General features: G+C 40.0%; 3 protein-coding genes across 16 annotated transcripts in view; 1 reads left to right on the forward strand and 2 right to left on the reverse strand.

Moving 5' to 3' along the window:
* Positions 1-23,156, reverse strand: part of LOC128698978 (uncharacterized) — a 254,009-nt gene extending 230,853 nt beyond the window's left edge. For all 5 annotated transcript variants that reach the window (XM_070096946.1, XM_070096945.1, XM_070096943.1 and 2 more), the window contains exon 1: positions 22,955-23,156. In XM_070096946.1, coding sequence (XP_069953047.1) covers positions 22,955-23,060 — 106 coding nt within the window. In that variant the 5' untranslated portion in view covers positions 23,061-23,156. The remainder of the gene's footprint in view (positions 1-22,954) is intronic.
* Positions 23,157-33,742: 10,586 nt separating this feature from the next.
* Positions 33,743-46,035, forward strand: Mesh1 (Metazoan SpoT homolog-1). Its single transcript, XM_053791447.2, has 4 exons — positions 33,743-33,870; positions 34,240-34,504; positions 35,997-36,145; positions 41,435-46,035. Exons 2-4 carry the CDS (start codon positions 34,375-34,377, stop codon positions 41,708-41,710), a joined length of 555 nt encoding a protein of 184 aa, XP_053647422.1. The 5' UTR covers positions 33,743-33,870; positions 34,240-34,374; the 3' UTR covers positions 41,711-46,035.
* A 3,694-nt stretch (positions 46,036-49,729) lies between these two features.
* On the reverse strand, positions 49,730-92,190 carry LOC128698969 (GPALPP motifs-containing protein 1). 10 transcript variants are annotated; one of them, XM_053791436.1, is made up of 7 exons: positions 91,811-91,922; positions 89,517-89,683; positions 75,344-75,448; positions 60,667-61,217; positions 57,662-57,826; positions 52,158-52,304; positions 49,730-50,054 (listed from the first exon to the last, which is right to left on the reverse strand). In XM_053791436.1, exons 2-7 carry the CDS (start codon positions 89,557-89,559, stop codon positions 49,896-49,898), a joined length of 1,170 nt encoding a protein of 389 aa, XP_053647411.1. In that variant the 5' UTR covers positions 89,560-89,683; positions 91,811-91,922; the 3' UTR covers positions 49,730-49,895. The 10 variants fall into 10 exon arrangements, with proteins under 10 accessions (XP_053647411.1, XP_053647412.1, XP_053647420.1 ...); XM_053791437.2 differs by having other exon boundaries at positions 91,759-91,858; XM_053791445.2 differs by lacking the exons at positions 89,517-89,683; positions 91,811-91,922 and adding exons at positions 90,396-90,567; positions 91,682-91,806.
* Positions 92,191-118,854: the final 26,664 nt, after the last annotated feature.

Below are 118,854 nucleotides of genomic sequence, written 5' to 3' on the forward strand. Positions count from 1 at the left end.
GGTAGTACTTCCCTGGGTGGTTGCTGTCTACCAACCTATATGTTCAAAGCTATGCAAATGTAATTTCTTGTACACGACAAGTGTATTACAGTTTCCACGTGAAGGCTGCTTGATTGTTATTGTTGTGACCTTACTGACTGCTGTACCTATGACTTTACTGACTGCTGTATCTATGACCTTACTGTTGTAGCCCTACTGATAGCTGTATCTATAATCTTACTGTTGTGACCTTACTGACTGCTGTATCTATGACCTTACTGTTGTAGCCCTACTGATAGCTGTATCTATGACCTTACTGTTGTAACCCTACTGATTGTTGTATCTATGACCTTACTGTTGTAACCCTACTGATTGTTGTATCTATGACCTTACTGTTGTAACCCTACTGATCACTGTATCTATGTCCTTACTGTTGTAACCCTACTGATTGCTGTATCTGTGACCTTACTGTTGCAACCCTACTGATCGCTGTATCTATGACCTTACTGTTGTAACCCTACTGATTGTTGTATCTATGACCTTACTGTTGTAACCCTACTGATTGTTGTATATATGACCTTACTGTTGTAACCCTACTGATCACTGTATCTATGACCTTACTGTTGTAACCCTACTGATTGCTGTATCTATGACCTTACTGTTGTAACCCTACTGATCGCTGTATCTATGACCTTATTCCTGTGATTGTACTAATTGCTGTATATATGACCTTATTCTTGTGACCTTATTGATTACAGTAGGTATGACCTTACTGACTGTCGTGACCTTGGTGAATGTTGTAGCTATGACCCTAGTGATTGTGTTGTACACTTGAGGTGGTGTCACGGTGGAGGTGGAGGCAGGTATATAGTATAGGTTGACTGTGGTATTGTGTTGCAGATTGTTGCTAGTCACTGACACAGTCTCTCTCTCCTTCATGATTCTTCAGGGACACTAGTACTAACACTATACATAATTCTTCAGGGACACTAGTACTGACACTACACACGATTCTTCAGGGACACTAGTACTGACACTATACATGATTATTCAGGGACACTAGTATTAACACTACACATAATTCTTCAGGGACACTAGTACTGACACCACACGATTCTTCAGGGAAACTAGTACTGACACTATACATGATTATTCAGGGACACTAGTACTGACACTATACATGATTATTCAGGGACACTAGTACTGACACTACACATGATTCTTCAGGGACACTAGTACTAACACTATACATGATTATTCAGGGACACTAGTACTGACACTACACATGATTCTTCAGGGACACTAGTACTGACACTACATATGATTCTTCAGGGACACTAGTGCTGACACTACACATGATTCTTCATTGACACTAGTACTAACACTATACATGATTATTCAGGGACACTAGTACTGCCGCTACACATGATTATTCAGGGACACTAGTACTAATACTATACATGATTATTCAGGGACACTAGTACTGACACTACACATGATTCTTCAGGGACACTAGTACTAACACTACACATGATTCTTCAGGGACACTAGTACTAACACTATACATGATTCTTCAGGGACACTAGTACTGCCGCTACACATGATTATTCAGGGACACTAGTACTGACACTATACATGATTCTTCAGGGACACTAGTACTGCCGCTACACATGATTATTCAGGGACACTAGTACTAACACTATACATGATTCTTCAGACACTAGTACCGACACTACATATGATTCTTCAGGGACACTAGTACCGACACTACATATGATTCTTCAGGGACACTAGTACTAACACTACACAAGATCCTTCATGGACACTAGTACTGACACTACACATGATTCTTCAGGGACACTAGTACTGACACTACACATGATTCTTCAGGGACACTAGTACTGACACTACACATGATTCTTCAGGGACACTAGTGCTGACACTACACATGATTCTTCAGGGACACTAGTACTGACACTACACATGATTCTTCAGGGACACAAGTACTGACACTACACATGATACTTCAGAGACACTAGTACTGACACTACACATGATTCTTCAGAGACACTAGTACTGACACTACAAATGATTCTTCAGAGACACTAGTACTGACACTACACATGATTCTTCAGAGACACTAGTACTGACACTACAAATGATTCTTCAGAGACACTAGTACTGACACTACACATGATTCTTCAGGGACACTAGTACTAACACTATACATGATTATTCAGGGACACTAGTACTGACACTACACATGATTCTTCAGGGACACTAGTACTAACACTATTCATGATTCTTCAGGGACACTAGTACTGACACTACACATGATTCTTCAGGGACACCAGTACTAACACTATACATGATTATTCAGGGACACTAGTACTGACACTACACATGATTCTTCAGGGACACTAGTACTGACACTACACATGATTCTTCAGAGACACTAGTACTGACACTACACATGATCCTTCAGAGACACTAGTACTGACACTACACATGATTCTTCAGGGACACTAGTACTAACACTACACATGATTCTTCAGGGACACAAGTACTGACACTACACATGATTCTTCAGGAACACTAGTACTGACACTACACATGATTCTTCAGGGACACTAGTACTAACACTACACATGATTCTTCAGGGACACCAGTACTAACACTATACATGATTATTCAGGGACACTAGTACTGACACTACACATGATTCTTCAGGGACACTAGTACTAACACTATACATGATTCTTCAGGGACACTAGTACTGACACTACACATGATTCTTCAGGGACACTAGTACTGACACTACACATGATTCTTCAGGGACACTAGTACTAACACTACACATGATTCTTCATGGACACTAGTACTAACACTACACATCATTCGTCAGGGACACTAGTACTAACACTACACATGATTCTTCAGGGACACTAGTACTGACACTACACATGATTCTTCAGGGACACTAGTACTGACACTACACATGATTCTTCAGGGACACTAGTACTGACACTACACATGATTCTTCAGGGACACTAGTCTTAACACTACACATGATTCTTCAGGGACACTAGTACTGACACTACACATGATTCTTCAGGGACACTAGTACTGACACTACACATGATTCTTCAGGGACACAAGTACTGACACTACACATGATTCTTCAGGGACACAAGTACTGACACTACACATGATTCTTCAGGGACACTAGTACTGACACTACACATGATTCTTCAGGGACACTAGTACTGACACTACACATGATTCTTCAGGGACACTAGTACTGACACTACACATGATTCTTCAGGGACACTAGTACTGACACTACACATGATTCTTCAGGGACACTAGTACTGACACTACACATGATTCTTCAGGGACACTAGTACTAACACTACACATGATTCTTCAGGGACACCAGTACTAACACTATACATGATTCTTCAGGGACACTAGTACTGACACTACAAATCACACCAGCTCCTCTGATACATAAGGAAGACAGTGTCCAGTGGTACTCCGTAACAACTAATACACAGTAAACAAGCAGCTAAAGCTACTTTTTTCCTAAAAGTGAAAATAAAAGTGCACTTAAAAGTTACATACTGCGTGAAAAGGCCTTCATGGTACCCGCTGTTCAATTTTTAATGTACATTTTCAATTATTAGTGCACAAAATCTCGCTATATAGAATAGACTTAACTAAAGGTTTGCTGCATGCAATTCAAGAAGCCCTGTGTAAACACAACTGAAAAACTACGTGCAACCCTGAACAAAATATATGGCTACCATACTGGAGAGGTCAGAATTGTATACCAGTCACATGGAGAGGTCACGAGTCTACCAGTCATATGGAGAGGTCTGGAGAGTATACAAATCACCTGGAGAGGTCTGGAGAGTATACCAGTCACTTGGAGAGGTCGGGAGAGTACACCAGTCATTTGCAGATGTCAGGAGAGTATTCCAATCACTTGGAGAGGTTAGGAAAGTATACCAGTCACTTGGAGAGGTTAGGAGAGTATATAAATCACTTGGAGAGGTTAGGAGAGTATACCCGCCACTTGGAGAAGTCAAGAAAATATACCAATCATTTGGAAAGGTCAGAAGAGAGCACTACAGTCACTTAGGGAGGTCAGCAGAGAGTACCTCGGTCACTTGAGGTCAGGAGAGTGCTACAGTCCCTTAGAGAGGTCAGCAGAGAGTACTACAGTCACTTAGGGAGGTCAGGAGAGTACTACAGCCACTTAGGGAGGTCAGGAGTACTACAGTCACTTAGGGAGGTCAGGAGAGTACTACAGTCACTTAGGGAGGTCAGGAGAGTACTACAGCCACTTAGGGAGGTCAGGAGAGTACTACAGTCACTTAGGGATCAGAAGAGAGTGCCAGGCATAGGGAAGGTCAGGAGAGAGCACTAGTCATAGGGAGGTTAGGAGAGAGCGTGTACTACGGTCCTTAGGTCTTGTGTTTAAGAATAATTACTTTAGTCTTTAATCATACGTCGTTTCTACGTTTCTTAGATAATATCTCGACTTTCTCTAGTTTCTGAGCATATTTTTCTCAGATACGATTGTCAAGATGGTGCTGCATACATCATGATAGGTCTGGCATACGTCATACACTGTCTTGAAAGAATCTGCTGAGATACCTGCATGTAATTCTTAGAACTGAAGGGTTATTATTATAGGGAGCATCAAACCCGTAGGGATTATACAGCGCCTGTGGAGGGGAGGGGGATGGAAGGCATTCAGTCTCAATTTAGGGAACTGGAGCACAGATCCAATTCTCTAGATCAAGAGCCCCTCGCCAGCGTCAAGGAACCTCCCTTGAGAGGAGGACTGAAGGAGTGCATCGTCAGACCCACTCTTGGGAATGTTGTACAACCGACAAACTGACAAGAAGGCACTATGGCGGAATGAGACGTTTCTCTTTTATACCCAGCTTTTTCAAGCCTATAGACTGGTAAGCAAAGCATATATGGTCGAGAGAGCAGGTGACAAGGAGTCGTGAGGTGTGAATATTGCTGTCAGGAGAGAAGAGGGGTGTTTGCTCAGAGGCACGTGAACCAGGGGTCCCAGCAGTTAGAAACCTCCCTGGTTCTGTGTGATAAGTGTCTCTGGTACGAATTAGAGCAAATTCAAGACATTTTATTCTGCTTCTGCTCGCCCTTGCCAACCCATGTAGTATGAAACATAGACATGATGTAAATCTAAAGCGCTATTGGTATTAATGGTGCGGCGAGCATATCTGTGTTCATGTATGTGTATGTACAAATCCTTAGCAGTTTCAGTCCCGTAAAGTTTACAATAACCACTACAAGACATGGTGTAAATGCTTGCATTCTTCTCGGTGTTGGCATTAACCCTTTAGGCAGTGGTGGTGACGGTGGTAGTGATGTAAGTAGCCTAGGAACGTTCACAGGTACCGTGAAAGGAAACAAGATTAAAAAGCAATTAAGAGCGAATGCTCTAGAACCTCCTGAATATTCCACTAATAATAATATATTACCAAAAGTTCTAGACAAATACCCAAACATAACCTAATAAAAATAACATACGTGGTGTTACTCAGTTTCTGAGACTAGCGTGTCCCTGGGAATATTGAATATGCATCATTACCCTATAATGTTCACGCGACGGTATTCACTAATCACGTAACCACCTCATTACCGCTTTAGCTTGCTCATTCAACACCTCTGTGAGGCTCACATTTCCCGAATTCATTATGTGCCTTTTGTAACACCGCTATTAATGCTACTGTAACACTGTTTCTATACATTAATTTTGACACTTAATCCATTAATCTTGCAATAAAAAAATTATTTGAAAAAATTATAATCAGAGGTGTTTCATATACTGTATATGTATTAATTAAATATACTATATTTTTCAAAAGCCCATAATTAGCATAGTGTATCAAGAAAGTTCATTACTACACTAGCTTAGGTAATACTTTCTGAATCCATGGTGTGCCTCTGTAAGCCTTTAACTACCGCCCTCGGGATGAGCATGAAGACTACCACCCACAGCATGGGTAACTACCACCCACAGCATGGGTGTGGTAACTACCACCCACAGCATGGGTGTGGTAACTACCACCCACAGCATGGGTATGGTAACACTACCACCCACAGGATGGGTATGGTAACACTACCACCCACAGCATGGGTAACTACCACCCACAGCATGGGTATGGTAACACTACCACCCACAGGATGGGTATGGTAACACTACCACCCACAGGATGGGTATGGTAACACTACCACCCACAGGATGGGTGTGGTAACTACTACCCACAGCATGGGTATGGTAACACTACCACCCACAGGATGGGTATGGTAACACTACCACCCACAGGATGGGTATGGTAACACTACCACCCACAGGATGGGTGTGGTTACTACCCACAGCATGGGTATAGTAACACTACCACCCACAGGATGGGTATGGTAACACTACCACCCACAGGATGGGTATGGTAACACTACCACGCACAGGATGGGTATGGTAACACTACTACCCACAGGATGGGTATGGTAACACTACCACCCACAGGATGGGTATGGTAACACTACCACCCACAGGATGGGTATGGTAACACTACCACCCACAGGATGGGTGTGGTAACTACTACCCACAGGATGGGTATGGTAACACTACCACCCACAGGATGGGTATGGTAACACAACCACCCACAGGACGGGTATGGTAACACTACCACCCACAGGATGGGTATGGTAACACTACCACCCACAGGATGGGTATGGTAACTACTACCCACAGGATGGGTATGGTAACACTACCACCCACAGGATGGGTATGGTAACACTACCACCCACAGGATGGGTGTGGTTACTACCCACAGCATGGGTATGGTAACACTACCACCCACAGGATGGGTATGGTAACACTACCACCCACAGGATGGGTATGGTAATACTACCACCCACAGCATGGGTATGGTAACACTACCACCCACAGCATGGGTATGGTAACACTACCACCCACAGGACGGGTGTGGTAACTACTACCCACAGGATGGGTATGTTAACACTAAATCCCACAGGATGGGTATGGTAACACTACTACCCACAGGATGGGTATGGTAACACTACCACCCACAGCATGGGTATGGTAACACTACCACCCACAGGATGGGTATGGTAACACTACCACCCACAGCATGGGTATGGTAACACTACCACCCACAGGATGGGTATGGTAACACTACCACCCACAGGATGGGTATGGTAACACTACTACCCACAGGATGGGTATGGTAACACTACCACCCACAGGATGGGTATGGTAACACTACCACGCACAGGATGGGTATGGTAACACTACCACCCACAGGATGGGTGTGGTAACTACTACCCACAGGATGGGTATGGTAACACTACCACTCACAGGATGGGTATGGTAACACAACCACCCACAGGACGGGTATGGTAACACTACCACCCACAGGATGGGTATGGTAACTACTACCCACAGGATGGGTATGGTAACACTACCACCCACAGGATGGGTATGGTAACACTACCACCCACAGGATGGGTGTGGTTACTACCCACAGCATGGGTATGGTAACACTACCACCCACAGGATGGGTATGGTAACTACCACCCACAGGATGGGTATGGTAACACTACCACCCACAGGATGGGTATGGTAACACTACCACCCACAGCAGGGGTATGGTAACACTACCACCCACAGCATGGGTATGGTAACACTACCACCCACAGGACGGGTGTGGTAACTACTACCCACAGGATGGGTATGGTAACACTACCACCCACAGGATGGGTATGGTAACACTACTACCCACAGGATGGGTATGGTAACACTACCACCCACAGCATGGGTATGGTAACACTACCACCCACAGGATGGGTATGGTAACACTACCACCCACAGCATGGGTATGGTAACACTACCACCCACAGGATGGGTATGGTAACACTACTACCCACAGGATGGGTATGGTAACACTACCACCCACAGCGTGGGTATGGTAACACTACCACCCACAGGATGGGTATGGTAACACTACCACCCACAGGATGGGTATGGTAACACTACCACCCACAGGATGGGTATGGTAACACTACTACCCACAGGATGGGTATGGTAACACTACCACCCACAGGATGGGTATGGTAACACTACCACCCACAGCATGGGTATGGTAACACTACCACCCACAGCATGGGTATGGTAACACTACCACCCACAAGATGGGTGTGGTAACTACTACCCACAGGATGGGTATGGTAACACTACCACCCACAGGACGGGTGTGGTAACTACTACCCACAGGATGGGTATGGTAACACTACCACCCACAGGATGGGTATGGTAACACTACTACCCACAGGATGGGTATGGTAACACTACCACCCACAGCATGGGTATGGTAACACTACCACCCACAGCATGGGTATGGTAACACTACCACCCACAGGATGGGTATGGTAACACTACCACCCACAGAATGGGTATGGTAACACTACTACCCACAGGATGGGTATGGTAACACTACCACCCACAGGATGGGTATGGTAACACTACCACCCACAGGATGGGTATGGTAACACTACCACCCACAAAATGGGTGTGGTAACTACTACCCACAGGATGGGTATGGTAACACTACCACCCACAGGATGGGTATGGTAACACAACCACCCACAGGACGGGTATGGTAACACTACCCCCCACAGGATGGGTATGGTAACACTACCACCCACAGGATGGGTATGGTAACTACTACCCACAGGATGGGTATGGTAACACTACCACCCACAGGATGGGTATGGTAACACTACCACCCACAGGATGGGTGTGGTTACTACCCACAGCATAGGTATGGTAACACTACCACCCACAGGATGGGTATGGTAACACTACCACCCACAGGATGGGTATGGTAACACTACCACCCACAGCATGGGTATGGTAACACTACCACCCACAGCATGGGTATGGTAACACTACCACCCACAGGACGGGTGTGGTAACTACTACCCACAGGATGGGTATGGTAACACTACCACCCACAGGACGGGTGTGGTAACTACTACCCACAGGATGGGTATGGTAACACTACCACCCACAGGATGGGTATGGTAACACTACTACCCACAGGATGGGTATGGTAACACTACCACCCACAGCATGGGTATGGTAACACTACCACCCACAGGATGGGTATGGTAACACTTCTACCCACTGCATGGGCATTGTAACACTACCACCCACAGGATGGGTATGGTAACACTACTACCCACAGGATGGGTATGGTAACACTACCACCCACAGGATGGGTATGGTAACACTACTACCCACAGGATGGGTATGGTAACACTACCACCCACAGGATGGGTACGGTAACACCACCACCCACAGGATGGGTATGGTAACACTACCACCCACAGGATGGGTATGGTAACACTACTACCCACAGGATGGGTATGGTAACACTACCACCCACAGGATGGGTACGGTAACACCACCACCCACAGGATGGGTATGGTAACACTACCACCCACAGGATGGGTATGGTAACACTACTACCCACAGGATGGGTATGGTAACACTACCACCCACAGGATGGGTACGGTAACACCACCACCCACAGGATGGGTATGGTAACACCACCACCCACAGGACGGGTATGGTAACACTACCACCCACAGGATGGGTACGGTAACACCACCACCCACAGGATGGGTACGGTAACACCACCACCCACAGGACGGGTATGGTAACACTACCACCCACAGGACGGGTATGGTAACACTACCACCCACAGGACGGGTATGGTAACACTACCACCCACAGGACGGGTATGGTAACACCACCACCCACAGGACGGGTATGGTAACACCACCACCCACAGGACGGCTATGGTAACACCACCACCCACAGGACGGGTATGGTAACACTACCACCCACAGGACGGGTATGGTAACACCACCACTCACAGGGCGGGTATGGTAACACTACCACCCACAGGAAGGTTAGGAGGGACAATCACTGTGGGTGGTATTCCCTTAAAAACCAAACCAGGTTACATTTACAAGACTAAATAGCTCTTGGCTAACCAACAACATCCTCAGAGCCACTGACACGAATCATACCTATGAAAAATAAATCAGAAAGGGGTTAATTCCCCCCCCCCCCAAAAAAAAAAATAAAATAAAAAAATGTACATTAGCATTTACTTTGCTTATTAAGAAATCGTAACAACTATACTGTGCCAACAGTGTCCAAGAAATAATTTGCGATATCAAAAAGATCTGGAGAACACTCTCTCAAATATTAGCCTCACGCAAAATTGCTAAGTCCAAGGAAATTGTACGGACTAGACATGATGAACCCGCAGCCATATTGTTGATACCGTAAATAAACATAATGACGTCTTCTGAACTACAAGGTATAACCCTGCCAGCAATATACTAAACTCAATTGTTCTGGCCAGTGGTTACTTAAGATAAGATAAGATTTTGTTCGGATTTTTAACCCCGGAGGGTTAGCCACCCAGGATAACCCAAGAAAGTCAGTGCGTCATCGAGGACTGTCTAACTTATTTCCATTGGGGTCCTTAATCTTGTCCCCCAGGATGCGACCCACACCAGTCGACTAACACCTAGGTACCTATTTGTTGCTACGTGAACAGGACAATAGGTGTAAGGAAACGTGTCGGAATTTCCACCCGCCGGGAATCGAACCCGGGCCCCCCGTGTGTGAAGCGGGAGCTTTAACCACCAGACCAAAGGGCCACTTCAATGACAGTTACAAGACTCTCTATTTGTCCCAAACAAATTTCAGAGGTAACTTCAGTAATAAATGCACTAAAAAATAAGACAAAGAAAGCAAAACGCGAGTTTACTACCATTCATATACATCAGAAATATGCTCATATGGTATTTCTAATCACTGCAACCATGTTTAATAAATTTCTTAAACAAATTTTTTCCTCATATACTGAAGTTGGCACATTATCCCTATCTACAAATGAGAAGACTCCACTGAAATCAACAATCATAGATCATTCTCTAACTTACCATTATTATCTAAAACCTTTGAAAAGATATATAAACGAGTATATTAATTTATTACTAAACAGGATATTCTTAACCACTGCAAGCTCGGCTTCATATCTGGAAAAAGTACAAAAGATGCTAATATTTGTTGCTAGACTCTGTTTAGCTCTAGAAGTTAATTAATATTCACTAGATCTCTGTTGATCTAAGAAAAGTATTTGACACTGTAAACATGCAAACATATTACTGCTGAAACTAGAGCATTATGGTATCAGAGGGAATGCCCTCTGACATGTTGACTAAAGTCACCATGTGACATTCAGTGACACTATCTTACTAACACAAACTATCAACATACACTAAAGGTACCTCAGGGTAGCGTCTTTGCTTCACTATTATTCCTCATCTATATAAATGACCTACTGAATGCCTCCCAGGAACTTACCCAGTCCTGTTTGCAGATGACACAACATTTGTTAATCTAATCCTGATCCCCCTGTCTTCAACAACACAATTAACTAAGAACGCGTAAATATTCCTACTCGGATGGCAAGCAACAAACTTACTCTCAGTATTGACAAATACCTTCTACATGTTTGGAAACAAAACTAAAAATTCCCATTTCAACATTAAAATAAATAATTCACACGAGGGACAATTCTTAGAGATCCACCTTGACTGCAACCCGAAATTCAATACTCACAGGTGGCCCGTAGCTTCGTGGCAAAAGCTCTCGCCTCACAAGGTGAGGGTCCGGGTTCGATTCCTGGCAAAGGGTGAAAACATTGGGCGTTTCCATACACCGGTTGTCCATGTTCACCCATCAGTAAAAATGGGTACCTGGGTGTTAGTCGACTGGTGTGGGTCGCATCCCGGGACAAAATTGACCTAATTTACCCGAAATGCTCTGCATGACAAGCGGCTTTCTATATAGTAGTATGTCATTGATGTCAACTAGGTCTGTATACCTTGTACATATACTTGAAGAAATAAAGATATATAATTATTGTTATTATTATTATATTAACATACATCTAAGAAAAGTTCGTACAGTCGGCAGTCTGTCAAATATAAACTACCTTGTTCCCCAAACATTACTCACTCTTTACTACTTTAATCTATCTTTACCTCATTTGCGGTGTTTGTTCTTGGGAATTTACTATAGCAAATCATCTAAAACTCATTGTTACCCAACATAGATCAGTTGTTAGAATAATCACCCCATCAAGTTCCAGACAACACCCACCCTAACTATTCTAAAGTCTCAACTTACTAAACATACAACACACACACACTTACTACTATGCATTTTATATATATAAAACCGAACGAACTTCAACCTAGCGCCCCAACTCTGCCTGAAGAGATGCAACACAACACGAAGACACAATACAAGAAATAAGAATCTCTTGGATATACCAAGTGTTCGACTCAACTTATACAGAAATTCCATGTAAATAAAAGACTTTAACATCTGGAAGTCTCTTCGAGAAGATGCAAAAACTTCCCCTTCGGCCACCTGCTTTAAAAAAAATAATAAAAAAAAAACTTTTAAACCTGACTTAAACCCTGCTTGGCCTTAGACAAATTACGTTGAAGCTTGATGTACCACTAACAACTATATTGATCCAAATCCTATCAGCTTTCATACTGATGTTCTTACTATCACCAATCTGGTTCAGCATATGTATCAACCACATGTATCATCTACCTCTGTATTCTGATACAAATGCTGTACCAAACTGTTACACATATTGTCTAGTAATTGTAAGTTAACTTTAAGGCTGCCCGAAATATTCTGCATAACGAGGGGCTTTCTATAAAAAGTTTATACATGTCAATTACTCCAGTGTCAACTGTACCCTGTACTCCACTTTATAGAAATAAAGCTGTTTAGTTTACTGGGAAAAAGTTTCCACTGTATTAACCTTTTATCAAGTCACAGAGAAAAATGTTCCAGTAAAATCTTGTTCTGCAGCCTGCTGAAAATACGTTATTTCATCCATGGAGAGTTATAATTAAGCATCTGGTACTCATTCAGTTGTGACCTGACACTGGTCCAGGAAGGACCGAAACGTAGTCAAAAGGTTCTAAATGACGATTTTTGCTTAACTATTCCAGGTACGGTATTGCGACTTCTTATTCTTTAGCATAGGAAATAGCAAACAAGAGGACTCCACTAGCAATAGTGAGGATATATTACCAAAAACAACCGGTGGGAGCTCCATTGTTGGTGCTAGGGAGGATAGGAATAAGACATGGAAACATGCACCAACAGGGAATACAGCCACAGAGACCCAAGGCAAACGGAAACCAAGCCTGTGCACATACTATGCACTTGGTATCTGCAGGCATGGGAAATCTGGAAAAACAGACGGGACTTGCAACTATGACCACCCTAGAAAATGCCGTGCCCATATGACAACAAGAAAATACAAACTCCCTTCCTGTAAGCTTTTTCACCCTGAAATGTGTACCTCTTCAGTACAGGAAAGACTGTGCTATAACTTAAATTGCCAGGCACACCGTCTAAAGGGGACAAAAAGATACAAAACATCCAGGCCATGGGAAAACCTGGGTAGCCACAGCCACTCAAGAGGGAGAGGTTTTTTAGTGCCAGGAAGGAAAAAAAAACTGGCAGGAAATGGCAGAAATAGTACACCAAATCCAGTCATTCCTGGAGTGGAACCACAGTCGATGGCCTCCACTCCAAACCAACAGATACAGATACTAATGCCGGAAAAAAAATTCCCCCCCCCAGTACCAACAATACCACCAGTCCGATGACATTCTTCTTTGCAAATATACAGGGTCTAAAGCCAGCAACAAACAACAAAATACCTTTCATCCGTGGACTGCTTGCAGAGGCAAAGGCAATGTTCGCGGCTTTCACTGAGACCCACATAAAGGATCACTTGGACAACGAAATATGGATCCCAGGTTACAACCTATACAGATGTGACAGAGTGAACAGGCAAAAGGGGGGGAGGTTGGCCTGTACATTGCAGAGTCACTTGTTTGCACAGAACTGCTTAATGCCTCAAATGATGTAGTGGAAGTTTTAGCAGTAAAGGTCGAGAACCAAAACCTAGTCATTGTGGTAGTCTACAAGCCTCCGGATGCAACATCCCAGCAATTCCAGGAACAGCTGTTAAAAATTGACCACTGTCTGGAAAATCTTCCAGCTCCTGCACCCAACATCTTGCTCCTGGGGAATTTCAACTTAAGGCACCTAAAATGGAGGAATATAGCAAATAATATTGTTGCAGTAATAACACCAGGAGGCAGCTCTGATGAAAACTCACACGAGCTTTTAAATCTCTGCACAAAATTCAATTTAAACCAGCAAATAATAGAGCCTACTAGACTGGAGAATACACTAGACCTCATCTTCACTAACAATGATGATCTGATAAGAAATGTCACCATATCAAAAACAATATACTCAGATCACAACATTATTGAGGTTCAGACATGTATGCGTGGAGCCCCAGACCGACATAATGAGATTAGTCACGAGGGAGCATCCACCAAATTCAACTTCAATAACAAAAACATAAAGTGGGACCAAGTAAACCAAGTCCTATAAGCTGGGAAGATATACTAAGCAACACAGACCCCAACTTATGCCTAGAACAGATTAACTTGGTGGCACTCGATGTATGCACAAGAAAAAGGAGGAGTAGATGTAAAATAAAATAGAGACAGGCGCTCCCTTTACAGGCGACGGAAAAGAATAACAGAGCGGCTAAAAGAGGTCAATATATCTGAAATGCGTAGGGAGACACTGGTCAGAGAAATAGCAAGCATCGAACTTAAGCTAAAGGAATCTTATAGGAGTCAGGAATCGCGGGAAGAACTAAAAGCCATAAATGAAATCGAAAGAAACCCAAAGTATTTCTTCTCCTATGCCAAATCAAAGTCGAGAACAACGTCCAGTACTGGGCCCCTACTTAAACAAGATGGGTCCTACACAGATGACAGCAAGGAAATGAGTGAGCTACTCAAGTCCCAATATGACTCAGTTTTTAGCAAGCCGCTAACCAGACTGAGAGTCGAAGATCAAAATGAATTTTTTATGAGAAAGCCAAAGAATTTGGTTAACACAAGCCTATCCGATGTTATCCTGACGCCAAATGACTTCGAACAGGCGATAAATGACATGCCCATGCACTCTGCCCCAGGGCCAGACTCATGGAACTCCGTGTTCATCAAGAACTGCAAGAAGCCCCTATCACGAGCCTTTTCCATCCTATGGAGAGGGAGCATGGACACGGGGGTCGTCCCACAGTTGCTAAAAACAGCAGACATAGCCCCACTCCACAAAGGGGGCAGTAAAGCAACAGCAAAGAACTACAGACCGATAGCACTAACATCCCATATCATAAAAATCTTTGAAAGGGTCCTAAGAAGCAAGATCACCACCCATCTAGAAACCCATCAGTTACACAACCCAGGGCAACATGGGTTTAGAACAGGTTGCTCCTGTCTGTCTCAACTATTGGATCACTAAGACAAGGTCCTAGATGCACTAGAAGACAAAAAGAATGCAGTTGTAATATATACAGACTTTGCAAAAGCCTTCGACAAGTGTGACCATGGCGTAATAGCGCACAAAATGCGTGCTAAAGGAATAACAGGAAAAGTCGGTCGATGGATCTATAATTTCCTCACTAACAGAACACAGAGAGTAGTCGTCAACAGAGTAAAGTCCGAGGCAGCTACGGTGAAAAGCTCTGTTCCACAAGGCACAGTACTCGCTCCCATCTTGTTCCTCATCCTCATATCCGACATAGACAAGGATGTCAGCCACAGCACCGTGTCTTCCTTTGCAGATGACACCCGAATCTGCATGACAGTGTCTTCCATTGCAGACACTGCAAGGCTCCAGGCGGACATCAACCAAATCTTTCAGTGGGCTGCAGAAAACAATATGAAGTTCAACGATGAGAAATTTCAATTACTCAGATATGGTAAACACGAGGAAATTAAATCTTCATCAGAGTACAAAACAAATTCTGGCCACAAAATAGAGCGAAACACCAACGTCAAAGACCTGGGAGTGATCATGTCGGAGGATCTCACCTTCAAGGACCATAACATTGTATCAATCGCATCTGCTAGAAAAATGACAGGATGGATAATGAGAACCTTCAAAACTAGGGAGGCCAAGCCCATGATGACACTCTTCAGGTCACTTGTTCTATCTAGGCTGGAATATTGCTGCACACTAACAGCACCTTTCAAGGCAGGTGAAATTGCTGACCTAGAAAATGTACAGAGAACCTTCACGGCGCGCATAACGGAGATAAAACACCTCAATTACTGGGAGCGCTTGAGGTTCCTGAACCTGTATTCCCTGGAACGCAGGCGGGAGAGATACATGATTATATACACCTGGAAAATCCTAGAGGGACTAGTACCGAACTTGCACACGAAAATCACTCACTACGAAAGCAAAAGACTTGGCAGACGATGCAACATCCCCCCAATGAAAAGCAGGGGTGTCACTAGCACGTTAAGAGACCATACAATAAGTGTCAGGGGCCCGAGACTGCTCAACTGCCTCCCAGCATACATAAGGGGGATTACCAACAGACCCCTGGCTGTCTTCAAGCTGGCACTGGACAAGCACCTAAAGTCAGTTCCTGACCAGCCGGGCTGTGGCTCGTACGTTGGTTTGCGTGCAGCCAGCAGTAACAGCCTGGTTGATCAGGCTCTGATCCACCAGGAAGCCTGGTCACAGACCGGGCCGCGGGGGCGTTGACCCCCGGAACTCTCCAGGTAATATGTTAACTAGATATGATCTATTTAAAGCTAATCTGAGTACATCTTTAATGATAACAAATGACAGGCGCAATATTACATACACCGAGAGGTGTATAACTCTCAGTGTATACACACTGAGAGTTGACTTCAATTCCAATTTTAGGGATTAAAGTATTTTTGACTAATGGTAAACAGATGACAAACAACCTTAATGACCCTCGTGTAGTCGAATGACTTTAAACCCCAATTAACCAACCAACCAGAACTAAATATAAATGCCAGATGCTGCAACAGGGAAGTGATACTAATTGCAGATCTATACGTACAAGTTTGGTCATAATCTAATCCACAGCCCCTTCAACGGATGGGGGGAACTGCGTTAGTGCTTGTGAAGGACTCTCGAGGTAAGGAATTTGAGTGACCCCCTCACCTTCCTTACGGTTCAACACTTCAGTGTATCAGTCAAGTTGCCATACACTACACTTGTGTGAAGTGTCGTTGTTGTCTGTGCGGTCTGCACTGTCTTGAAAAGACAGGTTTACCTGGAGATGATTTCGGGGATCAACGCCCTCGCGGCTCGGTCTGAGACCAGGCCTCATGGTGGTTCAGGATCTGATCAACCAGGCTGTTACTGCCGGCCGCACGCAATCTCACGTATGAACCACAGCCCGGTTGGTCAGGTACTGACTTTAGGTGCCTGTCCAGTACCTTCTTGAAGACAGTCAGGGGTCTATTGGTAATCCCCCTTATGTATGCTGGGAGGCAGTTGAACAGTCTTGGTCCCCGGACACTTATTGTGTTGTCTCTCAATGTATTCGTGGCGCCCCTACTTTTCATCGGGAGAATGTTGCATCTGCGGAGTCTCTTGCTTTCATAGGGAGCGATTTTCGTGCGCAGGTTTGGTACCAATCCCTCCAGGACCTTCCAAGTATATATTATCATGTATCTCTCTCGTCTGCGTTCCAAGGAATACAGATCAAGGACTTTCAACTGCTCCCAGTAATTTAGGTGCCTTATCGTACTTACGTGTGCTGTGAAAGTTCTTTGTAGGCTCTCCAGATCTGCAATGTCTCCAGCCTTGAAGGTGGCCGTTAGTGTACAGCAGTATTCCAGGTGCAGAACGCACTTTAATACGGACACCGTTTCGCTTCGCTCTATGAAGTCACTGACTTGATAAATCTCTACTTAGAAGTAAAAAAGATGTCACAATTAAAACTCTGTTTAAACCTGTCTTTCTTCATCGTGGGCAGTACGTTGCTGTATCTAAGTCTCACTCTATGCCAAGAATTGCTGTTCTGCGCTATTCATATGAAGGATTTTATTATAAAGAATAAAAAGGCACAATACCGTGGCTGGAACAACATACAAATATCCCACACATAATCGGACCGAAACGTCGTCATAAGTTTCTTTTTCCTATGAGCGGGTTATTTGTGTATTTTTTGCAAATGGTATAGTGATACTGACAAGACGTCAATAAGGACACTTGCGTACAATTCAGGACATTTACTAAAGGATACTTTATAAAATGGTCCATTCCACTGATAATGTTCCAGAATGAACTGAAAAGCCACGTTTCAATTTCGAATTTGTAGATAAAGTGTGAATATATGAAAATATTAAATAATTATGAAAATAAAAGACAGTCTGGTGGCAAATAACGTATACAGTAGCAGTTAAAAGGTGAAAGAACCATTAAGATGAGATACGTGGAATACAGCAAGACAAGCTGACGAAGAGGGTAACGAAAGTTGGATGAAGGTAGGGAAAGAGTGTGATAAAGGTATTGATAGGCAGTAGCTTGAGCATACAGCAGGTATCCGTGAACGTAAATGAACTAGGCACGGAGGTAAGTGCTCTCGGGTATTTTACGATGACCCTTCAAGGGAGGTGCCTTGATGCCAGTGTGGGGGGAGGGAAGAGGGCTCTTGATCCAAGATGGTTTTATTTTCTCTACTGCCTATTTTTCCATTATTATTTTTCTTTTTATTGGTAATCTATTTATACACCTCATATCATAGGATTAATTCTGCTCTCGTATCTTGAATTTATTGTATGTATCCTTCCAGAGGTTCCTTGAAATAAACTTAATGTATCCCCTTTCCCATGCACTGTTTCGCGCTTTTCCCTGATTACAACTCTAACACGATACTGTCGCGTGGACAAAAGGAATATCTGGGAGAAATTTTGGGAAACTCAACTCTTAACCAGAGCGAAACGTTGTCTGTATTAAATGTTTGTTGTGCACCAACTATTACACAAGGTGAGCCTCAAAAACAGCAAGTCTATACCTTAATTCAGTTGCACTAAGCTATACGACCCACACAAGGTTAGAATCTCCAAGTTAGTTACACTAACCTAGGAAAATCTCGGAGCTAGTCACACTACATTAGGTGAGTGTCTACTCAAACTGTTAGGTGAGTGTCTAGTCAAACTATGTTAGGCGAATGTCGATTCACAGTATACTAGGTGAATGTCTAGAATATTCACAATATACCAGGTGTCTAGAATATTCACAATATACTAGGTGAGTGTCTAGTCACAAAATACTAGGTGAGCGTCTAGTCACAATAAGCTATATGAGTATCTAGCCACGATACGCTACATATCTAGACCTGTCACAATACTCTAAGCGAGTGTCTAGACTAGTCACAATAAGTTAGGTAAGTATCTGAACTAGTCACAATACAAGTGAGCGTCTAGGTTAGTTACACAGCACCATATAATCCTAAAAGATAGCTACGCTACACTGAGTGAACTTAGTCTAGTCACAACACTAGATAATGTTCCATGCTATGTACACTGCACTAGGTAATTCCAGGCTAGGTATATTACTCCAGATATACTCCCAGCCTAGTCAAACTGAGCTTAGTAATCCCCTCGGTTCAACTGGTCACATAATCTACGTATGTACCAGGATACATTAATAAGATACCTAAGTGTACCAACAGACTAGTTATACTGTGTTAGTGTTCTCCAGAATTACTATACAGGAGGGGCTTAGGGCTGGCAATCTGAGTTATCATCATTATTATTATTGTTATTCGAAGGGCTGATGGACAAAATGGAAGTTTCAGCCCCCACTTGCACTTCCCCCTTAGCGTCACCACTGCTAGTGATACATTGCTAGGCGAACCTAGACTGAAGTTAAACTAACCTAAGCGAATATTCAGGCTTCTTCAAACTAGGTGAATGTTCAGGCTAATCAAACTAAACTTGGTAAACCTACAGGCTAGTTACTCTGAACTAGGTGAATGTACAGGCTAGTCAATCGAAACTAGGTGAGCTTAGAGGCTAGGTATTCAAAGCCAAGTGAATTTACAGGCTATATGCACAAACTACGTGAACCTACACACTAAACTAAGTGAACCTATAGTCTAAACCAATCTAGGTGAACCTAGAGGCTAATCTAGGTGAACCTTCAGGCTAAACTAATCTAGGTGAACCTAGTCTAAACTAATCTAGGTGAGCCAGTCTAACCTAAGTGAACCTAGAGGCTAATCTAGGTGAACCTACAGGCTAAGCTAATCTAGGTGAACTAGTCTAAACTAATTTAGGTGAACATACAGGCTAATTACTCAAATTAGGTGAGTCAACAGCCTAGTTCCACAAACAAGGTAAACATATAGGCGAACCTACGGGCTACACTATGCTAGGTGAACCTCCAGAAGTCACACTATGCTAGGTGAACCTCCAGGATAGTCACACTATGCTAGGTGAACATCCAGGATAGTCACACTATGCTAGGTGAACCTCCCAGACAGTGACTATGCTAGGTGAACCTCCCAGGTAGTGACTATGCTTAGGTGAACCTCCAGGAGTCACACTATGCTAGGCGAACCTCCAGAATAGTCACTATGCTAGGTGAACCTCCAGGATAGTACCTATGCTAGGCGAACTTCCAGGACAGTCACTCTGCTCGGTGAACCTCCAGGATAGTCACTATGCTAGGTGAACCTCCAGGATAGTTACTATGCTAGGCGAACCTCCAGGATAGTCACTATGCTAGGTAAACCTCCAGGATAGTCACTATGCTAGGCGAACCTTCAGGATAGTCACTATGCTAGGCGAACTTCCAGGATAGTCAATATGCTAGGCAAACCTCCAGGAGTCATTATGCTAGGCGAACCTCCAAAATAGTCATACTATGCTAGGTGAACCTCCAGGATAGTCACTATGCTAGGCAAACCTCCAGGATAGTCATTATGGTAGGTGAACCTCCAGGAGTCACACTATACTAAGTGAACTTCCAGATAGTCACTATGCTAGGCGAACCTCCAAGATATTCACACTATACTAGGTGAACTTCCGGGATAGTCACTATGGTAGGCGAATCTCTAGAACAGTCACACTGCTCGGTAAACCTCCAGGATAGTCGTACGGCTAGGTAATTCTATAGGCTAGTTATGCTATGCTAGATGATTATATAGGTTGGTTATGCTATGCTAGGTGATTCTATGAGCTAGTTATGCTATTCTAGGTGATTCTACAGGCTTGCTATGCTATTGTAGCAAATCACACCACGCTTGAACCTCCAGGATACTCACAATTGGTAAGTGATTCAACAGGCTAGTTATATTGTTAGGTGAACCTCCAGACTAGTTACACTACGCTTGGTGAAAACTCCAGTAAATCAGTTAGGTGTGCTTAAAGACTAGTCACACTATGCTAGGTGTGCTTCAAGATTAGTCACACTATGCTAGGTGTGCTTCAAGATTAGTGACACTATACTAGGTGTGCTTCAAGATTAGTCACACTGTGCCAGGTGTGCTTAAAGATTAGTCACACTATGCTAGGTATGCTTCAAGATTAATCACACTATATTAGGTGTGCTTAAAGACTAGTCACATTATGCTAGGTGTGCTTCAAGATTAGTCACACTATGCTAGGTGTGCTTCACGATTAGTCACACTATGCTAGGTGTGCTTCAAGATTAGTGACACTATACTAGGTGTGCTTCAAGATTAATCACACTATATTAGGTGTGCTTAAAGACTAGTCACACTATGCTAGGCGCTTAAAGACTAGTCACACTATGCTACAGGTGTGCTGAAAGACTAATCACACTATGCTAAGTGTGCTTAAAGACTAGTCACACCATGCTAGGTGTGCTTAAAGACTAGTCACACCATGCTAGGTGTGTTTAGCGACTAATCACACCATACTAGGTGGGCCTTAAGATTGGTCACACTACGCTAGGTGGGTCTTAAGACTAGTCACACATTGCTAGGTGCATTTCCAGGCCAGTCACTAGCCAGGCGATCTTAAATAGCTAGGTGCGCTAGCTGTCATTCGTGCATTCTATAGGCCTAGTACAAATATCTCCCGTAATGGCCCCAAGTGCCCTGAATGTTATTACCCAAGTAAGGCGAGTTCCTTATTGATACCAGGGCAGTGGATGCCCGGGTTGCATAGTACCAAGGCACAGAGCACACAGTAATTTGGGTATGGCCCTTCCCCATAATACCAGTAGAAATTTCAAGTCCCATAAAGCAGCAGCCACAGCTACCATGGACCGCCGTAGTCTACCATGGTCCCCCATATTATTATAATCATGAGGAGCACTAAACCCGTAGGATTATACAGCGCACGTGGGGGGGGGGAGGTATTCAGGCTCAATTCAGGAAACCGGAGCACAGATCCAATTCCCTAGATCAAGAGCCCCTCACCATCGTCAAGGAACCACTCTTGAGGGGATGGTCCCCCATAGATCATCAATTTGTACAGACTCACCTGTTAAGAAATATCCATTGACCACTAACCCACTTAAAGATACAGAGTTCCATTACCCCATTTTAATTTGAGGCACGTCAAAATAGCCTTGTCCATATCAATGTTTTACGCATAATCGTCCCATGAGATAGTAAAGTCAATTAAATGGAAATAATCGTCTTTTTCTGAGCTATCCAGCCATAGTAATTCATGTTTTTTTGAGTCTCGTCTTATCGATCATAAAATAAAACTGTACCATTGTTAAGGAGACAGGACTACATATTATGTATGAGGTAAGGCTACACGATGCTGAAGTTGGCGTAATGGCCATAAAACATGAGGAAGTGAAGAGTGTACGAGCAAAGAGCATCCCTTCACCTGGAGATGTACCTCCATGATGCTGTAGCTCCGGGCTGGCCCATCTTACCTTTCTTTAGGGGAGAGGCGACCGCTGCGGGGATTCCCTCACTACTATCCTGGGTCCTGACGCATCCTGCCGTTAGTCCGAGGAGTAGAAGGAGGAAAGTCGGCATCCTACGCGCCTTAAAGCGGTCATCGGGATGAAGATACGAATCAAACAAGGTATCGACTCAAACTGACGTCCGCCATGAGCCTGTCTCCCCTCCCCCCTCAACTGCTCAGCTGAGGCCCTATTGATCGCCTCCTCCTCATTCAATAAACCTCAGACGCAACAAAATTCGAACTTTTTTGTATATTATATGATATAAATTATACGTGAAGAGATAGAAGGCAAAATTTTGTTTTTAATACTAAAGACTGAGGATTATCACCATGGTAACTTTTCACACATGCGTGAAGTGAATCTTCTTGAACCGTCTCACGCTTTTCAGCCTTGCGTGTTTCTCTGTTAATCATCACAAAGCCATAATATACGCCTCCATTTGCATGAATTCTGCGTAGCGTTAACTAGTATGTATAGCGTAGTTAGTGCTAGTGTTAGCGTAGTGTTGGTGTGTTGTGTGATGGCGTGTCAGTGTTAGCATATGTGATATTAATAATGTGTGGTGGTGGTGATACTGTTAGAATATGGTGTTAGTAGTGTGTTAGTGTATTGTATGATTATGATGTTAGTTTTATCATATGTAGAGTTATTAGTGTGTAGTTCGGTGGTACCAGTGTTAACCTGTTGTGTTGGTGGTACATTAGTACACAGCGTGGCCGTGATGCTGGTTGTTTGACTGGTGGTACTATGTAGTGAAGAATGAACTTTGTATGATCCTCTGATAGTGTTGCCGCAGTGTTAGTGTTGGTGGTGGTAGTAATCTAGTATTACTGGTTTCTGGCTTCTTCAGCCCTATCATACCTTCTCTTCAAACCGTGTATATTATTACATTCATGGTGAGTTCTAAGCCCGTGGGGCTCATATAACGCCTGGGATAAATGGGAGGAAATCAGGTTCGATATAAAGGGAGGCTAGGTCCAATTCCTTGGATAAGAAACGCTTCATTGGCATCATGGTGCCTCCCCTGAGGGAAAACTATATAGAAGTTGCCTCCGCCACTTTATCCCCTCAAGGGATGTTCCTTGACGCTAGTGAGGGGCTCTTGATCTAGGGATAAATTACAAAAAAAAGACACAATACCGTGACTGGAACGATACACAAATAACCCACAGTTACTAAAAACAACAGACATAGCCCCACTCCACAAAGGGGGCAGTAAAGCAACAGCAAAGAACTACAGACCGATAGCACTAACATCCCATATCATAAAAATCTTTGAAAGGGTCTTAAGAAGCAAGATCACCACCCATCTAGAAACCCATCAGTTACACAACCCAGGGCAACATGGGTTTAGAACAGGTCGCTCCTGTCTATCTCAACTATTGGATCACTACGACAAGGTCCTAGATGCACTAGAAGACAAAAAGAATGCAGATGTAATATATACAGACTTTGCAAAAGCTTTCGACAAGTGTGACCATGGCGTAATAGCGCACAAAATGCGTGCTACAAGAATAACAGGAAAAGTCGGTCGATGGATCTATAATTTCCTCACTAACAGAACACAGAGAGTAGTCGTCAACAGAGTAAAGTCCGAGGCAGCTACGGTGAAAAGCTCTGTTCCACAAGGCACAGTACTCACTCCCATCTTGTTCCTCATCCTCATATCCGACATAGACAAGGATGTCAGCCACAGCACCGTGTCTTCCTTTGCAGATGACACCCGAATCTGCATGACAGTGTCTTCCATTGCAGACACTGCAAGGCTCCAGGCGGACATCAACCAAATCTTTCAGTGGGCTGCAGAAAACAATATGAAGTTCAACGATGAGAAATTTCAATTACTCAGATATGGTAAACACAAGGAAATTAAATCTTCATCAGAGTACAAAACAAATTCTGGCCACAAAATAGAGCGAAACACCAACGTCAAAGACCTGGGAGTGATCATGTCGGAGGATCTCACCTTCAAGGACCATAACATTGTATCAATCGCATCTGCTAGAAAAATGACAGGATGGATAATGAGAACCTTCAAAACTAGGGAGGCCAAGCCCATGATGACACTCTTCAGGTCACTTGTTCTATCTAGGCTGGAATATTGCTGCACACTAACAGCACCTTTCAAGGCAGGTGAAATTGCTGACCTAGAAAATGTACAGAGAACCTTCACGGCGCGTATAGCGGAGATAAAACACCTCAATTACTGGGAGCGCTTGAGGTTCCTAAACCTGTATTCCCTGGAACGCAGGCGGGAGAGATACATGATTATATACACCTGGAAAATCCTAGAGGGACTAGTACCGAACTTGCACACGAAAATCACTCACTACGAAAGCAAAAGACTTGGCAGACGATGCAACATCCCCCCAATGAAAAGCAGGGGTGTCACTAGCACGTTAAGAGACCATACAATAAGTGTCAGGGGTCCGAGACTGTTCAACTGCCTCCCAGCATACATAAGGGGGATTACCAACAGACCCCTGGCAGTCTTCAAGCTGGCACTGGACAAGCACCTAAAGTCGGTTCCTGACCAGCCGGGCTGTGGCTCGTACGTTGGTTTGCGTGCAGCCAGCAGTAACAGCCTGATTGATCAGGCTCTGATCCACCAGGAGGCCTGGTCACAGACCGGGCCGCGGGGGCGTTGACCCCCGGACCTCTCTCCAGGTAAACTCCAGGTAATAAAAGAGAGAAGCTTACGACGACGTTTCGGTCCGACTTGGACCGAAACGTTGTAAATGGTCCAAGTCTGACCGAAACGTCGTCGTAAGCTTCTCTCTTTTATGTGCGGGTTATTTGTGTATCTTGATCTAGGGAATTGGGCCTGTGCTCCGCTTCCCTGAATTGAGCCTGAATACCTTCCATCTCCCCACCACATGTTCTATATAATTCTACGGGTTTAGAGGCCCCCATAATTGTAATAATTCGCCACTTCATCAGTTAATTTGTTCGCCATCCTAAAAATAAAGAAGTATTTACTTACATATCAATGCCTCATCTGCGTCTCTAGCTTCTATCTGTTCTCTCATTTAACGTTTCATTCTATCCAGTCCCCTGGACATCTTGTACGTCGTTATCACATTTTCCCTGGGTTTTTTCTCTTCCATGGTTGTTACGTTCATTTCCTTCATGCTCTTCTCAGAGTTCAGCCTCTCAGCTCCTAAACCAGTTTAGATGCAAACCTATGTACCTTTAGCTTCTGAAACTGCATTTTGAGGCATACGCTACATGATGATACTACATATTGTAAATGACCTTGATAAAAGTCGTGTTTAGTTTCTTGAAGGGCTGTTTGTTGAGGCATCTGAAGGCAGTTCCAAGATTAGCAGGCCTCGTATGTACTTTAAATTATACGCTATTTACATGGATTCGGTTATATGTTCAGTGTAATGATCTCTCCCAGAGCCTTCTCCTTGCAGATATTTTGTAGTTTCTTCCTTCCCAGTCAATCTGCTTTAATACAAAGTTTCGCCCAAGGCTTGGCTTTATCAAGTACACAGGAAGGAGCAAATACGTCGCCTTGTAAGATAAAGGAGCACCAGTGACCCATCTAACCAAAACCATTGAACAAAACAGGGGAATCTGAATGCTGGTTGAACCTATTGCCCACATTATCTACGATTCATAAAATAAACTTGTTACCTTACCCCCACCCCCAGCTCCCAACAATACCTGACCTCACCAGACCTGATCTCGCAATTTAATGACCTGTGTGACGTGTTTTTCTCCGAGCCTGCCTTATAAGGCGATGTATTTGCCCATTCCTGTGTACTGGATAAAACTTAGTCTTGTAAGAAACATTGAATAAAAGTGTTCGCTGTTACCAGTGTTACTATTTCTTCTTGTAGGCTTTAGCCATTATCTGTCTATGTCAAGTCTCCCTTTACTCTCTGATCTGCATGACCTTGTACTTGTTTTGATTCATCAGCAGTGCCCATTAATTTGACCAATCCTACTGTCTTTCTGTGCCTTTCTCCATCCTTTCCTGTTCTTATTCTTTTCATTAGTTGCATAACAGCAGCAAACAGCAATACATAGGATTCAGTCTTCTTTTACAGGTGAGTATATTACAGAGGCGGCGCCAGAATTTCTGTTATAAGGGGCTTTGAGGTGGCTGTCTGGCTAGGAAACTTGTTTTTAAGTAGCGTTATTATTATTGTTTTTTTTTATTTAGTGGGCTCTGGAGGCTGAGGGAAATTTTGAGGGCTGAAATCCCTCAAGACAATGAATATATATTTATATATAACCTCTGGTCACGACCCTAATTCGTTCCAAAGCTCTGGTCGCGACCCGATTTGGTCGTGACCCAAACCTATTATTATTAAAGATTAGCCGGTATGCTCCCGGCCCGGGCCTTTTCCAAGTGGTGGCCCGGCCTTGGCTCCCTCTTTAGGGAGTGTCTGAGACCTAAGTCTCCCATGGGAGGAGGCACAAGTACCTCCTCATCTTTGGGACCAACTGTCCCCAGGCCTAGCCACAAGCTAGGCCTCTCTGGTCTGCCATCCCCGCCCCAAGGGGGCAAATGGGAATGACAGTCTTATGAGCTAAAGGCTCGGGCTCAGGCACCTACCCTACCCTAGAAGGGTTAGGCATGGTGTCGATCACCCAAACCTATTTTTTTTTTTTTTTTTTTTTATTCGCCGGTATTCTCCCGGCCCGGGTCTTTTCCAAGTAGTGGTGACCCGGCCTTGGCTCCCTATCTGGGGAGTGTCTCGAGACTTAAGTCTCCCATGGGAGGAGGTACAGTACCTCCTCATCTTTGGGACCAAGTGTCCCCAGGCCTAGCCACATTCCCCGCCCTCACGGGGCTCGTAGGGAGAAGCTAGGCCTCTGGTCTGCCATCTACCCCGCCTCGAAGGGGCTCGTGGGGATGGCAGCCTTATGAGCTGCAGATGGTAGCAAGCTCAAGCCTTTTACCCAAACCTATTATTATTATTATTATTATTAAAGATTAGCCGGTATTCTCCCGGCCCGGGCCTTTTCCAAGTGGTGGCCCGGCCTTGGCTCCCTCTCTAGGGAGTGTCTGAGACCTGTCTCCCATGGGAGGAGGCACAAGCACCTCCTCATCTTTGGGACTAACTGTCCCCAGGCCTAGCCACAAGCTAGGCCTCTCTGGTCTGCCATCCCCGCCCCAAGGGGGCAAATGGGAATGACAGTCTTATGAGCTAAAGGCTCGGGCTCAGGCACCTACCCTACCCTAGAAGGGTTAGGCATGGTGTCGATGACCCAAACCTAATTTCCCCAATGGATTGTATGTAAATACGATTAATCCGTTTCAGACCCCTATGAACTGTATGTAAGTATTGTTTTTAAGATTTTTAAACACAATATATATATATATATATATATATATATATATATATATATATATATATATATATATATATATATATATATATATATATATATATATATATATATTAAGAATAGCAAGGGCTTTAGTATCGATCCTTTGGGGTTAACCCCGCTTGTTACTCACCATCCTAACAGCCTGATAAACAGCAGCTGAGGTGTAAGGATTATTGTTAAATTTACGAGGAAGCGCTAAATCCGTAGGGATCATGCAATGCCTGGGGAATGAGAAGCAGCCAGGTTCGATCCAAAGAAAGTGAGGATAAGTCCAATTCCTTAGATCGAGATCCTCCCACGAGCAACTAAGAACATCCCAAGAGTGACGGGGGATAAGGAAACTTTCCATACATTGCTCGGTTAAGGTTTTAACGTAAAATGACTAAGTGAGAATAAACCTGCTGACAAAGTTTACATTTGATTGGTCTACCACCAGCTACCGATGTAAAATCTTAGGTCTTTATAAATAATGGCTATGACAGACATTTGGCTCATCCTGCAACCTTGAATTTTGAATGTATAAATTTTTGTGTGAAAATAGGCTTAGGATGCAGCAACCTGCAGGATAAAATAATCACAGGTGGATTACTGTTAATATCGCTCTACTTCAGGTCTCAGTTGTTAGAGATCATTATAAATGGCGAATTCTTTATGCTTGCAAGAAATGACCCCTCAAGGAAGGTTCCTTGATGTTGGTGAGGGGCTCTTGATTTAGGGAATTGGATCTGTGCTCCAGTTCCCCGAATTAAGCCTGAATGCCTTCCACATCCCCCCCAGGCGCTGTATAATCCTCCGGGTTTAGCGCTTCTCCCTTGATTATAATAATAATAATTGCAAGAAATGAAACATAATCATTGTTGCATATAAGGTACAATGTAATTTGGGAAGTCGAATTAAAAGGTGGACATTAATGTAATGCCTATAAAGAATAAAAAAGTCACATTACTGTAACTGGAACACTATATAAATAACCCGCACAGGAAAATGAACTTATGACGACTTTGCTGTCCCAGTTGGAACATTAACTAGTCATTCAAGTTAAGAACATAAGAACATAAGAACGAAGGAACACTGCAGAAGGCCTACTGGCCCATGCGAGGCAGGTCCAAGTCTCCTACCGGCTTAAGCCAATGCACCCAACCTAGTCAGGTCAGGTCACATTGACTTAAGGGAGGAACACGGCAACCGACCTGGTAGCACAAGCTATCAGGTCTAACTCACACCCACCCACATCCACTCATGTATTTATCCAACCTATTTTTAAAGCTACACAACGTTCTGGCCTCTATAACGGTACTTGGGAGTTTGTTCCACTCATCCACAACTCTATTACCAAACCAGTACTTACCTATATCCTTCCTGAATCTGAATTTTTCCAACTTAAAACCATTGCTGCGAGTCCTGTCTAGGCTAGATATTTTCAGCACACTATTTACATCCCCTTTATTTATTCCTGTCTTCCATTTATACACCTCAATCATATCCCCCCTAATTCTACGTCTTTCTAGAGAGTGCAGATTCAGGGCCCTTAGTCTATCCTCATAGGGAAGGTTTCTGATACATGGGATCAACTTTGTCATCCTCCTTTGTACATTTTCCAGAGAATTTATATCCATTCTGTAATAAGGTGACCAAAACTGTGCAGCATAATCTAAATGAGGCCTAACCAAGGATGTATAGAGTTGAAGAACAACCTGAGGACTCCTATTATTTATGCTTCTTGATATGAAGCCAAGGATTCTATTAGCTTTATTGCGAACACTTATGCACTGTTGTCTTGGTTTCAGATTACTGCTAACCAGAACTCCTAAATCTTTTTCGCAATCCGTAATATTAAGATCTACATTATTTAGTTTATATGTGGCATGGTTATTGTCCTGTCCAACATTTAGAACTTTGCATTTGTCTATATTAAACTGCATCTGCCACTTCTCCGACCACTGCATCAGTCTATTCAAATCTTCCTGGAGTGCTCGAATGTCCTCGTCAGAATGAATTCGACGGCCTATTTTGGTGTCATCGGCAAACTTGCCGATGTCGCTCTTTATGCCCTCATCTATGTCGTTTATGTAGATTGTGAACAGCAGGGGGCCCAACACTGACCCCTGTGGAACACCGCTCGTGACACTTCCCCACTCTGATTTCTCCCCATTTATGCAAACTCTCTGCTGCCTATTTGTCAACCATGCCTCTATCCAGGAAAAAATTTCTCCTCCTATTCCATGTGCTTTAATTTTCCTCAATAGTCTCTGATGTGGGACCCTGTCAAAAGCCTTACTGAAGTCCATATACACAATATCATATTCATTACCATGATCTACCTCCTCAAATACCTTAGTGAAAAAAGTTAATAAATTCGTAAGGCAGGAACGCCCCTTTGTAAAACCATGCTGAGATTCGTTGATTAATTTATGCTTTTCAAGGTGGCTACGAACTGCCTCGGCAATTATTGATTCCATAAATTTTCCCACTATGGAGGTTAGGCTTATTGGTCTATAGTTCGAAGCTAAGGACCTGTCACCTGTTTTGAAAATAGGTATCACATTTGCCATTTTCCACTTATCTGGCACCATGCCAGTTTGTAGTGATATGTTGAAAAGATTAGCCAAAGGTGTGCTAAGCTCCTCTTTACATTCCTTTAGAACCCTTGCATACAGTTCAACAGGGCCTGGGGATTTGTTAGGTTTTAATTTATCTATTTGCCTAAGGACCATGTCACTTGTGACCCTAATAGTGCACAGTTTATTATCGTCCTGTTCTACATAATTTATCATTACTGGAATATCGCTGGTATCCTCCTGTGTAAAAACTGAGAGGAAGTATGTGTTAAAAATTCTACACATTTCCTTATCACTGTCAGTGAGCTGACCCGAGGAACTTTTGAGTGGGCCTATCTTGTCCCTGATCTTACTTCTGTATACCTGAAAGAATCCTTTTGGGTTAGTCTTCGATTCTCTTGCAACTTTAACCTCATAATCTCTTTTTGCTTTTCTAATTCCCTTTTTTATTTCTCTCTTTAACTGAATATATCGATTTCTCAATTGCCCCTCTCCTCTTTTGATTAGCCTATATATGCCTCTCTTTTGACCAATCAGATATTTTAATCTATTGTTCATCCATTTAGGATCATTTTTGTTTGATCTGATTTCCCTATTTGGAACATAATTTGACTGAGCAGCTAGAACTATGCCCTGGAAAGCATCATATCGGCAACCATCACCACCTACCTGACCCTTAGTCAGGTCATTTCAGTTCAGCCCACCTAAGTAATTTTTCAGTCCTATGAAATCAGCCAAGCGAAAGTCAGGGACGGAGACTTGATTGCCATTATTAGGGGAATTCCATGATATATTAAAACTGAGTGATTTGTGATCACTTTCCCCAAGCTCATCATTAACCTCAAGATTATTAATTAGTGTTTCCCTACTGGCAAGAACCAAGTCAAGGAGGTTATTTCCCCTAGTTGGCTCTGTCACAAACTGTTTTAAAAAACAATCCTGGATCGTATCAAGAAAGTCACCTGACTCTAAATTTCCTGTCAAATTGCTCCAGTCAATCTGTCTATAGTTGAAATCTCCCATTAGCACAACATTTTCGTATGTAGATGCCTTACGAATTTCGTCCCATAGAAGTTTACTGCACTCCCTATCAAGATTTGGGGCCCTGTAAATCACACCCAAAATTAGTTTTTCTCGGCCCTCGAGAAGCTGTAACCAAACAGATTCAGTGGCTGACGCTTCTAATTTAATATCTTGTCTAACACAACAATTTAAATTGTCTCTGACATACATCGCTACTCCACCACCTTTCCTGTTGACCCTGTCAGTGTGGAATAATTTATAGCCTTGTATGTGACATTCAGAGGGCATCTCTCTATCTTTCAGATTGAGCCAGGTCTCTGTTATAGCAATAATATCTATGTTTCCTGCACTTGCAATTAATCTTAGCTCATCTATCTTATTTCTTACACTCCTGCTATTAGTATAGTAAACCTTAAGGGAGCTAGTCCCTTGCTGCCCTCTGCTGTCCCCCTTTGTTTGCTGACCTGATCTATTGTCTTTATTTATAACTTCATGCTGAATGCCTTTTATACATTTACTGTTTCCAACCCAAGTGTTGCAACCTGCTTGTTTCCCACACACACCCATACCTCTATCTTCCATCAGTTTAAAATCATAGGCATTTCATCAATGGCCTTCTCAATCGAGTCTGCAAGTGCTACCACCCCAGCCCCAGAGAGATGTACCCCATCCCTTGCATACATATCATGTTTGCCATAAAAGTTGTTCCAGTTGTCAATGAATGGGATTGCAAGTTCCTTGCAGTATCTGTCTAGCCAGCAATTTACACCAATTGCCCTAGACAACCATTCATTTCCTACTCCCCTTCTAGGCAAGATGCTACATATGATTGGGATCCCTCCCTTAGACTTAATGAAATCTATAGCTGACCTGTACTTATCTAGCAGCTCTTCTCTCCTACCCTTCCCAATATCATTTCCACCAGCACTGAGACAGATAATGGGCTTGCTCCCATTACCTGACATGATATTATCCAGCCTGTTGACAATGTCTCCAACACCAGCTCCAGGGAAGCACACTCTATCTCTCATCTTCTTATTCCTATTACAAAAAGCACGGTCAATGTATCTTACCTGAGAGTCACCAACCACAAGAATGCGCTTACCTCCATTAGCAGGGGCAGTTGTACCCTTACCTTCACTGGCCACTGAAGTACATTCATCCTGAAGAACAGAGAAGCGATTTCCTACCTTCAGATCTTCACTCTTAACTTTCCTTACTCTGATGCGCCTTCCATTACTGTGAACTACTCGCCACTTGTAGCAGGTGCTGGGCTGCACCTCACTGCTGGTACCCGTTGCTGCCTCCCCAACTACAGCCTCCTCACAGCGAGAGAGAGACTGCACCTCGCTGCTAGAAGCCTCATTCCCCACAACTCCGGCCACCTCACACTCTCTCCCAGACCCATTGAGGTGGACCTTCAGCCTCCTAATCTCCTCCTGGAGAAGCAAGACCTCCTCCTTCAACTCTCCAACCTCATTTTTTAAAACACTGCAGAAGCAAGCCATGCTTTGTAACCGTCCACACTAATCCCCAAAGCAGCTCAGGGTCTGTGACCTCACGTGACGACTGACCACTGAGTCCAAATGGTCCAAATCGGACTGAGACATCATAAGTTCATTCTCCCCTGTGCGGGTTATTTGTATATAATGTGTATAATAGCAGCGAGTATTGTATATAATTCTGCTGTGAAAATGCTGGCCGACTCGATCTGAAAAAGCAACCGGGTACACTACTCTCTTGTCCCTACCATGATATGAACATTTTCGAAGGAGAGAGAGAGAGAGAGAGAGAGAGAGAGAGCACTAGTTCGTAGCGCTCTAATACCTTTTACCCAACACAAGACTGGAGATTTTGTTTTTACACGGGATATGACATTCCAGGAGGATTGAAGCTTTCTGACACATTTTTTTCTCTGTGTGCGACAAACTTGAGTGAACTAACACACAGGTGCCTATTTTTCTGCTAGGTGGGCAAGGGCAGCAGGATTTTAAAGGCCCGGGGTACGGAAACGCCTTTTGTTTTGTGCTGTGGATTTTCCTGCTGGTTTTGGGAGTTAACTTGTCACTGGTCCCGGTGGGGTGTGTGAGTTTATTTAGGCACAAATACACATAAGCATAGTTACACAAATTTAGGTGACTACAATTATCATACAAAATAACATGTGTAAATAACCTAGGATAGCCCACAGGAGTCAGACGAAGTAATTTATTGCCATAGGGGTCCAATTTTCCCAGGTTTTAGGTGGATAGCTCACCTTTAAATTAATTACATTCAGTTCGTCGTTCCTGTGAACTCATTTTTATTTTTCCCCGACAGATTTGTGCAGTATTTCCAGGCAGGATACAAGGTTGCGGGGCACAATACCTCGTGAGCAGTGCTTGCCCTTGTCTACAATTACAATTGCCCAACACCTGTATTACATTGTTGCAATATAAGATATATATAACACAGATGTCAACCATCAGCCACAACGGAACACCTCTGGCAGAAATCATTAAGTGTGTGAACTTTGCAGCTGTAAAGCATAAAAATCAAAGGCGAAAAGACCCAGAACAAACTCCCTACATTAATCACCCAATTGGTAAGATACATCCTGTCTTAAAACAATCAATGTCATTGAATTTAATGAAATGTTTTTATAGTGAAAAACTGTTATGACGCTATTTTGTATGGCTATAGTTTCTGACAATTACTTGGTGCATGTTGAACATTATTTTACACTTCCATTACTTGCAACCTGTTTGTATGTACATCATGGAATCTGTATTTCTTTTGCAAATTTTTATTTGGGATATAAACGAAAACGGTTAGATTAGGCTTGGTTAGGTTAGATATCGTTTAATTAAGATTAAGTTAGGTTTGGTTAAGTTAAGTTAGGTATCGTTTAGTTAAGGTTAGGTTAGGTAAGGTAAGGTAACTTTTCGTGAAGTTATATAACAACCAGAAAACACCACTCATTTTTTTTTTTTACATTGGGCCAGGTATGAGGGTCACTTTATTGTGTTGTGCCACCTAAATACATGTATTCATTTTCCTCTGAAGGAGTTGGGATGTTTGTAGTTTTGAGGGTTATCTGAGCACTCTGGCAGAGTGATAGGAGTGACTGATGATGAAAGTGTTTTTGTGTTTTGGTCACCCTACCTCAGTGAGAGAAGGCCGATGTGTTTTTTTAATTATTATTATTATTAATACATTTGAGGGCAGTGTGTGGTGCGAATATTATGCAAGATTTTAAGAGCATAAAAATTAGGGTTACTATGTATTAGGCTAGAGTTTGGGCATTTAGGGAAGATGGAGAAGGATAAGATAACTAAGAGGGTACATAAATCCTGGGTTGAAGAAAGGGGTCATCCCACAATGAATTGGAGGGAGGGTGTGAAGGTTTTAAGTTATAAGGGCTTAAGTATTCAGCAGACATGTAACAGCAGTACACGATCAGCCAGGCTATAGTTCATAAGTTGGACTGTGTGTAGCCATTGATAACAGCCTGGTTGATCAGGCCCTGATCCACTGGGAGGTCTAGTCAAGAATTGGGTCACTTGAGCATTGGCCACCAGAATAACCTCCAGGCAGACTCCAGACAGGAAGCATGTTATGGCAGGGTTAGCAAGGACAAGTGGTTTTAGGGATATGACATCCTGTTGGAGTGTGAGCAAGGTAACATTTATGAAGGGATTTAGAGAAACCTGGTTAGCCAGATTTGGAGCCCTGGTGGGGGAGGTACAGTGCCTCCACTCTGAAGGAGGGGTGGGGATGTTACAGTTCAGGGAGCTACTTGAATTACAATGTCTATGCATTTTTGGCAAGACAGCATTTGAATGACTAGGTAAATGGTTCATTTTTAGATAGAAGCTGGCCATTGAGATAAAAAAAAATTACTATTATTAACTGTAACCCTGTACAATACAGTATTAGCTAGAATGCTGCCCCAAAATTTGTGCACATTACACACTTCTCAAACACTATTATGACCAAATTGCAGTCTTGTCTACACTGATATGATGTAACATTATCTTTCAGCTATGTTTACAGTTAAGCTTATATTTTGGGTGAAATCATTTTTCCTTTTTCAGGTGTAGCTTTTCTTCTGGTGGAAGGTGGAATAGATAACTTAGCAGTCTTGCAAGCTGCTGTGCTCCATGACACTGTTGAAGACACACATACTTCTAATGAAGAACTTGTTAGGGAATTTGGCCCTGAGGTAGCTGGCATTGTTGCAGAGGTATGTGAGGAAGAATTTTAGTGAAATTGTTTTATTGTGTTGGATTGGAATATACTACTAATAATATATCTTTTGTCTACAGCTACATGTACAAGGTATACAGGCCTAGCTGACATCAATGGCATGCTACTAAATAGAATGCCCCTTGTTATGCAGAGCCTTTTGGGCAAATTAAGTCAATAGTCCCAGGATATGACCCACACCAGTCAACAACACCCAGGTATCCACTTTACTGATGGGTGAACATGGATAACTGGCATAAGTAAATACCCAATGTGTCTACCCTTGCTGGGAATTGAACCCGGACCCTCACCATGTGAAGCGAGAGCTTTTGCCACCAGGCCATGGGCCACCGTTACTGTATTTGAATATTCCTATCCTCTTTTCTTTTATCATTCATTCTTAAAATATATTTTAAGCATGAATGAGCTATGATGAAAAGCAACTATATTGCTAACATCTGATTAATGTAACTTCCACTAGTGGGACCATCTCACCAGTGACCTTATCATCAAGCTGCTACACCTCACTTTCCAGCATATAAGCCTCTGGCCACTTGCTAAAAGACTGTCTTACTCCAAGTGTGATGAACTTCTCTACTTTGCATACTTCATTTTCCATAAAAGTCCACAAAAGTCATTATATTAGACCTTAGTGCAATTATTTGATTACCACTTTATTGTTCACCACAACTTATATTAGTCCCTTTTATATTATAATTTTATATTATAATTCTAACTTTAAAGAATTACCTTTAAAGTACTACCTACTATCATATTCCCAAGCTCCATTATTTGATCATCACTTTATTTGTTCACCACAAATTATTTTAGTCCCTTTTATATTGTCTCCTTTATTTTAGCTTTAAAAAACTACCTTAGCTCATTATTTTTACATTTGTTAAATAATTCAGGTGCTGTTTTTTTAGCTTTAGAATAATTACTTTGTTTTATACTTAATTCTAACTATAGATTCACTACAAATCTTATGATTACAAGCATTGATCCTGATACCAACCTCTTATTTAATGACTTAAATGATTCAAACAGTTACTGTAATTACTACACAGCAGAACAATCAAAGGCACTTCTCAGAGCCAACAACAACATAACTATCTTTAACTACAATATCAGATCTTTAAGCAAGCATTACGATGACCTCCTAGCATTACTAAATTCCTTGCATGCCAATATGTCCTTCATTACACTAACTGAAACCTGGCTAAAGCCTGATACTACAGATGTCTATGCCATTCCTGGTTACACAGCCATACACAACTGTAGGCCAGACCAACTAGGGGGTGGCACAGCTATATACTACTCAGACCAACTAGAATGTATCACTAATACTTGCACAAGGGATGAACATGGGGAATATATAATAGCTAAATTCAAATCCAAATACCTACAAAAACCTCTCACAGTGATAAACATCTACAGAGTTCCACAATCAAACATTAGCCAATTTAGTCAAAACCTAGGAAGTATGATAACTGATGCACGCATGAACAAAGATCACTTACTACTCTCAGGTGACTTCAATATAAATCTCCTGCAAGACCAAGACCCACACATTACTGAATTCACAAACACAATGAGTAACTGCATGTTGCTACCAACAGTAACAAAACCTACAAGAGTTACGGAGACTAGTGTTTCCCTACTTGACCACATCTGGACCAACACCATATCCCCTTTAAAATCAGGCATAATTACAGATAATGCCACAGACCACTACCCTACTTTCCTCATAACAACTCTTGGTAAAATACCCCAAGACACTACTAAAGTCACCTTCAGACTTCACAATGAGGCAGCCATTAATAACTTCACAACAGCAGTAACAAACATTGACTGGCACACTGAGCCAGAAATCTATACATATATTGACGAATGTTTTAATAATTTTCTAAAAAAAGACCAATACCTCTATAACAAGCACTGCCCTAAAAAAACTAAACAGATGACAGCTAAGAGACTGAACAGTCCCTGGCTAACACCCAGCATTCTCAAATCCATAAATACAAAACACCGATATGAAAATCAGTACAGAATGGGTCACATAACCAGAGACCAAACAAAACGTTACTCGTCATTCCTAACCAGCCTGATAAGAAGGGCAAAAAAACTGTATTATGAGAACAGATTATCCAACTTACGAGGTGATATAAAAAAGACCTGGAAGACCCTATCAGAAATTCTGGGAACAAAAAAGATATCATGAAATAGCGAAATAAAATTAGCAAAATCAGATGAACCCCAACTCCCACCAACAGAAACAGCAAACAGACTCAATGATTTCTTCTCCACTATAGGGCAAAACCTTGCCAATAAAATCCCAAGCTCAGATACCCCACCAAATGACTACCTCACTGGCAACTACCCGAACACACTGTTCCTAGCTCCGACTAACCCATACGAAGTCTCCCTTATTATCAACGCACTAAAAAACAAGGCAGGAGATTTAAATACCTTACCACCCTTTATATACAAAAAAGTGTCACAAGTACTATCACCAATCATTGCAACACTCTTTAACAAATCCATTGAATCCTCCACCTTCCCTACAGCTCTCAAAATAGCAAGGGTCACCCCAATCCATAAAGGAGGAGACCAAACAGAATTGAATAACTATAGGCCAATATCCAATTTACACCCTCTCTCAAAAATCTTCGAAAAATTAATTCATAAACGAATCTACTCCTACCTCATCTCCCAAAACATTCTCAACCCCTGCCAATTTGGATTCAAGCCTAATAAAAATACTAATGATGCTATTATACACATGCTAGAACATATATACACTGCAATAGAGAAAAAAGAAGTCCCACTGGGGATCTTCATTGACTTACGTAAAGCTTTTGATACAGTTGACCATGACTTGCTCCACGTAAAATTGTCACACTATGGTATTAGAGGGCACTCCCTCAACTACTTCAAGTCATACCTCAGCAACAGAAGCCAATATGTGTATGCAAATGGGGCAAGCTCTTCCGCTCAACCAATTACAGTTGGTGTCCCACAGGGAAGTGTCCTTGGCCCTCTTCTCTTTCTCCTATACATAAATGACCTACCAAATGCTTCGCAATTACTCAAACCCACACTTTTTGCAGATGACACTACATACGTCTTCTCTCACCCGAGCCCAGTCACGCTAGCCAATACTGTAAACACCGAATTACAGAAAATATCTACCTGGATGAGGACTAACAAACTTACACTAAACATTGACAAAACCTACTTCATTCAGTTTGGTAACAGAGCTACAGATGTACCTCTTAACATAACGATAAACAGATCACCTATCACAAAGCTAACAGAGGGAAAATTCTTAGGAATCCACCTTGATAATAGACTCAAATTTCATACACATATACAACAAATTTCTAAGAAAATTTCCAAGACTGTAGGCATACTATCAAAGATACGGTACTATGTTCCACAGTCAGCCCTCCTGGCCCTTTATCACTCTCTTATTTACCCCTATCTTACCTATGGAATTTGTGCATTGGGCTCAACAACAATTAACCATCTCAGACCACTAATTACCCAACAAAAGGCTGCAGTTAGAATGATAACAAATTCTCACTACAGGCAGCACACTCCACCAATATTCAAAACACTCAACCTACTCACCATACAAAACATCCATACTTATTACTGCACCTATTACATACATAGAACACTTAACTCTGATATTAACCCTCCCCTCAAACATCTCCTTGCCAACCTCAACAGAACACATGACCATAACACAAGGCACAGATCACTCTTTGATGTTCCTCGTGTCCATCTCACGCTATGCAAAAACTCAATGCACATAAAAGGCCCTAAAATCTGGAATTCATTACCTGTAAATATAAAAGAAACACTACCTGTTTATAAATTCAAGTCTCTTCTCAAAGATCACTTACTCACTCAAAACCAAATAAATACTGAATAACTGAACCTTATAAATTGTATATCCTATATGTTACTCACAATTATATCACACAAATGTTAAACCTAGGACCCAATCTAACTTCGTTATTTTTTTAAATACACTACCTAACAGAATACTCCATTCGACTGAATGTACAGCAATGCATGCAACCATATGACCTGTCTTTGTAATACTCATTTGTGCTTTATAGTTATCTGTTTACAATAATGTTTTATCACTGATTTCATCATTGCTTAGTTAATCTTAATTTAATTTTAAGCCAGCCCGTAATGCTATGCATATAAGTGGCTTTGGCATGCTGCTCTTACCTGTATTTTTTTGTATCTCTGTATGTATGCTAAAATTACTAAATAAATAAATAAATAAATAAACAAACCATACCCCGGCCGGGATTGAACCCGCGGTCATAGAGTCGCAAAACTCCAGCCCGTCGCAATCATGTCATTACGATTTCGTGAGTCAGTTCATTTTCCATCAGTGCTGATGTCTCTAATTGACTGATGAAACCTGCAGCACAGGTAAAACTTTTCATCAGTAAAAATAACTAGCGTTGTCCATGTGTCTTACTCTTCATATAAAGTCAAAGAAGGACATGAAACACTAGATCAAGCCTATGGCTTTTAAAAGAACAAAAAGACTAGTACCTGCAAGGCAGTTATGAAGAAAAAATAATAAAAAAAAAACAGCCTTGCCTAACTACTGCCTTTTCACAGAACAACAAATGTTAATACTTATAAGACGATTAAAAAAAAATAATCTAACCTAACTAATAAAAGCTTGATTAAAGTAGATATAGCACACAAAATAAAAATAATAACCAGCAGCAAAATGGAGGAACATAAAATGTTTTGCAAAGCAGACAATACTAAGAGCAAAAATATTAAAGATAGATTTAAGGCAAAAGAGATGGAAGAGAAAAGTTATGAACTAACTAAAACTGACTGACTAAACCTTAGCAAAAATGAGCACTGGAGGCAGAAAAGGCAAGCTTTAATTTATGTAGCTCCAAGATATGTTGCTCCATTTAACTCGGGATGACTTATTATTCCATGCCTCTATGTATGCAGCATCAAAATTACTATTCAGATTGGTATAAAACTTTGTGTTCAAGTTCATCTTTTAGAACTTTATAAAGCAGGAGATTTGTATCAAACTTAGTAATCTTGGCAAACTGTTGTATTTTCATATGACCCTTTACGGTTGTAGGATAGTTATGCATGTTTGAAACAGTATATATGTTCACTATGAAGACCAAGCATATATATCAAAAGGATGTAAATACAGTCATAAGTGTGTGTATTTTAAAATACATATGTTTGGTAAGTTATTGTATTACTCTTCACCTAGGTTACTGATAACAAGAGCCTGAGTAAGGAAGAGAGGAAAAGACTTCAGATTGTGAAAGCACCTTTAGCATCTCAAGAGGCTAAACTGGTTAAACTTGCAGACAAATTGTACAACTTGCGTGACTTGGATCGAGCCACACCTTTCGGTTGGACACCAAATAGAGTGAATGAATATTTTCACTGGGCAGCTAAAGTAGTTGCTGGCTGCAGAGGTACCAATGATTTCCTTGAAAAAGAGTTAGATAAACTCTTTGCCAAAAGAAAGGTAGCTATATAATGTTAAAAGTAAGTACAAGTATGCCTTGTATAATCATTGTCAAAAATTTCCTCAGGGATTTCTTTTGCCATTTGGGTGACTATTATACTGTACTAAATAATCCAGAACTCAATGATTTTAAAATTAATACATGTATATACTATATATATATATATATACTATATATTTTTTTCAACATGTCGGTCGTCTCCCACCGAGGTAGGGTGACCCAAAAAGAAAATACTTTCATCATTCAACACTTTCACCTCACTCACACATAATCACTGTCTTTTCAGAGGCACTCGGATATGACAGTTTAAAAGTCAACCTCCAAAGTGCCAATATCCCAAACCCCTCCTTTAAAGTGTAGGCATTGTACTTCCCATTTCCAGGAGTCAAGTCCAGCTAACCGGTTTCCCTGAATCCCTTTACAAAATATTTCCCTGCTCATACTCCAACAGCTTGTCAGGTCCCAAAAGCCATTCATCTTCATTCACACCTATCTAACATGCTCACACACTCTTGTTGGAGGTCCAAGCCCCTCACCCACCAAACCTCCTTTACCCCCTCCCTCCAACCTCTTCTGAGATAACCCCTACCCTGCCTTCCTTCCCCAGTAGATTTATATGCTCTCCAAGTCATTCTACTTTCTTCCATTCTCTGTAAATGAAAAGAACCACCTTAACCCTTTCAGGGTTTTGGACGTACGTACTAGTACGGCTTACGCACCAGAGTTTTTGACGTACTAGTACGCCTAAATTCTAGCGCCCTCAAATCTAGTGAGAGAAAGCTGGTAGGCCTACATATGAAAGAATGGGTCTATGTGGTCAGTGTGCGCAGTATAAAAAAAATCCTGCAGCACACAGTGCATAATGAGAAAAAAAAAACTTTGACCGTGTTTTTGGATTAAAACAGCAACTTTGCACTGTATTTTCGTATGGTATTTATTGTTGTGTTCTAGTTTTCCTGGTCTCATTTTATAGAATGGAAGACATATTACAGAAATTGAGATGATTTTGACTGGTTTTACAATGAAAAGTACCTTGCATTTGAGCTCAAAGTAGCAGAAATGTTTGATTTTTACCAAAGTTCAAAAGTAAACAAATCATGCTAAGCGTCCAATACACATCAACTGGTGAGTCTGATATTCTTTCACAAGTGCGCCGGTATTATTTATACCATTTCTATACTAATGCAGTAGTCTGCATAACAGTAAATCTTCTATTTTTTGTGAGAATAAAAAATTCAAAGTGGAAAGCAAAAGAATGTAAGAGGGGCATGGGGATGTGACTGATGAACAGAGGAAATGTTATTTTAGTGCCAGGAATGTCTTTCTTGTTTATTCTGGACCCTATTTGGAAATTGGCATCTTTTGAAATTTGTGTAAAATTGGCAAAATTGCTAAATTCTGACCACTGTATTGGATAGCTGAAATCGGTAAATGGGTGGTTTCTTGTACTCATTCGATAGAAAAAAATGAAGTTCTAGCGAAATAGTTACGATTTTTGTCGGCTAGTACACTGGAATTGGCCAAAAATAGGGCTCAAAGTGGGCAAAATCGCCGATGCGTAAACACCGCTAACTTCGCGAGACCATAATTCCGTAAGTTTTCCATAAAATTTCATACTTTTGGTGTCATTATGATTGGGAAAAGATTCTCTATCTTTTCATAAGAATTTTTTTTTTTTTTTTTTTTTTTTTAATTTGAGAAGGCCTGGGGACCCTGAAAGGGTTCACAGCCCCTCTTCAGCCCTCTGACTAATACTTTCAGTAACTCCACACTTCCTCCTAATTTCCACACTACGAATTCTCTGCGTAATATTTACACCACACATTGCCCTTAGGCACGACATCTCCACTGCCTCCAGCCGTCTCCTCGCTGCAGCACTTAAAACCCATGCTTCACACCCATATAAGAGTGTTGGTAATACTTTACTATACTATACTCTTGTACATTCCCTTCTTTGCCTCCATGGATAACGTTCTCTGTCTCCATAGATACCTCAACGCACCACTCACCTTTTTTCCTTCATCCTTCATAAATCCATCTGCTGTTAAGTCAACTCCCAAATATCTGAAAACATTCACTTCTTCCATACTCCCTCCCTCCAATGTGATATTCAATTTTTCTTTATCTAAATCGTTTGATACCCTCATCACCTTACTCCTATCTATATTCACTTTCAACTTTCTACCTTTAGACACCCTCCCAAACTTGTCCACTAACCTTTGCAACTTTTCTTTAGAATCCCCCAAAAGCACAGTAACATTAGCAAAAAACAACTGTGCCAACTTCCATTTTGTATTTGATTCCCCATAATTTAATCCCACCCCTCTCCCCAACACTCCAGCATTTACTTCTTTTACAATCCCATCTATAAATATATTAGACAACGTTTGGAGATGGCCGAAAAAAAAAAAATGGTGACATTACATATCCCTATCTAAGACCTATTTTTACTGGGAAGTAATCTCCCTCTCCTACACGCCCAAACCTGAGCCTCACTATCCTCAAAAAACTCTTTACAGCATTTAGTAACCTACTACCTATTCCATACACTTGCAGCATCTGCCACATTGCTCTCCTATCCACTCTATCATATGCCCTTTCTAAATCTATAAATGCAGTGAAAACTTCATTTATATTAATTTTAGCATTTTATTTTTCATGTAGCCAATTTGTTCATTACCATTGTATTCTGTCAAGCTTTTAAATAGCTTGATCCGTATTACAAAAATGTATAATGTGTATAGGTTTGCTATTTTTATCCACTTTATTGTTTTACCGCCTCTTACTGAACTTCCCTTCAACTTGTCCAACCTGTACAGTCTTCATATCTACTAATAGTACATGTCAGTTGTAATGATTTTTTTCTACATGCTCAGTCCATTAATGAGCATTTGATTTAAACCATTTCAACTTTACTTAAAGCATGTGTTCATCTCGTGCTTTTCTGTTCACTACAGTATTCAGATTACTCTCAAATTCAGTATGGTAGGTCACAGACGTAGAATGTCCAACACTTGCAATTTTGGCACTGTGGAACCAGTATAGTGGTTTAAAAAAAAAAAAGGTTGATATGCAATTTCAGCAATAATAAATATTCAGATATTAGTTTACATAATGTTTTCTTTTTCATCAAATGCATTTAAAGGTTGTGCATATTCATTTGTTTGGTAGGGATTGGTCAAGATTTACAAATTTAAAATTCATGATTTTTATGAGTGAATTTACATTTTTCTGTTTACAAAATATATTCATACTTTATTTCATGAATGTATATTATTATTATTATAATAAAAAAAAGTGCTATCATGAATGTATAGAAAGCTCACATTTGTTGAGAAGGATTGATGAAGAAGTATAGATTTAATATGTCTGAGTTTCTTAAAGTTGAATCGCTATAAAAACAAAACTTTTTTTTTTTTTAACCAAATTCATTGGTATTTTGTGTATGTTCATTTTATGCTAATATGAAGAGTTCATGCTTTTCATAGAGCATGGTTAAGAACTATAGAGTAGACATTTACTGTGTGTTGTTCTGCTGAGTTATGGTCACTGCTTCTACATGCTGCTCTCATGTTTGACATGACCAGCGAGTGAAATACGGACAGTGGAAGCTTAGGCAACAAACTCCCTCTCAGTTATTCCTACCACTGCCTTCTTACATAGCAGTGAAGAAGTGAGTATATGTAAAGAACCTCAAGTTAGGTATGATGCAAGCGAGAAGGTGGGAGTGAATAGGAGAGCAAGAAAGTGAGAGAGGCAGTTTAGCTACTGCCCATTCCTACACATCATCCCATTCTTCCCACACCAACACACCCGGCCACAGGATTGACGAAGTGGTGAGCATATATAAGATGTATTGTGTTAAATACAATGCGAGTGAGGGTGACAGTAAATAAGAGAGCGAGAATGAAAGGGAGGCAGTCCAGCTGCTCTCTGCTCCAACACTGTTCTGTACTACGTGTTATTGCTTTGTATGATTTTATTTTTTTTTTTAACACCCGCCTTCTCCCACCAAGGTAGAGTGACCCAATGAAGAAGTAAAAAGTTTTTCCTTTTTTCACATTTAGTAATTTATGCAGGAAAAAGGGTTACCATGTATGTATTAAACCTTTATGTACTACAGTATTTGTAAGTAAAATATTAGGTGAATATTCTTAGTTAAAAAATGAAAGAAATTATTTTTTTTTTTTTTTTTTTTTTTATCACACCGGCCGATTCCCACCAAGGCAGGGTGGCCCGAAAAAGAAAAACTTTCACCATCATTCACTCCATCACTGTCTTGCCAGAAGGGTGCTTTACACTACAGTTTTTAAACTGCAACATTAACACCCCTCCTTCAGAGTGCAGGCACTGTACTTCCCATCTCCAGGACTCAAGTCCGGCCTGCCGGTTTCCCTGAATCCCTTCATAAATGTTACTTTGCTCACACTCCAACAGCACGTCAAGTATTAAAAACCATTTGTCTCCATTCACTCCTATCAAACACGCTCACGCATGCCTGCTGGAAGTCCAAGCCCCTCGCACACAAAACCTCCTTTACCCCCTCCCTCCAACCCTTCCTAGGCCGATGTGATGTGATAAATTATTATGGCTTGGGAAAACATCTTGGATTACAACATGGATTAATGGGAAACTAGGTTCTTAGTTCTGAATAATCAGTTTACAAACATTTTTGAACAATGCATTAATTCATAAGTGTGATACCTACTGTATTAGTTGTCTATATTTAGTTGAGAGTACTTGAAAAATTGAAAGTAATCATATTTGTTTTAAGGAATGAAAGGATAGATGCAATTCCTTGGATCAAGAATGCTTCACTGGTATCAAGGCACTCCCCTCCTTGTTATTAGTTTGCTATTCTTGTGCATGAGCTAGTCAAGTCTAGTGTATCCTTCATCTACAATCCTCTTCATCAGTTATCAGAATATATTGTACATCATGTTCATTGATTATCATCATGGAAGAGCACTAAACCCATAAGGATTATACAGTGCCCATTGGGGGGGGGCAGAAGGCATTCAGGTTTAATTTAGGGAATTGGAGCACAGATCCAATTCCCTAAATCAAAGAGTCCCTCACCAGAATCAAGGACCTTCCCTTGAGGGGCATGGTCATTAATACAAAGCCTATTCTCTAAACTGCAGATTTAAAATTTACTAGCATGTTGACATCAGCAGCATCCCTTCCTTGTTCAACACTTCCTGTTTATCACTTACTGTACCATCATTATTATAATTATAATCATGGGGGAGCGCTAAACCCGTAGAATCATACAGCGCATGTGGGAGGGGGATGGAAGGTATTCAGGCTCAATTCAGGGACCTGGAACACAGATCCAATTCCCTAGATCAAGAGCCCCTCACCAGCATCAAGAAACCTCCCTTGAAGGGTACTGTACAATCAAGGGAAAGAGGTGCATTGATTCCAGTGAAGAGCTATTTATTCAAGAAATTAGAGCTATTCTTCCCTTCCTTGGTTCAAGCTTAATTACTTCAACTTTCCAGGCTCTATATGACCCCTGTGAATGTGGAGGGAATGCTAAACCCATAGGGGTCATACAGTGCCTGGGGATATAGGAGACATTCAGGTTTGATCCACATGCATACTATACTGATGTTATCCAGCAAGTGTTTACAATGGACCCTGGGTAAAGGAGTAAGGAGGAGTGTTTGGAGATGGGTGTGGGCTGGGAGCAACTCTAGGGATACCTCTCTCACATCATGTAAATTGAGGTACAGGGGGCTGAGGAAGGAAGTCAGGTCTAGTTCTTTAGATCAAGAGCCCCTTACCAGCATCAAGGAAAGTCACTTGAGGAGCCCCTTGAATGTAATAACACTTACCAGTGTTGTGCTTTAGAGTGCAGTTCTAATCACTAGCAACTATTTATTTCCCTTTAGTTGTTATAGTATTATCTGTACTCATATGCCATATAAACATACAACAATAATAAGAAGTTTGTGTAGATTATATCATATAACAATATGAAATGGAGGGAAGAACAGTTACTTGTAATATTTATATTTTTCTAATTGCTTTATTGTGGAATGTCAGGTTTATAATCACCGTAAGTCAAATAAATACTTTATACACTCATGACTGCAGTTTTTTTTTGCCTCATACTTACTGATCTTTCACTTTTCTTCTCTGAAAGCATTAAGAAATAAATTAAATTATATATATTGTATATCATACAGGTTGTCTCTTGCTCTCTCTGAATTTGTTGTTATAAGATATACCATTTCTGTTGGCAATTCCACGTATGCATTATGTACATTCCTCTTAGGCGATTGGTGCAGTTCACAAAATGTTTCAAAAATTATGAGGATTATTATTATTAGTTTAGGGAAAATGTTACACTCATAAGGGTCGTAGTGTGTCCAAGGAATAAGAGGCAATCGAGTTTGAGCCAAGAAAGAAGAGGGTTAATGAGGGGCTCTTGATCTAAAGAATTGAGCCTATGCTTCCCTTCCTTGAGTCAAACCTGAATGCTTCCTGTTCCACCATGAATGGGGAGTAAGATAACTCAATATGGGTAAAGGTAAATAAAGACAAACCACCCTTCATACATAAGGAAAATTACTACGGTATCCCTAGCTGTCTTCAAGAGGAAACTTAAGGAATTTATCAAGTCAGTGCTAACCAGTTAGGTTGTGGTGCCTATGTTGGCCAGCCCTAAGAGCTTGGTTAATCAGTCAATTATTATTATTATAATCAAAAGAAGAGCTAAGCCACAAGGGCTATACAGCGCTGCAGGGCAGGAAGGAAGCAAGGGCATCAGGTGGCAAAAGGGAGGTGGATGAGTAATAGGTTACGGATAACAGCGGGGCAGTGGATGGTGAAAGGGTAAAGGGCAGCAAGAGACTGAGCTAGAAAGGGCCGAGGGGAGTGTGAAAGGTATCATCATCAGAGTTTGTGGAGTAAATCAGTCGTTAAGAAGTCAATGAGAGAGTCAGGATTAAAGGAAGGTCCATCAGCAAGAAGGGAAGGTAAAGAGAGAGTAGTAGAACGAAGACGATGTTGGAGGTAAATTCTGCGTGCTCGTTGATAGAGAGGGCAGTCTAGTTAATCAGTCAAGAGGTCTGGTCTGGGGCCCAACAAAGGAATTATTATTATAACCAAGACTGTGCTAAACCCAATCCAAGGGAATAGACTCCTTGAACTGTTTACAGGTAATTGAAATATATTTTTCCTAATCCATAACTATAATTCTTTAAAGATATGTGATCATCTTTCTACTATGTAATGCTCTTTTCTTTATCTTTCTTGTGTAATTTCTACACACATCATTCCCAAATATTTTCAGTTTGTCTGGCTACATCCAAATATTTGTTGTTTACAGTATCAGTTCTTGTTTATGATGTAAGGTAAACAAAATCTTGTACTTTATTCTCTCACCTCAATCAGACCATTTTTTAAATTTACCTTTACTAACTTAACATAAATTCTGTGTTGTTTGTAGAGCTTGTTTACCCATTTAAGTAGTGCATACTGTATCTTAAATTTTCAACTGTTACTAAAGAACACACAGTCTTTTCATCCAGCTCTTAGCTTGCCTCTAGTCCCATCATGTTCTCTCTGATCTTTTTGTGTGAATACAGTACAGTATAGTAGTATACTCGTGGAAAAACTAAACATGTCGAGGCCATACAGTACACGGTGACTGGGAGGCAATCCAGTTTGGTCTAATAAAGTAGGTAATATTATTTAAAACATACACTAAACCCATAGAGGGGTATCTCCAATTTCCTAGATCAAGAGCCCTTCAGCATTCCCCACATCCACAACAACATTTATTGCATCTAAGTTTGATTCTGATAATCATGAGTTTAACTGTATGAACAGAAAAGGCAGTAAATTTTAGGTATTGATTCAGAAATAAATTTGTAGCTCATAGAATGGGTGGGATTCGAACCCATAATGAGCTAGTTCTAAAACTAGTAGGCCAGTGGAGTAGTTTTAGGATTGGCTCTCTCCACAGGTTCAAATCCCACCCATTCCATAAGTTTGTGATTCGTAAATAAAATACAGTATAACTAAAAGAACTTTAATTTTTCTTTTCTTGTTGCATCATAAAATACTGGACTACAGAAATATTGTAACTACCAGATACAAAAATTGCAAATTAAATAGGTATTATTTTAGAGTACAGCCCATTACTGACAAAGAGAGAGAGTGAGAAGTGGGTGAATATTAAGATTACAAAAATTTCCTGTCCCCAGAAGAAAACCTGTCATTAAGTTGTTGGGCTTTCTTTAAAATATTACTTTTTTGTGCATCATCAAATTTATTCACATGTAGGTCTTCCTCCCGACTAAAGGGACGTCTCTCCTTTGATCTGGACTTGGCTTCCTTTTCCTGGTACATAACAAGAAAAACTTCATTATCTAATGTATTTTGCTTACATAGCACAATTTATTTGTAAAATAAAATCATACTCTATATCTTTTCAAACATTTGCTCAACATAAGAGTTACTGTTTATATAAGAATTTAAGACTAAAAATAATTTTTTTTTTAACACGCTGGCCATTTTCCACCAAGGCAGGGTGACCCAAAAAAGAAAGAAAAAAAAAACTTCCCTCATCATTCAACACTTTCACCATCAAGTAAATGAAAACAGTTAAGCCTAACCCTTTGTACCCTTCAAGGAGGGCCCATATATTTCAAGTGCTCTTGATATGAGGAACTGTAGCTGCTTTGGTGCCTCACTGTTAAAATCTGAATACAAGGAACAAAATAAAATTATTATAATCAGGGAAAGCACTAAATTTGTAAAGCATTAGGGAATGGGAGACAATCAGGTTTGATCCAAATAAAGGGAAGATTGGTTCATCTCCTTGGATCAAGAGCCCTTCATAAGCATCAAGGGAAATGGGAAATAGGCTAAAAGTGTATGCATTATTTCTAAACTACACTTGCTTTAATTTTAGCTACTTTTTTTCTCTGGTGTAAACTCCACTTTGACTGTGCAGTGCTAAATGATGAGAGTTCACCTTTTTTTTTTTTTTTTTTTTTTTAATAAAGCCAACAAATTTTTGCAAAGGAATATTTGTAAAAATCTAATGAAGATAAGTTTTTTGAGTGCTAATACATGTAGATCCTGAAAAAGATATTTAAGCATATAATGCAAACACAATACCTATATTAACTTAGGGTCATAAATGTTTATAAGGCCTGAGTGAGCTTAACCCTTTCAGGGTCCAAGGCCCAAATCTGGAGTCACGCACCAGTGTCCAAGAATTTTCAAAAAAAAAATTTGTTATTTTTTCTTATGAAATCGTAGAGAATCTTTTTGTGAAGGTAATAAAACAAAAAGTACGAAATTTGGTGGAAAATTGACGAAATTATGCTCTCGCGAATTTTGATGTGTCAGCGATATTTACGAATCGGCGATTTTGCCGACTTTGACTCCTATTTTAGGCCAATTACATTATTCCAATCAACCAAATTCTTAGCTATTTCACTAGTATTACTTCTATTCTATCGATTGAGCACAAGAAATCGCCAAGTCAACTGTTTCAACTACAAAATAAAGTGATCGGAAATTGTTAATTTGGCCAATTTAACACAAAGTTCAAAATATTCCAATTTCAAAATAGGGTCCAGAATAAACAATGTAGGCATTCCTGGCACTAAACTAACATTTCCTCTGTTCATTAGTTATGTTTTGAGGCTTTACAAATAAATTCCATTTTGATTTTTTATTCACATAATGAATTTTTATTCACACCAAAAAATAGAAGATTTACTGTTATGCAATACTGTAATAATTGTATAAATATCATTACCATATTTGTGAATGTATATTAGACCCACCAGCTGACGTGTATTAGATGTGTGAGGTCGTTTGTTTACTCTTGAATATCGGCAAAAATTTAACATTTCCGCTACTTTGAGCTCAGTTTCAAGCCATTTCCAGTGCTAAAACCAATCAAAATCATCTCTATTTCTGTAATATGTCTTCCATTCTATCAAATGAGACCAAGAAATCGCAAATACAACTATAAAAAACATACGAAAAAACACTGCAAAGTTGCTGTTTTAATCGAAAAATCATGATTTCAGTTTTTTTCTCTCATTATACACAGTGTGCTGCAGGATCTGTTTTATGTGGTGCACACATACCACATAGATGTATTCTCTCATATCTAGGCCCAAATGTACCACTCACAGTTTATCAGAGTGAGCTGAGCTCATGGCGTAGATCTACGGTTTGGACACTCACCGTAAAGCCGTAGATCTATGGGACGGACCCTGAAAGGGTTAATATTGAAGCCAAAGAGCTGGAACACATCTACAGCATAAAACAAGGGACACTTGATACATCAAGTGGGACATTAACTATGACCAAAATATGAAGACAATCAACTAATATGGCAATTACCATTACACACATACCAAAAGTAAAAAAAAAAAATGCTGAAGCAACTTTGCCATAATAAAAATATTCACTAGATACCTTTATTTTCTTCTTGTGTAAGTCAATAAGGGGTTCTGCTCTTTTACTGCTGTTGTACTCTTTCACTTTTTCCAAAAGTTCTTTATCTCGCTGGTTGCTGGCAATATCTTCAGGAGTTATTACTGGCTGTTCTTCTTTTATACCCAGCTGAAAAAGGGACAGTTTTAGAAATGTACCACTTAACAAAAAAAAAAAAAAAAAAGGCTTCACACTCAGAATACCAATAAATATTTTAACAGGGAAATAAAACTAAATGAAATAAAAAGTCCAAAACTGAGCTACAAAATGAATCCCAGAAAAAAATATAAGTTATGAAGAAAAGCTATGCCATCATTGTCTGAGTAGGAGGAAGAAGAAGAAAAAAAAAAAAAAAAAAAAAAAAAAAAGACATGATAGCCACATTTTGTAAAAGATTAGAAAGGATACTGCTGAATAGAAAGGGAAAAATTTTCAAGACCATGAACAGAGAACAAGAGGATGGTTTATTTTTGGTTAGATTGTTAGAGGATCATTAAGACTGCATATCTGCACTCAAAGATACTCGAACCCTTTCAGGGTCCAAACCCCTGATCTGAAAATTGCTCTCAGGGTCCAAGAATTTAAAAAAAAATATACAGTGGACCCCCGCATAACGATCACCTCCGAATGCGACCAATTATGTAAGTGTATTTATGTAAGTGCGTTTGTACGTGTATGTTTGGGGGTCTGAAATGGACTAATCTATTTCACAATATTCCTTATGGGAACAAATTCGGTCAGTACTGGCACCTGAACATACTTCTGGAGTGAAAAAATATCGTTAACCGGGGGTCCACTGTATATATACATGTATATTTTTTCTTGTGAAATGATAATCGTTATCCGAAGGTAATGACACCGAAAGTACAAAATTTGATGGAAAACTTATGGAATTATGCTCTCGCAAAGTTTGCGGTCTCGGACACACTGGCAATTTTACCCACTTTGAGTCCTATTTTAGGCCAATTCTATTTTTCCAGTCAACCAAACTCTTAGCTATTTCACTAGTATGCCTTCTATTGTTTGAGCACAAGAAATAAAACATTTAACTATTTCAACTACCCAAAAAAAATGATTAGAAATTGGTAATTTGGCCAATTTCACACAAAATTAAAAAACTGCCAATTTATAAATGGGGTCCAGAATAAAAAATGTAGATATTCCTGGCACTAAAACAACATTTCCTCTGTTCATCGGTTATGTTTCCAAGCCTCTCCTACATTAAACGTGCTTTCCATTTTGAATTTTTATTCACACAAAAAATAGAAGATTTACTGTTATGCAGACTACTGCATAACAGTAACAATTTAAAAAATAATGTCAGTGTATTCTTGAATGTGTTTTAGACTGACCAGTTGGATGCGTATTGGACGAGTGGCGTAATTTGTGTCCTCTGGAATATTGGCAAAAATCAAACATTTCCACTACATTGAGCTCATTGTTAAGCTACTTCTAGTCTTAAAACCAATGAAAATCATCTCTATTACATAACCCCTTTTCTGAATGTAAAACTATAGTTATTCTCCATAAAATGTATTTTTTGTTAATATTTTTGGGTGTCTGGAATGGATTAATTGGATTTACATTTTTTCTTATGGGAAATATAAACAAAAAATACATTTTATAGAGGATTATAGTTTTACACACAGAAAAGGGATTATGAAATTCGAGGGTCCACTGTATATCTTTCATTCTATCAAGTGATACTAAGAGACCAAAAATATAACTATAAATACCATCCAAAAACACACCGCAAAGTGGCTATTTAAAACCAAATACGTACACGGTCACAGTTTTTTTCCCCATCATGCACTGCACTGCGCAAGATTTTTTTTATATGTTGCACACTCAATGCAAAGACCATATCGAGACCCAAATTTACTGCTCACTACTTATTTGAGTGAGCTAAGCTCATCACGTAGTTCTACAGCACAGACCCTGAGCTCAAACCAGAAGTACTACAGCATGGGCCTCAAAAGGGTTTTAATAAAGAAAATATGGATTAAAGTAACCTGTCAGTATATACACACACACAGAGATATACACCTCTGAGTGTATATACATTAATGGAAAGAGAGATGCAGAAAGGATCACACTGTAGAGAGTTCTTCACAGAGTGGTAGAACAATGGAATAGGTTACAGGAGGTAGTAATTGCTACAACCATGTTAAATACATAATAATTCTGATAGAATAAATACCTGAGATGAGATATTAAGTTAAGCTCTGCTCTTGTATTTTTTTTTTTTTTTCAACAAGTTGGTTGTCTCCCACCGAGGCAGGGTGACCCAAAAAGAAAATACTTTCATCATCATTCAACACTTTCACCTCACTCACACAATCACTGTTTTTGCAGAGGTGCTCAGAATACAATAGCTTAGAAGTATATACGTATAAAAATGCACAATATATCCCTCCAAACTGCCAATATCCCAAACCCCTCCTTTAGAGTGCAGGCATTGTACTTCCCATTTCAAGGACTCAAGTCCGGTTATATAAAATAACCGGTTTCCCTGAATCCCTTCACTAAATATTACCCTGCTCGCACTCCAACAGCTCGTCAGGTCCCAAATACCATTTGTCTCCATTCACTCCTATCTAACACGCTTGCTGGAAGTTCAAACCCCTCGCCCACAACACCTCCTTTACCCCCTCCCTCCAACCTTTTCGAGGACGACCCCTACCCTGCCTTCCTTCCCCTACAGATTTATATGCTCTCCATGTCATTCTACTTTGATCCATTCTCTCTAAATGACCAAACCACCTCAACAAACCCTCTTCAGCCCTCTGACTAATACTTTTATTAACTCCACACCTTCTCCTAATTTCCACACTCCAAATTTTCTGCATAATACTTACACCCTTAGACAGGACATCTCCACTGCCTCCAACCACCTCCTCGCTGCAGCATTTACAACCCAAGCTTCACACCCATATAAGAGTGTTGGTACTACTATACTTTCATATATTCCCTTCTTTGCTTCTATAGATAACATTTTTTGCCTCCACATATACCTCAATGCACCACTCACCTTTTTTCCTTCATCAATTCTATGATTAACCTCATCCTTCATAAATCCATCTGCTGACAAGTCAACTCCCAAATATCTGAAAACATTCACTTCTTCCATACTCCTCCTCCCCAATTTGATATCCAATTTTTCTTTATCTAAATCATTTGATACTCTCATCACCTTACTCTTTTCTATGTTCACTTTCAACTTTCTACCTTTACACACACTCCCAAATTCGTCCACTAACCTTTGCAATTTTTCTTTAGAATCTCCGATAAGCACAGTATCATCAGCAAAAAATAGCTGTGTCACTTCCCATTTTGTATTTAATTCCCCATAATTTAATCCCACCAGTCTCCCGAACACCCTAGCATTTACTTCTTTTACAACCCCATCTATAAATATATTAAACAACCATGGTGACATTACACATCCCTGTCAAAGACCTACTTTTACTGGGAAGTAGTCTCTCTCTCTTCTACACAACCTAACCTGAGCCTCACTATCCTCATAAAAACTCTTTACAGCATTTAATAACTTACCACCTATTCCATATACTTGCAACATCTGCCACATTGCTTCCCTATCCACTCTATCATATGCCTTTTCTAAATCCATAAATGCAATAAAAACTTCCCTACCTTTATCTAAATACTACTCGCACATATGCTTCAATGTAAACACTTGATCTACACATACCCTACCCACTCTGAAACCTCCTTGCTCATCCGCAATTCTACATTCTGTCTTACCTCTAATTCTTTCAATAATAACCCTACCATACACTTTTCCTGGTATACTCAGTAAACTTATTCCTCTATAATTTTTACAATCTCTTTTGTCCCCCTTCCCTTTACATAAAGGAACTATACACGCTCTCTGCCAATCCCTAGGTACCTGTGTAGTTATAAATAAGTGTAGTTATAAATAGTTAATTACATCATGCAGGAAAACTCCTAAATGGGATAGTGTACTCAAGGACATCAATACGAAAATAAAGGTAATTTACAAAACATGAACACTGATTTACCTGTTAAATTGGATATAGGTAATGTATCTAGCTACATCTTTGATACCACATTCTTATTTGCAACTATCCTTGATGGGGCATCTGCACAAAGAATCTTCCTTACATATTTAAAAATCTTCAAAATTTGAAGAGGCTAAAGAATAGAAAGTCACAATACCATGGCTGGAACAATTCACCAAAAAGCATCACTTAAATATTGTGTTTGACAATGGTCCAGGATGGATCAAAACATCATTATAACACTTCCTTGATGGTTGCAACAAAACTTTTAGGCATAACAGAAGATGCAAAAATCTCCTTGATATTCCCTGTGTCTAACTCAACCTGTGTAAAAACTCAAGTGTGCATAAGAGGCCCTAAAATTTGGAACTTTCTGCCTAAAGATCCTAAAGGTCAACTATCTGCCAACTGCTTCAAGGCTATTGTGAAAAACCACCTCATTATCTTAATATGATCTCGACAGCAATATACTATGTCAAACAAAACCTAAACCCTGCTGTTTTCATCCAATTCTGTTCCTGTTCTTTTTCCTCCAGCCTTCCTTCAACTCCCATATAGTATTAGAAGCATATACTATCTCATCATATTTGTGTTGTAATTTAAGTAACTAGTACCACTCACTCTACTAAACAACTATATCTTCTTACTGTGATTTTTATAATGAATTAACTGAGTAAATATAAAGTATATTACAGGCTAACTTTTGCCTGAGATCCTTTGCATTCTTCAGGCCTTCAGTTTATTCTATGCCCTATGCAGTAATACAGCCTCTCCTCACTTAGTGACGTACTCGTTTACTGATGACTCGGACTTACAACGGGCCCTCTGACCAGTATGCATACCTAAAAAATGTATATTAGAGCTGATTTCCTCTATTCTGTTTATTACAATATACAGTATACTGCTGTATAAACATTTAAAAATATACCAGTAATGTTATAAATGGTGCAAAGGTGGCATTAAAACAATATCAAAAGATGGTTGACACAAACCCACTACCATTATAGTATGCTCCTTATTTAGCAACGAATTCATTTACCAATGTGATCTTAGGAACGGAACTCCGTCATTCAGTGAGGAGAGGCTGTACTCAAATTTATGTTAGTATCCAAATTTGTACTTAACCAACATTAATAATCTCCACAAATGTTATAGCAAATTGTCTTACTTAAGCTTCCAACAAACTGTTCTCGCAAAAATTCTACCAGTAGTTATATTAGTAGTTATAAGTTATTTTAAGGCTGTCTGAAATGCTTTGCATAATCAGGGGTTTTCTATAAAGTATGTCAATAATATCACCGTTTCTGTACCAACTGCAAACCATTCTTTATAGAAATGAGTTTATTTTATTTTATTTTATAAAGTTCCTTCCCTAAGCATGGGCTTCTAGTGAATTTGCAGAAACTAAGAAATAATTGCAAAAAATATTTAAAAATGTCTTACTTCTGCTTTTCTTGCTTTATCAGCAGGAGTATCTGTCCACCCTGAGCAATCCCTTTTCGCTTGTGGAGTCTTCCGCAAAAACTGACGGGGACCCAGACCACAGAAATTTGGTTTGTCCTCAGGTAATTCTGTCATCCAAGACTCGCGTACCAGTGGCTTGTTGTCCTGTTGAAGATTACTGGCATTTTTATACAGCATTTCAATTAAGTTTCATTATAAATATATTAATTTTTTTTTTACCTCATCAGCCATCTCCCACTAAGGAAGGGTGACCCACTAAAGGAAACACACAATATGTTTTATGCAGTTACTGTCTTGCCAGTAGTGTGATGACATCACAGTTCAGATGACCCTCTGAATGCAATATCCCCACTCCTCCAGAAAGCAGACACAGCCCTTTCCACTTTTATGACTCAATTCCAGCTAACTGGTTTCCTTGAATCCCTTCATAAAAGTTACCTTGCTAACACACCAGCAGCACATCCAGCATTAAAAACCATTTGTCTTCACTCATTCTAATATAACACTTACAAGCCTGCTGGATACTGAAGGACCTGCCTAGTACTGGCCAACAGGCCTACTGCAGTATTCCTCCTTTCTTATGTTCTATAATAGTCAAAACCTTCTTTATGCATAACAATCAGTGTCATAAATACTTATCTATATACAGATAAATCCCACATAGACAGACAATAAACTTCATAGTAGAATAAATAGATCTGGATATTTTGGTCTCAATCTGAGACCCTCTTTAGCATATGTAGAAGAGGGTTTGAGGCCAAAATATACAGATCCTTTCTACACCGAGTTATATTTCATGTAGGATTTACCTGTATATGTATATGGTACCCAGTATGTATATGTATATATGTATGTACATGTATGTAGGTATGTACATGTATGTATGTAGGTGGGTATGTATGTAGATATGTATGTATGTAGATATGTATGTATGTAGATATGTATGTATGTAGATATGTATGTAGATATGTATATATGTATGTATGTAGGTAGGTATGTAGGTATATATGTATGTATGTATGTATGTATGTAGGTAGGTAGGTAGGTATGTATGTAGGTAGGTACGTATGTATGTAAGTAGGTACATATGTATGTAGGTAGGTACATATGTATGTAGGTAGGTACGTATGTATGTAGGTAGGTACATATGTATGTAGGTAGGTATGTATGTATGTATGTATGTATGTAGGTAGGTACATATGTATGTAGGTAGGTGCGTAGGTATGTATATATTTTTTTAACACATCGGCCATCTCCCACCACATAATCACTATCTTTGCAGAGGCACTCAGATACAACAGTTTAGATGTCACTCCAAATAGCCAATACATATGTATGCGTATATATATACAGTTGGACCCCTGTATTCACAGATCTCATATCTGCAGTTTGTTATCCACTGTTTACTGTGACCCAAAAATAACCCTTAATTTTGTTTAATAATAACACCGAAGTGTAAAGGTAGTGATGCTGGCAGTTCTTCTAAGCCCAAGAGAAGCTGTAAAATGTTTCCTATCAGTAAATAAAAGTGCTAATTCTAGACTTATTTTGCTTAATTTATCAATTAAACTTTATCATAGGTATCTATGTAAACGAAAAATGACTCATATGTATATAGTGTTCACTACTATCCACGGTTTCAGGTATCCATGGTAGGTCTTAGAACATATCCCCAGCAGATACGGAGGTCCTACTGTATATGCATGTGTGAACGTTAGATAGGAGTGAATGGAGACGATTGGTTATTCGGACCTGATGAGCTGTTGGAGTGTGAGCAGTGTAATATTTTGTGAAGGGATTCAGGGAAACTTGTTAGCTGGACTTGAGTCCTGGAGGTGGTAAGTACAGTGTCTGCACTTTGAAAGAGGGGTCTGAGATATTGGCTGTTTGGAATGACATCTAAACTGTCGTATCTGAGCACCTCTTCTTCTTTAAGAGAGCCCTCTGTATTTAAATTATAGTACATACACACTAGAAAACCTACTGGTCAATATTCAGCATGCAGTATATGACATATGAAGAGGCTTTAAAATGAATGCTCAATAATATATTTCATTTATTTTACATATATGGTTATCTCAATGGCCAATGCATTAAAATTTTTTAATATTATTATTATTATAATTAGGGGAAGCGTTAAACCCATGGAGGTCATACAGGGCTTGAGTTTAGTCTAAGGGAAAAACAGGTAAAATTCTTTGGATCAAGAGTTTCACCAACATCAAGGCACCTCTCTTCAGGTAATATTAATAAGCCTTTATCCGTCAATGGGTTGCATTACTTTTTGAACATTACCTATTAAGCATTTTTTTTTATAACACGTCAGCCGTCTCCCACCAATGCAGGGTGGCCCAAAAGAAAGAAAAACCCAAAAAGAAAGAAATAACTTTCATTATCATTCAACACTTTCACCATCACTCATACATAATCACTGTCTTTGCAGAGGCGCCCAAATATGATAGTTTAGATAGTCACTCCAAACTGCCAATATCCCAAACCCCTCCTTTAAAGTGCAGGCACTGTACAGGTCGTCCATCACTAATCCGGCAATCAGTTATACAGTTCCATCAGTAATCTGGCACTAATTTCAGCTAGCATAATTTCAAATTTCATCATTATACTGACTCAGAAATTGTGCAGATAGTTGTAAATCCACAGCAGCAAACCAGTGGAGGACAAAGCAGTGATGAAAATGAGGAAGATGTAGCAGAAAGTCTCTATTGATAGGTTAATTAAGTGTATTCTAACCTAACCACTCTTTAAACCGGCAAACTCACTAATCTGGTACACTACAGGTCCCAATGATGCCGGATTAGTGATGGCCGACCTGTACTTCCCATTTCCAGGACCCAAGTCCGGCTAACCGGTTTCCTTAAATATCTTCATAAAATATTACCCTGCTCACACTCCAACAGCTCATCAGGTCCCAAAAATCATTCGTCTGCATTAAGCAGTTAAAATTATATAAAAGTTTAGAAACTTACTATATTTTTTCCTACTATCTTGTCCTTCATTCTCTGTGCCCTGAGTTCAAATTGTCTGATTCTATACTCATTTTCATCAATTTCCACTGCTGAAGGTAGTGGTCCTATAGTGGGTCCAACATCGTCTTCAATATCACTATTTTCTCCCCTATCACTGTCTATAAGAGGTACTTCTCTGGGAGGAACATAACCTTTAGGAAGTGTCGGCCCCAAGACATGTCTTCTGTCAGACTGTGAAGATTCTTCTCGCTTTTTATTTAACAAATGTGGTGGTAAAGCTGCTCCATACACATTACTTTCATCGTCATCAGACTCAGAGGCTGGTTTTTGCTCTAGATTTTGTTTCAATGTTTTTCGTGCGGGATTATCACAACTGATTTCACCTGTTCTCTTTAAATTCTGATTCTGAAGGTTGTGTGATAATTTTTGGTCATTTGAACTAGCACTTTGATTGACACTACCTCCTCTCTTTCCTATTAAGTGTGGTGGTAATTCTGGTAGAAAAGCATCTTCATCCATGTTTTCCTCATTTGCCTGGGGTTTAACATCAGCTGTAAGTAATTTATGATTATTAAAATATAATGAAACATTACATATAAAAAATCAAGTTTTTATATTTTGGAGGATTTTTTTTCTTATAAAAGTATAGGCAAAAAGGAGACATTCCAGAAGTTTCAGTGCTACTTGACCCAAAATACTTTTAGAAAATGTGTTTAAGCCTCAAATTAACTTAATACTATCTTAACCCTTAACCCTTTGACTGTCGCAAGCCCATTTCTGAAACTGTCATTCTGTTGCAAAATTTTTGGAAAAAAAAAAAAAAAAAAAAATCTAATGAAATGATAGAGAATCTTTTCCCGATTGTAATGACACCAAAAGTACAAAATTTGATCAAAAATTTACAGAATTATGCTCTCGCGAAGTTAGCGATCTCAGCGATATACTTATATACACAACAGCGATTTCGCCGACTTTGAGCCCTATTTTCGGCCAATTCCATTGTTCCAATTGACCAAACTCATAGCTATTTCTTTAGAACTCCATTTTTTCTATCACTGAGTACATTTACCGATTTCAAATACCCAATACAGTGGTCAGAAATTGGCAATTTGGTCAATTTCACACAAATTAAAAAAGATGCCAATTTCAAAACAGGGTACAGAATAAACACTGCAGACATTCTTGGCACTAAAATAACATATCTTCTGTTCATTAGTCATGTCTCCAGGCCCCTCTTATATTACTCTTGCTTTCTATTTTGATTTTTTATTCACACAAAAAATAGAAGATTTACTGTTATGCAGACTACTGCATTATTGTAAAAATGGTATAAATAATATCACTGCACTAATGAAAGAATATTAGACTCCCCAGTTGACGTGTATTGGACGTGTGGTGTGATTTGCTTACTCTTGAACATTGGTAAAAATCGAACATTTCTGCTATTTTGAGCTCAATTTCAAGGCCGTTTTCATCGAGAAACTAATCAAAATCATTTCTGGTTCTGTAATATGTTTTCCATTCTATCTAATGAGACCAAGAAAACAAGAATACAGCCATAAATACTATACGAAAATACATCTCAAAGTTGGTGTTTTAATCCAAAAAACACGGTCGGAGTACTTTTTTTCTCATTATGCAGTGTGTGCTGCAGGATTTTGTTTATACAGTGCACATTGACCACACAGACCCATTCTCTCACATGTGGGCCTACCAGTATTCTAATGCTTGAATTGAAGCCACAAGAATTATTGAGTATATATATGTCCGAAACACTGACTCGTAAGACGTATATATACAGTGGTCCCTCGTTTTTCGTAATTAATCCGTTCCTGGAGGAGCTACTATAAACGAAATATACGATTTGCGAATCAATTTTCCCCATAAGAAATAATGTAAATACAATTAATCCGTTCCTGACACCCAGAAGTATTAAAACAAAAAATTTTTTTACATGAAATATACATGTAGTACATAAACAATACAATGGGAAATGATGAATGAAACATTAACAGCATAACACTTACCTTTATTAGAGATTCTTCTTAGTGTATGGAAGACTGGAGGAGGAGAGAGATTGGATTGTTTACAGTTTGGAAGGGGAATCCCCTTCCAGCAACACCTCAGGTACCAATTGCTTCTCTGGGGTTGCTTCTCTTCTCTGTTTCTTAATGCCACTAGGACCACCTTGAGAGTCATTCTAGTCCTGTCTCGCAAAGTAACTGTGGAGAGAGCTCTGTTTCTGGCGTCTCTTTAACACTTCCCTAAAATGGCCCAAGACTTTGTCACAGTACATACTTCTCACCTTCTTTACCACAGGCTTGGCACTAGCTTTCTTTGGAGCCATGGTAGCTTATTTAGTACTTGCAAGCACTAAAATGAGTGGAATATTATGAAATATTTCGTAGGAGCACTTGAGGGGACCTTCACTCACTGGTAAACAATGCCAGACTGGCTGGGTAGGGAGGCCGCCCTGGCTCACACCGTGCATACGCGTCCCGAACGAACTACTATTCGCGAGTCAACCTATGAAAAGCGAGTCCATGTTTATACGAAAATACCCCTATGATTGGCGAAATTTACGATTGCCGAGAACTACGAAAAGCGAGGGACCACTGTATATGGCTGAAACAGTCAAAGGGTAAACTGTCCAAACATAGATCTATGATGATGTGCGTAGCACTCCGAACGTAGATCTACTTTTTTTTTTACATGCTTTCAAATGGAGAAAATGAAGGTTAGAGCACTACGCACGTGAACGTAGATCTACATTTGGACAGTTTAAGGGTTAATAATTTCTACTACTATAGAGGACCACCTGCAGCCAGAAGGCAGTAGTGAAGTCAGGTAAATATTATTATTATGCAACTTTTGTCACCTTGTTTACCTAAATATAAGCCCATACAGGCACAGCACACAATGTCTAGAGCAACAATAGACACAACATTTGAACAACAGCTGGAGATACAGTTGAATCTTGTAATTCACGAGAGTTAGGGTCCTGGACATGACACAAATATGGAAACCTTGAACAGGGGTCATGCACCAAGTAAATATAGAGACCAAGTAAAAATCCAAATACAAGTATAATGCAAATTATGCAATTCAACTATACATGACAGTGGCAACCATCTTGAGCTTATAACACACCAACTCCAACATCTGTCACCTTGCTGATGGTTCTCTCTGTTATGTGAAACTGACACCCAGTCACCCACAGGACTGTTTCAACAGGCTACACTTTCCAACAACTACGTTTTCATACTGCTGTCACAGACAACCTTGGTTTCTGACACCAAACAAGTTAATGCCTTCCAATCTGGGCTACTGTACATTAGTTTTCACTTGCATCTCTACTTTTAACAAAAATTATATTTTTAATAGTATTACTGTAATTTGAGACAATACTTTTGGTATTTCCACTAACCAAAGCTTATACAATACCTAGTAAACTAATATGTTCAATTAAACAATCAACTTTTGTATAGTATAACACATAAGATATATTCCATTATTCAAACACTTTTTGTCTATATAGTAGGGTTTTACAAGTCAACAGAACATACTCTACCTATGGAAAGGAGATTCTATTGGTAGGAGCAAGGAGAGGTCAGATGCAGTGTCAGTGATTGGTCTGAATGATATTGTTTAGCCCCTTAGCTTAGATTATAAGTAAAACATTAAACAAAAGCTGTTCAGATTCTTAGCCTTGATATACAAAAAAAATAGTAAAATATATAAGAGCCATAAACAAACAGAAAATTAGTACACACAATGGTACGCCGAGTTTCAACCATAATTCGTTCCAGAAGGCTGTTTGAGTGCCGTTACCAAACAAATTTGTTCCCATAAGGAATAATGTAAATTACCTGGACAGGGTTTCAGAGGTCAACACCCCCGCAGCTCGGTCTGAGACCAGGCCTCATGGCGGATCAGGGTCTGATCAACTAGGCTGTTACTGCTGGCCACATGCAAGTTGATGTACGAACCACAGCCCAGTTGGTCAGGTACTGACTTTAGGTGCCTGTCCAGTGCCTTCTTAAAGACAGCCAGGGGTCTATTGGTAATCCTCCTTATGTATGCTGGGAGGCAGTTGAACAGTTTTGGGCACCAGACACTTACTGTGTTGTCTCTCAATGTACTCGTGGCACCCCTGATTTTCATCGGGGGAATGTTGCATTTCCTGCCGAGTCTTTTGCTTTCACAGGGAGTGATTTTTGTGTGCAGGTTTGGTACCAATCCCTCCAGGATCTTCCAAGTGTATATTATATCTCTCTCTCCCCTGCATTCCAGGGAATACTGATAAGGACCTTCAACTGTTCCCAGTAATTTAGGTGCCTTATCGTACTTATGTGTGCCGTGAAAGTTCTTTGTATACACGTACTCTCCAGGTCTGCAATGTTGCCAGCCTTGAAGGGGGCTGTTAGTGTACAGCAGTATTCCAGTCTAGAGAGCACAAGCGATTTGAAGAGAATTATCATGGGCTTGGCATCCCTAGTTTTGCAGGTTCTCATTATCCATCCTATCATTTTCCTAGCAGATGAGGTAGATACACTGTTGTGGTCTTTGAAGGCGAGATCCTCTGATATTATCACTCCCAGGTCCTTCACATTACTTTTTGCTCTATTGTATGGTTAGAATTTGTTGTATACCCTGATACATTTTTAATTTCCTCAAGTTTCCCATATCCGAGTAGTTGAAATTTCTCCTCGTTGAACTTCATATTGTTTTGAGTGGGCCATTCGAAGATTTGATTGATGTCCGCTTGGAGTCTTGCGGTGTCTTCGATGGAGGTCACTGCCATGGTAATCCGGGTGTCATCCACAAAGGAAGACACGGAGCTATGGCTTACATCTCTGTCTATGTCAGAAATGAGGATGAGGAATAGAATGGGAGCGAGTACTGTGCCTTTTGGAACTGAGCTTATTATATTAATCCGTTTCAGACCCCTAAAAATACACTTAGAAAAGCAATTACAAAATACACTTACATAATTCTTCAAGTTGGGAGCTGTACAAAACTCTGGGTGCCACTGTATCTGATATAGCAGATAACAGTAAACCCTCAATGTTCTCGTGTTATGTCTGGTTGGAGCTGATATAACAGTGCTACAGTAGTAGTAGTAATAATAACAATAACAATATCATCATTTCTACAAGTACATGTACATTGTATACAGGCCTAGCTGACATCAGTGACATACTATATAGAAAGCTGCTTGTTATGCAGAGCATTTTAGGCAAATTAGGTCAGTTTTGTCCCAATATGTGACCCACATCCAGCTTTTTCAGTTAAAATTATCAAATTATATGGAAGGTTGCATGTCAAAATACAATCAAGCAAAATTTTAACTATGTATGAAATCTATTAAATACAGTATTTAACCCTTCAACTGTCACAACCCCAAATCCTAAGGTGTCTCTCTGTCACAAAAAAAAAAAAAAAAAATTCTTATGGAATGATAAGAGAACTTTTTTCCCGATGTTAATGACACCAAAAGTATGAAATTTGATGGAAATCTTACAGGATTACGCTCTCGTGAAGTTAGCGATCTCGGTGATATTTACGCATCAGTAATTTCGTCCACTTTGAGCCCTATTTTTGGCCAATTCCATTGTTCCAGTCAACCAAACTCATAGGTATTTCTTTAGAACTCCATTTGTTCTATCGACTGAGTACAAGAAACCGCCCATTTACCAATTTCAACTACCCAATAAAGTGGTCAGAAATTGGCGATTTAGCCAATTTCACACACCCATCGGGGTAGCCCAGTGGTGAGAGGCGTGACTCTCACCACTGGGGTCCTGGGTTCAAATCCCAGAAGAACTACTAGAAAAAATACATGGAAACTGTAGGCCAGTGGTGAGAGGCGCGACTCTCACCGCTGGTGTCCGGGGTACGAGAACCAGACGAACTACTTGAAAAAAAAAAAAAAAAAAAAAGTGCAGTGCAGTAGTAAGAAGCCGGGTCACCATCTGGAGAAGACCCGGGCCGGAAGTACTGGCAAATCATAAAGAAGCAGCCAATTTCACACAAATTAAAAAAGATGCCAATTTCAAAATAGGGTCCAAAATGAACAATGCAGACATTCCTGGCACTAAAATAACATTTTCTCTGTTCATCAGTCATACTTCCAGGCCCCTTTTATATTACTCTTGCTTTCTACTTTGAATTTTTATTCACACAAAAAATAGAAGATTTACTGTTATGCAGACTACTGCATTATTGTAATACTGGTCGAGGGTTAAGTTCACTTCAAAATCTTTCCGCCTCGTGTCGATTAAGGCAAAACGCTGATAATACCTATTTAGTTTGCATGATGTCATACCAGTAGGTCGAACCCTACAATGATCCACTAAATAGTACATAGTGCTCACCTTCCGGTGCATGTGATCATTTTAATATACAGTGGTCCCTCAATTATCGTCCTTAATCCGTTCCTGGAAGTAGGACTATTATCGAAATAGACGATTTTTGAATCAATTTTCCCCATAAGAAATAATGTAAATCCAATTAATTCGTTCCGGACACCCAGAAGTATCAACAACAATTTTTTTTTTACCTAAAAGATAGATTTACATGCACAAAAGAATGAACATTCAACATGACAGTTACCTTTATTGAAGGCTGTTGTTGATAAATGAAAGACAGGGAGGAGGAGAGTGGGAAGAGAGGTTATTGTTTGGAAGAGGAATCCCCCTCCATAAGGACTCTAGGTCACTTCTGGGGTCACTTCTCTAGCATAAATATAGATTTACATCCAGAAAAGAATGCCAAATAAATGTAAAGCACTAATAAAATGTATAAATGAACATTGGTAATAGGGGTAGCTGATGAGTGGAATGGTCTGCCTAGTAGGATGATCAAAGCTAAAACATTGAGTAGTTTCAAATTTAGGTTGGATAAATACATGAGTGAGAGGGGTTGTATTTGAGTCAGATTTGCACCTGAGCTTATTGCTTGGGTAGCATTTGTTCTGTTAGTGGGTTGGATTTGTGAAGGACTGGCCTAGTATGGGCCAACAGACTTATTGCAGTGTTCCTCCTTTCTTATGTTCTAAAAGCTATGGCTTGGGTAGTTTCAAATTTAGGTTGGATAAATACACGAGTGAGAGGGGTTGGATTTGAGTCGGACTTGCACCTGAGCTTATTGCTTGGGTAGCATTTGTTCTGTTAGTGGGTTGGATTTGTGAAGGACCTGCCTAGTATGGGCCAGCAGGCCTACTGCAGTGTTCCTCCTTTCTTATGTTCTTATTGAAGAATTGTTTGTGTGAGGGAGGGATGGTAAGTTTATTGTTGAAGATTTGAGACACTTATGCAGCATATGGGAATCTTTATTCAGGAAACGTTTCGCCACACAGTGGCTTCATCAGTCCAATACAAAGAGGAAGGCGTAAGGAGAGGAGGAGAATGAGGTAATCAGTCCCTCAACCTGGAGTCGATGTGTTCAGTCCATCAATCTTGTAGAATGTACAGCATAGGGCCGTAGACGTGGCTTATATACTGTAGTGAGGTGACGTGAAGCAGATGGAGGCGGGGTCATAGTGGTACCATCCACTAGTCGAAGTAGGTCTTCGTCCAAAGGTTGAACAAGTGTTGAAGAATTCTTTGTAACAAGACCCCATGATGCTGCCGTGTCTGACAGTTGTGATGAATGGTTTGAAAAACCGACAAGTTGAAGATTTGAGACACTTATGCAGCATATGGGAATCTTTATTCAGGAAACGTTTCGCCACACAGTGGCTTCATCAGTCCAATACAAAGAGGAAGGCGTAAGGAGAGGAGGAGAATGAGGTAATCAGTCCCTCAACCTGGAGTCGATGTGTTCAGTCCATCAATCTTGTAGAATGTACAGCATAGGGCCGTAGACGTGGCTTATATACTGTAGTGAGGTGACGTGAAGCAGATGGAGGCGGGGTCATAGTGGTACCATCCACTAGTCGAAGTAGGTCTTCGTCCAAAGGTTGAACAAGTGTTGAAGAATTCTTTGTAACAAGACCCCATGATGCTGCCGTGTCTGACAGTTGTGATGAATGGTTTGAAAAACCGACAAGTTGAAGATTTGAGACACTTATGCAGCATATGGGAATCTTTATTCAGGAAACGTTTCGCCACACAGTGGCTTCATCAGTCCAATACAAAGAGGAAGGCGTAAGGAGAGGAGGAGAATGAGGTAATCAGTCCCTCAACCTGGAGTCGATGTGTTCAGTCCATCAATCTTGTAGAATGTACAGCATAGGGCCGTAGACGTGGCTTATATACTGTAGTGAGGTGACGTGAAGCAGATGGAGGCGGGGTCATAGTGGTACCATCCACTAGTCGAAGTAGGTCTTCGTCCAAAGGTTGAACAAGTGTTGAAGAATTCTTTGTAACAAGACCCCATGATGCTGCCGTGTCTGACAGTTGTGATGAATGGTTTGAAAAACCGACAAGTTGAAGATTTGAGACACTTATGCAGCATATGGGAATCTTTATTCAGGAAACGTTTCGCCACACAGTGGCTTCATCAGTCCAATACATAAAGATTCCCATATGCTGCATAAGTGTCTCAAATCTTCAACTTGTCGGTTTTTCAAACCATTCATCACAACTGTCAGACACGGCAGCATCATGGGGTCTTGTTACAAAGAATTCTTCAACACTTGTTCAACCTTTGGACGAAGACCTACTTCGACTAGTGGATGGTACCACTATGACCCCGCCTCCATCTGCTTCACGTCACCTCACTACAGTATATAAGCCACGTCTACGGCCCTATGCTGTACATTCTACAAGATTGATGGACTGAACACATCGACTCCAGGTTGAGGGACTGATTACCTCATTCTCCTCCTCTCCTTACGCCTTCCTCTTTGTATTGGACTGATGAAGCCACTGTGTGGCGAAACGTTTCCTGAATAAAGATTCCCATATGCTGCATAAGTGTCTCAAATCTTCAACTTGTCGGTTTTTCAAACCATTCATCACAACTGTCAGACACGGCAGCATCATGGGGTCTTGTTACAAAGAATTCTTCAACACTTGTTCAACCTTTGGACGAAGACCTACTTCGACTAGTGGATGGTACCACTATGACCCCGCCTCCATCTGCTTCACGTCACCTCACTACAGTATATAAGCCACGTCTACGGCCCTATGCTGTACATTCTACAAGATTGATGGACTGAACACATCGACTCCAGGTTGAGGGACTGATTACCTCATTCTCCTCCTCTCCTTACGCCTTCCTCTTTGTATTGGACTGATGAAGCCACTGTGTGGCAAAACGTTTCCTGAATAAAGATTCCCATATGCTGCATAAGTGTCTCAAATCTTCAACTTGTCGGTTTTTCAAACCATTCATCACAACTGTCAGACACGGCAGCATCATGGGGTCTTGTTACAAAGAATTCTTCAACACTTGTTCAACCTTTGGACGAAGACCTACTTCGACTAGTGGATGGTACCACTATGACCCCGCCTCCATCTGCTTCACGTCACCTCACTACAGTATATAAGCCACGTCTACGGCCCTATGCTGTACATTCTACAAGATTGATGGACTGAACACATCGACTCCAGGTTGAGGGACTGATTACCTCATTCTCCTCCTCTCCTTACGCCTTCCTCTTTGTATTGGACTGATGAAGCCACTGTGTGGCGAAACGTTTCCTGAATAAAGATTCCCATATGCTGCATAAGTGTCTCAAATCTTCAACTTGTCGGTTTTTCAAACCATTCATCACAACTGTCAGACACGGCAGCATCATGGGGTCTTGTTACAAAGAATTCTTCAACACTTGTTCAACCTTTGGACGAAGACCTACTTCGACTAGTGGATGGTACCACTATGACCCCGCCTCCATCTGCTTCACGTCACCTCACTACAGTATATAAGCCACGTCTACGGCCCTATGCTGTACATTCTACAAGATTGATGGACTGAACACATCGACTCCAGGTTGAGGGACTGATTACCTCATTCTCCTCCTCTCCTTACGCCTTCCTCTTTGTATTGGACTGATGAAGCCACTGTGTGGCGAAACGTTTCCTGAATAAAGATTCCCATATGCTGCATAAGTGTCTCAAATCTTCAACTTGTCGGTTTTTCAAACCATTCATCACAAGTTTATTGTTGGAGAATATGACACTAATATCAACTCTACGGCTTATTTATCTATCACAATTCAACTAATATGATATAATAAACAATATTAATAACATAGAAATATGGAATATACTCTAGAATGAATAAAATAAGTCATTACGTATGTCACAAGAGGTGTTGTGTTGTGTTGTTGTTGGGTAAATAAGGGCCACTGAGAGTAAGCCGTCCATAATGGTGGTGAAGCAGCAGCTGAGGCGGTGGTGTTTTCTGTAGCCCTATATAACTCCAACAACATTAGAGGAGTTGGTAGAATCGCTGAATCACTAAAGAAGGAACCCTCTACCACCATCACTACGACTTTCTACCACTATTACAACTGTTACCACCATCACTACTACCTTCTACCACCATCAACCACTATCACAACTGCTTCCACTCTACCACCACCACCTTTGTATTTTTCTACAAACTTTTTCATAAATTATATGTGTTTTTCACATTCTTTACCAAAGGGCTGGCACTAGAAGCTTTCTTTGGAGCCAAGGTAGCTTATTTAGCACTTGCAAGCACTAAATCAATGGAATACAGTGGACCCCCGGTTAACGATGTTTTTTCATTCCAGAAGTATGTTCAGGTGCCAGTACTGACCGAATTTGTTCCCATAAGGAATATTGTGAAGTAGATTAGTCCATTTCAGACCCCCAAACATACACGTACAAACGCACTTACATAAATACACTTACATAATTGGTCGCATTGGAAGGTGATCGTTAAGCGGGGGTCCACTGTATTATGAAATATTTCGTAGAAGCAAGTGAGGGGACCATCACTCACTGGTAAACAATGGCACACTGGCTGGGAAGACAGGCCCAGGAGGCTCAGAGTGTGAGTATGCATCCCAGACACAGGACAATTAGCGAGTTAATGGACCATTTGCGAGCCAATGTTTAGACGAAATAATGGGACTATATTTCTGAAATGGACGACTTTCAGGCCGGACTATTATTGAGGGACCACTGTACTGTACCAACAAACAATTTTATGGGTGCTTAAATTCACTTGGGCCCTTAACCCCTTCAGGGTCCAAGGCCCAAATCTGAAGTGGTGCCCCAGTGTCCAAGAATTTTCAAAAAAAAATTTTTTTGATTTTTTCTTATAAAATAGTAGAGAATCTTTTTGTGAAGGTAATAAAACAAAAAGTATGAAATTTAATGGAAAATTGACGAAATTATGCTCTCGCGAATTTTGATGTGTCAGCGATATTTACGAATCGGCGATTTTGCCGACTTTGACTCCCATTTTAGGCCAATTACATTATTCCAGTCAACCAAATTCTTAGCTATTTCACTAGTATTACTTCTGTTCTATCGATTGAGCACAAGAAATCGCCAAGTCAACTGTTTAAACTACAAATTAAAGTGATCGGAAATTGTTAATTTGGCCAATTTAACACAAAGTTCAAAATATTCCAATTTCAAAATAGGGTCCAGAATAAACAATGTAGGTATTCCTGGAACTAAACTAACATTTCCTCTGTTCATTAGTTACATTTTGAGGCTTTACAAATAAATTCCATTTTGATTTTTTATTCACATAATGAATTTTTATTCACACCAAAAAATAGAAGATTTACTGTTATGCAATACTGTAATAATTGTATAAATATCATCACCATATTTGTGAATGCATATTAGACCCTTCAGCTGGCGTGTATTAGACGTGTGAGGTCGTTTGTTTACTCTTGAATATCGGCAAAAATTTAACATTTCTGCTACTTTGAGCTAAGTTTCAAGTCATTTCCATTGCTAAAACCAATCAAAATCATCTCTATTTCTGTAATATGTCTTCCATTCTATCAAATGAGACCAAGAAATCGTAAATACAACTATAAAAAACATACAAAAAAACACTGCAAAGTCGCTGTTTTAATCGAAAAATCATGATTTCAGTTTTTTCTCTCATTATACACAGTGTGCTGCAGGATCTGTTTTATGTGGTGCACACATACCACATAGATGTATTCTCTCATATCTAGGCCCAAATGTGCCACTCACAGTTTATCAGAGTGAGCTGAGCTCATGACGTAGATCTACGGTTTGGACCCTGAACGTAAAGCCGTAGATCTACGGGACGGACCCTGAAAGGGTTAATCACTCTACGTGACTTTCCAAAGAATGTGGATTAATTTTAACCCTTAAACGGTCCAAACAGATCAATGTTCAAATTCGTAGTGCTACAAAAGTAGATCTACTTTTTTTTACATATTTTCAAATATAAAAAGAAAAGTAGATAAAAGTTTTTTTATGCGTTTTCAAATGTAAAACAAAAAAGATTACATTTTTTTACAAACTTTCAGATGTTGAAAAAATGTATATATACGTTTGGACCGTTTAAGGGTTAAGAGAGCAAAAAGTGATACTAAACCAGGACTGAAGATACATTTTCATTATGCACATGGTGGCATGGAATCCAAAAGGAGGTGATATGTGCTGCAACCACTGGAAAATTTTAACTAAGTGTTGCACATTACAACCTAAAAATTGTAAGCAAACCAAAATGAGCATAGCTCTGCTTCTGTAACTACAAAAAGGTATTCACAAATAGGTAATCTATCCTAATATAGGTGTAACTCACTTTATGAAATAGATGCATTCCAGATTCATGGCACATAACGGAAAACTGCATAAAGTGTAATCACATAAGGCAAACCCAATTGAACTTGTCAGACACAGAGATACATTCCAAGACCTTACGAATTCCAAATTTTTTTTACTTATGTTTACCAGGAAAAGTTTATCATACATACACCAGTCATATATAATAATAAAATGAATTTGGTCAAAAACAACTGAGTAAAGCATGCATTAATAATCCTTATACAATGATCACAGAGCCAGAACTTGGGGAAAAATCCACATTTTTTTTTTAACATGTCGTCCATCTCCCACCAAGGCAGGGTGACCCAAAAAGAAAGAAAAATCCAAAAAGAAACAAAAACTTTCATCATCATCCAACACTTTCACCATAACTCATACATAATCACTGTCTTTGCAGAGGTGCCCAGATACAACAGTTCAGATGTCCCTGCAAACTGCCAATATCCCAAAACCCCTCCTTTAAACTGCAGGCATTGTACTTCCCATTTCCCTTCACAAAATACAGTGGATCCCCGGTTAACGATATTTTTTCATTCCAGAAGTATGTTCAGGTGCCAGTACTGACCGAATTTGTTCCCATAAGGAATATTGTGAAGTAGATTAGTCCATTTCAGACCCCCAAACATACACGTACAAACGCACTTACATAAATACACTTACATAATTGGTCGCATTGGAAGGTGATCGTTAAGCGGGGGTCCACTGTATTACCCTGCTCACACTCTAACAACTCGTCAGGTCCCATTCGCTTCTATCTAACACGCTCATGCATGCTTGCTGGAAGTCCAAGCCCCTCACCCATAAAACCTGTTTTACCGCCTCCCTCCAACCTTTTCGGGGACAACCCCTACCCCACCTTCCTTCCCCAATAGATTTATATGCTCTTCAAGCCATTGTGCTTTGTTCCATTCTCCCTCAATGACCAAACCACCTTAACAGCCCCTCTTCAGCCCTCTGACTAATACTTTTAGTAACTCCACACCTCCTCCTAATTTCCACACTACAAATTCTCTGTGTAATAGTACTTACACTACACACTGCCCTTAGACACGACATCTCCACTGCCTCCAGCTGCCTCCTTGCTGCAGCATTTACAATCCATGCTTCATGCCCATATAAAAGTGTTGGTACCACTATACTCTCATACATTCCCTTCTTTACCTCAACGGATAACTATTTTTATCTCCACAGATACCTCAATGCACCACTCACCTTTTTTCCTTCATCAATTCTATGGTTAACCTCATCCTTCATAAATCCATCCACCGACAAATCAACTCCCAAATATCTGAAAACATTCACTTCTTCCATACTCCCTCTCTCCAATGTGATACCCAATTTTTCTTTATCTAAATCATTTGATACTCTCATTACCTTACTCTTATCTATGTTCGCTTCCAACTTTCTACCTTTATTTTTACTAAAACAAGAGAGTATGCCACACAGACACCAAACAGCCATTAAAAAAAAAAAATCGGGTAAAAAACTAAGGAAAATTAAATAAATTATTCAATCATAATCTTCCTCTCTTTTTACTCCCCTTCCTTCCTCCACCATCAACCAACCAACCTTGGTCTGTGTTGAAGCACATCTCATGAACCTGTGAATACATATCTCCCTACCTCTTTTCTTTCTACTGACTTGGCACCAGACAAACTGAAGACAAACCACAGAATTTTCTTCAAAATATACTTATTGTATTTCCCACACCCAAATTTGTTTTCTTCTCTTATTTATTACGTTAATATAAACCAGTTTAGAACAATATTATAAAAAATATACATAGTTGAAACACAGAAGACGGAGTTGTGTGTTTGCAGAAGATTGAATTTACATTGTACTTGTATAAGAAATTACTGGTGAAAATGAGGGCATCACCTAAGAGAGTTTATTAGAGTATGCAGTATAAAAACAGCTGAATATTTTTAACTAACCTCTTTCCTTTTTAACTGATTCACTTCTTATACTAGGTGGCAAAGGAGGCCCATAGGCTTCGCTGTCACTATCAGATGTACTCATCTTGAGTTGTTCTTTCACAGCTGAAAGTAAAGTAAAATTCAAAGATATTGTATTACCCTTCAAAAATCACCTTTGAATTTTCTACTTTTCAATTTTCTTTTAAATACAGTGGACCCTCGAGTATCGGCCGTAATCCATTCCAGAAGGCCAGCCTAAAACCAAAATAATATTTCCCATAAGAATTAATGTAAATGCAATTAATCCGTTCCAGATACCCAAAAGCATTAACAAAAATTACATTTTTTAAAGGTTAATTATACTTTTACATACACAAAGCAATGAGAACTAAATAAATAAATGAACATTTAAATCACTATTACATACCTTTATTGAAAACTCTTGTTGGTTTATGGAAGACAGGGAGGAGAGAGGGATGTTACAAAAAACGCGATTCTAAAAGCTTAGAGATCTCTAGTGAATACTAGAAAGGACTGCCCTTCTAGCATCCAGCCTGTTACTGGGTTTTCGTAACAATTAGTCAGTATCCTTGTCCAATTATCCATTAGAATTCAGTATGATTCAATAGTGCTTCAGGATTACAACTAACTAGAGAAAATAAAATTTAATAAATTTATTATTTAAGTTGTCTAGGTGTATATCAAATTAAATTAAATTAATAATAATCAAAATAATAATAATCACTTCTCTCGAGTACAGTATTATTGTGCTGAAAGCACATATCGCATTTATAATTCTTAAGTACCGTCTGGTACATTAACATTTAATAAGATATTACAAATATGTACAAGTAAGTGTGTATGTGTGTAAGTGCTCTAAGTAGTTCGCTATGTCTCACGACTCGACTAGACTTAAACAAGTGACTGACAAAGTCCTAAAATAAACTAACTTCTTGACCAAATGGCAATCAGAACAGTCTGCTTGAACAACAAAAAGAATGCTAAGCCCAATAGCAATATAACAAGCAAAAGTGACACAGAATCAGGAACTAGGAGATAATATAACGACACTAAGTAGGGACCATCTGCAGATCCTCCACAAAAGTCACAAAACTCCCATACTACTGAATCTAAGTTCAGCATAAGAAAATCCCCGACTGTGATAATACACAGATACCAGTACAAATTAGGTCAGAAGCTACAGCTCAGGACCTGAGTTGTTTCGAGTGTCTATGAGACACACAACCTCAGTACAACGTCGAAAATCACTAAGCCTATACAATGTTCTGTGAACAGAGTCTCACAGAACTAACAATAATGAGACAAGAGATGGTCTTCCAACAAGGGCCTATAAGGGAGATTTAGGCACTTTGTCTGGAATACGTCCAACCACCCAGCGAGTCTAGACCAGACTGAATACTTCAGGCGAGGTGAGGACCCCCCCCCCCTCGATCACGTGATAGCTCCGTGGACAGCTGTAGCACAAACAGAAGCCGGCAGGGAAACGAGCAAAGAGCGATAATTACAGTAGTTAGACAATCAAGACTTGAACTGAGCACATATGTTACATCCTACCTAACAAAAGGAAGCTAAGTCAAATAATATAAAGCAATACATTTACGATTTAGCTATTATCGCAAATATAAGCAATATAAAATTATATGAAAAGGTAATAATTATATATATACATATTAATCATTGCAACCCATTCAGGGGTTGCAACACCCCTCCAACACTACAAACGGTCGCACTAGGAGTTGCATTAATGTCTTTCACATTACTGATTACTCAGGTTACATTACTAACAATATAATATAAACATTAATCAGAGTCACTCTTGTGCCAAGCACCTCTATAATTTCACAGCGTCTATACAATAAGATATGCCCCTAATACTAGGGCAGTACACAGTATCGTATCTCTGCATACTCGTGGTTATGTACATCAGTGTAGAGACAGGATAGTATAGACAAGGAGGGCACGTTGAAGCTCGATCATAGTAGTGTAGACAGCATAATAGTCTTGTGCTATAGACAGGAGACAGCATTCCACTCTTAAGTAGTGGTTGTGAAATGCTATGCAGTATGGACATCTGAGTATTAAACAGCTTAAGGTGTGTAGTGAAGGGGGGGGGTCTGCGGCAGGACAGTGTTCCGTCACGCAGTACATCGCCCACACCACACTACCCACTCAACACTCAGCTTGTCTCCTCACACACATCATTACTGTGAATATATAAATATAATAATTAGACATGAGTATACATAGTTAATATGGGCTGGAGGGATTAAGTTACTCTACTGAATTTGACATAGCAAGTAACAAAAGGTATTTGGGCATAAAATTACGTAAATTTTAAATGGGGAAGTGCCCAAATACATGTCAAAATGTTCCAAGGACACCACAAGAGCTAGAGCCTCTTTCTCAATAGTGGCATAATTTTTCTGGTGTCGTTTGAGCTTAGATGAATAGTAACATATAGGATGGAGAATATCAGTGGATGTTGACTGTTGGAGCAGCACAACACCCACTGCATAACCACTCGCATCTATATGTAAAAAGAAGGGAAGATTGAAATTAGGACTCAACACTGGAGCAGAGGAAAGCAGATGCTTCAACCTTTTGAACGAGTCTGAACAATCTCTAGTCCAGATGAACTGAACTTTGCTACTAATGAACACAGTGAGAGGTGTAGGTGGAGGTGTGTGTGCTGGCTTGCCTGTCACTTGACACACGAGACAACGTCGCACATGATCAGCTACTGTTTCCTTCATCTTTGGCCAAGTAAAATGTTTTGCCAGTTTACCGAGTGTCTTCTTGACACCCAAATGTCCTCCAATGGGACTATTGTGAGCAAAATCAATGGCTTGTTCACGAAATGTAACTAGTAACACTACGAGATGCTTGACTGTGGTGGAAACACTATCAGCTGACAACTTACATGTATTTTTCTCCATCAGTACACCGTTACTATAGTAGTAACAATTATCGAGATCCTTTGCTTCACTCTCAGTCTTTCCAGTGACTGATCAACAAACTGATCCTTGATTAAATCATCATGAGTTAGAAATTTAACATCAGGTGTGTCCTGACTAGGTTGATGACAGGGGGGAGTTGGTGTTAATGATCCGGGGCGCAGAGCATCACTAAACAACATATTCAAGCCCAAATCATTGTCATCCACTAACTCAACAGGAGACAAGGATGGTTGTTGAATCCTTGACATAGCTCTAGTAATTGCGCTGAGAGAAAAAAAAAAAAGGCTTCTCTCTACAAGCTTCAATGGCATAATTATCATCAGTGTTATTATCAATCACAAGTGGTTCTTTACATATACCAGCATGAAGGATATCGTTCCCTATCAACAAGTCTACTGACCTGATGGGAAATACACCACTGGATATACCCACTGAAATATAACCAGTATAATAGCTTGTTTGAATATAAACTTTGTGCAGAGGTACTTTTATAACAGCCCCACCATAGGCTTCTAACTTAAGGCATCTAAAATGGAGGAATATAGCAAATAATATTGTTGCAGTAATAACACCAGGAGGCAGCTCTGATGAAAACTCACACTCACACGAGCTTTTAAATCTCTGCACAAAATTCAATTTAAACCAGCAAATAATAGAGCCTACTAGACTGGAGAATACACTAGACCTCATCTTCACTAACAATGATGATCTGATGAGAAATGTCACCATATCAAAAACAATATACTCAGATCACAACATAATTGAGGTTCAGACATGTATGCGTGGAGCCCCAGACCGACATAATGAGATTAGTCACGAGGGAGCATTCACCAAATTCAACTTCAATAACAAAAACATAAAGTGGGACCAAGTAAACCAAGTCCTAACCGATATAAGCTGGGAAGATATACTAAGCAACACAGACCCCAACTTATGCCTAGAACAGATTAACTTGGTGGCACTCGATGTATGCACAAGGCTTATTCCTCTAAGAAAAAGGAGGAGTAATGTAAAATAGAAAGAGACAGGTGCTCCCTTTACAGGCGACTGAAAAGAATAACAGAGCGGCTAAAAGAGGTCAATATATCTGAAATGCGTAGGGAGACACTGGTCAGAGAAATAGCAAGCATCGAACTTAAGCTAAAGGAATCTTATAGGCGTCAGGAATCGCGGGAAGAACTAAAAGCCGTAAATGAAATCGAAAGAAACCCAAAGTATTTCTTCTCCTATGCCAAATCAAAGTCAAGAACAACGTTCAGTATTGGGCCCCTACTTAACCCTTTGACTGTTTCAGGCCCCTCTCTGAAACTCATTCTATGTCGCTCAATTTTTGAAAAAAAAAAAAATTATTTTTTCTTATGAAATGATAGAGAATCTTTTCCCGATGGTAATGACACCAAAAGTTCGAAATTTGGTCGAAAACTCGTGGAATTATGCTCCCGCAAAGTTAGCGGTTTCTGCGACATATGCATATCGGCGATTTCGCCGACTTTGAGCCCTATTTTCAGCCAATTCCATTGTTCCAGTTGACCAAACTCATAGCTATTTCTTTAGAACTCCATTTTATCTATCAGATGAGTAAAAGAAACCTCCCATTTACTAATTTGGACTACCCAATATGGTGGTCAGAAATTGGCAATTTGGCCAATTTCACGCAAACTAAAAAAGATGCCAATTTCAAAATAGGGTCCAGAATAAACAAGATAGACATTCGTGGCACTAAAATAACATATGCTCTGTTCATTAGTCACATTTCTAGGCCCCTCTTATATTATTATTGCTTTCTATTTTGATTTTTTATTCATACAAAAAAATACAAAATTTATTGTTATGCAGACGACTGCATTATTGTAAAAATGGTATAAATAATATCAGTGCACTAGTGAAAGAATATTAGACTCCCCAGTTGACGTGTATTGGACATGTGGTGTGATTTATTTACTCTTGAACATTGGTAAAAATCGAACATTTCCGCTACTTTGAGCTCAGTTTCAAGGTCGTTTTCATCGTAAAAGTAATGAAAATCATCTCTATTTCTGTAATATGCTTTCCATTTTATCACCTAAGACCATGAAAACGCGAATACAACGATAAATACTATACGAAAATACACCTCAAAGTCGGCGTTTTATTCCAAAAAAACGATCAGTTTTTTTTTTCTCATTACGCAATGTGTGCTGCAGGATTTTTTTTATGTGGTGCACACTGACCACACAGACCCATTCTCTCACATGTAGGCCTACCAGCTTTCTCCCGCTTGATTTGAAGCCGCTAGAATTATTGAGTATATATACGTCAGAAACATTGGCTCGTAAGACGTATTTATATGTCGAAAACAGTCAAAGGGTTAAACAAGATGGGTCCTACACAGATGACAGCAAGGAAATGAGTGAGCTACTCAAGTCCCAATATGACTCAGTTTTTAGCAAGCCGCTAACCAGACTGAGAGTCGAAGATCAAAATAAATTTTTATGAGAGAGCCACAGAATTTGGTTAACACAAGCCTATCCAATGTTATCCTGATGCCAAATGACTTCGAACAGGTGATAAATGACATGCCCATGCACTCTGCCCCAGGGCCAGACTCATGGAACTCCGTGTTCATCAAGAACTGCAAGGAGCCCCTATCACGAGCCTTTTCCATCCTATGGAGAGGGAGTATGGACACGGGGGTTGTCCCACAGTTACTAAAAACAACAGACATAGCCCCACTCCACAAAGGGGGCAGTAAAGCAACAGCAAAGAACTACAGACCGATAGCACTAACATCTCATATCATAAAAATCTTTGAAAGGGTCCTAAGAAGCAAGATCACCACCCATCTAAAAACCCATCAGTTACACAACCCAGGGCAACATGGGTTTAGAACAGGTCGCTCCTGTCTGTCTCAACTATTGGATCACTACGACAAGGTCCTAAATGCACTAGAAGCTCTGAAAGCGGTGAAAAGCTCTGTTCCACAAGGCACAGTACTCGCTCCCATCTTGTTCCTCATCCTCATATCCGACATAGACAAGGATGTCAGAAACAGCACCGTGTCTTCCTTTGCAGATGACACCCGAATCTGCATGACAGTGTCTTCCATTGCAGACACTGCAAGGCTCCAGGCGGACATCAACCAAATCTTTCAGTGGGCTGCAGAAAACAATATGAAGTTCAACGATGAGAAATTTCAATTACTCAGATATGGTAAACACGAGGAAATTAAATCTTCATCAGAGTACAAAAATTCTGGCCACAAAATAGAGAGAAACACCAACGTCAAAGACCTGGGAGTGATCATGTCGGAGGATCTCACCTTCAAGGACCATAACATTGTATCAATCGCATCTGCTAGAAAAATGACAGGATGGATAATGAGAACCTTCAAAACTAGGGAGGCCAAGCCCATGATGACACTCTTCAGGTCACTTGTTCTATCTAGGCTGGAATATTGCTGCACACTAACAGCACCTTTCAAGGCAGGTGAAATTGCTGACCTAGAAAACGTACAGAGAACCTTCACGGCACGCATAACGAAGATAAAACACCTCAATTACTGGGAGCGCTTGAGGTTCCTAAACCTGTATTCCCTGGAACGCAGGCGGGAGAGATACATGATTATATACACCTGGAAAATCCTAGAGGGACTAGTACCGAACTTGCACACGAAAATCACTCACTACGAAAGCAAAAGACTTAGCAGACGATGCAACATCCCCCCAATGAAAAGCAGGGGTGTCACTAGCACGTTAAGAGACCATACAATAAGTGTCAGGGGCCCGAGACTGTTCAACTGCCTCCCAGCATACATAAGGGGGGATTACCAACAGACCCCTGCAGTCTTCAAGCTGGCACTGGACAAGCACCTAAAGTCGGTTCCTGACCAGCCGGGCTGTGGCTCGTACGTTGGTTTGTGTGCAGCCAGCAGTAACAGCCTGGTTGATCAGGCTCTGATCCACCAGGAGGCCTGGTCACAGACCGGGCCGTGGGGGTGTTGACCCCCGGAACTCTCTCCAGGTAAACTCCAGGTAATAGGTATCATCAGTTATGGGCAGTACATCTCTTAATAACGTGAGATAACTGCCAGTGTCTCTGAAAATAATTATCTCAGTTAGATGTGATTCGTCAAATCCTACTTTACCTCTCGAAAAGTAAGGACTCATTGCTGAACGAATCTTTTCGTCAGATGCACTTTCTGACACTAGTCATCTATCCTGAGTAACATTATCTAAAACAGTAGGATCAGAGGTATTACTAAGATTTTGGTGCCTTTGTTGCTCGGAAGAAGATACGACTTGTGTGGGGGCGCCAGCCGTACGACTGCTTCTCATATCTCTTTCTAACTTATAGCAATACTCTCTAGCATGTCCTTTTCTGTTACAATAGGTACATTTAACTTTCTTCTTCTCGATATCACATTTCTGTCTAACCACAGAGACAAATTCAGGATTGTGAGTTTTCCTGGTAAAGGTACGAGAGGTTACAGTAGCAGGTACATCAGGCCGGCAATGAGCAGCTGATTTAGGTTGCCAACTTCTAGGACAATTTTTAGTTACCTTGTTTTTCTGTTTTTTAGTATGTACAAGTTTGTGAGAAATCTTGTAATTGTCTGCTAATGCTGCAGTTTCCAGAATATCCGAGGTAGTATGATAGATCAGATATTCTTGTATGTCAGCAGACATACAGTTGTTAAATTCTTCATGTAGTAACAACTGAACAAGGCTGTCGTAGTTGTTACATTTGGCAGACCTACACCACCTCTCAAATGCAACTTTTTTCTCACGAGCAAACTCTACACAAGTTTGATCTTGTCGTCGTTGTAACGTACGAAATGTGCTTTGATAACTTACAGGTAACAAGTTATACGTCTCTAGAATAGTTTGCTTGACAGCGTCATAACTAATGTACTTGGCAAATGGTAAAGTAGCAGTACAAGTTTGAGCTCTTCCTGTCAAAGCTGTGTACAACAAGGTAGCCCAGTGCTTACGTGGCCAGTTCATAGCACGTGCCTGGTTCTCAAACACATCAAAATAGGTGTCTAAGTCACTCTCAAAAAACTTAGGAACCATAGAGGCAGCTTTCTGCACATTAAATGTGTCTTGTGATCTATCAGTCTGTTGTCTTCCAAGACGAACATTTTCTCTCTGGAAATCTTCGTTCAATTTCCTCTGTGCCTCTATTTGTGCAGTCTGCAACATAATGAGGTGTTCCAACCTCTCAAACTGTTCCTGAGAGATAGGACCAGTGGGTAATGGAGGAGTAAGGAATCTAACGTGGTCTGGACGGTCATTAGGTCGGACACTTCGTCCAGCCGTCTCTAGAGAGTCTAGATCTGGTCTAGGATAAGTAGATACAGGTGTAGCATACACTGTACTAGTATGAGGCTGAATCATCCTACCAGCTACACTCTCTATTGTGTCAGTGAGGCGGGAAGGTGTGAGCGGAGGTTCACTAGGCTCAGACACTTCTGCCATAGTTGCTCTTTCTTCTAAGTAATCAAATAGAGTCATACTTCCTAATTGTGACACTAGGCTTTCTGAATCTAAATCATAATCAGACATCTCTGTATGAGCAGGAAACAATATATCTTTAATTAACGCTCTGACAGTTTCTGCGGTGTAATTCCTGTTATACGTCACACCGAGATATTTGGCTACTCGCCAACACATCTGAAGTTTTAATGTACTTAACTCAGACAAAGTCAGAGTATCAATTAACTGTTTCACTTTGGCATACATCACGAAAATAAGTGTACTACGAGAGAGTGATTATGGGAAACTATAATCATAATAGGAATTTTAATGTTGGTCGTCTTAGAATTAGAACTCATAATCGGTATTTCCATCTCTTTGGATCAAGAGACTCAGTCAGGTACATACATCCACCAAGTATGTTGTACAAGACTAAACTCAAAGTCTTCAGATTATGAAAGTACTCAAAGTGTTTGACCATAGAGTTACTAATATGTCAAACTGGACAATTTCTCCAACACCTTGGATCAAGAGCATCCCGGACAGGCCCCCATTTGTTACAAAAAATGCGATTCTAAAAGCTTAGAGATCTCCAGTGAATACTAGAAAGGACTGCCCTTCTAGCATCCAGCCTGTTACTGGGTTTTCGTAACAATTAGTCAGTATCCTTGTCCAATTATGCATTAGAATTCAGTATGATTCAATAGTGCTTCAGGATTACAACTGGTAGGCAACTAACTAGAGAAAATAAAATTTAATAAATTTATTATTTAAGTTGTCTAGGCGTATATCAAATTAAATTAAATTAATAATAATTGAAATAATAATAATCACTTCTCTCGAGTACAGTATTATTGTGCTGAAAGCACATATCGCATTTATAATTCTTAAGTACCGTCTGGTACATTAACATTTAGTAAGATATTACAAATATGTACAAGTAAGTGTGTATGTGTGTAAGTGCTCTAAGTAGTTCGCTATGTCTCACGACTCGACTAGACTTAAACAAGTGACTGACAAAGTCCTCAAATAAACTAACTTCTTGACCAACTGGCAATCAGAACAGTCTGCTTGAACAACAAAAAGAATGCTAAGCCCAATAGTAATATAACAAGCAAAAGTGACACAGAATCAGGAACTAGGAGATAATATAATGACACTAAGTAGGGACCATCTGCAGATCCTCCACAAAAGTCACAAAACTCCCATACTACTGAATCTAAGTTCAGCATAAGAAAATCCCCGACTGTGATAATACACAGATACCAGTACAAATTAGGTCAGAAGCTACAGCTCAGGACCTGAGTTGTTTCGAGTGTCTATGAGACACACAACCTCAGTACAACGTCGAAAATCACTAAGTCTATACAATGTTCTGTGAACAGAGTCTCACAGAACTAACAATAATGAGACAAGAGACGGTCTTCCAACAAGGGCCTATAAGGGAGATTTAGGCACTTTGTCTGGAATACGTCAAACCACCCAGTGAGTCTAGACCAGACTGAATACTTCAGGCGAGGTGAGGACACCCCCCCCTCGATCACGTGATAGCTCCGTGGACAGCTGTAGCACAAACAGAAGCCGGCAGGGAAACGAGCAAAGAGCGATAATTACAGTAGTTAGACAATCAAGACTTGAACTGAGCACATATGTTACATCCTACCTAACAAAAGGAAGCTAAGTCAAATAACAATATAAAGCAATACATTTACGATTTAGCTATTATCGCAAATATAAGCAATATAAAATTATATGAAAAGGTAATAATTATATATATACATATTAATCATTGCAACCCATTCAGGGGTTGCAACAGGGAGGACTGATTATTGTTTGGAAGGGGAATCCAGCTCTATAAGGACTTCAGGTATCAAAGCCCTCTCTGGGGTTACTTCCCTCCCTGCCTGCTACACTCCCTGTCTCCCTTCCACACTCCATTTCCCCAATACACTCCCTCCATGCTACACTCCCTGCCTCCCTGCTACACTCCCTCCCTCCATGCTACACTCCCTCCCTCCATGCTACACTCCCTCCCTCCATGCTACACTCCCTGCCTGCCTGCTACACTCCCTCCCTCCATGCTACACTCCCTCCCTCCATGCTACACTCCCCGCCTGCCTGCTACACTCCCTCCCTCCATGCTACACTTCCCGCCTGCCTGCTACACTCCCTTTCACAACATTAGCTTCCCTGATTTCTACTTTGTTTGCCAGGATGGAAGTGATTGTTGATTTGGATTTCCCATACATCCTGGCAAGTTCTAGCACTCAAACACCACTCTCATACTTTTCAACAACTTCTTTCTTAGATTCCATCGTGCTTCTCACTTTCTTTACCAAAGTGACTTTACTAGGAACTTTCTTTGGGCCCATGGTTGCTTATTTTGCAGTTGCACTCAAGCAATAACCACAAAAAACAATAGATTATTGTGAAATGTTTGGATGAATGAGCAGAAGTTTAATCACTTGCCCAGACACACAACCAGAATGATTCACAAATGCGCGAGGGGCTGGTGGGCAGGTGGGTGGACGTGTCCAATACGGCTGATAAGCAAAATAACAGCCAATAACCAGAATAAAATTTTGTTCAAAAAACCGGACGATAACCAAGTTGGCCGATGTCTGGAACGGTCGATAACCAAGGGTCCACTGTACAATATTCTGGTGTCAATTCTCACAGCTCTAAAAGGACTCTCTCCAGTGATGGAAAATTCAGATTTATTAAAGCAAAAATACACAAAATATAAGGAAGAAATGGCTGGACCAGTACACACATGAATTACAAGTATTTATAAAGAGTTCCCCATCATAACTAATTTGGAAATAAAAGCTACAGTACAACCTACCTCTGCTGAGCTGTACCCATCAAGTACAGGACCTTTCTAAAGAAAAAAATAAATTTGGTACCCTACATAGAATCCATAAGGTCTTATAAAAATACAACAGAAAAAATGTTAAAAGGTAGTGATCATCTGGTGAATTATTTATTCATCTGTGGCATATGATTATTATTACTGTATTATTATTAGTACATGTATTATTATTACTGTATTAGTATTATTACTGTATTATTATTACTATATTATTATTACTATATTATTGTAATAAAGTTGGTAGAATTACCGACAATATGTAAAGTAAAAGGACACAAGTGCAACTAATGTGACATTTATTGTGGCAACGTTTCGCTCTCCAGGAGCTAATGGTTTGATAAAGCTCCTGGAGAGCGAAACGTTGCCACAATAAATGTCACATTAGTTGCACTTGTGTCCTTTTACTTTACTATATTATTATTATTACTATATTATTATTACTGCATTATTATTATTATTATTTAGAATGTTCTTTTTTAATGTAGTAATTGATACAAAAGGAGTTATTAGCTCCTTCCACCTGGCACTTTAGTCATCTTTTATGACACACATGACTTATGGAGGAAGGATACTGCAGTTTGGAGGGGCATTTGAGCTATATATAGTGTCAGCATGCCTCTGGGAAGACAGTTAAAGAGTGAGCAACGATGAAACTGTTTCTTCTTTTTTTTGGGTCACTGTACGTCAGTGAAGATGGCTGGTGTGTTAAAATTTATTATTAGTTATTATTATTTGGCACCTCGGAAATGAAAGGTAACTAAGTTTGATCCCTGGAAAGGAAGGGTAGTTCCAATTCAATGGATCAACAGCAAGGCTTAAAGTTTGTATACCATATATTTTATACTGGTATTAATTTTAATATGTACATCATTTTTATCATTATTCCCCAAAATCAGTATAAAATATAATGTTGCATTTAAGTACTGTACTAAAAAATGGAATTACAAGGAATTTTTACTATTGTTTAGGTTGTATACATACTGCTACATGGTCAGCAGTGATGTCAGACCTCATATCAACAAACAAACAAAAAAACACACACACAAGAAGAGGAACAATAAAGCTCTTAGAGCAAAAAGAGAATATACCTAGTAATGACTAATGAAGAGGCAGGGCCAGGAGCTACAACTCGACTCCTGCAACCACAAACAGGTGAATACACACACACACACACTCACAAATATCTTTTAATAACTATGTATGTTTATCATGTCCTGTGGCCTGGCAGGCAATGCTCTTGCCTCACACACCAAGTGCCCATGATTCAGTCCTCTTCTGGGTAGAAACATTGGGTGTTTCCTTACACCTGCTGTCCCGTTCACCTAGAAAGTAAGTAGGTACCTGGGAATTAGCCAACTGGTGTGGGTCACATTCTGGGGACAAGACTGAAGGACCCCCAATGAAAATAGGACAGTCCTTGATGATGCACCAACTTTCTTGGGTTATTCTGGGTGGTTAACCCTCTGTGTTAAAAATCTTAACAAAATCTTATCTCTTTTCCTCCAATCGGTGAATGAGGACATTCATTTCATTGTAAGTCATAGTACAGTGGAACCTCTGCTTACGAGTTTAATCCGTTCCGTGACCTTGCTCGCATCTGGATTTGCTCGTTTGCAGAGTCAATTTTCCTCATTTAAATTAACTGAAATGCAATTAATCCATTCCTGGCTCTCAGGAGGCACGACAAGATACTTCAATATTTCGCTAATATCATCTATACGGCTTATTTATCTATCACAGTTCATCTAATATGACATAATAAACAATATAGAAACCTGATATATACTCTAGAATGAATGAAAAATGTCAATATGTGACAAGTGGAGGCGGCCACAACCAATTCCGCATTGTTGTGATAATCACTGCCATCTAGTGAGGTCCTTTTGAAGCTGTCTATTATTATTATAATTATTATATAATACATTATTATAAGTATTATTATTATTATTATACATATTATTATTATTATTATATTTTATTATACTATTATTATATGTATTGTTATTATTATTACAATATAAATAATTTGTAATTTTTATTCATGCAAAAAATAGAAGATTTACTGTTATACACACTACTGCATTATTGTAATAATTGTATAAATAATGTCAACCCATTCATGACTGCATATTGGAATTGACAGTTTAGTTTAATATGTTTATTATGCACCCCATACCCATCCTGTGGGCGGTAGTCAAAAGATTACAGAGGTACATAATTGGTCCAGGGACTGGACCCCAAAGTTATGATAGCTGAACTAGTCACAAAGGTAATGAACTCCAGGTAGATCTGGTCACTAATCATGGCAAGTTACAGAGGTAATGAATCAGCTTCACTCCTATACATGGTTACAGTCATGAACAAATTACAAAGTAATGAACCACTGATCACAGTGATGTCATCTGTTTACTCTTGAACATCGCCAAAGAATCGAGCATTTCTGCTAATTTGAGCTCAATTTCAAGGTATGTACTTTTTGTCATGAAACCAATCAAAATCATATCTATTTCTGTAATAGATCTTCCATTCTATCAAATGAGACAAAAAAAAAAAACGAGAATACAACCATAAAAAACATACAAAAATACTGCTGAGGGGAGGCTAATGGCTGAGAAGTGAACTCAGTTATTTATGGTCTGATTTCTTTCATTTTTGATGTACGTACGTTAAGAATCATCTTTCCATCATACAGTGCCCAAGTTTCAATGAAATAGTCCAACAAACAACTGAGATCCAATTCCTTAGATCAAGAGCAAGAGCCTCTCACCAGCATCAAGGAAACTCCCTTGAAGCCCACTTGCATCTGGAAATTTCGCTCACGTCTGGAAGCAAAAAATTGACCAAGTGATTGCTCGTATGTATCTGGAAAATCTCGCATGTGGATGCACCTGTAAGTAGACGTTCCACTGTATTCTTATATATGGGAGTCATGTTGTAGCTTTTTCAACCATGTCTGTCTTGCCCTCAACCTTCAGGGAGTTGAACTCCAGCTCCAGGCCATTCTATTCATTCAGCACTATTTTAGATGGTTCATCACCTCCAAGCTTGCTATTTTCTAGTTAAACAAAAAATATACATTACTACAAAAAGATTTTAATTACATGTACAGGGTATTATTATAGTCATGGAAGGCTCTTAACCTTTAACTTTTATTCAGTGCTGCATGGTTCATTATTTTAATGGAACGTGCTAAACCTATAAGGGTCAGTTAGCACTGCACCACAGACTATAAAAGATGGCAAGGGAGGATGAGGCAGAGGTTCAGGAAGGATAAGTGACAGGATGGAAGTCGCAGTTATTGTAGCTAATTAGTGTCAGTTACAAAACTGGAGTGAGTCTGCCCTTTAAGTGGGGTCCCTTGATGGTGCCAAAGGGCTCTTAATCCAAGGAATTGGAGCTGCCTTACCTTGATTGCCTCACATACATCCAGGAGTTGTATGACACCTAAAGGTTTAGAGGTAAGTCTAAATCACCAGCAAATATGGGACTATCAAAAAGAAGGTTGGGCAAATTAAGCATGGTAGGCATCAAACAAAATGTAGTACAGTATCTGAAATAAGGTTGGCATACTCTGATAAAAGGGTAACAACCTGTCAAGTGATTAAATAAGCTTATTTAGGTATAGGTATGCATCAATACAGCTACACAAATTATCATACATATTAACATATGTGTAAATTAACTAGGATAACTCAAAAAAGTCAAAGTGACTTATTTCTAGCTGGCCCAGTGGCTCACGCGATGGTCTGGAGTTTTGGGACACTGACCGCGGGTTCAAACCCCACCCATGGTATGACGCCTTGACAATTCCTGGTGTTCTTTCACACGATGACTGTATGCATCTGGTGTCCAATGTGTATGTGTGAGTACCATTTCCCACAACTGGCAGTCATGGATGGACAGCAAAAATTAACTGCAGGTTGACCAGGCCACAGTGACCTGTGGTTTACATATAAGATAATTATAAAATAAAGTATTTATTACAAAGAAGGCCACTAGTATGCCTAGGTATGCTTAGGCATTTTGGGCAGACTAATACTATTTCTTACTCTATATTGACACAGGTTATGAATCAAACTAGTATAAAAGTGAGGTAGCTAAATTTACAAAAGTGAGGTAGTTCAACACATTTAAAAAATTAACAATTAGTTTATCAATTAATGGGAATGATACAGTTTCTATTAAGAGGAAGGTGGGGGTAGTGGTCAGTAGTGCTGTCTGTGATTATCCCTGATTTAGGTGGGGCTAGTATATTGGTCCATACATGGTCAATTATGGTTGTAATTGTCTCTGTCAGCCTGGTTAGTTTGGTTACTGATGGTATAAGAAGTGTACTGTTCATATTGTTGATGAAATCTGTTACTGGTTGGTCATCTGTTAGACCAAGGTTGATGTTGAAATCTCCGGAGAGGAGTAGGTTGTGCTTGTTCAATTGGCTGTTTATTATTAGTGTCTTCAATTTATCACTAAAATTTGGGATGTTTGTATGTGGCATCCGGTAAATGGCACCGATTGTGAAAGGAGTCTTAAAGTTTTTTGCAGTAAAATTTGCAAAAATATATTCTCCATGTTCATCAGTAAAGCAAATGGTGTTATAACAAGATAGTTCATTAGAGTAATATATTGCAATACCTCCCCCAGCTTGGTATGATCTGCAGTTGTGGATTGCTGTGTATCCCAGTAATGAGTAATTTTAAGCCTGCCCATAATGCTCTGCATACAAGGGGCTTTGGCATGTTGCACTTTAAAAATTGTATTCCTTGTACTTCTCTGTATCATGTTCAAATTAATAAATAAATAAATGAGTAGATATCAACTGTGTCCCGCTTAAGCCAGGTTTCAGTGAGAATAACACAGAAGGTTGTTTTTAAGGAATCTAATGACCACATGAACTATATATTATTACCTTACTAATCTTAAGTTAATCTTTAAGTTTGCCCGAAATGCTTTGCATACAGAGGGGCTTTTGGCATGTACACCCAACTATTATATTCCTCTGTACAACCATGTAATTTGTCAAAATAAACATCTTAATACACAAGTACATACACACCTCAGTGTGCTGCGCCACCTAATGCATTTATTTTCCTTATATCTCCCCAAATAACAATTTACACAAGAAGTGTTTACTTAGTCCATGATGTACGTATGTTGTATGTATTTAAAAGTGTAAAATAACGACCTAATTCCACCGAAGTAGTTGTTGTTGGGTTTATCAGGGCCACTGACAGCATAAGCTGTATCGACTCACGAAATCGTAATAACACGATTGCAAACAAACCATACCACGGGTGGGGCTAGAACCCGCGATCAGAGAGTTTTGAGACTCTCTGATCGCGGGTTCTATTCCCACCCGTGGTATGTTTTTTTTTAAGCTGTTTCGAACCCGACTTCTCGAAGGCTGAGCGATGAGAGAAAACGAACAAAACTTCCTTTGGAAATAGATAGAAACTTGAAGTTTTCAATTAGATCTGGTGGACCACCTTGCCAAGCCCCAGCACAGAGGGACGCCCACACCCCACCTAAGTTCAATGACCGGCTTCCCATTAAAGACCGATAAAGAATTTTCCGCAGAGCGGAAAAAATAGAGTTGGTTAAAGTAAGCCGAGGAACAGGTGCCCCTCCTGTCGAGTGCCCGGCGGGCAAAATAGACGAGAACAAGCGTCCCAGAGAGAACGGGGGTAATTTGCCACTGATACTCAAGCGAGAGAGAGACGTCCACACCCGAAGAAGGCTGGCGCAGAACGTGGTTAACCTTTTCGAGTTTGGGTACTCAAGTAGGTGTTGGGGTTAGTAAGGACCACCAAAGCGAAGCCTTAGTAACCCCTTCCTCCCGGGGGCCGGGAAAAATGTTTAAGCAAATATAACAGTAATAATAATAATAACAATAATATCTTTATTTCTGTAAGTACATGTACAAGGTACTTTTAGTTTAGTTTAATATGTTTATTATGCACCCCATACCCATTATGTGGGCGGCAGTCAAAAATTACAGAGGTACAAATTGGGCCCACGGACTGGGCCCCAAAGTATATAGGCCTAGATGACATCAATGACATACTACTACATAGAAAGCCCTTTGTTATGCGGAGCATTTCGGGTAAATTAGGTCAATTTTGTCCCAGAATGCGACCCACACCAGTCGACTAACACCCAGGTACCCATTTTACTGATGGGTGAACATGGACAACAGGTGTAAGGAAATACGCCCAATGTTTTCACCCTTGTAATAAAGTTGGTAGAATTACCGACAATATGTAAAGTAAAAGGATACATGTACAACTAATGTGACATTTTATAACGTTTCGCTCTCCAGGAGCTTTGTCAAGCCGTTACGAACAGTACATTGACACAGAGGGTATATATAGGCTCAGAGTGAGGTGTAATACTAGCGGTAGTAGTAGTAGTAGTAGTAATACAATATGTTAGAACAATTAACTTGCACATGAGTAAAGGATATAAAAGCTATTACTTGGGAAACAAAAATTGGTTAGACAAATATTTCTATTGGAGGCTGGATAGAGAAGGCCTGTTTCAATGTTCTTTCTCTGTAATGTGCTTGTGTAGTATTAACAGGAGAGACTATGTGCCACCACATAGTCTCTCCTGTTAATACTACATATACCCTATATACCCTCTGTGTCCATGTACTGTTTGTAACGACTTGACAAAGCTCCTGGAGAGCGAAACGTTATAAAATGTCACATTAGTTGCACTTGTGTCGTTTTCACCCTTGTCGGAAATCGAACCCAGACCCTCAGCAGCAAGCAAGTTTATTTAGATACAGGTAGACATCAATACGTTATCATACATAGTAACGTATAAATTACTTATTTACATTGGGGTCCTTGCCCAAATATGGGTGAGAATTAGAAATTAAACACTTTCCTTCTTAGAGAAAAATGGGTACATGAAGCTTCCAAGTTAGATCAGGTGGACACCCAGGCCTAAACCCCGGCAGAGCCTGGCATCTCACTCTATATGAGTAGCCAGCCTCAGCATTAACCAGTTCAGGAACAGAACTAAAAGGTTCCTGAAGAATGAAGCTACAGAAAGGGCTTCATGTATCTCACATTACTGCTATGCACCTTACATCACTATTGTGAAACTCACATCACTACCATGCATGTTACATCACTACCATGTATATCACATCACTACCTGACCAGCCGGGCTGTGGCTCGTATGTTGGATTGCGTGCAACCAACAGTAACAGCCTGGTTTATCAGGCTCTGATCCACCAGGAGGCCTGGTCACAGACCGGGCCGCGGGGGTGTTGACCCCCGGAACTCTCTCCAGGTAAACTACTATGTACCACACATTACTACTATGCACCTCACATCACTACAATACACCTCACATCACTACTATGTACGTGGCCCGGTGGCCTGGTGGCTAAAGCTCCCGCTTCACACACGGAGGGCCCGGGTTCGATTCCCGGCGGGTGGAAACATTTCGACACGTTTCCTTACACCTATTGTCCTGTTCACCTAGCAGCAAATAGGTACCTGGGTGTTAGTCGACTGGTGTGGGTCGCATTCTGGAGGACAAGATTAAGGACCCCAATGGAAATAAGTTAGACAGTCCTCGATGACGCACTGACTTTCTTGGGTTATCCTGGGTGGCTAACTCTCCGGGGTTAAAAATCCGAACGAAATCTTATCTTACTTAATATCACTACTATGTACTTGATATCACTACTATGCACTTGACATCACTACTATGCACTTGACATCACTACTATGCACCTGACACCACTACTATGCACTTGACATCACTACTATGCACTTGACATCACTACTATGCACTTGACATCACTACTATGCACTTGACATCACTACTATGCACTTGACACCACTACTACATTACTAATAGGTATCAGTACGTCACCATTAAAGACACAGCATCAGCAACACAGCCACTTGATACTGGAGTTCCGCAGGGAAGTGTCCTTGGTCCCCTGCTCTTCCTCATATACATCAATGACCTTCCAATCGTATCCCAACACCTGAAACCCATTCTCTTTGCTGATGACACGACTTATGTCATCTCTCACCCTAATCTTGCCACCCTCAACACCATTGTGAATGAGGAGCTGATTAAAATATCGACTTGGATGACAGCCAATAAACTTACGCTTAACACTGACAAAACCTACTATATTATGTTTGGTAGCAGAGCAGGAGATGCACAAATTAACATTAAGATTGACAACACTCTAATTACCAGAAATAATGGGGGAAAATTCCTAGGCTTATACCTTGACAACAACCTGAATTTCAGCACCCATATCCAGCATATAGCCAAAAAAGTATCCAAAACGGTTGGGATCCTCTCCAAGATACGATACTACGTGCCGCAAAATGCCCTTCTCACACTATACCACTCACTTATTTATCCATACCTCACCTATGCTATTTGTGCTTGGGGATCAACTGCAGCAACACACCCAAAGCCAATAATAACCCAACAAAAAGCTGCAGTAAGAATAATCACTAAATCCCATCCCTGGCAACACCCCCCCCCCACTCTTCATAGATCTAAACTTACTCCCAGTTCAGTACATCCACACTTACTACTGTGCAATCTATATCTACAGGGCCTTAAACTCTAATATCAACCTTGACCTAAAACACTTTCTTGATAGTTGTGACAGAACCCACAGGCATAACACCAGACACAAACATCTCTACGACATTCCCCGTGTCCGACTAAACCTTTACAAAAATTCAATGTATGTCAAAGGCCCTAAAATCTGGAATACCCTACCTGAGAACTCTAGAACTGCAGACACATTCATCACCTTCAAAACTACCATTAGAAAACATCTTATCTCCCTGATACACCCCGTCAACTAACTACACGAATACCACCTGGTGGTTCACACTTACACTCACTCACTCATTTGACCATAAACAGAAATATTAATCTCAGTCTTAAAATAATGAATCCTGTGATACTTCAATACTGAAACTATGTACTGTGCCAAAACAAAAGCATTCACATTGCTAAACTCACAAACTAGTATTTAGTCACTTAGCCATAATACCAACTTACCTCATAATTTGTAATATTTTACAGTTAAGAATAAAACTAAGTATGCCCGAAATGCCTAGCCATGCTAAGCATTCTAGTGGTACACTCTGTAATCACAATTTTACTACATGTAAACCAAACAATAACCAAATTTCTGTAAACTCAGCATTGTAATCCTTATAGAGAATAAACTTTGAATTTGAATTGAATTTGAACTATGCACTTGATATAACTACTATGCACTTGACATCACTGATGTGCGCTTGATATCATTACTAGCACTTGACATCACTACTATGCACTTGACACCACCACTATGCACTTGGTATCACTACTATGCACTTGACATCACTACTATGCACTTGACATCACTACTTTGCACTTGACATCACTACTATGCACTTGACATTCCTACTAGGCACTTGACATCACTACTATGCATTTGACATCCCTACTATGCACTTAACATCACTACTATACACTTGACATCACTACTATGCACCTCACTACCCTACAACACAGCCACACAATACCTGCAATAAAACCACACTATAAATACAATACTATCAAGTTACATCTGCAGCACAACCACCTTACATATGCAACACAAACACACGCCTGCAAAACAACCACACTACACCTGCAATACAACCACTCAACATATGCAGCATAAACACACACATGCAACACAACACTACATATGCAACATAACCACACACCAATGACATGCCCATGCACTCTGCCCCAGGGCCAGACTCATGGAACTCTGTGTTCATCAAGAACTGCAAGAAGCCCCTATCACGAGCCTTTTCCATCCTATGGAGAGGGAGCATGGACACGGGGGTCGTCCCACAGTTACTAAAAACAACAGACATAGCCCCACACCACAAAGGGGGCAGTAAAGCAACAGCAAAGAACTACAGACCAATAGCACTAACATCCCATATAAAAATCTTTGAAAGGGTCCTAAGAAGCAAGATCACCACCCATCTAGAAACCCATCAGTTACACAACCCAGGGCAACATGAGTTTAGAACAGGTCGCTCCTGTCTGTCTCAACTATTGGATCACTACGACAAGGTCCTAAATGCACTAGAAGACAAAAAGAATGCAGATGTAATATATACAGACTTTGCAAAAGCCTTCGACAAGTGTGACCATGGCGTAATAGCGCACAAAATGCGTGCTAAAGGAATAACAGGAAAAGTCGGTCGATGGATCTATAATTTCCTCACTAACAGAACAGAGAGTAGTCGTCAACAGAGTAAAGTCCGAGGCAGCTACGGTGAAAAGCTCTGTTCCACAAGGCACAGTACTCGCTCCCATCTTGTTCCTCATCCTCATATCCGACATAGACAAGAATGTCAGCCTCAGCACCGTGTCTTCCTTTGCAGATGACACCCGAATCTGCATGACAGTGTCTTCCATTGCAGACACTGCAAGGCTCCAGGCGGACATCAACCAAATCTTTCAGTGGGCTGCAGAAAACAATATGAAGTTCAACGATGAGAAATTTCAGTTACTCAGATATGGTAAACACGAGGAAATTGAATCTTCATCAGAGTACAAAACAAATTCTGGCCACAAAATAGAGCGAAACACCAATGTCAAAGACCTGGGAGTGATCATATCGGAGGATCTCACCTTCAAGGACCATAACATTGTATCAATCGCATCTGCTAGAAAAATGACAGGATGGATAATGAGAACCTTCAAAACTAGGGAGGCCAAGCCCATGATGACACTCTTCAGGTCACTTGTTCTATCTAGGCTGGAATATTGCTGCACACTAACAGCACCTTTCAAGGCAGGTGAAATTGCTGACCTAGAAAATGTACAGAGAACCTTCACGGCGCGCATAACAGAGATAAAACACCTCAATTACTGGGAGCGCTTGAGGTTCCTAAACCTGTATTCCCTGGAACGCAGGCGGGAGAGATACATGATTATATACACCTGGAAAATCCTAGAGGGACTAGTACCGAACTTGCACACGAAAATCACTCACTACGAAAGCAAAAGACTTGGCAGACGATGCAACATCCCCCCAATGAAAAGCAGGGGTGCCACTAGCACGTTAAGAGACCATACAATAAGTGTCAGGGGCCCGAGACTGTTCAACTGCCTCCCAGCATACATAAGGGGGATTACCAACAGACCCCTGGCAGTCTTCAAGCTGGCACTGGACAAACACCTAAAGTCGGTTCCTGACCAGCCGGGCTGTGGCTCGTACGTTGGTTTGCGTGCAGCCAGCAGCAACAGCCTGGTTGATCAGGCTCTGATCCACCAGGAGGCCTGGTCACAGACCGGGCCGCGGGGGCGTTGACCCCCGGAACTCTCTCCAGGTAAACACATGCAACACAACAACACTACATATACAACATAACCAGTGAGTGGAGTCTCGACCCCTATAACTACATATAGGTGAGTCTCGACCCCTATAACTACATATAGGTGAGTCTCGACCCCTATAACTACATATAGGTGAGTTTCAATACTATTTATTTTATTTATTTATTTATTTATTAATTTGAACATGATACAGAAAAGTACAAAAGAATACAATTAAGTGCAGCATGCCAAAGCCCCTTGTATGCCGTGCATTATGGGCAGGCTTAAAATTAACTTAAGATTAATTAAGCATTCCTAAACATTATTGTAAACAGATAACAATTATGCTCTAGTCTAGTGAGTATTACAAAGACAGGTCATATGGTTGCATACATTGCTGTACATTCAGTAGAATGGAGTATTCTGTTAGGTAATGCAATTAAAAAATATCAAAGTTTGATTGGGTCTCAGGTTAAATATTTCTGTGATACAATTATGAGAAACATTTAAGATATACAATTTATAAGATACAATTATTCAGTATTTATTTGGTTGTGGGTGAGTAAGTGATTTTTGAGAAGACTTGAATTTATAAAGAGATAATGTTTGTTTTATATTCATTGGTAATGAATTCCAGATTTTAGGGCCTTTTATATGCATTGAGTTTTTGCATAGCGTGAGATGGACACGAGGAACATCAAAGAGTGATCTGTGCCTTGTGTTATGATCATGTGTTCTGTTGAGGTTGGTAAGGAGACGTTTGAGGGGAGGGTTAATATCAGAGTTAAGTGTTCTATGTATGTAGTAGGTGCAGTAATAAGTGTGGATGTTTTGTATGGTGAGTAGGTTTAGAGTTTTGAATACTGGTGGAGTGTGCTGCCTGTAGTGGGAATTTGTTATCATTCTGACTGAAGCCTTTTGTTGGGTAATTAATGGTCTGAGATGGTTTATTGTTGTTGAGCCCCATGCACAAATTCCATAGGTGAGATAGGGGTAAATAAGTGAGTGATATAGGGCCAGGAGGGCTGACTGTGGAACATAGTACCGTATCTTCGATAGTATGCTGTAACTACATATAGGCGAGTCTCGACCCCTATAACTACATATAGGTGAGTTTCGACCCCTATAACTACATATAGGTGAGTCTCGACCCCTATAACTACATATAGGTGAGTCTCGACCCCTATAACTACATATAGGTGAGTCTCGACCCCTATAACTATATATAGGCGAGTCTCGACCCCTATAACTACATATAGGCTAGTCTCGACCCCTATAACTACATATAGGCTAGTCTCGACCCCTATAACTACATATAGGCTAGTCTCGACCCCTATAACTACATATAGGTGAGTCTCGACCCCTATAACTACATATAGGTGAGTCTCGACCCCTATAACTACATATAGGTGAGTCTCGACCCCTATAACTATATATAGGCGAGTCTCGACCCCTATAACTACATATAGGCTAGTCTCGACCCCTATAACTACATATAGGCTAGTCTCGACCCCTATAACTACATATAGGCTAGTCTCGACCCCTATAACTACATATAGGTGAGTCTCGACCCCTATAACTACATATAGGTGAGTCTCGACCCCTATAACTATATATAGGTGAGTCTCGACCCCTATAACTATATATAGGCGAGTCTCGACCCCTATAACTACATAAACCATACCCCGGGCGTGGTTGAACTCGTGGCGAGTGAGTTGTAAAACGCCACGAGTTCAAACCCCACCCGTGGTTGGTTGGTTTGCAATCGTGTCATTACGATTTCGTGAGTCACTGTAACTACATATAGGTAAGTACACACATTAGTATAGTCATACGTACATATTTATAGGTGAGTATATAAATATTTCAAATTAACTTTATTTTCGCTCCATATACATATACCTGTACGTGAGAAGTCATATTCTGACTATCTGGACTATATGTTTGTCTCGCGAGTCAAGCAGTATAAATAACTACATTTTGGCTGAATATTGTCTATTTGTGAGAAGTCATATCCTAATCTAACTCGTTGGGATATATTTTTATATCTCACCAGTCAAGCGGTATAACTATATTTTGGGAATATTATATATTTGTGAGAAGTCACATCGTAGTCTGACTAGTTCTGATATATTTTTGTATCTCGCTAGTCAAGCAGTATAACTTTATTTTGGGAATATTATATATTTGTAAGTGGTCATACCGTAGTCTGACTAGTTCTGATATATTTTTATATCTCGCTAGTCAAGCAGTATAACTATATTTTCGCTGAATATTATATATTTGTGATGTGGAAAATTGCTTTTACTTGGATGTATAATTATATACATAACAGTAAATGAACAATGATAACTATTATTTATCAGTTAGACAAGTAGGAATTTGGGACACTTAGGTCGCAAAAAATGTCCCCCTTCGATACCTACCACTGTCATAACCACAAGTTGCTCTGGACCTATTAATTAAATGAAATATACATACACCAGGAATACTGGTAAATATATAAATTTGTGGACTGTATATTAAAAAATGATTATATATAAATTCACATATACATAACAGAAGGAAAATATATCTTAATATCACTCACCAAATTGACTGGATATTAAGTTGTATCACACTCAGAAAAACCTCATTAACTAAATTTATGAAAACACTGGCCAGAATTATACACAAATCTAGAGAGCTTATCTGAGGTTCCTGGAGCTGTCTTGTCCAGTCGTCTGATATCTCAAGTTATGCAGAAATGCATGTCCAACAATTTCGCCTCCTATTTGAGAGGTGTCAGCCCAATTTTAACCTCTAGAGCACGAAAATTCCTTCTCATTGAACTAACGTTGTATCCAATTCAAAACCAAGATGGCAAGTCCCGTCTGCGCAGACGCAGGCTCTCCGTTTTCTATGACATAAATATTATTAAATACAGTATGGCCATCTATTTACATATAAATACTGAATTTCTGGAAAATATATACAGTATTTTCCACACTGCGGCCGGTCGGAGTTCGTTGCTAAACGACTCAAATTGCTCATTTGACAATGGTGGAGGACCTGGGTACATATAGGATCTGGCATCCACAAGGCGACATATTACACAAGATTTACCTGGAGTTTACCTGGAGAGAGTTCTGGGGGTCAACGCCCCCGCGGCCCGGTCCGTGACCAGGCCTCCTGCCTAATACAATTTAAGGTATCTTGTACCCCACCATGCATTACATTTTTATGGGCATTTAGCACAATTAAATTTGTTAGATGATGAGTTTTGGGCAGTAAGATAGGGTGTTTAGCATAATCACCCAATTCAGCATTTTGTAACCTACCTCTGCACCTAATTACACTATTCTCTAAATACAGCCCCAATTTCTCTATTATGGAACCTTTCACAATTTTTCTTTCCATCATCAATATAATCTCATTTCCACAGATTTCCTCCTGTACCCTCTTTATCCAATATTCAAGGGGATGTGAAAACTTATATGAAATATTGATCTTGTTTAGAAATTCAAACACCAACTTAGTTACATTGATCAGTTTGGGTAAAGAAGAATACCTATTTATATCAATGGATAAAGAAGGACAAACTATTGGAGCGGTGGTCACAGTAATTTCAACAGGAGCAATATACGCCTTTTGTACAGGCCAATTAGCTTTATTTACCAACCAGCTCGGTCCTTTAAACCATGATACAGCATTTACAAATTTAGCATAAGGTAAACCTCGAGACAAGAAATCAGCTGGATTCTCCTCATCAGGTATATGATTAAATGTTAACACATGCTGACCCAAACTATTATACTTCTCTTGCTTCTGATTAAGTACAGCAACTCTGTTTTGTACGTACACAATTTTACTGTTTCCATTACGAATCCATTGTAAGGATACCTCATTATCAGACCAAATTACAGTGTCGCTAATGTTTACCTCCTGCAACTTATTTCTTATATAATTAGCTAATTTGACACCTACATAAATGGCTGTTAATTCCAACTGAGGCAAGGTACGTGATTTAATTGGAGACACTTTAGCCTTAGACATAACAAGAGAAATAACACTATTACATTGAAGGTAAGCAACTGCTCCATATGCCAATTTTGAAGCATCACAAAAAATGTGGAGTACATTTTTCCAATTTGGATTGGCCACCTGGCGTGGGAACTCCAACATTGGAATTTTTTCATAATCACCAATTAATTCATCCCACCTGTTAATGAATTCCTCAGGTAGAATTTCATCCCAAGCACATTTAAGTTTCCATGCTTCCTGAATTAATAATTTCCCTCTTATAGTAAGGGGTGACACTAAACCTAGTGGATCAAAACATTTGGAAACTTCAGCAAGCAAAACTCTTTTAGTTAATTTATTGGGCATACTGTAATTATTAGGTTTTAACATTAACAAATCTCTTTCAGTATCCCAAGTTAAACCCAATACATTACTACATTTTGGCACTTCATCTCCAGGGAAATCTTTACTTATTTTGTCCTTTAATTTGGATGAATTACTATTCCATTCCCTCAGAGGCATATTTGCACATTTTGCATTATTTTATTAGCCTCTCCATAAGTCATTAACAGTTCCTCTTCAGTTGACGTCACACCCAGGAATTGTCCACATAAAATTGTTTGCTCATTACTTTACTCAATGGACTTTCCATACGTTTAAGGTGTGCATTTATCGTCGCTTGAAGTAAGAACGAACTGGATGTAGCACCAAATAATATGCTCCTAAAGCGAAAGGTTTTCAGAGGGCTAAGTGGGTCAGTAGGATTCTCAGGCCATAAGAAGTGGGTACAATCCCGGTCAGCCTCTTGTAAACCCACTCTTAGGAAAGCTTTACTTATGTCAGCCGTAAAGGCATAATTTTTCATCCTGAAATTTAATAAGATATCTCCTAATTTTTCCGTCAACGACGGACCTGTCATCAAACAGTCATTTAAACTAGGTACATTTTTGTTACTCCTGGCACTACAATTAAACACAATTCTCAGAGGAGTGGTCTTAGAATCCTTCTTCACTCCGTGATGTGGCAAATAGTGACCATAAATTTTGGCTTGCTCAGGAGGTACCTCTTCTATAAATTTATTAATTAACTGCTCAGCAATTATATCATTATAGGCAGTTAACAATTCTGGTGTCTTACTCAGTTTGCGGACTGAGCCTTTAACTGCCTATATGCCATTCTGTAATTAGTGGGCAATTCTGGATGGTTCAGTCTCCACGGAAGTCGTACCCAGTATTGTCCAGATTCAAATTTTACATCTCTTAGGTATTGTTCTTGAGTAAAAGAATCGTCTGGACTTTCTTCATTTACATTTATTCCAATGCTGTCTAATTCCCACAATTTATGCACTGGCTCAACACTATCCTCTATGGAAGAATTATACTGGGGCACGATTTCATGAGTAAGACACACAGTTATGGTATTTGTAGTTTCCTCTAGTCATGAATTATTATTACGAGGAATCCTACCATACATTACATGGCCTCCTGCAGTCTTCAAAAGGGTGACACCACATTTCTTTACCATACCCTTTACAAAGGAGGCATAATAGTCACTACCTATCAAAATACTTATTGGGCCTACAGAATCATCACTTACACCAGAAGGTGCTAAATTTACATTATGTGAAAGTCTTTCTGTAGCATCATTAAGTCCTACTGTAGATATTTTCTCTGGAAGTCTATCTACAATTACCGCATTAACACGTTTTTTCTCATTGCCCAACCTGACAGTTACATAAACAGTGTCATACAATTGAGCCCTTTTATCCGAGAGAAAACCAGATAATTTTAAAGTTGTGGGATCTCCCATCTGTACTTTCATACCATCAAGACATTTACGTTTAATGAAAGTACGCTGGGATAATTGGTCTAATAATGCAGTTACATTTTTTGATTTATGCCTTTTATCATCAATTTTTACCTGTAACACAGGTAAGGCTACTTCAGCAAAACCATCATTATTAACATTAGCAGCAATTTTTACATTAGCTACTGTTGTGTCAGGATTGTCAACATTATCATTATTATCAACATTGTCATATAGACCCTTACACATGACTATATGGTGTCTTCCTTTGTGACACTGATAACAGTTGTTTAATTTAGCATGACAATCCTTTACATTGTGATTACCTAAACACCTGATACATCTCTCAAGTTCCTCCATTCTTTCAACTTTATCATTCCATGAATTGTATGCATTGCAATTCTTAGAAAAATGAGTACCCTTACAGAAGAGACAATCTCTCCTTTCTTTGACTGGTTTCTTATTAACTGGGCTACTCTTAGGAGAGTACTTATTCTTCTTACCTTGTGGAGAATCATTAATTCTCATTCCTGCTCCTTGATATGCCCCTATGTAACTCCTTTTAGGAAATGAATTTTGATTATTAACATTAGGATAATTTTTCCCTTTGTGAAGCTTGACAGATACCTCAGAGTTATCATGTGTTGCATCTTTAAAATGAGTTAGTTGGCTGGTCTGCAACTGCACAATCAATTCTTGTAGACCTAGTCTTATTTCCTCCAGACCAAAATAACCCTTGTGATATTTGTTTGAGAGCCATTCAAGTATCTAATAGTTTAATTTATTCTGTATCATGGCACTCAATAACCAGTCTGAATCCTTCAGATTATATTTATTACTTAAAGTTTTGAGAGTGCTCTCCAGTTTAACTCTAAACTGCTGTAAACCTTTGTAAGTGTGATCTGGGGATTTTAAATTAACAATGATATTCACTAGATCCAACCTACTTTGTTCTATATTACCATAAGTGACCTTCAACAAGTCAACTGCTTCCTTGTAAGAGTCATTTACATTGGGAAAGGCTTGTATGAGTATGTGAGCATCTCCTCTTACCTGTCCTTTGAGGTAAAATAATTTAGTTACACAGGCTAGGTCACTCCTGTCATGCACAGCTGCTTTAAAAATTGACCAAAATTCCTCCCAATTTTCACCAGGATTAAATACAGGTAAACATAGTTCTGGGAGTTTTGGCAAAGACAGATATGGTAAACACGAGGAAATTAAATCTTCATCAGAGTACAAACAAATTCTGGCCACAAAATAGAGCGAAACACCGACGTCAAAGACCTGGGAGTGATTATGTCGGAGGATCTCACCTTCAAGGACCATAACATTGTATCAATCGCATCTGCTAGAAAAATGACAGGATGGATAATGAGAACCTTCAAAACTAGGGAGGCCAAGCCCATGATGACACTCTTCAGGTCACTTGTTCTATCTAGGCTGGAATATTGCTGCACACTAACAGCACCTTTCAAGGCAGGTGAAATTGCTGACCTAGAAAATGTACAGAGAACCTTCACGGCGCGCATAACGGAGATAAAACACCTCAATTACTGGGAGCGCTTGAGGTTCCTAAACCTGTATTCCCTGGAATGCAGGCAGGAGAGATACATGATTATATACACCTGGAAAATCCTAGAGGGACTAGTACCGAACTTGCACACGAAAATCACTCACTACGAAAGCAAAAGACTTGGCAGAAGATGCAACATCCCCCCAATGAAAAGCAGGGGTGTCACTAGCACGTTAAGAGACCATACAATAAGTGTCAGGGGCCCGAGACTGTTCAACTGCCTCCCAGCATACATAAGGCGGATTACCAACAGACCCCTGGCAGTCTTCAAGCTGGCACTGGACAAGCACCTAAAGTCGGTTCCTGATCAGCCGGGCTGTGGCTCGTACGTTGGTTTGCATGCAGCCAGCAGCAACAGCCTGGTTGATCAAGCTCTGATCCACCAGGAGGCCTGGTCACAGACCGGGCCGCGGGGGCGTTGACCCCCGGAACTCTCTCCAGGTAAACTCCAGGTAATATTATTTGTTGGAGCAGACTGATTAACTGCCTGGTTTACAAATTTTAATTTATTCAAGGCCTGACTTTTACAAGAAAGAATCTTTTCCTCTAATTCATAATACTGATCTACTTCAGTCTCATCTACACAGTTTACTAACAAATCTCCTTCATATTTGTTGTAATATAATTTGTATGAATCATATCTATTCCCTAAAGCATCTAAATACAATTTTAAATCATCAGTATTCACATTTTCTTGATTCATTAATTCCAAACATTTATTGCATGCTTTTGTTACATGACCTTTTCTAGCTTGCAGAGATGCTTTCTTTGCTCTATATTCCATATGTTTGTCTTCTACATTAATTTCCTCATTTTCAGCCATGATGCAATGTATTAAATTCAACTTAATAACAGTGATTATGTACTAAATTATGCACTTTATAAAGGTAAATAGTACAACTTACCTTTAAATAAATTCTAGCTACTTGAGCTTAGCAATTACATGTAAAAAATTGTAATATAAATTTTAAATACACATTAATAATGTTAGCTACACTTGAGCTTAGCAATTACATGTGTAAGAAATTTATATAAAAATTTTAAATGTACATTAATACAAACCTTTAGCCAGCCTTGGCTTATCAAAATTATTATACAAATTAATATAAATCCTTGCCAGAATTTGGCATAGCAAAATTAATATTATACACATTAATATAATTAGCAACACTTGCCTTAACATTTACACATACATTGATATAAATCTTGGCCAGAATTGTCTTATCAAATTAATATTGTAATAATTATAATCCACTACACATTAAGTAAAATTAATATTATACACATTAATATAATTAACAACACCTGGCTTATCAATTACACATACACTGATATAAATCTTGGCCAGAGTTGTCTTATCAAACTAATATTATACAAATTAATATAAACTTAGCCAGACTTGACTTATCAAAATTAATATTGTAATAATTATAATCCACTACACATTAAATAAATTTGTGAACTTAACATCCACCTCCTTCTGTCATTTCACATATAATTATTAAGTAATTAATCAATTAATGACTTCACTAATTACCTCCACTTCAAGAAGGACCAACGGGCAAATTAAATGTGGAAAATTGCTTTTACTTGGATGTATAATTATATACATAACAGTAAATGAACAATGATAACTATTATTTATCAGTTAGACAAGTAGGAATTTGGGACACTTAGGTCACAAAAAATGTCCCCCTTCGATACCTACCACTGTCATAACCACAAGTTGCTCTGGACCTATTAATTAAATGAAATATACATACACCAGGAATACTGGTAAATATATAAATTTGTGGACTGTATATTAAAAAATGATTATATATAAATTCACATATACATAACAGAAGGAAAATATATCTTAATATCACTCACCAATTTGACTGGATATTAAGTTGTATCACACTCAGAAAAACCTCATTAACTAAATTTATGAAAACACTGGCCAGAATTATACACAAATCTAGAGAGCTTATCTGAGGTTCCTGGAGCTGTCTTGTCCAGTCGTCTGATATCTCAAGTTATGCAGGAATGCATGTCCAACAATTTCGCCTCCTATTTGAGAGGCGTCAGCCCAATTTTAACCTCTAGAGCACGAAAATTCCTTCCCATTGAACTAACGTTGTATCCAATTCAAAACCAAGATGGCGAGTCCCGTCTGCGCAGACGCAGGCTCTCCGTTTTCTATGACATAAATATTATTAAATACAGTGTGGCCATCTATTTACATATAAATACTGATTTTCTGGAAAATATATACAGTATTTTCCACATGTGAGAAGTCATACCGTAGCCTAACCAATTGATATATTTTTATATCTTGCTAGTCAAGCAGTATAACTATATTTTAGTTGAATATTATCTATTTGTGATAAGTTTACCTGGAGTTTACCTGGAGAGAGTTCCGGGGGTCAACGCCCCTGCGGCCCGGTCTGTGACCAGGCCTCCTGGTGGATCAGAGCCTGATCAACCAGGCTGTTGCTGCTGGCTGCACGCAAACCAACGTACGAGCCACAGCCCGGCTGGTCAGGAACCGACTCTAGGTGCTTGTCCAGTGCCAGCTTGAAGACTGCCAGGGGTCTGTTGGTAATCCCCCTTATGTATGCTGGGAGGCAGTTGAACAGTCTTGGGCCCCTGACACTTATTGTATGGTCTCTTAACGTGCTAGTGACACCCCTGCTTTTCATTGGGGGGATGTTGCATCGTCTGCCAAGTCTTTTGCTTTCGCAGTGAGTGATTTTCGTGTGCTAGTTCGGTACTAGTCTCTCTAGGATTTTCCAGGTGTATATAATCATGTATCTCTCCTGCCTGCGTTCCAGGGAATACAGTTTTAGGAATCTCAAGCGCTCCCAGTAATTGAGGTGTTTTATCTCCGTTATGCGCGCCGTGAAGGTTCTCTGTACATTTTCTAGGTCAGCAATTTCACCTGCCTTGAAAGGTGCTGTTAGTGTGCAGCAATACTCCAGCCTAGATAGAACAAGTGACCTGAAATGTGTCATCATGGGCTTGGCCTCCCTAGTTTTGAAGGTTCTCATTATCCATCCTGTCATTTTTCTAGCAGATGCGATTGATACAATGTTATGGTCCTTGAAGGTGAGATCCTCCGACATGATCATTCCCAGGTCTTTGACGTTGGTGTTTCGCTCTATTTTGTGGCCAGAATTTGTTTTGTACTCTGATGAAGATTTAATTTCCTCGTGTTTACCATATCTGAGTAATTGAAATTTCTCATCGTTGAACTTCATACCATACCATAGTCTGACTAGCTCAGGAATAAGTTTGTCTGGTGAGTCAAGCATAATGGATAAGTTCAGCGTGAAGGTGGCCACAGGCCGTGGACTAAAGAGATCCCGCTCCCAGTTGTAGTTAGACAATGAGATGGACCTCCACGCTGGAGTAAAAATTGCTAAAATTGACAACAACAACAGAAGTACCTCGACCAGCAGCTGCAGAAACAACAATACCTCGACCAGCAGCTGCAGAAACAACAATACCTCGACCAGCAGCTGCAGAAACAACAATACCTCGACCAGCAGCTGCAGAAACAACAATACCTCGACCAGCAGCAGCATCAGTGATATAGATGAAATTTTTGTTCTTAGTGTAGAAGTGGATGTTCCCATGGATAAGCCAATCAACTTACCAGTTGTACCATGGGATAGGATTACTATAACTGGAGACCTTGGTGAAGGACGCTTTGGGAAGACACAAAAAGGCTTGCTACAGGGAGAGGATGGCTCCACCATTCCAGTCGCAGTCAAAATATTTCATAGTGGAACATTTAATTGTAACGAAGCCCAGCTACTTCACGAAGCAAACGGCGCCGGAGGCGTCCCAAGATTATACGGGGTCACTAAGAGCGATCCTCAAGCTCTTGTAATGGAGTATGTTCATGGCATAACATTAGATCAGTTTTTAAAAACAAGTACTCGTGAAGAGGGTTTGAAAGCATATAATGTTGCTGCTGCTGCACTCGTCAACTTCCACGACTCAGGTTTTGTCCACCTTGATCTACACACAAATAACATCATAGTGGATAACAGGAATAATGCCAAGTTACAATGTCGCCTGATTAATCAAAGTTGGTCTAGAAAACTTACGAAAGATTTTCATCTTAACCTCAGTCATACATTACGCGATCTCGAAAACCTTAAACTAATACATATACTGATATCTGAGTTGAAAAATTAAGAATAAAAATGAACATCCATATGTATCTCCTGAAATAAATAACAAAAAGGCACAATACCGTGACTGGAACGATACACAAATAACCCGCACATAAAAGACAGAAGCTTACGACGACGTTTCGGTCCGACTTGGACCATTGACAAAGTCACACTAACAGAGGAGGAGCAGAACGGCTATATATAGGCAGGAAGAGGTAGAGGTAGTAGTAGTGGTAGTAGTAGTAGTAGTAGTAGTACAAGAATTGTATATAATACCGACAGGATGAAATGACACATGCACAACACCCGGGCATCCCCACCGTAGACGTTTCGCCATCCAGCCAGCCACTGGATGGCGAAACGTCCACAACAAAGACAACCAGACGCCGCACATGTGCGGCGTCTGGTTGTCTTTGTTGTGGACGTTTCGCCATCCAGTGGCTGGCTGGATGGCGAAACGTCTACGGTGGGGATGCCCGGGTGTTGTGCATGTGTCATTTCATCCTGTCGGTATTATATACAATTCTTGTACTACTACTACTACTACTACTACCACTACTACTACCTCTACCTCTTCCTGCCTATATATAGCCGTTCTGCTCCTCCTCTGTTAGTGTGACTTTGTCAATGGTCCAAGTCGGACCGAAACGTCGTCGTAAGCTTCTGTCTTTTATGTGCGGGTTATTTGTGTATGTATCTCCTGGTTCCACATTCTGAAAAAGATAATAAACAATAGAAATGTGCCAGTAGGCCTGCTGCAGTGTTCATTCATTCTTTTGTTCTTTTGTTTTTATTTAATTAAGTATTATAGAAGGAAGATCTTTAAATGATTGTAACTTTATTTTTCATTCAAGATTTCGTTATTATTTTACTCATAACAGGATATTTCCTACCGGCCCACGTATAATAGGTCCTCGAATCCAACCATTCTTACCTACATTGTACAAGAATGGTATACAGTACCGACAAGATGAAATTAAGACACATGTGCAACATCTGGGAGCCTGGGGCTTATATACTAACGTCAGGTGGAAAGGGGACGTGTAGCAGACGACGGCACCGTGCCCTCGTCTGCTACACGTCCCCTTTCCACCTGACGTTAGTATATAAGCGCCAGGCTCCTTGCTTCTGCTTGAGTATAAAAAAAAATTGCAACTTGTATTTATACTACCAATTCAGAGTCATGTACCTATATATCTGTTATATCTGTGACTCTGATGGGTTAGTATTATACCCCTTCAAGAATTTTCTATTAATACACATACACTTTTTAAATTGCACCAAAGTGGTTGGGCCACTTCCCTTTTATATCCTACCTCACTCCCCCTCCCATCCTTTTCCAATATTTCTATCCTTACCCATCCTTCTTCCTTACCCACCTTACCGAAGACTCTGGTCATAAGAAGCGAAGTGCTTCAGAGTACCGACATCATTCAAGCCTCTCCATCTACGCCTCCAGTACTTCTGTGCTACATGTCCCAAAGTGGTTGGGCCACTTGCCTTGTTTCCTCCTTTTCCCCCTCCTTCCCATCCTTTTCCAGTATTTCCATCCTTCCTTCCCATCTCACGAGAGCTCTGGTTGTCTTCTTTGTTCGTTCGTGCTTCAGAAGAAATACACACGAGAGTCGTCGTGCAGCCGCGGTGGAGAGAAGACGTCTTCGTTCCTGCTCTTCGGTTATCCTGAGTAATTCTCGATCAGAGCAACTCTGAACACTGTTCCTCGAGTTTTTTCTTGGGTTATCCTGAGTTGTTCTCGACCAGAGCTGAGAGGAAACTTGCTTGCAGTCACTTCGAGCACCATCCCATCAAGAGGGTAAGGTGGTGACTTGCTTGCTTGTTCACCCCTCTCTTCCCCATCCCCCCAACCTTCCCCATCCTCCCCTCACACAAACATCTACACTGGCCCACACACTACTTACATTGCTATCCTTCTGACTTTCCTATCTACTTTTTTTCGGCAACTTCGCCTTTGGCTAGTTAACACAAGGCATTTTGACCATCCGGTAGCCCTTGTGGTTTTTTTAAAATCCGGCCGATCTTTGCCTTGGGCCCTGTCCCCCTCTCCACTCCTCCCGGGTAGGCTATCTTAGGGGCTGACCTTCATAAGTCAGCTGAAGTAGGATGTCAGGACTAACACTAAGGAAAGACCCTTTTTGTTAAAGCAACCTCTGTGCCAGATGTACCGTCCTGGACATCATTGCACGAATAAGAGTAAGATTACGTGTTGATGACAATCAAAAGTCGAAGAAAGAAATTCTCGAATGTATTTGTTCAAATTCATCTGTTACTCCAGTGGGGGGTTTTCAAACCCCCGCTGGGGCAGTACTTCTCTCTTCTGAAGAAGAGTTGCTCCAACTGCTTAAGCAGGATGTTCTTGATAAATTGTGGAAAATACTGTATATATTTTCCGGAAATACGGTAATTTATAGATAAATAGATGCCCTATATTGTATTTTTAAAAGAAGTGTGTTATCGAAAAATAGAAGAGACTCGCCATCTTGGTTTTTGAATTTGGATTACAAACGTTGGTGTAATGGGAAGAAATTTTCGTGCTCTAGAGGTTAAAATTGTGTTGAAACCTCTGAAATAGGAGGCGAAATTGATGGATGTGCATTCCTGCATAACTTGAGATATCAGACGACTGGACAAGACAGCTCCAGGAACCTCAGATAAGCTCTCTAGATTTGTGTATAATTCTGGCCAGTGTTTTCATAAATTTAGTTAGTGAGGTTTTTCTGAGTATGATACAACTTAATATCCAGTTAAATTGGTGAGTGATTTTTAAGATATTCTCCTGTTATGTATATGTGTATCTATAATCATTTATTATTTTTAATATACAGTCCACAAATTTATATATTTACCAGCATTCCTGGTGATACAAATCATTTGTAATTAATAGGTCCAGAGCAACTTGTGGATATGACAGTGGTAGGTATCGAAGGGGGACATTTTTTGTTTACCTGGAGTTTACCTGGAGAGAGTTTCGGGGGTCAACGCCCCCGCGGCCCGGTCTGTGACCAGGCCTCCTGGTAGATCAGCGCCTGATCAACCAGGCTGTTGCTGCTGGCTGCACGCAAACCAACGTACGAGCCACAGCCCGGCTGATCAGGAACTGACTTTAGGTGCTTGTCCAGTGCCAGCTTGAAGACTGCCAGGGGTCTGTTGGTAATCCCCCTTATGCGTGCTGGGAGGCAGTTGAACAGTCTCGGGCCCCTGACACTTATTGTATGGTCTCTTAACGTGCTAGTGACACCCCTGCTTTTCATTGGGGGGATGGTGCATCGTCTGCCAAGTCTTTTGCTTTCGTAGTGAGTGATTTTCGTGTGCAAGTTCGGTACTAGTCCCTCTAGGATTTTCCAGGTGTATATAATCATGTATCTCTCCCTCCTGCGTTCCAGGGAATACAGGTTTAGAAACCTCAAGCGCTCCCAGTAATTGAGGTGTTTTATCTCCGTTATGCGCGCCGTGAAAGTTCTCTGTACATTTTCTAGGACGGCAATTTCACCTGCCTTGAACGGTGCTGTTAGTGTGCAGCAATATTCCAGCCTAGATAGAACAAGTGACCTGAAGAGTGTCATCATGGGCTTGGCCTCCCTAGTTTTGAAGGTTCTCATTATCCATCCTGTCATTTTTCTAGCAGATGCGATTGATACAATGTTATGGTCCTTGAAGGTGAGATCCTCCGACATGATCACTCCCAGGTCTTTGACGTTGGTGTTTCGCTCTATTTTGTGGCCAGAATTTGTTTTGTACTCTGATGAAGATTTAATTTCCTCATGTTTACCATATCTGAGTAATTGAAATTTCTCATCGTTGAACTTCATATTGTTTTCTGCAGCCCACTGAAAGATTTGGTTGATGTCCACCTGGAGCTTTGCAGTGTCTGCAATGGAAGACACTGTCATGCAGATTCGGGTGTCATCTGCAAAGGAAGACACGGTGCTGTGGCTGACATCCTTGTCTATGTCGGATATGAGGATGAGTAGTGGATTATAATTATTACAATATTAATTTGATAGACAATTCTGGCCAAGATTTATATCAGTGTATGTGTAATTGATATATTAATGTGTATAATGTTAATTTTGCTATGCCAAATTCTGGCAAGGAATTATATTTGTATAATATTAATTTTGATAAGCCAAGTCTGGCTAAAGGTTTGTTTGTATTAATGTACATTTAAAATTTATATTATATTTTTTTACATGTAATTGCTGAGCTCAAGTAGCTGGGATTTATTCAAAGGTAGGTTGTGTCAGTGTTGTGAGTTGTAATCAGTGTTATTAATTAAGTTGAATTTAATACATTGCATCCTGGCTGAAAATGAGGAAATTAATATAGAAGACAAACATATGAAATATAGAGTAAAGAAAGCATCAATACAAGCTAGAAAAGTTCATGTAACCAAGGCATACAATAAATGTTTGGAATTAATGAATCAAGAAACTGTGAATACTGATGATTTAAAATTGTATTTAGATGCTTTAGGGAATAGATATGATTCATACAAATTATATTACAACAAATATGAAGGAGATTTGTTAGTAAACTGTGTAGATGAGACTGAAGTAGATCTCATGATTAATCAGTATTATGAATTAGAGGAAAAGATTCTTTCTTGTAAAAGTCAGGCCTTGAATAAATTAAAATGTGTAAACCAGGCAGTTAATCAGTCTGCTCCAACAAATAATGTCTTTGCCAAAACTCCCAGAACTATGTTTACCTGTGTTTAATCCTGGTGAAAATTGGGAGGAATTTTGGTCAATTTTTAAAGCAGCTGTGCATGACAGGAGTGACCTAGCCTGTGTAACTAAATTATTTTACCTCAAAGGACAGGTAAGAGGAGATGCTCACATACTCATACAAGCCTTTCCCAATGTAAATGACTCTTACAAGGAAGCAGTTGACTTGTTGAAGGTCACTTATGGTAATATAGAACAAAGTATTTTGGATCTAGTGAATATCATTATTAATTTAAAATCCCCAGATCACACTTACAAAGGTTTACAGCAGTTTAGAGTTAAACTGGAGAGCACTCTCTAAACATTAAGTAATAAATATAATCTGAAGGAATCAGACTGGTTATTGAGTGCCATGGTACAGAATAAATTAAACTATAAAACACTTGAATGACTCTCAAACAAATATCACAAGGGTTATTTTTGTCTGGAAGAAATAAAACTAGGTCTACAAGAATTAATTGTGCAGTTGCAGACCAGCCAACTAACTCATTTTAAAGATACAACATATAATAACTCTGAGGTATCTGTCAAGTTTCACAAAGGAAAAAAATATCCCAATGTTATTAATCAAAATTCATTTCCTAAAAAGAGTTACATAGATGCATATCAAGTAGCAAGAATCAGAAATAATGATTCTCCACAAGGTAAGAAGAATAAGTACCCTCCTAAGAGTAGCCCAGTTAATAAGAAACCAGTCAAAAAAAGGAGAGATTGTCTCTTCTGTAAGGGTACTCATTTTTCTAAGAATTGCAATGCATACAATTCATGTAATGATAAAGTTGAAAGAATGGAGGAACTTTACAGATGTATCAGGTGTTTGGGTAATCACAATGTAAAGGATTGTTATGCCAAATTAAACTTCTGTTATCAATGTCACAAAGGAAGACACCATATAGTCATGTGTAAGGGTCTATATGACAATGTTGATAATAATGATAATGTTGACAATCCTGACACAACAGTGGCTAATGTAAAAATTGCTGCTAATGTTAATAATGATGGTTTTGCTGAAGTAGCCTTACCTGTGTTACAGGTAAAAATTGATGATAAAAGGCATAAATCAAAAAATGTAACTGCATTATTAGACCAATTATCCCAGCGTACTTTCATAAAACGTAAATGTCTTGATGGTATGAAAGTACAGATGGGAGATCCCACAACTTTAAAATTATCTGGTTTTCTCTCGGATAAAAGGGCTCAATTGTATGACACTGTTTATGTAACTGTCAGGTTGGGCAATGAGAAAAAACGTGTTAATGCGGTAATTGTAGATAAGACTTCCAGAGAAATTATCTACAGTAGGGCTTAGTAAAGCTACGGAAAGACTTTCACATAATGTAAATTTAGCACCTTCTGGTGTAAGTGATGATTCTGTAGGCCCAATAAATATTTTGATAGGTAGTGACTATTATGCCTCCTTTGTAAAGGGTATGGTAAAGAAATGTGGTGTCACCCTTTTGAAGACTGCAGGAGGCCATGTAATGTATGGTACTGGAGTTTACCTGGAGAGAGTTCCGGGGGTCAACGCCCCCGCGGCCCGGTCTGTGACCAGGCCTCCTGTTGGATCAGAGCCTGATCAACCATGCTGTTGCTGCTGGCTGCACGCAAACCAACGTACGAGCCACAGCCCGGCTGGTCAGGAACCGACTTTAGGTACTTGTCCAGTGCCAGCTTGAAGACAGCCAGGGGTCTGTTGGTAATCCCCCTTATGTATGCTGGGAGGCAGTTGAACAGTCTCGGGCCCCTGACACTTATTGTATGGTATCTTAACGTGCTAGTGACACCCCTGCTTTTCATTGGGGGGACGTTGCATCGTCTGCCAAGTCTTTTGCTTTCGCAGTGAGTGATTTTCGTGTGCAAGTTTGGTACTAGTCCCTCTAGGATTTTCCAGGTGTATATAATCATGTATCTCTCCCGCCTGCGTTCCAGCGAATACAGGTTTAGGAACCTCAAGCGCTCCCAGTAATTGAGGTGTTTTATCCCCGTTATGCGCGCCGTGAAGGTTCTCTGTACATTTTCTAGATCAGCAATTTCACCTGCCTTGAAAGGTGCTGTTAGTATGCAGCAATATTCCAGCCTAGATAGAACAAGTGACCTGAAGAATGTCATCATGGGCTTGGCCTCCCTAGTTTTGAAGGTTCTCATTATCCATCCTGTCATTTTTCTAGCAGATGCGATTGATACAATGTTATGGTCCTTGAAGGTGAGATCCTCTGACATGATCACTCCCAGGTCTTTGACGTTGGTGTTTCGCTCTATTTTGTGGCCAGAATTTGTTTTGTACTCTGATGAAGATTTAATTTCCTCGTGTTTACCATATCTAAGTAATTGAAATTTCTCATCATTGAACTTCATATTGTTTTCTGCAGCCCACTGAAAGATTTGGTTGATGTCCGCCTGGAGCCTTGCAGTGTCTGCAATGGAAGACACTGTCATGCAGATTCGGGTGTCATCTGCTGTATCATGGTTTAAAGGACCGAGCTGGTTGGTAAATAAAACTAATTGGCCTGTACAAAAGGCGTATATTGCTCCTGTTGAAATTACTGTGACCACCTCTCCAATAGTTTGTTCTCCCTTAGCCATTGATATAAATAGGTATTCTTCTTTACCCAAACTAATCAATGTAACTAAGCTAGTGTTTAAATTTATAAACAAGATGAATATTTCATTTAAGTTTTCACATCCTCTTGAATATTGAATAAAGAGGGTACAGGAGGAAATCTATGGAAATGAGATTAAATTGATGATGGAAAGAAAAATTGTGAAAGGTTCCATAATAGAGAAATTAGGGCTGTATTTAGAGAACAATGTAATTAGGTGCAGAGGTAGGTTACAAAATGCTGAGTTGGGTGATTATGCTAAACACCTATCTTACTGCCCAAAACTCATCATCTAACAAATTTGATTGTTCTAAATGCCCATAAAAATGTAATGCATCGTGGGGTACAAGATACCTTAAATTGTATTAGGGAAACTTTCTGGATTCCACAAGGACGGCAAAGTGTAAAAAGGGTGATTAAATCTTGTGTAATATGTCGCCGTGTGGATGCCAGATCCTATATGTACCCAGGTCCTCCACCATTGCCAAAGGAGCGTGTACAATTAGTGAAACCATTTGATGTAACAGGTGTAGACTATAGTGGTCCAATAATTTTAACAGGTACTTCAGATGATGTTCCACTGAAAGTGTATGTTTTTTTGTTCACCTGTACTGCTACTAGGGCAGTCCATTTTGAAGTGGCACAGGACTTGTCTGCAGAACAGTTTATACAGCTGTTTCGAAAATTTGCAGCTAGGAGATCCTGTCCGAGGTTGATGATTTCGGATAATGCCACAAATTTTGTAGCAGGTGCTCAACACTTGATAGAATTAAATAATAGTAACGATGTTCAATCTCTGTTAACCCAGCGAGGGTGTACCTGGAAATTTATTACTCCTAGAGCCCCTTGGCAGGGTAGGGGGGGCGGGGCTGTATGGAAGACTGATAGGCACAGTGAAGAGGTGTCTCCGCAAAGTACTACACCGGAAGAGAATTAATTTGGAAGAATTCCATGCAGTGTTAGTGGAGGCAGAAAATCGTATAAATAATAGGCCTCTCTCGTACATGAGTGATACACCTGATGCAGATGTATTAACACCTTCTCACCTAATATGTGGAAGGAAATTGGAAGTTGCCCCTGTCTATAGAGATAATCCGGAAGAAAGTGATGAAGATTACAATGATGCGGCAGTGTTGTGTAATAAATTTAACATGCTAAATAAAGTCATTGATCATTGGTCTAATGTGTGGTGTAAGGAATATCTTCTTACACTACGTGAACACTTTTATGGTGTGACAGGCAGTAAATAGACAAAACATTCAACCAGGTGACATTGTGTTGATTGATACTGAATAACATCGAACATTGTGGCCTTTGGGCAAAGTATTGACATTGTACCCAGATGCACAAGGTGTTGTCAGGAATGCCAAAGTGTTGTGTCGTGGCCAGGAAAGTTTATGCACAATTAATAAATTGATTCCCTTAGAATTAGGAGTTCAATCAAACATAAATGAAAATCTGAGGGAAAGTAACACGAGTGATATGGAAGATAACGCTGACCAAGTGATGCCGGAAAATGAAATCGTAGTAAGACCTACTAGGAGAACAGCCACTCAAGCCAGAACCGGCTGGAATCGTCTCCTAAAGGAAGGAGTAATTTGAGTCGTTTAGCAACGAACTCCGCCCGGCCGCAGTGTGGAAAATACTGTATATATTTTCTGGAAATACGGTAATTTATAGGTAAATAGCTATAAGCTATGCTGATGATATCATGATCCATACAACAGGGCATAAGAAGATGAATACCATTCTTAATGAAGTTCAAGCAATTTGTAATCGATTAGGCCTCATAATATCTTCCTCTAAAACAAAGATATTAACAAGCAAACAACATCCCCCACCCATCTATTTTCAGGGTGAAATCATTAGCTACGTTAAAACTTACAGATATCTTGGTGTAGATGTACCCTTTAACAAATCCACTATACCACAACTAAAAAAGAAATGCAAAGCTAGGCTAAATG

This window comes from Cherax quadricarinatus, chromosome 55, assembly GCF_038502225.1.
Source record: "Cherax quadricarinatus isolate ZL_2023a chromosome 55, ASM3850222v1, whole genome shotgun sequence".
Classification (NCBI taxonomy): domain Eukaryota; kingdom Metazoa; phylum Arthropoda; class Malacostraca; order Decapoda; family Parastacidae; genus Cherax; species Cherax quadricarinatus.

What these genes read in the sequence shown, in the direction of transcription:
- Mesh1 (XM_053791447.2), top strand. Translation starts at nt 34,375, where the DNA reads ATGTCAACCATCAGCCACAACGGAACACCTCTGGCAGAAATCATTAAG. An exon ending in CTACATTAATCACCCAATTG is followed by an intron (nt 34,505 to 35,996) that starts GTAAGATACATC and finishes TTCCTTTTTCAG; the next exon opens with GTGTAGCTTTTCTTCTGGTG. An exon ending in TAGCTGGCATTGTTGCAGAG is followed by an intron (nt 36,146 to 41,434) that starts GTATGTGAGGAA and finishes CTCTTCACCTAG; the next exon opens with GTTACTGATAACAAGAGCCT.
- LOC128698969 (XM_053791434.1), bottom strand. Translation starts at nt 92,175, where the DNA reads ATGGGAAGCCGGTCATTGAACTTAGGTGGGGTGTGGGCGTCCCTCTGT. An exon ending in CTGTGCTGGGGCTTGGCAAG is followed by an intron (nt 75,449 to 92,111) that starts GTGGTCCACCAG and finishes CTTTACTTTCAG; the next exon opens with CTGTGAAAGAACAACTCAAG. An exon ending in ATCAGTTAAAAAGGAAAGAG is followed by an intron (nt 61,218 to 75,343) that starts GTTAGTTAAAAA and finishes AATTACTTACAG; the next exon opens with CTGATGTTAAACCCCAGGCA.